The 140,089-nt window shown below is 50.8% G+C and overlaps 4 protein-coding genes across 11 annotated transcripts; 3 read left to right on the forward strand and 1 right to left on the reverse strand.

The window, feature by feature from the left end:
• Window positions 1–4,405: 4,405 nt before the first annotated feature.
• Window positions 4,406–63,794, forward strand: AFAP1L1 (actin filament associated protein 1 like 1). Of its 5 annotated transcripts, none has more exons than XM_075996203.1 (19): window positions 4,406–4,538; window positions 29,555–29,683; window positions 30,626–30,709; window positions 31,744–31,841; window positions 32,979–33,087; window positions 36,793–36,891; window positions 37,518–37,729; window positions 39,660–39,839; window positions 41,764–41,856; window positions 44,763–44,847; window positions 45,106–45,258; window positions 46,336–46,547; window positions 48,665–48,810; window positions 49,446–49,518; window positions 51,473–51,584; window positions 56,112–56,276; window positions 58,244–58,437; window positions 61,117–61,245; window positions 63,215–63,794. In XM_075996203.1, the coding sequence occupies exons 1-19, from the start codon at window positions 4,523–4,525 to the stop codon at window positions 63,236–63,238; spliced, it is 2,313 nt and encodes a 770-aa protein (XP_075852318.1). In that variant the 5' UTR covers window positions 4,406–4,522; the 3' UTR covers window positions 63,239–63,794. The 5 variants fall into 5 exon arrangements, with proteins under 5 accessions (XP_075852318.1, XP_020139239.2, XP_075852316.1 ...); XM_020283650.2 differs by having other exon boundaries at window positions 58,259–58,437; XM_075996201.1 differs by having other exon boundaries at window positions 4,416–4,538; window positions 36,772–36,891.
• A 4,157-nt stretch (window positions 63,795–67,951) lies between these two features.
• On the forward strand, window positions 67,952–74,429 carry GRPEL2 (GrpE like 2, mitochondrial). Its single transcript, XM_012741593.3, has 4 exons — window positions 67,952–68,071; window positions 70,490–70,643; window positions 72,201–72,282; window positions 73,613–74,429. Exons 1-4 carry the CDS (start codon window positions 67,995–67,997, stop codon window positions 73,975–73,977), a joined length of 678 nt encoding a protein of 225 aa, XP_012597047.1. The 5' UTR covers window positions 67,952–67,994; the 3' UTR covers window positions 73,978–74,429.
• Window positions 74,430–80,183: 5,754 nt separating this feature from the next.
• Window positions 80,184–90,612, forward strand: PCYOX1L (prenylcysteine oxidase 1 like). The gene is made up of 6 exons (XM_012741615.3): window positions 80,184–80,333; window positions 84,404–84,610; window positions 85,800–85,974; window positions 87,693–87,904; window positions 89,039–89,179; window positions 89,658–90,612. The coding sequence occupies exons 1-6, from the start codon at window positions 80,246–80,248 to the stop codon at window positions 90,317–90,319; spliced, it is 1,485 nt and encodes a 494-aa protein (XP_012597069.3). The 5' UTR covers window positions 80,184–80,245; the 3' UTR covers window positions 90,320–90,612.
• A 4,861-nt stretch (window positions 90,613–95,473) lies between these two features.
• IL17B (interleukin 17B) lies at window positions 95,474–101,509 on the reverse strand. Of its 4 annotated transcripts, none has more exons than XM_012741629.3 (4): window positions 101,396–101,509; window positions 99,996–100,136; window positions 97,429–97,718; window positions 95,474–95,804 (listed from the first exon to the last, which is right to left on the reverse strand). In XM_012741629.3, exons 2-4 carry the CDS (start codon window positions 100,014–100,016, stop codon window positions 95,573–95,575), a joined length of 543 nt encoding a protein of 180 aa, XP_012597083.1. In that variant the 5' UTR covers window positions 100,017–100,136; window positions 101,396–101,509; the 3' UTR covers window positions 95,474–95,572. The 4 variants fall into 4 exon arrangements, with proteins under 4 accessions (XP_012597083.1, XP_075852093.1, XP_020139310.1 ...); XM_075995978.1 differs by having other exon boundaries at window positions 99,996–100,139; window positions 101,396–101,506; XM_020283721.2 differs by lacking the exon at window positions 99,996–100,136 and having other exon boundaries at window positions 101,396–101,499.
• Between the last annotated feature and the right edge of the window lie 38,580 nt (window positions 101,510–140,089).

Genomic DNA, 140,089 nt, shown 5'->3' on the forward strand with positions numbered 1-140,089 from the left:
TCGCCCTTCCGGTGGGGCAACAGAGCTCTGCTTTGCCACCACTCCATGGCCCCCTTCCCTGCCTGGCCTGCAGGTGCTTCAGCATGCGAGCCTTGCCTAAGGAGCCTATGTGCTCTTTTCCTGGGGAAGGACCCAAAGGGAGGAAGCAGGCCGCATGCAACATTTAGGCATAAAAACAAAAGCTCCTTCTCCTGCAGACACAACCAGTGAGTTTGGCTCTATTGGCTGCGGAAGCTGAGCCCTGTGGCCTGGGCGCAGGTAGGAGCCCCGTGCCCTGGAGCAGAAACGTAAAGGTGGTCAGGAAGGAGGAATTTTCATCCGTCCATGAAACTCTTTCTCTTTCTGCCAGAAACTACCACTCAGATCTGTATCTGCTTTCCGGGGCCCAGGGTGGACTAGCAGGCTTGTGTCATTTCCCTGGATAGAGGCTACAATGGTGACATTGTGCTGGGTGGAACAAGAGAGGTTTTCTTCTGGCAGCCAGCTTTGGGCAGACACCCGAGCAGGGGGCTCTGGGGCTTCCCCTGCACAAAGGAGCATGGGTGAGGGGCCCCGAGCCAAGGAGAAGCTGCACATCACAGCAGCACACACGGGGCTGGGAAGCACAAAGGCATTTCTCGCAGAATGCCTTGTTGCAGTTTCCTTTCCCTCTGCAAGCAAATAAGCAAATAAAATAATCCCAGAGAACAAATGGAACCCCCAGGACACATGCATTAATAGAAGCCAATAATGGCAGGCCTTGCCGGTCCTTGAGCATTTATTCACTGACTCCACTTGCTGGGTATTGGGCACTGTGCTAGGCTCTAGGGATCTAGCAGTGAGCAAGACACAGCAGCCATCTGCACAGCATTTGCAATGGGGTGGGGGTGGGGGTGGGAGTGGCAGGGATGGGTAAGGAGAGAAGCAGACAGGAAATTATACTCTGATGACCCAGTGGCAGAACAGAGACACACACAGTGACAGATTCCATTCAAGAACCCAGACCTGAGCACCCATCTGCAGTCTCCCGAGGTCACTGCAGTCTCAGCATAGAAGGCACCCAGAACACCACAATAAGGAATTTGGACTCTCCACTGAGGGCAAAGAGAACCGTGAAATATTTTTAAGGAGGAAGTGACATGGTCTGATAGGGATCGTGGAACGGTCACAGTGGTGGCCATGGTGGAAGCAGACCCTGGAGGCAAGGTGACAGGTTAGAAGGCTGGAGTCTGTTTCTCTCCCCAGGACAAAAAGCCCTGAGCCTCCAAATTTTTCTTTCCCAGGGTTTCCCAGTTCCACCTGATAAGCTAAGAATGGGACGGGGGAGTATCATTTGTTTTCGCAAGACCAGGAGCAGAAGGGAGTTGAAAGCTTTCTTCCTGGTATTGTTCACTGGGGCCGAACTTGGTATCTTTTTGCAGAGCTGCAGATCTCCGCGTAGAATTCTTTAGAAAAGCACCGGGCAAACCTGGAAAACTTGATATTGAGCAAGAAGGAAAGAAAAGATCTGAGGCAGGTCCTAAAAATCCTTGCCAGAGAGTTGCACTCCAAAAGAATGGTAAGAAGAAAAGAAACGCAGACCTCAACAACCTGAATTCCCATCCTTGTCCCGATGCTCACCACCTGATAGCTCGCAGTCCGGCCAACACAAACTGCTTTATAGACACGTCCTGCCGTTTTCTATCTCTCTGCCCTTGCTCTCACTGTTTTCTTTGCCCATAATGTTATCTCCTCATTGCCTGTTCAAATCTTATGCAGCTTAGTTGCAAATGTCTTTTAACCAGTACTGTCTCCACGATCAGTAAGAAACTCTTGCTTCGTCTTGATGGATGCCTGGATGCCGGGAGAACTTTATTTCTCCTCCAGTACTTCTCATATAATAATTTGTGTTAAAATTATTTTGTACATATCTGTATCCTCTACTGGAGTGTAGAATCCGTGAGGATGGGAATCATTCCTATTTAGCATTTGTTCTCCCAATAGGAACTTGTGCAATGCAATTAATACTGCCTAAGTGAACTGATGGACAGTGGGGATGGCTTTTATGACGAATATAGGCCTCACTAAAAGAAAAGTACAGAAAAAATATACAGTTATCCCTTGTCCAAAACCCACAAGTAACTTTCTCATCCACCTCATTTAGTTATTCTGACAGCAACCAAGCTGTAGTCTATTTGGCCAACATTGCCACCTAGTGGACATTATGGGTAGTTATCTAAACCAGAGCTGGCATACCTTCCCTACTGACTTCTTTTTGTTAATTCTCAGAACTGTACAGGGCCAGGCACAGAGCCTCAGGCCTATATCCTAGCAGTCTCCAAGACGGAGGTGGGAGGATCACTTGAGGTCAGGAGTTCGAGACCAGCCTGAGAAAGAGCAAGACCCAATCTCTACAAAAAATAGAAAAATCAGCTAGGCGTAGTGACATGCACCTGTAATCCCAGTTACGTGAGAGACTGAGGCAGGAGGATCCCTTGAGCCCAGGAGTTTGAAGTTGCAACAAACTATGAAGGCTCCACTGCACTCTAGCCTGGGGAACAGAGTGAGACCCCATGTAAACAAAACAAAACAAAAAAACCGTACAGACTGTGTTCTCCCATTTTTATATTTTTCCCAGACCACAGTTCAGTTAATTCCACTCCATAAATTATTCCATGGGCACATATAGATTCTCCTTAGCCTTTTTGACTTATTTGTCCCAATTCTCTGAATATACTTCCAAAGTCCTTGAAAATTTCCGAAAGTTCTCTAAAAGAATTTCTACAAAATCCTCCATCTGCTTTTGCACCAATAATGTTTCATATTTTTTTTCAGTTATTTCAAAGAAAATATGATTTTAAAAGAATTGGTGAGCTAGCCTGGGAACTTAGCTACGATTTAGAGCCTTATTTCCTAGTGTTTCACAGTTCAAACAGTGAACTTTTGGGATTTAATCCACTTGTAAATCATCGGTTGGCTGCTTTAGAATTTAAACTGACCTTTTCCAATTGGAAAAGGGGGCAAGAACAAAGAAAGACTAGGAAAATAATAATGGTTCACATGTCCATAGCTATTTATCACTTATAAAGTGGGTTTGTATCCTCATTTTATTTGCCCTCCCAACAGCCCTGTGAGGTCAGTATGAGGTTTCCCACAGCACAGATGAGTAGGCAAGCTTCACAGAAAGTTACATACTTAGTAAGCAGGAGGGCAAGAGCTCATCTACAAGTTTTCAGACTCAAATCCCATGGTTTTTCACTACACCATGTTTCATCTAAGGGCTCACACACACGCACTAAACAAATTACCAATGCAATGTTTTGAAAACAGTGTTAATTTCAACTTGCCCATAAAAACAATGGAAAAAACATTCCCAGCCCAGAAAAGCACAAGATGCTTTGTCCGGGGCCCTTTCTTCTTGCACAAGGTGTTCTCCATGCCAGAATGTTCTAAGTAAAGGAGTGGCCTACTCAAAACTGAAAGCCATGGCCTCACCCATGTTGGGGAGGAAGGGTGTCTAGGAGGACGATTAAGCCTGGACTTCACAAAGGGTGTTAAATCCGCACATTTGATATTGTCTATAAATGAGTGAGACCCGTTTTCGCAGCAATACGCTAACAGAGTGAAGAAGTTGCTCTTCAAACAACTTTAAACTTAAATCCATTACCGGACCACACTGGTCAAAGCAATGTTTTCCACATCCTGTAATTACCTTGGGAAGAGCCCACTTACACTGCACTGTATTTTATGTGCTAAAAGAGTTCGTTTCCTCAATTTTTATCACTCCATTTTGGCATGTTTTCACGTTTTAACATACAGGGAACCTCAAAAGTTGGAAGTGTCCCAAGCTACTGCCCACTTTCAGCAATTCTCTCTTTCTCCTTTTCCCAGGTGGTTTTCTTTTTGAATATCTTTGTCGATTATTATTGTTTCGGTCCACTTGCCCGGCGCCGTTGGCATCGCACCCGCACTGCGCCCAGTCCGCCGTCCGGCTCTGGACGGAGCTCGGGGAAAGACCGGCGAACGGAGACGACAAACCCCAAGCCAGGAAACGGGTGGCAGCTGCAGGGGAAAGGGCTTTGATTGCTTTGGGGGAAATCCCCGGCAGCCCGAGCTGGAGTGGGCCAAGAGGTGCGACAGTGCGCCCCCGATCGCCAGCCCAGTGCGAGCAAAGCGGGACACGGCCCTGGCCCGGCGGGGTGGGCGGCGCGGGCCGGGAACGAAAGCGCGAGGGCCGGGAAGCGGGCGCTCCAGGCCCGGCGGGAGGGCCGCGAGGGCGTGCGGAGGGCAGGGCGTGGCGCGGGCGTGTGCGGGACACGGGACACCGGCCGGCGGCCCAGGGGGCGAGGCGTGCTCGGGTCTATTCCGGGCGCGGCGCGGCGCGGAGGGGCGGGCGCGGGCGCGGGCGGGCGGGGGCGCCCGGCGAGCATCCTGTCGGGGGAGGGGACGCGCCGGCGGGCGGCGCTGGCCGTGGCCGGCCTGAGAGCGCAGCGCGCCCGCCGCCGCCAGCCGCGCCGGAGCCCCGCGCCCCGCGGCCCTGCGCCCCGGGATCCGAGCCGGCGCCATGGACCGAGGCCGGGGTAAGAAGGGCCGCCGCGCCCGCACTTGCTGCTCGCGGGGCCGGGCGGGGAGACCCGGGAGATCTAAGGCCTGAGACGAGGAGGAGGAGGAGGAGGAGGCTCAGAGGTGGGCGGTGGGGAGGGGCGCCCGGTGCGAGGACTGGAAGACGCGGTGCTGTGCGCACAGGTGCCTCCTGCTCTGGCCGGGCGGGCGCGCGTCAGTCCCTCCCGTCCTGCGGCGGAGTCGCCTCCTGTGTGTGGAATTGGAGTTCTCATACACTCCGATTCGGAACTTCATAAAAGATCCCCCTCGGCATTCCGGAGGACAGCGAGCTCCTCGCGCCCCATTCCGCGCAGTAAGGGTAACATACGGTTTACGGGTTACAGTCCCCAAACATCCGGCCCGTGAAGCCCCTACTGTGCGCCTGGGAAGTGGCACCCGGAGACCCAAGTTTGCAGCTGCCTCGGGCATCGGAGGGGCGCTGTGAGCCGGCCGGCGGGAGGGGGCCGGCTCTGTTAGGGATCAGCTGTGACCTTGGCCCAGTCCCTTCTTCTCTCTGGGCTAGTGACAAAGTTGCACTAGTCACTAGACGGCCCCCCAGCCTCCTTGCTGCTCGGCTCTTTTTGAGGGATGAGTGCATTTGGTAGAAGTTTCGCAGAAGCGGAAGGGACTTACAGACACTGGGATTGACGTGAGCAGAGAGAACGGCGCTCCTAGGGGTTAGCGCGCGTCTTAAGCAAAGGTTTAGACACTGCCATGGGCGTGTGCGTGTCTGTAAAGAATTGGCATGCTCGACATGCCTGCAGTGTCAAAGGCTGAAATCGGAATGCTAGGGTCCTAATCTCCAAAGAGATCACGGGTGTGAAGGCACTTGGTAGACTGGTGAGTGCTGTGCCAACGTGAGAAGCGTTGTCCTTGTTGTTTTTGTTGTTGTTAATACTGGAAATTCCTCCCCACAATAATCTTACACCTCTTTCCCATCTGCCTATTTGCTGTGCTGCCCCCCCCCGGGGGGGGGGTGAGGGAGAAGGAGTGAGCAGGGGCATGGAACAGTTGGGAAGCAGGGGTGAGCTCAGTGAGTAGGTGGGGGTAGACCCCTCTCACTCCTGTTACAGGTAGAGCCAGGCTCCACAAGCTCACAGGGCCAGAGGGAACCCCTGCTTCCAGTTCAACCTCCCCACCTGCCCCTCCCAGCACAAAATACTGCATCCGCCTTCTTTAGGGGCCCAGGAGGGCAGGCAGGAAACGGAGGGGGCTTCTGTGTGGTTCTTTGGGAACTGACGCTGTGAGTAAAGCAGCTCTTACCTGCTAACTGACTTATGGGCAAGTGTGCAAAGAGTGTACACACCCCTCAGGGAGGAAAAGCAGAGAAAGAGAAGAGACACCTCTCATGTCCCTCAGTCCTGCTGTCCCCACCTCCCACATCACGCATCTAAAGCCAAGCGGGCCATCCCCTCGCCCCTCACCTGCTGGCCTTGTCAAATACCACCCTGTCTGGTCCCCAGTGCACAAATCCATACGTAGGCCTGTCCAGACTTGTGGGAAGTAGACTGTCTTCTTAAGACAGAGGGTGACAATAATTTACCTAAATTAAATGCTTGGTAACCACGGCCTCCACTTCTGGAGGCCACCTCCAGAGCACTCCTAGGAAGCTGGACTTCCCGGGAAATCTCTCGGGTGCTCAGAACATTCGAGGGCTCTGGCCCTTTCCCCTGCTGCATGCTTTTCTAGCTGACTTTCTCCCTTCACGGTTCTTGTCACAATTCTGGAGAGTCAGTTACCTGCCTACTTGTTTAGTGTCTGCCTCCCCTGGCCGGAAGGAAGCTTCAGGAAGGCAGGGAGTGGATCGAGGGTGGTCAGTCCACTGGCGCAGTGCCTGGGACATAGTAGGAGCCCACTCAGTGCTTTAATGAGCAATATATAACACACGTTATAGTGCACTACAAGTTGATTAATTGTACTGTTGTTTTTTTAAAAAGAGAATACTACTAGATTCTCTCATCAGAACAGTTTTGTGACTTGCAAAGTCCATCTCAAAATGCAAGTACAGTGTTCACATGGCTGAGACACATAAGACCACTTTGTCTGTCTAGATCCTCAGTTTTCTATCCTGATAAATAATTGCAAACACGCCTGTTTTATGAATTAGAATGCAAAATCTGTATGTGTGTTTAAAATAAAACATGAGCCTTCAAAAATGATTCCAGCAGACCTTTCTTGTTGTGCCCTTGTCCCCAGGTAGGTATGCATCCTCTTCTGTTGTCAGGGAAGGTTTAAGAAGCACAGGTCTCATTTCAACCTCATACCTGCCACGTGAGGGGTGGGATTGTCACGCTCAGTGGACTGGGGAGGAAACCGTACTCCAGTATTAATAATAATAATGGAAATCATCAAGTCCTTCCCATGTGCTCTCCATGCTCAGCTTCTTACATGGCTTCTCAGAACAGCCCATGAGAAGGGGGCTATGAGTTCCATCAGAGTTCTGTCATTAATGTCGCCTCACAGAAAAGCAGGCTCAGCAGGTGTACCGCGTTTCCCTGAAAATAAGACAGGGTCTTATATTTATTTTTTCTCAAGAAGACACCCTTGGGCTTATTTTCAGGGGGATGTGTTATTTTTTTTTAGGTATGGTACAACAATCTACATTTATTCAAATACAGTTAAGTCGTCTTCTTCTGGGACATCATCATAACTCTCCAAACCCCGAGTTCCATCCTGAATTTCTTGTGACTCTATTTCCTTTAGAACCATTGGCCCCCCAATCTCTCATGTTGAGCAATAGAGCTCTCATGGGGCAGATGAGAAGGGCTGCTCGTCTTCTTTACCACTCGGAGGCGACGAAATGCATGGGTTGTGCAGATGCGCTGCGTAGCCACGCCCTTCACTAGGTCTTATTTTCAGGGTAGGGCTATGTTGCGCCAATGCTTAGAAATCCTGCTAGGGCTTATTTTATGGGTAGGTCTTATTTTCGGGGAAACGTGGTATTAGTCAGCAAGGGCTGCCTTACCAGAATACCAAAGACCAGGTGGCTTACGAACAGAAAATGTGTTTTCTCACAGTTCTGGATGGCTCAAAGTCCAAGACGAAGTGCTGTCAGGGTTAGTTTCTGGTGAGGCCTCTCTTCCTGGCTTGTAAGGTCACCTTCTCACTATGTCCTCACACTGCCTCTTCTCTGTGCACACATGGAGATCTCTAGTGTCCCTTAGTCTTCTTTTAAGGACACCAGCCCTATCGGATCAGGGCCACACCCTTATGACCTCATTTAACCTTCATTACCCTCCTAAAGGCTCCATCTCCAAATACAGTCCCATGGGTCAGGGCTTCAACATATGAATTCGGCAGGGGACGCTAGTCAGTCCTTAATAGCAGGGTTAGGTCCCTGACATTAATTTACACAGTCATTCCCCATGTGAGACACAGAGGTGGGGTTTGAACCCAGTTCTGTCTACACAAAAGTCCTGATCTTAAGCTTGTTGTAGACTGCCTATGTGGTGGCAGGTGACCTGCCCAAGCCCTAGAGCAGAGCCTAGATGCCAAATCTGCCTGGCCCGGGCCCTGGGCTCCTCCTTCGCACCTCAGCCTCGCTGTTCAGGTGTCCCATAGCAATGGCAGCGTAAAAGTCCGGCATCGAAGTCAAGTGACTCGAGAATGGAAACAAACTTGGGAGGTAGGATCTCTCTTCTAACAGGATGTGCATTTTCCCATGAGGATAAAACGATCCATGTGACACAGTAACAGACACAGAGACCATTTCTATTATAATGGAATTCCTTCCAGCAGGATTTCCCAATTCACGAATATCATACGAAGACAATCAGTCTTTGGTGATGGTAACACACAGGTAAAACCCCATGACTGTAGACACTACCTTCTACAGGACAATTAACTGTCTTTCCTCAGATGAAGATAAATTGTGGATACTGATAATACCTATTTCTTGGGGTTGTTGTAAATATTAAATGCATTTTAAGTGCCTCCGATAATACCTAGCGTATGAGATCCACTCAGTAAATGCTGGATATTGTAATAATTATAACCTTTTTTTTTTATCAGACTGAACATAATAAAACTGCTTTATAGAACTTCACTTGTTCCCTCCACAAGCTGGTCCAACTCTGACGCTATCTTTTGAGTCCCTGCTCTCTGTTAAGTACTGAGTCAGACAGCTTTGCGTACCACCGAGGCAGAAAACATGTCATAATCTTGTCTGTCTCCTGGAGTGTCTTTATGGTGCTTGTCCTTGCCGACCCACCTCTGACCTTCAATAACTGGACCATTGTCCAAATGACATTTCTGAGTGACTGATAAATATACTAATACATAAGATGATGTGTCCGTTTTCTCTTATGTATTCTATCTATTCAAGCCTACTGACTGTAGTTATGTCATCACAATTTTGCTTTTGTGAACTTTCCATTCTTCTTGAACCATTTTCTGTATAATGTCTTTGGACTAAATTTTCTCTGATTTTTAAAATTTGCCTTATTTTTTTTTTATTTTAGCGTATTATGGAGGTACAAGTGTTAAGGTTACTTATATTGCCCATGCCCCACTCCCCCCTCTAGTAAGAGCTTCAAGCATGTCTATCCCCCAAATGTTGCGCATCTTACTCGTTGTGGTTGCATACACCCATCCCCTCCTCCTCCCTCTAAAATTTGCCTTCTTAATGTCCAAGATTATGTCTGATTTCCCTGGTTCGTGTGAAGTGATTGATTTCCCCAAGGTTCCTTTCCTTTCTGCTTCACAACTAGTTCTTTTCCAACTACTGCAGTTGAATCCAGCCCGAGACGGGAGTTTCTTTTGCTGCATTCCCTGTTCATGGGGTGATCATATGGTCTACTGGGCAACTCAGGAAATAATCTGATGCTCTGTTTTTCATTGATGAGATTTTTATTGCTCACAGGATGATGGAAGAGCTCATGCTGAGTGTGTGTTGCCTCCTCTGTTGGACCAGCTTTGAGATCCAGATGAGGAAGGCCACATGTTCCCCTTAGCTTCCACTGGCCAAACAAATTCCTCCCCAAGTCCCCAAGGCTGTGAGTTCTTATGCAGACATACCTCCTCCCTGACATCCAAGTGTATTCCCTACTCCTTCTGTCTGTAATGGTCTTTTGAAAAGAACACGTATCCGTATTCTAATCATCTTTTCCATGCAAACCTGTTCCAGGAGGTCATCCTTGTCAGCCTAGGGACTCAGTAGAGCAGAGTGGTTCAGCGAATGGACAGAGTTTGAGTTTTGACTGCAATTTTCTAGCTGTATGACCTTGGGCAGGTTACTTAATTTCTCTGAACTTCAATGTCTTCATTTGGAATGTCATGGGAAAAGGCAATGGATGTAGTCTAGTGTTTAGAGTTCAGCCACACTCTGCAGTGGATGTAAGCAGTCATGTGGGGCCAAAGGACCTAATGTTTCTCTGTTACCGTAGAGTCTTCTGCTGGTCGCCGGGCACTGCCTCCTTGCTGTCTGGCCTCTCCATTCTCATCAGGGCTTTGTCTGTCTCTCCCTCAAATATCAGTTTCAACCCCCCCCCTTTTCACATGGGTGAGCACCCTGCCAAGTAAGTTCCTCCCTCCCCACCCTCTGCCAAGAACCTATCATTACTCCATTCTCATCTTTGGTCCAGAAAAACAATCCTGTTTTTGGATACCATCAGCTTCTCATACCCTTCTTACTCTTCAAAAAAAAAAAAACAAAAACTTGCCACTGAACAAAAAAAGTGAACTCATCTGGGTGCCCACCCCCCAAACATTTTCCTCCTTCCTTTCCTGGCCAAACTTCTGAAACAAGTAGTGCCACTCAGCCTCCCGCTCCTTCCCACATGCTCCTTCCACCTCCTGCAGCCTCGCTTCCGATCACCCCCTCGGCTGAGAGCCCCTCTGAAGGATCACAGGTGGCTTCCCACTTCTGCTGGACCACAGTCCAGTCTTTTACCTCCTCCAAGTCCCAGCTTCTAGACATCCCTGTAGCTCTGTTGACCCCCTACTTTTTTCTAATGTAGTCTCTCCTATTTTGCACAGGTAGGAAAAGCATGGATTTTGGAGTCAAATAAAATCTAGGTTACATAACCACGCCATCCCTCCAGGAAGCCTTTTCTGCGTTCTCTCGCTCGCTCTCTCTCTCTCTCACTCTCTCTCTCTGCCTCCATCCCACTGTTATAGGTGCTTAAAGCCTCGGAGCCTCTCTTGCCCTAAGACAAGTTACCCAGCTAAGTAGTTCCCTCAGTCTGTAAAGCAGCAATAAGGACACCCAAAGTTGGAAGACTGAATTTCCAGAATCTTTGCCCATCTCCTAATGCCTGGCCCATAGCAGGTGCTTACTAATTGTTATTTCCCATCTTCTCCCACTTCCTGTATCTTCTCACTTGCTCTGTCCCTGTCTTCTTCCTCTGCCTTCTTTAATGTCTCTTGCCCCCTCATCCCTGAGCTCCCCACCACCTCAGCCCTCTGCCTACGCTCATGCCTACAGAGAGCCAAGTCCCTCTATCAGGGTGACTCTCAGATGTCCATCATCAGCTGGGCTGGGCTTCATTCCTACATTACCTCCCACCTGTAGTACATTTCCATTCAGAGGTCAACTCAAGCTGGAAGTGACCCAGTCTTGAACCCATCTTATTCACCACCAAATCAGATGGCTCTTCCTGTTTCTCTTTTTGTGCTAACAACTCAATCACGTGAGGAGTTATTGAAGGAAATGAGGTGTTTGTGAATAAGATTAACTTTGAAGCGGGGGACATGGGATCAGTTCTCAAACTAGCTGCCCTGTTTAAGAAGCAATAGGAAGTCTCTCCAGACGACTGTGCAATTGGTTAAACAGAGCCCAATTTGGGCTTGATCAAAGAGAAGCATACAAATTAAAAGAACGTTGGCCAGGTGCGGTGGCTCATGCCTCTAATCCTAGCACTCTGGGAGGCTGAAGCAGGAGGAGTCTTTGAGCTCAGAAGTTCAAGACCAGCCTGAGAAAGAGCAAGACACCATCTCTACTAAAAATAGAAAAATCAGACAGGCATCATGTCACACGCCTGTAGTCCCAGCTACTCGAGAGGCTAAGGCAAGAGGATCACTTAAGCCCAGGATTGTGAGGTTGCAGTGAGCTATGATGACACCACTGCACTCTACCCAGGGTAACAGAGCAAGACTGTGTAAGAAAGAAAGAAAGAAAGAAAGAAAGAAAGAAAGAAAGAAAGAAAGAAAGAAAGAAAGAAAGAAAGAAAGAAAGAAAGAAAGAAAGAAAGAAAGAAAGAAAGAAAGAAAGAAAGAAAGAAAGAAAGAAAGAAAGAAAGAAAGAAAGAAAGAAAGAAAGAAAGAAAGAAAGAAAGAAAGAAAGAAAGAAAGAAAGAAAGAAAGAAAGAAAGAAAGAAAGAAAGAAAGAGAAAGAAAAGAATGTTAAATGATAGAATAGGAGTTGCCCATGGACATAATGAAGCACAGAGCAAGACTGTGTAAGAAAGAAAGAAAGAAAGAAAGAAAGAAAGAAAGAAAGAAAGAAAGAAAGAAAGAAAGAAAGAAAAAGAAAGAAAAGAATGTTAAATGATAGAATAGGAGTTGCCCATGGACATAATGAAGCAGAGGTTGAGTGGCCACAGGTCAGGGAAGACACGGAATGGCTCCTATGGGGACGACATTAGTATGTAGGTTAAGGGTGATTGTCACCTAACATTCAAGAGGTTTCCACAGGCATGATGTTTCCACATACTATAGAAAACAGGACTTCTCGGAGTGTACACTTCAACCTAAAGCATCTACTTTTATTTAGCTGTACACTATGTGATGGAATGTGGGGAGGAGAGGGCCTCTGCAGTTAAGGGCCGTTATCTAAAACTATTGATCTGATCATGCTTACACCTGTCAGTGGTTTTGCATTGTTTGTAAGATATCCACTACTGTGCTTGTGGTGGCCCCAGGCCTGCCCTCTCTGCACGCTGCCCCCTTCACCGGCTCACTTTGGGCCCTGCCTACCTCTTGTCCTGGGCAATCCTCACGCTGGCCTTGCTCCTTCCAACCTCAAATACTTTGTGCCTTCACCTGGTTTACCCTTGCCAGTCCTTAGCTCTCTGTTCGAACAGCCCTTTCTCCAGACAACCCTTCCCAACCTCCGCAGCTACATTCCCCATTGTAGATGCTCAGAGCACCCAGCACCTCTCATTGGTTGCCATTTTCACGATCACAATGAGCCGTGGGGTTGAATCAGCTGTTGATCTGAGCTCCGTGAGAGCAGGCCCTTCTTTCCTCACTCACTGCACCTAGTGTGATGCTTGGCACACAGTAAGTGCTCAATAAATGTCTGTTGAGATGATGCATAAACGAAAGTGAGAGTTCACAGAATGGACATTGGATATGGCCACTTGCAGCTCCAGGATTCTCCACTTCAGTGATTCCCATTTTAGGAACAGAAACATAGTCTTCATCATTATCCGTCGTTTCTACCGCCTTCATCCTCTATGCAATCAAATCCCAAGTCCTGTTGGCCGTTATTGAGAAACGCCCCCTAGATAGCTGCTGCTTCTATATCCTGTCGCCTCTGATAGGAGCTTCCTGTTTCTACTCTTGCCTTCCCCAGCCTGCCTCGAGCACCACTCCCTGGTTGTCTAAAACTGTGGGTCTCAAATCCAGCCGGGCCCACAGTCATCCCCTGTGGAGCCTTCTGAAATTACACCCCCGAAGACCTGATCAGTGAGTCTGCAAGGAAGTTTGGAAATCTTGCACTTTTTGCAAAGCCTCTAGGTGATTCTGATGTTCTCAGGGGGGTGACAGCCACCCTTCTGACACACTGCTTTTGTCGTGACCCTTCACCCTGCTCAAGCACCTTCCAGGATTCCCTGATGCTTATTCTAGTTCTGCCTTTTCAATTAAGTGGGATTTTAGGGTCTGGGTCTATTACCCGCATTAGCTTTCTGAAAGCATGAAATGTCTCATTTCATCTTTTAAATGCCATGCAAATTTTCATTATAGTCCCTAATATGCTTAATCTCCCTACCCCCGAATATCTTTGTGAAAAGTGGGCTTCAAGAGATTTGTTATGTATGTCTCAGCCTCTCCTTCCCCACCTCTACCCTGCCATCCACCACAGACTCCCAGATCTTGTGAACTCCAACCTCCAATAAATAAATGTCCTAGCACACAGTGCCAGAGTGGAAATGTTTCCGGACAAGGAAGCAGAATTCCCACATCCTGGCCCCAGCTCAGACACTGGTTTCTGTGATGTGAGAACGTATATTTTCATAAGGTTTTTAACTTTTAGGAGCTTCTTGACGTCCACCAGTTGTATTCATTTCAGCTTAGCACCAGGGACATTGAGCGTCCACCGAGTGCTCCGTGTGGACGCTGGGCAACCTCTCTCCACGGTAACCTACACGGCCTCACTTAGCAGTCGTGCCCTGGGGGTTGCTGCGGGCACAAGGAACCTGTGTAATAGGGAAATTCATCAGACAGAGAATCGATCACTAAAGCCTTTTCTCTGGGGACCCTCCCAGCCCTGAGTTTCTCTTCTGTGGCTTCTCTTAACCCTGGTGACAGCCCTATGAAGTGGGCAGTGGAAACATTTTTCCCTATTGGGCAGATGCAAAAACCGAGGTTCCAAAAGTTGACTCTGCTATTCCCCCTTCCTGCAAGAGACCAGCTCGGCATCATGTCCCTGTGGAAACTTCCTGCCACATTCACCCTTCTCGCTCCCCTCTTTGGGTTACCACCACCCTACTCAGTCTGAGCTTTTAGAAGATTGTACTGCACTTACTGTAATGTCTCTCCTACATATCTGTGAATCCTGAGGTCTGGGACTGTCTTCTGCATGGCAGTCCCAGTGTCTAACACATAGCAAACGCTTCATAGTTATAGTCAAATGCTACTCGATACTGAGCTCTCACCAGGACTCAGCAGATACTGTCTTTATCCCCATTTTCTGGATGAAGAAACTGAGGCTTAGAAGACTATTTCTTCAACCTGACTTGCCTTCAAACCTTTACCATTGCTCTCTGCTGCTTCTCTGTGAGTGTTGGCAGGTTATCCCCGAGTTAGTTACATGAGGGGCTTACTAGGTAAAGATTTCAAGGTGGGGACAAGGAGAGTGCTGAGAGGTAGGGGGAGGAAAAGCAGATCTGAACAATTCCAGGGGGGACAGCCAGGCAGGCAATGTTTGGTTTTATTTCTTACCCTTCACACTTCCCGCTGTGGCCCTCGGAGTTCTGGCCTTTAGAATTCAAGCAGCTCTCTTCCTCCTGGAACTAACCGAGAGGCTGGCCCCAGAGGGCCCAGGCAGGGTTCATCCTCCATCTGAAATCTCATTCGGGGAATCCCGGCCACACCCCACGTGGGGGTGGAGGTGCAGAGCTGGCCTGGTGTGATTCTTCTCCCTGGCACAGCTGTCGGGCTGGAGCTGCAGCGGGGGCAGAATGTGGCACCGCATTGCAGTCATACCACGCCTGGGGAATTTACGGACAGCCCGGCTCGCAGGAGGCATGTTGGGGTCTTTTTATAGCCCTCTAAGAACCTAGAGGAAAGCTGATCTCCTGCAAGGGAGGAGTGGAGCACGTGTCCTTTCCAGGCAGCATTCCCTCAGCCGTGCAGTCCCCAAGTGCCTGCGGTTCAATTTAGGGCAAGTGTCACAGCTAAGCCAGCGGCGACACACACTCGCTATGGGGGGACAGGGATCACAGCCCAGGTCCTGGAATCCCCGCCTTGGGCTTCGGCTACTTCACCATTAAGATCGAACTATTAGGGTGCAGGGACCTCAGCCAGGGGGCCAAATCTGGCCTGCCACTGTTCTTGTAAATAAAGTTTTATTGGAACACTGCCACGCCCACCCATTCATTATGTATTGTCCATGGCCACTTTCTCACCGTAAGGGCAGGGTCAAAACAGAAGCCATATGTGCCCTGCAAAGCCTAAGATGTGAACTGTCTGTTCCCTTACCCTGGGTCATGCTGTAGGGAGACTGGGAGTGTCTGCTCGGAGCCCCGTGGTGAGAAGGATTCTGAGGGTGTGTCCAGACTGAGTGACGAAGCACTGTCTTTAAGCTGTGCAAGAGCCGTGCATTCAAGAGTAATATTCGGAGAACCCCAGAATGCCATTTGCCAGTGTTTTTCCAAATTGCTTTTGGCATCAGAAACCTTTTGCAAACAAAACCTTAAGCAACAGAGCCGCTCTGGTGAAGTAGGGATGAGGACACTGAGCCCAGTGGCCCCCTCCATCCCTCTGGCTCCCAGCGCGGCACCTGAGGAAGCTGCTCAGATCCCACAGGAATCATCAGAAGAGCTTATGCCCTTCGTTTTACAACTCGGGAAGCTGAGGCTTAGAGGCAGCATCTTGCCTAAGGTGACGTGATGGCCTCCCCTTTGGCTTTCCACGGGACCACTAATGTGATTGTGAGGTATCAGCAGAGTGCAGGCAGAGCTCTGCTGGGAAGAAAGCCTGTCCCTTGCCTTCGCGGGGCCTCAGGGCCACCACTGGTGCGTGGGCAGCTGGGGTGGCCCTGGCCAACCCTGCAGCCCACGGGGGGCAGGGCTGGGACTTGGCCAGGACGCATTGCTGACACCTGCTCATGCCTCGCCATGGCTTAGTTCCCATGTTTGGGAGCCTTTTTGTCTGCGAGCACCAGAGCCAAAAGAAGAAAACAAAAATTAAATTGGACCATATATATTTTTTTAATTTCATTGATACAAAGACACTTTTTTAAAAACTCAAGCTATATCTTACCATTGGCATATTAATTTATTCATTTCGTTCTTTTTTTTAAAAAAAAAAAAAAGGCTGTTGTTCAACAGACAAAAACATCTCCAAATCAGTGGCATCTTAGAAGAGAGAAATTATGATAATTTATACTAAAGCTTTCTTTTGAAGCCGGAATCAGATTTATTCATTTGTAGAATAAATATTTATTCTTCCTGCCCGTTCTTGTTGAAGGGTTTGCTGAAAGCAGATCCCGCTGATATGAAACCAGGGGGAATTTTTTTTTTAGCTCCACTTGAACCAAGAAGAAAACTGCTCTCCTGGGCGGGTGCCAGGAAGCCAGAGAGCCCGTTGGCTTTTCCTCGCCTGCAGCCGGCAGCCAGGTGGAGGTCCGAGAGGTGTCAGAGGGGAAGCTCAGGGTCCCTGTGCCCCGGAATCTCCTAATGTGGCAAAGACAGTGAAACTTGCCTGGGACATGAGGTCATATCTAGTCAGTGTCCATCAAAGAGAATACATAAAAACCACAGGGCTCAAGGGCCACTGCTAAGGAGCCCCGTGGGGATGGCCCTGCAGGTGGAGAAAGCGGCGGAGAGGAAAGAAGAAAGGCCCCGAAGTGTGCTCCGGAAGCAAAGCGGGGCAGTGTGGCTGGAGCCCAGAAGAGCAGGTAGAGGTTAGACGGGGCTTCAACCTTCTTCCAGAGAGCAGGGCCTTAGTCTCCAGTCCGCAGCTGGGTGTGTCCCAGCCCCTGAGAGGCTGTGTTGCGGGTAATCTGTAACTAATAATAGAGGCGGGATAGCGCAGGAGCTGAGCACTGGCTGTGGTATCAAGTTGCCCGGGTTTGAATTCTGGCTCTATTCCTTCCACTTAACCTCCTGAGTTTCAGTTTCTTAAAAAAAAAAAAAAAAAAATAGAGATAACAATCTCCTACCTACCTACTAGTGATCAGTGGTTTCAGGCAGGGAAAGCACTCAGCACATAGGAAGCATTTGATTTTTTAAAAAAGAAAGCGAATGCTTAAAACTCGGGCTTGGGAAGGATTGCCTTTCTTAATAAATTAGAGAAGAATCTAAGTCCTCTCTCCAGTGCTTTCACTCTCGCTCCTTGCCTGCCCACCCTGGGCAGGGCTGGGGTTACAGAGACATTGGGGAGAATCCGCAGGGAGTGCAGGGAGCACGGGGATCTTTCATCATCTGTGTCACAAAGGGAAACTGGTGTTGTGGGCCCCGGGGAGCTGTTGATGAGCTTAGAGCAGGAAGAGGTCGTGTGTTGCAATTTGGGGAACATATTAAAGCCAGCAGGGAGCTCACACTGGATTGCAGAGGGAGAGCTTGGAAAGAGGTGGCCAGTTAGGAGCTGCAGCAAACACCTCGGGTGAGCAGCAGTTTGTGAGATTAACTCACCTTGATGGTTAAGAGCAAACACATAGGCCGGGAGCGGTAGCTCACGCCTGTAATCCCAGCACTCTGGGAGGCCGAGGCGGGAGGATCGCTTGAGCTCAGGAGTTCAAGACCAGCCAGAGCAAGAGTGAGACCCTGTCTCAACTAAAAATAGAAAGAAATTAGCTGGACAACTAAAAATATATAGAAAAAATAAGCCGGGCATGGTGGTGCATGCCTATAGTCCCGGCTAGCTGGGAGGCTAGGGCAGGAGGATCATTAGAGCTCAGGAGTTTGAGGTTGCTGTGAGCTAGGCCGATGCCACGGCACTCTAGCCCAGGGAACAGAGCCAGACTCTGTTTCAGGAAAAAAAAAAAAAAAAAAAGAGCAGACTCATAAAACTCTCCATTCTCAAATAGGGTTAATTGTACAGCGTTGTTAGTCTAATGGGGAAGCAAAGGAGATATTTGTCTGGGGCACTTCACGACTCAAAGCATCCATTTCCACAACCTTCAATCAACATCCTCTTGGATCCCCCACCTTAACTCTGGAGGCAGGAATCACCCCAGGGGGCTCCCAGACCTGCCCAAGCACAGCCTCCCTGGGGTGGATTCCTGGCGGCCAGCCCAGAACCAAAGCCAGGGTTAGCACCGGGGGGCTTTGGCAGGTGAGGAGGAAGGAAGGGAGGGAGGGAAGACTTTCTACCTGGACAGACAGTTGGGGTGGTCATTCTGAGATCCCACCCAGAACATTTAGTCTAGGCCCTGGCCGATTCCCTGTGACCACTGACAGCAGCGACATCTGTAATAACAAACGCTTACGGCCTGATGCATGCGTGCCCGGCGCAATGCGTAGCGTTCTTCGTGTGTATCTCCCTTGCTCCTTGCCACAACTGTCTGAGGTGGGTGCTCTTATTATCTCTGTCTTACAGAAAATCCAAGGCTTGGTGAGGTGCTGTCACCTGCCTGGGGTCCCTAGATAAGGAAAGGCACACCCAGGTTTGATTCTGGGTGTTTCTCAACCCGGTTCACAGTGCCACAACTACCCGCTGTCTTGACTCATCCCCAGCCTTCCTGCCGAGAGGCTGTCCCACCTGGGCTCCATCCTTCTTGGATGGGACATCTGTCTGCCTCTCTTTGTTCAGGTTGCTGGAGAGTTCTTCTATACAGTGAACCTAATATTGTGGTCTTAGAGCTGCCACCCACTGCTCCAGGCCTGCTCCACAAACTCCCCCAGGTCCCCCGAGAGCATGTCTGCTCCGCCTGCCTCTTCCCCACCTGCCCAGGAGCCCTTCTGTTCCTGGAGACAGTTGTCGTAGGCAGGATTCACGGGGCCCCTCTAGTCTGGGTCTGTCCTGTGAATCCCAGGTTGCCAGCTAGTCCCTCCCCCGTGCACCTGCTGGGCCAAAAGCTAAGTCGGGCATCGTCGCTACCCTCACGGGCTCACAGTTTAGTGGAGAGGGACATCGATCAAGTCACCTGCTCTGCAGCATAGAACAAGATAACTTTCCCTGTCCAGCAAAGCAGGACCAACCTCCTGGAGAAAGTGGCCTCTAAACCAACTCTCAAAGGACAAGTGAGCCAGGTCTGGGGAGGGAAGAGATTTTAGATAATAATTCCAGTCAACTTGTCATGCATCAAAGACTGTTCTAAGCGCTTTATGTAATACCTCACTGGATCCTCATGACAGCCCTGTAAGGCATAGATATTATTATTATCCCAATTTTGCAGATGAGGAAACAGACACAGAGAAGGTAAGTAACTGAGGCCACATAGCTACTAGGAGGCAGGAGTTGGAGGAGAACAGGTCATGCAGAGGAAACACCATGGGCCCTGCACGCTGGCTCGCGCCTGTAATCCTAGCACTCTGGGAGGCCGAGGTGGGCGGATTGCTCAAGGTCAGGAGTTCAAAACTAGCCTGAGCAAGAGCGAGACCCCATCTCTACTATAAATAGAAAGAAACTAATTGGCCAACTAATATATATAGAAAAAATTAGCCAGGCATGGTGGCACGTGCCTGTAGTCCCAGCTTCTCAGGAGGCTGAGGCAGGAGGATTGCTTGAGCCCAGGAGTTTGAGGTTGCTGTGAGCTAGGCTGACACCACAGCACTCACTCTAGCCTGGGCAACAAAGTGAGACTCTGTCTCAAAAAAAAAAAAAAAAAAAAAAAAGAGGCAACACCATGAACAAACAGTACTGGGGTGGGGGCTCAGATATTGAAAATAGGTCAGAAACAGTAAAAAATAATTTTTAGAAAACTGATTGGGCAAAGCAAAACCAAATACACACTAGCTTCCCATTAGTATAGGCTGTGGTGTCTACTGATGATTTTCTGGTTCCTTGATCACACGGAGGTTTCTGTGAGCCAATCACCCACCTAATCCTTTGCCTTGCTGAATGAGGTGCTGTTCAATCCCATCTCCTGAATTCCGGACGAGCTCTGTTGTTTGGTTGGGGTGGCAGGTGGGAGGATAGCACATTCACTATTAATCACAATTCGCCAGTTTACAAAACTTCGGCTGAGGCCGGGCACGGCGGCTCACGCCTGTAATCCTAGCACTCTGGGAGGCCGAGGCGGGCAGATTGCTCGAGGCCAGGAGTTCAAAATCAGCCTGAGCAAGAGCGAGACCCCATCTCTACTATAAATAGAAAGAAATTAATTGGCCAACTAATATATATAGAAAAAATTAGCCGGGCATGGTGGCGCATGCCTGTAGTCCCAGCTACTCGGGAGGCTGAGGCAGGAGGATCACCTGAGCCCAGGAGTTTGAGGTTGCTGTGAGCTAGGCTGACATCACAGCACTCACTCTAGCCTGGGCAACAAAGTGAGACTCTGTCTCAAAAAAAAAAAAAAAAAAAAAAACTTCGGCTGACAGAGGCGCTGTCACTTCCCACCAGCATGGTCAGACTTGAGTCTCACAACAAGCCCGAGAGGTAGGCAGGAAAGTTATGGTCACCCCACTTTGATGTTAAGGAAACTGAGGCTCAGAGACATGCAGCGATTTGTCCAAGGCCACACAGCCAATAAGTGTGGAGCTGGGACTTGAGCCCTAGTATTCTGGCTGCAGTGCGTGTGTTGTCTCCAGTGCTCCAAAACACCATGCGCAGTGGAGGCCAGAAAGCTTCCAAGCCTGGCACTTGTGGCCTCTGGCAAGTTTTTCCTCCCTAGGCCTCTGTTTTCTGTCAATAAAACTGGGATTAGCGGAGCTCCTGCCAGCTAGAGTTGCTGCACAGATTAAAGGAGATAACAGGCACAAAGTATACAGAGCATACTCCCACAGTGGAATAGCACATCACAGTCAAAATGAATGGACCTGGTGACAGGCAGCAATGTGGATAGACCTTAGCAGCATAATATTAAAGACAAAGTCACAAAAGGTTGCTTGCAGCATCATACTCTTTTAATAAACTTTAAAACAACCAACAGTTTAAAATACGTGTTTTCAGAAGTACATCTAGTCACAATAAAACTACATACTGGGGAAAAGCAAAGGCATGATGAACACGGTATTTAGGATGACAGTTAGCTTGGGCAGGTTAGGCAGGAGGGTGGATCATATAGTTAGATGTAAGATGTCGTCAAGATCCTTTTGCTTAGAATGGTAGGTTTGTGGGTGCTTACTACATTATCAAAAATAACCGATTACGTAAATAAATAAGAAAAAGTAGGACATGCATGCGCCAATTGATGGGGGTATCTCATGAAGCAAGGATTAGGATTAATCCAATCTTTGTCCACCTGTTCTTCAAAACAGAAATAAAAGTGTTAGGCACAGTACGCAGCATATAGGAAATGTTCAGTGAATGGTGGCCGTCATTCTTGGATATCTTTATTATCTATTCCATATAATCCAGATACTCCCTAGTCAAGGGCTTTGATGTCTCCCAAAGGAGGGTGGTGCGATGGGTCTTCAGACTCAGACTTCCCAGAAGCAGAAAGCCCGGCCCTGTGGAGGTGAATGAACACTGCCCGGGTGAACGAACCCCAGTGGAGGATGGTCGTGAGGCGCTCACTGCTGGGTGCAGCGAGCTTCGGGGTATGGGGCCGCCGCGCAAAGGAGAAGGCCAAAGGTATTACAGTGCAGCAATTGAAAGCTCGGGCTCTGGAGCCAGGCCCCGGTTTGAATCCTAGCCTGCTAGCTGTGGACCCTTAGACAAATGGCGGCTGTGCCTCTCTGCGCCCAGTGGTGGGTAAAACAGAACCTACCCCGCAGGGCCATTAGGATTGAACATGACTTAAGAGCTGGAATATCCCACCTGCTTTTACCATCGCGCACTCCAGACCACTCCCTGATCCTCCTCCCGCGAGCCTTGGTGAAGGAGATGGTGCAGGCCGCCGAACGTGGAAACAGCTGCCATCTTGGGAGCCGGAAGTGGGGGGGGGTTAGCATGTGTGTCACAGTTTTCCACTTCCTCCTGGAACCGTTTCCTTTGTGAGCTAAACAGGGAGGAATCCGCAGACAAAGGAACAATTCTGGGAGAGCCCAGTCCCTCAGCCCAAGGTAATTGGCTCGCCCCCACCCCTCCCGTGTGGTCTGGAAATGGCTGGATGAGAGGAAGCCGCAGCTTCCCTTGAGGCCCGGAGCTGAGAAACAAGGCGCCCAGAGCGAGGGCCCTCCTGGTGGAGCACAGGGGCAGGAACCTGGGCAGAGCCGCTGCAACGACGGTCATTGAAGGTTCGGGGCTTCCCTGAGCCTGTCGCCCTGGCCTGACTCCCGGGAAGAGTGTCACCCAGAACTCCCCCATGACCTGCTTTCCTGTGGCCTACAACCTCCCTGACCTCTTGCCTCCCTGTAAGAGCAGGTCAGAGAATTGTGCTAGGCTACCATCTCTAGCCATAATCCCACGGCTCACAACCCTCTCCCAGCCATCACCCGTTTCCCCCTCTCGCAAACCCGTGGGTAGGTTTCCAAACCGCTTCGTACAGAAAAGGAACATGATGCTCAGAGGGGTTAAACAGCTCACCCTAAACTACACACCAGCAAGTGGGAGGAGTTAGAACCCCAACCAAGTCCTCTGAGGCCAAGTCCCAATTCTTCCCGCCATCCTCGCCACCTCCCTTCTCCATGAATGTCTCTGTGTTCCTAGCCCGTGGGGCCCAACTTGTGCTATTCTCTCCAGCATAAAAGGATATTCAGTTTCCTGCAACTGCTGTAATTAACACACACAAAAGTCTTCCAAGGTGACCTCACTGCCCCTTGCCCTCCCTCACACGAGGGCTATATTTAGCTCCTGGAAAGCTCGAAGACTGAGGCATTGGCCTTGCAGCTGGGTTTTCTTTTCTGCTCCTTTGTCATTCTTTTCCAGCCCGCCTGCTCCGCGGGCTTCCCTACACACGCTGGGACAACAGGAAGTGTTTGTTTTAGTAATAAACAATGCGAGTCCAACCAGCGCTGTCCGCTCCGACGTTCTGCCCACTGTTTGGCCTTCGCTTGGACTCGGAGAGAAGCGCTTGTAAATTCAAAGGAAGGAAGGGAGACGTCCCGGTGGCCCCAGCTGGGGAGAGTTGCAGCAACTCGGAAGAGACCGTGGGCGGGAGGAGGAGGATTTCTGAACCCATGAGGGGAAGGGGCAGTTCTGCCAGCCTCACCTGTGGAGCTGGTGGCCTCTCTGCAGAGTTAACCCCGAGCTGGACCCAGACAGATGCAGCATCCCCAAGGAAAACTGGGGGAGGCATAACAACGAGCTCCTCCAGGATTCTCACCATCCTGCAATCCTCAGTTTCCACACCTGTAAAATGGGGCTTACCCACCTATTGCAAGAATTAATTTATGCAAATCTCTCAAAGCAGGGTGTGCCTTTTAGCAGTAATGGGAGAATAATGTAGGTGGCTGACATTTGCCAAGTGCTTGCTGTGTGCCACTGTGCCAGGCGCATTTGCATGTACCAGGTCCCATTCCCACTGATGAGGTAGATATGCTCACATGTCACCCATGATGCACATGAGGCACAGGGCAGTCCTGCTGGTGTCCCAGTGGTGCATAGCTGGGAAATGGGAGAACAGGACTTAAAACTCAGGTAGTTTAGGTTGCTCAGAATCTGTTAGTTATCATTGTTTCCCAATTTATACTTTAGGATTAAAATCCACCAACTGAGCCGGGAAGGGTGGCTCACACCTGTAATCCAAGCATGCTGGAAGGCCCAGGTGGGAGGATTGAAGTCAGGAGTTCAAGACCAGCCTGAGTGGGACCCTATCTCTACTAAAAATAGAAAGAAAAAAAAAATAGCCAGGTAACTAAACATAGAAACAAACAAACAAAAAATTAGCCAGGTGTGGTGGCATATGCCTGTAGTCCCAGCTGCTCGGGAGGCTGAAGCAGTGGGATTGCTTGAGCCCAGGAGTTTGAGGTTGCTGTGAGCTAGGCTGATGCCACGGCACTCTAGCTTGGGCAACAGTGAAACTCAGTCTCCAAAAAACAAAAATCCACCAACTGCAAAATGTACATCACTAAGTCAATGGGCAGCTGTATCCATATGAGGGATACAAGTTCAACAAAATAGAGTATTTGGGAGCTTAGCCAAGTGAGAAATCAGGCTTCTGCTTCCTTTTGTAGTCAGGACTTTTTGTGGCCTGTTTTTTGGGGTTTTTTTTAAACATCACTTTACTATGTTGAGCCACTATAAGGACAGACCTGGGGTTTTTGGGGGTGTTTTTTGTTTTTTGTGGGTTTTTTTGAGACAGAGTCTCACTGTGTTGCTCAGGCTGGAGTGCCATGGCGTCAGCCTAGCTCACAGCAACCTCAAACTCCTGGGCTCAAGCAATCCTCCTGCCTCAGCCTCCTGAGTAGCTGGTACTACAGGCATGCACCACCATACTCAGCTAATTTTATATATATATATTTTTATTTTTTTTATTTTTTTTTTTTTTAGTTAGCCAATTAATTTCTTTCTATTTTTAGTAGAGATGGGATCTCGCTGTTGCTCAGGCTGGTTTCGAACTCCTGACTTTGAACGATCCTCCAGCGTCGGCCTCCCAGAGTGCTAGGATTACAGATGTGAGCCACCGCACCGGGCCCAGACCTGGTTTTAAAATCACCTTGATTAGCTGTTAGACTTTATCAGCTCTTAAGAAAAAAAAAAAAAAATTGCTCCAAGAATTTATTTTTTCCACAAATATTTATGCACTTAGTCTGTGTCAGGCTCTAGCAAAAGCTGGCACTGTGCCTGCCCTCAAGGAGCACAGGCTCAAGTCAGGGAAACTGACATTAGCCAAACAATATACGTGTAAATATAAAACCTTATTATGCGAGGTGCCACAGGGAGACGTATGTGGTGCTACGATAGCATAAATTAGGGGGAGTGAGTGTGGCCGAGAGGACAAGGAAGGTATCCTTGAGGAAGTCATGATTGAGTTGAGAGCTGGCGAAGGCATGACTGCTTGGCCCGGGAAAGGAGTTTGGAGAGGCAGAGGGAACAGCCTATGCAAAAATCCCTGGATTAAGAGGCTGAGAAACAGAGCGGGGAAGGCAGCCTGGAGGGAGGTCCCTCTGGAAAAGGCCTGCAGGGTTTGAAGATCACAGGAAAGGCTCTTCCTCCTTTCCTTCCCCCCACCCAAACATTGAGCTCACATCCAATAAGCATACTGTTTCCCTTTGCAAGATGACTTGCCTCCCCTCCATTCTAATGGGTCGTAGTCTATTCATATGCTAGCTTGTTAAAATGTAGCATGGAAAGTCATCTCTAAAATCATGACCAAAAAATTTTTAAGCAATGCACTGGCTCTTTTTCCAGAACAGACGCCTTTATGAGATAGAAATTGGGTCATTTTATTGTTTGGAAATAAGAAAGGAAATTTGAGTAAACCAAAAGAAAAATTGTAGGCCCTCATAAAGCCACATTCTGAGAATTCTTATTTCCCATTTTTAAATGGTGCCAGTTGCATTTTCTCTGACTTGGAAAATGAAGAAGGATGAGTTATCTCTGTGATCTCCGCAAAGAGGCTTGTCAAACCGTGAGGTGGGGAAAAGAGAAACTGCATTTCTTCTTACTGATTTGCATGTAATGAAATTGTAACTTGCAAGCTGTTTCCAAGCATTTTGGTAAATTCCAGAATCTGAAAGGTGCACAGGAATGAGATCATGCGTCAAAATGCCCAGCACCAGACCCAGCCTGGTAGGAGCCAATGTAGCATTTATTATCCCTGCAGGTTTGCTGAAATTTAATTATTCACTTTTCTTTTGTCATGGAAATTAGACTCATTACTTTGAGGTCTCTAAATAAATCTGCCCTCCTGTGAGCTCCCATCCTTACTGGCTGTGATAAATACCTTTGCCTTGAAGATTTCACTCAGCCTGCATCAGGGATGTAAACCAGGGCTAACATCCTGGGAGCAAGTGACAGTGCCTTTTGCTGACAGCTTAATTTCTGCCATATAACATCTTATTTTGATTTAGGTTAGGTGAGGAGGGTGGAGGAGCAGAGAGAAAATTGATCTTAGTCTTAGTTGGGCACTCAACCAGGAACAATAAGCACTTTGTGGTCTAATCTTAGATAAATTTTTAAATAAGTTTCCAAATTTATTTGAAAAACTTCTTTTGCAACCCAGAGAATAAATATCCCCCATCTTGGGTTTCTGTGCCTGTCAGTCCTATTTAAAAGATTGTAGACTTATAAACAATGGTTAGTCCATTTCTTCCTGTTGTTCTTTTTTTTTTTTTTCCGTCATTTGAATTCACCATACCTCCCTAAGACTCAACTAAACCAAACAAGATCTATGAAATTTATTCGTGGTTCTAAATAAACTTTGGACATAAATACAGCCCTGTCCTGATGCCCTCATGTGCCCTCAGAAAGCACAGATGCCCTGGACCAGGAACAAAGACAAGAGGAAGGCCGGCTAGGAATTGGGGAATGACATCTTTCCTAACTGGGAATGACAGGGACAGGATTCCTGCATTACCGCCCCTCCATCTACAAGATGTTTTCTCCTCACCTGGCGTGGAGGGGTCCTTGGGATGTGAACATTCCAAGGGAAGGGGCTCTACCAGCTCCTTCTGCCACAGCCATCCCAAGTTCAGTGTCAGGGCCAGAGCCATGGATAGTCCACATGGTGAGGCTTGCAGAGTTCCATGACGTCCCCTTGTCTCCATGGCCCCCTCCCTTGTGCCTGCGCTGCTGCTGGAACTCAGAAGGGCAGTCACACATGCATGAAGGGAGCAGACACCTGGTGCCCAAGCGCCATGCACATCAGTTCATTTCGTTTTCATCCTCCATGACCTTGTGAAGCCACTACTCTCATCACCCCCTCTGTTTGCGGATGAAGAATTGGAAGCTTAGGAAACTTAAGAAATTTCTCCAGGGGCCCATAGCTGCAAAATGACAGAGCTGGAAGGGGAGCCCCGATTGTCCACAGCCTGTGCTCTTAGCCACTCTTCCATAACTCATCTTAAGGATCAAGCTTTGTGTAGATTTTGTGTGAATTTAACACTAGATACTTTTTCTCCCCAACTGATTGTGTGACCACATCTCTTTGACCCTCACTTTCCAAACCTTTAATATGAGAAAATTAGGCTAGATCATCTAAGTATTGTATTCATTGAATAAGTGTTCGGTGGGTATCTACTATGTACTGAGACATAGCTCTCGTCCTCATGGAAACTGCTACAATGACTATAGCAAACCTGTCCCTAATGCTATCTGAGCAATACTCTGAAGGCTGCATCATTCTGGGGAGTATGAGGAAACAGCAACATTGGCAGGAGCAATATGCGCTATGGTTATCATTCAGTGGGTGCTGTTCCAGGCACAGTGCCATGCCAAGTGCCTCAGAAGCATGACCACACCTGGTCCTCCTGGCCTACGGGGTTGGGATCCTATTATTCTCATTTTACATATGACAAACCCAGGGCTCAACGTCTTCTAACGTGCCCATCATTGCACAGCTCAGAAGTGGTAGCACAACAATCCCAACATGCATGGGTCTCACCCCAAAACCCTAACCACTGTGTGTGCTATTCTAAGCAAGACGCCTGGCTCTAGCTATTTATCATATAATCTTCCGTAGTGGCTCGTATTCCCACCTTGACTCTCAGTTATTTCAGATGTTGATTGATAATTTTTTAATGAATATGAGAGGTTTTCCCACATTCCTTTTGTTCATAGATGTCCCATGTAGTATGTTTTCTCCAGTGCAGTTTTTTGCAAAAGTTGAAACTTGGACTGCTTGTGTCAGAATCACCTCATTAAAATGCAGATTCGTGGACTCAAGCTCAGACCTACCTACTGAATGAGACCCTCTAGAAAGGAGGTCCAGCAGTGGGTATCTCCAACAAACCCACTGGGAGAGTCTTTTCTTGCTAAAGTTTGAGGCTGCTGTCCTGGCGTTATGTGGGAGCCTTGGCAGAATCATTTGTCACATGCGTTATACCCACACGACTTCTCCCCAGTTTAAATTCCCTGATGTTCTAAATGCCTGTGGTTTGAATTCTCTAGCATTAAAGACGAAACTGTCATGGAAGGCACTTCTGTATTCACTGTGATTGAAAGCCAGCTTCTCGGGGTGAGCTCTGTATTGTTCCGGAAGAGCCGAACACTGGCAGGAAGGTTTCCTGTACCCATGACGTATATCAGGTTCTCTCTGGGATGAGGTCCCTGCTGTTAAGTCAGGTATTTGCCAGGAGTGGCTTGGTTTTCCTCTCTGAGATCTTCACAGTTAGGTCTCTGAAGTTCAAATGGGCCCAGTGGGGAGAGGGCCATGGAGCAGGAACTTCAGCCCCACAGTCAGGGCCTCCCACCCACGGGGGAAGGGATTCCCAGTGAAGTCCTCGCCCGGAGCCCTCGGGGGGAGGGCTTTGAGAGGAAGCCCGGCATCCACGCCTGCCCACCTTCTCCCAGCCGCAGCCCGGCCTCCTGGCCTGTGCTGCGCAGAGCAGAGCTGCAGTAACCTGATGGCAGGTGCAGCTGCGGGGTCCCACAGCCCTAGGTTCCAGGCCTGACTCAAAACTCATTGGTAGGATCAAGTAAAACGCCTCGAGACAGCATAACTCTGTGCTGAATAGAGTGAAGGAAGCAGATTCGGGCCAGGCTCTGCTAGCCCTGCCACCCTGGAGAAGTTATTTAACCTCTCTGAGCCTTACTTTCATCCTCCATATAATGGAGATCATAAAATGCTTGATGTGAGATTTAAATGAGACGATAAACTGTGAAAGGGCTTAGCACAGCTGATGGTAATGGTTCCACGCAGGTTCGCTTTTACTATTGTGCGCACGTGCTTGGTGGGAGCAGGACAGTGCTACTACGTGGTAAAGCCGGTCTTCCATTCTAGGCAGACTGAGTCCCCAGTTACTTTGCAGGGCAGGGAGACATCGATGACATCATGGTCTTGGCATGCTCTTGTCTTTGAAGGACTCTGTGCTCTAGAATCCTGCAACTCAGTGTGGTCCCAGACCAGCGGCTGGGCACTTGTCAGAAACGCAGACTCTCGGGTCCCATCCCCGCACCCCCTAAATCAGAATTTGCATTTTGACAGGACCCCCAGGTTATTCCTCTATACGCTCATGTTTGAGAAGCGCCGGTATAACATGGAGAGAGAGAAGGGCAGTGGCAGCTTTAGGCATGGGGTGGAAAGGGTTAATGCTTAGTTTGGCTCTGGCCAAGGCACCGGAAACAGAAGGTTCCAGAGATTGAAGCTCATGAACTGAGGGGACAGGAAGGCTCCCTTTCCTGCCTGTGTCCTGGTGGCCGGGGGCTCTGGCCTGAGACCGCGCCGAGCCTCGAGCCGCAGCGAGGGAGGACCCCGAAGCAGAGGGCAGCCTGGGACAAAGGGAGGCCTAACAACCCCGCTCGGGGCTGCCTGGGCTCAGAGCTGCCTGCGTGAGCCCAGCGAGGTCCAGACCTCAGGCAGAGGCCACCTGGGTCTGAGGAAGCGTGGGGAGACCCAGAAGAGCCCCACCGAGTGCACTGAGCGGGGCCAGCTGAGAGTGGCCCCTGCTGCCCTCCCCTGGGGTGGGGGAGGCTCCTGGCCGCAGGGCTGTGACTGTGCTCCGTCCTCCTCCCTCCCCAGTGCTGGAGCAGCTGCTCCCGGAGCTCACCGGGCTGCTCAGCCTTCTGGACCACGAGTACCTCAGTGACACCACCCTGGAGAAGAAGATGGCCGTGGCCTCCATCCTGCAGGGCCTGCAGCCCCTCCCAGGTCAGCCGCCTGCAGCCGCCTGGAGCAGCGCCGCTCACGCGGGACAGCAAAGCCTCCCTTCCCCCTCCCGGGGAACATCCAGGAATCCGGAGTCCACTGGGGCCCTACTTCTCTGCCACGGCCCTGGCTGTGCTCTTCGTGCCCCTCCGTCCCCAGCCCGCCACACTCACACACACAGTCCGCTCACACAACGCGCCCCCACACACCCACCGAGCCTGGCGCGTGACGCACAGCACAGGACACGCACTGACATGTGCCTCACACACACACAGCACACGGCACACATGACAAACACTCGCATGCACCCCGACATACGCCGGGAAGACATGCGTGGCACACGCCGCCTCTGGTGCCCACTCACACTCACACACACACGCACACACAAGCACACTTGTCCTTGTGCCTTGCCTCCCCGGCACATCCCCTTCAGGCCCCTCTCCCAGCCCCCACCCCGCGTCACTGTGTGCGGGGCAGCAAGCCTCCTCCCCCCACCCGTGCGCAGCCCGGGGTCTGCAGCCCGAGGCCGCGGGCGGGATGGTGAGAGCTGGGGGAGCTGTAAGGAGCTGTGCCCTCGCCCCGCAGCGCCAGGGAAGTCACCGCAGGGTAACCCTCTGAGCCTCACTTCCCAGGGACAGAGCAGAGCTGCTGTCACCTGCTGCCCTCACAGGGGACAGCGGTGTTCCCGCTGTGCTCGCTGGAGGCCCTGTAATCTGTTTTCTATGCTGGGCTTCTGGGCACCCTTTAACTTGCAGAAAGACATCCTGGGCAGCATTGTAGAAACGAAAACAAAGTTTGACAACCCGTGAAATAATTTAGGACGCGCATATGCTGCTCGGACCATGCACCGTGCGCCGTGTCCTGTGTGGGCTGAAGTCCGAGTGGGGTGGGGAGAGACCTGGTCCCCTCCCCCCTCACTGCTGGCCTGGCCTCCTCCCCCCACAGCAAAGGAGGTCTCCTACCTGTATGTGAACACGGCGGACCTCCACTCCGGGCCCAGCTTCGTGGAGTCCCTCTTTGAAGAATTTGGTAAGCGACCCTCTCCCGACCTCGCCTACAGAGCCATCCTCTCCGTCTGTGTTTGTGGACGTGTCCCCGGCCTGGGCTAGGCCTGGCTCTAACATCACATCACTGAGTCACACTGGGCATGTCCTTGGGCCTCTGTGGCCCTGCCAGCTCGGAAATGCTAATCAAAAACTGCATAGTTAGGTGGATCGCTCAAGGTCAGGAGTTCGAAACCAGCCTGAGCAAGAGTGAGACCCCATCTCTACTAAAAAAAAAAATAGAAAGAAATTAATTGGCCAACTAAAAATACATAGAAAAAATTAGCTGGGCATGGTGGCACATGCCTGTAGTCCCAGCTACTCGGGAGGCTGAGGCAGAAGGATTGCTTAAGCCCAGGAGTTTGAGGTTGCTGTGAGCTAGGCTGACACCATGGCACTCTAGCTGGGGCAACAGAGGGAAACTCTGCCTAAAAAAAAAACCCTGCATAGTCATAGGAAATTATCCCGGAGAGCTGGGGGATGGCAGGGTTGAACGTGCAGGCCAAAGGAGACAAGGCACATAGGGTGTTGTCTCACCTGCCGTGCCCAGGTGAGTGGCCACCTGGGACACTGGGCTGAGCAGTGCAGCGGCTCAGCAGAAATGAGAGCTGCGTTGAGCACCAGGGGCCGCCATGGGCACGGGAGCAGCTGAGCAGATGCACGCAGGGTGGCTGCCATCCTCGTCCTGCCCTGAGGACAGCCCTGTTCAACTCAGGGCAAAAGCTGGGGGCCTAGGGGAGGGAGTTTTGGAGACTGATAGACACAGGGAACACTGTGCCTTTACTGCCTAGCTCTCAAAGATTTCCAAAGCACTGTAACAAACATATCTTATTTGATCCTCTCAGTAACCCTGCAAGACAGAGTCCGCAGGGATGACCGTGGTCTGTTTGCAGATGAGAGGTTCCGGGGTGATAAGTTCCCTAACGGGGCAGGGGGTAGAGCCTGGCTTCCTATGCAGCCATCTGCCCCCTGCTATGCTCATGCCTGGCTTTCTCTGCCCCATGGTCTGACTCTCCGCAGACTGTGACCTAAGTGACCTTCGGGACATGCCGGAGGACGATGGGGAGCCCAGCAAAGGAGCCAGCCCTGAGCCAGTCAAGAGCCCATCTCCGAGAAACGTGAGTCGTGGCCTGGGTTCTCCCACCCTCAGGCCCTCTGTTCCCCCAGGGGGCGAGGGAAGCTCTCCCCTTGACACAGAGGCTCCTCCCGGCTGTGCAGGACCCTGTTTTCTCTTGGGTGGTGGTTAAGGGCAGAAGCAGCACCCTGTGGACATTTCGATGGCCTAAGCGTGCTCCCTGTGTTTGTGCTGAGCAGCGAGAATGTGGGGACCCGACCTGTCCCCCCAGGTCTAAAGGACGTCACCACCCCAACCTCTGATTGATTGCAGAATACAGGCCAGGTGATAGGAAAAGCTCTGGACCTAGAACCAGGTGGCCTCTGCCCCCCCTACAACTCTGCTGTGTGACCTTGGGCAAATCACTTCCCTTCTCTGAGCCTGAGTTTCTCACCTACAAAATGAAAGATCGGACCAGATCTAGGGTGCTCGATATGAGGGCCATGGGTTTAGAGAAAGGGACATATAATCACAAGAAGCTTTGTCTGTCATCTGCATAATTCATTATCATCATTGTCGTCAACATGCTATGTCCTTTACAGCTATGTCCTTTACATGCTGATAGCATGAAATGAGGTTGGCACGATTATTGTCCCCATTTTACAGATAAGGAAGCTGAGGGTTAGAGAGAGTAAGTGATATGCCCGATGTCCTACAACTAGTAAGCGACAGAATTTAGCTGTAAAGCCGGGGTTCCCCTGGCCCAGCGCTTAAGCTCTTAGCTTTGGGCCATACTGTTTCGCTGTATAATCAGTCTTAGGCTTAACTTGTCGCACCGCGCCTTGTGTGTATGTAGCGTGGTTGCAGAGTATTGCAGAACTCGCTGTAGTTTTTGATCACTCTGCACGTGTTCAATCGAAGTATTGAACTGTTTGGCCATCCACAGAGCTCTTAGACATTACAGAGGATCCCTGATGCTTGCAAAATTGGGAACGAAGCACAGAACAAATAAACATGCTCTCAAGTTCTGCCAGTTTTGTGACTGTTAAACGTTACAGCTTCACGTTCAGACTGCCTTGGCCTTCTGGGAGCTCTTGCCTCCCTCTCCCCCAGCCTCCTCCCTCCCGCTCACGGCTCAGGGCTCCCCTCTGTGTGCTTCCGAGCCTTTCTGGGCTCCCATGCCTCCTTTGTGCCCTCACAGGCAGCCGACCTGCCTCCGCCACTCCCCAACAAGCCTCCGCCAGAGGACTACTATGAGGAGGCCCTTCCTCTGGGGCCAGGCAAGTCCCCTGAGTACATCAGTTCCCACAGTAAGTTCTGGTCCCCTTGGAGGGTGGGGGCTTCTTCTCCCTGAGTAGCCAATGCTAAGCTCCTCTGTGTCCTGGGAGAGCTGGAGCTCCAAGCAGGGCAACCCCAGCCATGCCACCCCTTGCTAAGGAGGAGCTGCCCTGGGCACCTGGCCTCTTCGGTGGCAGTCTGGGTGGACCAACAGGTGTGGCCGTTATTGTCCCAGTTCTTTGTAGCCTTGAATAACCCCCTTCCCCTCTCTGGATCCATTTAAGGGTCCATTTCTGCACCCTTAAGACAAGAAAGAGAAGCTAGGAACACGCGCATAGATGTGCTAAGATGCAGGTGCACAGGCGACCGGCGCTGCACCGCTCCTAGCTTTCAGCTGCTCCTAAGCCCAGTCTCCTCCCTAGTGGGCGGTGAGACAGTGTGTTTGCCCAGAATCGCATCTGCCAGGTGGATTAGGTTAACCAGTCAACACATAAGATTAAAAAGCACATGGTCTAAGCCAGAGGCCTTCAGAGTAGAGTGTGGGCACCCCAGGGGTTCAAAGGATGTAGGCAGAAATATTAGAAGCTTTCTTTATACTTAGTTCAACACATCTTTTTAAAATTTCCATGTGACTACTTTGTAGCATTTATAATCTGATAATAGCATTTTACAAATCGTTTTTATACATATAATTTATACACAAATAAATATATATATATTTTACTAACAGGTGAGCATAATAAAATAATTTATTGGGCACTGGTACAAATTGCCATTGAAAATCTCTTAAATAGGCCATAAAGGGGAGTCCTTCATCTTTTAATCAGTCTCCTCTAGGGTTGCAAAGCATGGATGTTCCTTTGATGATTAGATGAAGTCACTTGCTTGGATATAGGGACTTAACATTACATACAAGAAACAATATTATAGTTTTTGGATGATCCAACATGACTAGTTGAATTTGTATAAGATAATGCTTGTTTGATGCTACCCTGTCGTTCAGTACACAGTGGAATATTCTCCAACCAGCAAAAAATTTAAAAAATAGGGGGCAGGGGAAAGAAAATAAATAAATAAGTAAAATAAAAAAATAGATCTGTCAGTGCTGATCAGAAATGAATCCAAGGTACAGTCCTTTTTGAAAATGAAACACAGAATACTATATATAACATGATTCCATTTTGTTTTTTTATAAATAAGGGAAACATACACACACTCGCATATGTATGTATTCGTTTTGATAATTTTTCTAGGATATGCAAGAAACTATTAACAGGATTTTCCTGTGGGAAATGAGTAGAAATATGGGTGAGGGAGACATATTTTTTCCTTTATACTCTTTTGTACTACCACTGCTTGTGCTTTTTACTGTGGGTGAATATATTTTTTTATTGTGGCAAAATACACATAAGATTGACCATTTCAAAGTGTCCAACCAGTGGCATTTAGTACATTCACAGTGCCCAACTACTATCGTCACTACTACCTAGTTCCTGCATGTTTTCATCACCCAGACAGGAAATCCCGTACCTACTAAGTAGTCACTCCCTGTTTCTCACCACCCCTGCACCCCTGGCCCCTGCCTGCCACCGATCTGCTTTGTCTCGACGTGGATTTGCCAATTCTGGATATTTCATATAAATGGAATCATTCAATCTGTGGCCTTTTGCGACTGGCTTCTTTCACTTAGCATTATGTTTTTAAGCTTTATCCGTGTTATACAGAGCATGTATCAGAACTTCTTTCCTTTTTATGGCTGAGTAATATTCCATCGTTTGGACATACTGCATCGTGTCTATGCATTCACCAGCTGATGGACACTGGCTGAGGCGGGGCGGGACCAGGTCGTGAGCAGCCTCTTCAGCATTCACAGCCTTGGGTCGGGTCCTGTGTCGCTGCAAGCAGCTGTTTGGGTGTGGAGCGGGCAGCTTTATTTTATCCATCCAAGTGCTGCAGGGCATCAAATCGCAGCTCGAGCCTGCTGGCTGGATGCGGCGGCTCTTCCACCTCCCAGAGAGCTCACTCCGCTCTCGGACAGGGCAGAGAAGCCAGCTCCCAGAAGCAGCCGGAGTCCTGGGGCAGGAGGGAAGGGAGGGTCTCAGGAAGGGCCGTGGCCCGTATCCAGGGAGAGCGCCAAGTCCAACAGGGAGTATCCTTCCTCTTGCACACGGCGTCTAGCCCTGCCAGGTGTCTGATGCTTTGCCCCTGTGTCCCCCGCCCCTCACCCCCACACCTCTGGCCCTGACACCCCCGGGCCACCTTACAGGGGATGCCCGCATCTGAGGCGTCAGGGCGCTTTCCGGAAAGGAGGGCTCTGAGCCTCACTGGGAGAGAGAACGGGGTGTCCCAGTCACCAGGAATTTCGGTGCTGCCGTCCTCAGGAAACAGATGGGCAGGAGGGCCTGGCAGCCCAGCGCAGCAGTCTGAAGAGCAGTGCAGTGCGAGAGCGAGCTGGGCTGGGGGAAGGAAGGCTTCCTGGAGGAGGGGATGTGCACCGTGCCCTGGGCTGGAGCCCTCCGTTCTGATCCAGGCCCTGTCTCCAGCGCACCATGCTTGTTTCCCCGCCTGTAGAAGAATAGGGCTGACACCCACCTCCCTGCCTCGTGGGAATCAAAGGAGACAGTCATAATAAGAACTGGCATTTGTCTAGCACGTTGTGTGTGCCAGGCACTGAGCTGAGAGTTGATGTGCATTGCGTCACTTAGCCAAGGTGGGAATTGTCCCTGTCACTTCACAGGCCCGAATCTGAAGTGCAGAGACTCATTTCTTAACAAGGTCACTCAGTCAATAGCAAAGATAGGACTTGAACTCAACTCTGACCCCAAAGCACACGCCCTTAACCAGCCAAACTTCAAAGCGTGCTCCAGGGACTGTCTGCATCAAAATAACCTTCTTTATTTTTAAAAATAAATTTGTTGACTAAATGTGTTCCAATTCATTGGAGTTCACTGTGTTTTCTATTTTTATGCCTGTTTAGAATTTTCCTATTAAGTAGCTGTGGTTTTCTTAATGCAGACTCCTCACCCCAGCCCACTCCAGTGAATCAGAATCTCTGGGGTACAACCCAGGGGTCTGCAACGTGAAACAACTGTGGGTGGCGCTGATGCAGGGTACAGTTTGAGATGCCTCCTCGCCGCTGGCCTATGCTTTCCTGCCCCAGCCCCAAGCGGGAATGCGCTGGGAGAACTCGCATGGGTGGCTGCCGTCGTCACTGTTTTGTGCACTGTCACTGTCTCCTCCCGTCCAGCTCTTCCTTTGCAGTCCCAGAGGTTTAGAAGGAGAGTCGCTCGGAGGAGACGAGGGAGCGGGCGCATTAGGAAGTAAGCAGAAGGGCTGGGGTGGAAGGAGACGAGGCGAAGGCAGGGAGGTCTGAGCCCAGGCAGCTGCTGCCTACAGGAATCAGCTGTGACCTACACACACACACACACACACACAAACACACACACACACAAACTTTGGGCCGACCACTCGCCACCTGAGAAAGTCAAAGGGCAGATCTTTGAGCTGGGTGTTGATGGATGAGTAGGAGTTCTCTGGTAGAAGATAAGAGGGCAGAAGGAATAGCATGAACGCAAGCCTGGAGGTGGAGCAGATGAGATGCAGTGAGGAGGCCCACGCCCTGGCCAGGGGCTGCCTGGAGCCCCCTCTCTCTTCCCTGAGGAGGGGCATCTCCAGCCCTGGCTGCTGCAGTCTGCCCGCCTTTCTCCAAAGTGCAGCTCTATCCGACAACCCCACAGATGGCTGCAGCCCAGCGCACTCGATTGTGGATGGCTACTATGAGGACGCGGACAGCAGCTACCCTGCGACCAGGATGAACGGCGAGCTGAAGAGCTCCTGTAAGTACCAGGCAGGCATCGGACGAGGTCTGTCCCCACGAAGCACAGGCCTGGCCCTCGGCAGGCACGTGCCCACCAGCCCCTCACCCAGGCCATGGTCCCCACAGAGGCCCCAAAGCCCTAGTTCGGGGTGACCCCAGCCTTCAGTGGGAGCCCCAGATCGAGCCCTTGCCCTGACTCTTGGTAACTGACCTTAGGCAGGTCACTTCTCTTTGAGCCTCAGGTTTCCTTATGTATAAAATAGGGACCTGCTGGGTTGCTGTGAGGATCACCTGAGCCTACAGGAGTGAAGACGACAGTGTGATGACAATAATGGGAGTCTATTGAGCATGATTGGGTGCTAGACACTTGGCTGAACACTCAGTGCATTGGCCTTCAAATAGGCAGATGAAGCAGGTGCTGTTATTTATTCCGACCACTTTACTGATGAGGACACTGAAGCGCCAAGCAGTGAGATAACCAAGATGGCAGGAGAAGTGGCGCGTGTGTAAAACACGGTGCAAACGTGGGGCTTCAGTCGTCACCAGTGTCATCCCGGTCCCGGGCCCCAGAGCAGGAATGCCTGCAGAGGGGTGAGAGGGTGCTTTCCTGGGGATGGCACGGTGACGGGCCCTTTCCCGTGGCAGACAATGACTCTGACGCCATGAGCAGCTCCTACGAGTCCTACGATGAGGAGGAGGAGGAAGGGAAGAGCCCTCGGCCCCGGCACCAGTGGCCCTCGGAGGAGGCCTCCATGCACCTGGTGAGGGAGTGCAGGATATGCGCCTTCCTGCTGCGGAAAAAGCGCTTCGGGCAGTGGGCCAAGCAGCTGACCGTCATCAGGGAGGACCAGCTCCTGGTGAGTGGCGGGCGGCCAGGCCTCTCGGCCTCACACGGACTTGCACGCGGTGTGTCTGTGTGTGCTGCGGACGTGTCTGCCTCAGGCGCACCCAGCCTGGGCTAGGCTTCGTGCGCAGCTCAAAGCACAGTGCTCCCCAGAGCAGGGCTCTGCCGACTTAAGAATTTAAACACTCTCGTGCACACACACACACACACACACACACACACACACACACACACACACACACAGTTTATTGAGCACGTGTTGGGTGCCAGACACATGGCTAAACACCAAGGGGTAACCACTGCTACATTTCAGTGAACATATTTTCACCCTCATTTCCATGCATCTTTTTTATAAAACTGATCCCCTATGGCACTTGTTATTATATAACTTGCTTTTTTGAAGAAGTTCTTTTTAATTCACCATGTCTCATCACCATTATTTCATAAAAGAAAATGCATCTTTAACTCCAAATTAGGAGGATGACCATAATTGCAAAAATATAATAACTCTTGGCTGGGCGAGGTGGCTCACGCCTGTAATTCTAGCACTCTGGGAGGCCGAGGCGGGCGGATTGCTCGAGGTCAGGAGTTCAAAACCTGCCTGAGCAAGAGGGAGACCCCGTCTCTACTATTAATAGAAAGAAATTAATTGGCCAACTAATATATAGAGAAAAAAAATTAGCCAGGCATGGTGGTGCACGCCTGTAGTCCCAGCTACTCGGGAGGTTGAGGCAGCAGGATTGCTTGAGCCCAGGAGGTTGAGGTTGCTGTGAGCTAGGCTGATGCCATAGCACTCACTCTAGCCTGGGCAACAAAGCGAGACTCTGTCTCAAAAAAATATATATATATATGTAATAGCTCTTCTACCCCCAAAAACTCTGTTGGCAAGCCTTCCCCAACACAGATGCTTTTGGAACATGACCTTTTCTCACCCTGGGGCAGTGAAAAGCCTATCCCAGGCAGCACCAGTCCAGGAGGACCTCGTTCCACTCCTTATGCCTTCTGTATTTTTCTTGACGTATTGCAGTGGCTAGCACCTCCACCACAACATAAACGGAAGTGGTGAGAGCACGCAGCCTTGTCCCAGTCCAGATCTCAAAGGGAAAGTTTTTAAAATTCACCATTAAGGCTGGTGTTTCCTGTGGGTTGTTTGTAGCCATTCCTTATTGTCACTCTAAGGAGGTCCCCTCTATTCTTGGTTTACTAAGAGTTTATATCACAAGTGGGTGTCAAACGTTATCAAATACTTTTTCTGCCTCTATTGAGATATGTGATTTTTCTCCTTTTTTCTGCTACTATGATGAATTATATGGTTGATTTTTGAATATTAAACTACCCTTGTGTTCCCAGAATAAACCTCACTTGGTCTGGATGTGGTTTGCCTTCTACATGTGTCTGGATTCCATCTGCTAGTACTTTAAGATTTTTGCAAATATATTATGAGAGGAATTAGCCTATAATTTTCCTTTTTTGCAATGTCATTTGCCAGGTTCTGGTATCAAGGTAATGCGGGCCTCATAATAAGAACGAGAGTGAGAATCATTATTGATAAACTATTGACTTCCCAAGGCCAACCCTCCAACTCTGCTAGAAGTCTCTCTCCCACATTCCTGCCAGGTAGCCTTTTAACTGGCTTCCTCCCAGGCCAGCCCATTCCGTCTCTGGTTTTCTAGGCTAGAAGGGTCATCCTAACATTGTAGTACAGTCTGCCTCTTCCCAAACAGGTAGCCGTGCCTGTAGATTGCCCAAAGATGTCCCCTCTCAGGCTTCTCTTCCAGGGTGAAGCCCCCAGGCCCTTCAGCTGTCCTCGCCCAGTGCCAGGGCTGGGCTGGGTCGGGGAGGCCTGCACGGGGCGGTCATGCTGCCCCTGAGCCCTTGTGCGAGGGTGTCTCCCTCCTCTACCCGCCACTCCAGAAACCCTGACCTCGTCTCTCCCTGTCCAGTGTTACAAAAGCTCCAAAGACCGGCAGCCACATCTGAGGCTGGCGCTGGACAGCTGCAGCGTCATCTACGTGCCCAAGGACGGCCGCCACAAGAGGCATGAGCTGCGCTTCGCCCAGGGGGCTACCGAGGTCTTGGTGCTGGCGCTGCAGAGCCGGGAGCAGGCCGAGGAGTGGCTGAAGGTGCGTGGGCCTCCCCTTCCCGCCTCCCCTCCCTGCCTTCCCTCTGCTCTTCCTCAGTGGGGCTGGCTCCTGTCCCTGGAAGAACCAGACCTTGCTCAGTGCCTGAGCCCAAGTGCCCTACACAGGGCTGCGGCTTGCGTGTGAAAATGGGCTCAGACATCTCCAAGAGACAGGCCCCGTGCTCGGGGCCTCTGTTCCTCCCAGCTGTCGGAAGCCCCTTTCTAACATCCCTACCGTGGCCTTGCTCAGCCTGCACTTGTCTACCTCCTGGCATGGGGAGCTTAATGCCTACAAAGGAAGCTGATTTTATCATTACACAAGCTAATTCTTCCAAAAAAAGAAGAAGAAAAAGAAAGGAAAAAACCCTTCCTTGCGTGGAAACGTATATCCTTGTAACCACCACCTGTGGCCCAGATTCTGCCCCTATGGGGCTACACAGCCTAATGACAGTTCCCGTGTATTGAACACTTGCTTTGTGTCGCACAGTGTGCTAAGAGCTTTACATATGTGACCTTATTTATTCTTCAAAATGGGACTATCATTCCCATTTTACAGATGAGGAAACTGAGGCACGGTTTTGAGAACTTATGTAACTTGCACACAGCCAAGTGGTTGGGGCTAAGATTTGAAGCTAAGAAGTAAATCAAAGGCTGTATGCAGGGTGGCACAGTCATGACGAGGGAGGACTTTGTGGCCCCCAGATTTAGGTGCAAGTCCCAGGCCTAAGCAGCACTTACTGGCTGTGTGATCTTCTGCAAATGACTCTGCCTGCCTTGCCTCGGTTGTCTCCCCTGTAACATGGCCCTTGTAAGGACTGTCGAGAGCACTGGCATAGAGCCCGCCAGGCATAGGTGTTTAGTAAGTGTCAGTGACTCCCTTGGTGATAACAGTGATTGCAGCCCCCAGTCCCCCGGGGCACACCCTCCATCCCTGCAGCCACCTCTGCTTCCGTCACTCTCCTCCTCCCGCTTCCTGCTGGGACAATGAAACAAACACCTCCCTCCCCCCTTCCTTCCCCTGATAACCAGCTGTCCCACTGGAACAGTTGGTGCTTCTCATTACCCCTTTGTCTCCGGGGGAAGGAGAGAACCCGGCCTGCCGCCTGCCTGGGGGAGCCTCTGCCCTCCAGGGCCAGTGGGTCAGAAGAAGGAGTTGGGAGTTAAGAGACTTGCTTTGACACTTGATCCTTGGGGGGCTATTGGCCCAGAGGTAGAGAGCTGGCAGCCACACTGCTGGCATTTGGGTTCTGGCTCTGCTGCCACCTAACAGGTGGCTGCCCCTCTCTGAGCCTCATCATCCTAATCTGTAACTTGGGGATCACAAGGCTGCCGTGGAGACAAAATGGGATAATCCTCATAAAGCCTCCTGATAGGTGAGCGACAAACAGTAGCTGCTATGATTTCATGACCTGCATGCTTCCTGCCCTGCAGCCTTGGGTGAGCGGGTGCACGCCTGTGAGTCTCAGCTTCCACGCGCTGTTGTGGAGCTGCTAACCCCAGCTGCCCTGCAGCCTGATGTGAGGGGCCTCACCAGGCCCCTCCCCCTTGTGAGGGTTTATGGTTCACACCACCCAAGGAGGTAAGCAGAGGACCCATATTAGTCCTATGTTGCAGATGTGGAAACTGAGGCTCGGAGCACAGAAGTGGCCTTCCAAAGACCACACAACTGATTAGCAAAGGATCCAGCTCTAGAAGCTAAGCCTCTTGGTTCCCAGCCCTGTACGTTTGCAGTCCAAGGGGCAGATGCAGGAGAAAGTTTTTCCAGCCCTGACGTGCCCCACACATGCGCAGGTGGCTAGGTCAGCCCCTCCCTTCCCCCCAGTGGCCCCGACCCCTGGTTCAGTGGCCTGGCCATACAGACCCCACTCTTCCTCTGCCTCCACAGCCCCCGCCCACCCGCTCACAGCCCTGCGTCCTCTCCACAGGCCATCCGAGAGGTGAGCAAGCCAGTTGGGGGAGCCGAGGGGGTGGAGGCCCCCAGATCCCCAATCTTCCTGTGCAAGCTGGACCTGGACAAGGTACGTCTCTTTCCACTAGGTCTCCTGTGGGTCAGGCAGTGGGCGCTTGACACAAGCTCGACCCCAGGGGCATTCCCAGACTGGGATGAAGCCAGGCACCCACCAAGAGTGTCGTGCAAACTGTGGGTGCCCAGCACAGAGCTGGCACAGCAGCAGGCGCTCCACAAATGTCTCCTGAATCATGAGTACATGGATAAGTGAGTGCCCGTGTCCAGGGTGCAGTACAAGCCAGAGAAGGAAGTCGCTCACCCTGCCAGGACAGGAGGAGGTCACACTTGAACTGTGCCATGAAACGTAGGTTGAAATGTGTCCATTGGAAAAGGAGCGAGACAGTCATTAGTCAGTTGGTCGGGCCATGGGCAGACAGGTACTAGTGATTACACTTCGCCAGGTGCTGTGGGTAACAAAGAGCCTCAGAGCAAATCGTCCCCTTAGGGACACTTGAGTCTGGGGGGACGTTCATGACGCACTTACATGGGTCTTGCGTGATACCACAGAGGCAGCATTTATGGGCTGTGACTGTGTGCCCGGCTTTGTTCTAAATGCTTTACCTCGATTAACTGAGGTCATTTCTTTAGCAACCCTTTGAGTAGGCACGTTTTCAGAGGAGAAAGCTGAGCACAGACAGACTGACCCAAAGTCGCATAGCAGATAAGAAACACGGGCAGGGCGTGCAGAGCATCCCGAGCGCCTGTTCCACGAGCCACTGGTGGCGTCTGCTGCACGCCAGACACATGCCAAACACATGCCAGGCACATGCCAGGCACATGCCAGGCACCGAGTGCAGCCCAGACAGAAACAGCCGCAGCCCCTGCCCGCACAGCACCTCCGGCCCGGTGGGGAAGCGGACAGGAGTCAAGTAGTCGCCCGACCTATAAATGCCGAGCGGCGTTGAGTGCACGGAGGGAAAAGTACCAGGTGGCCTGGGAGCATGTGTCAGCGGCCTGCTCCTGTCTCAGAGTCCGGCAAGACTTCCCTGAGGAAGTGACATTTCGGATGAGGACAAAAACATTAGCAAGGAAGTGGGGGGCAAAGGCATTCCAAGCAGGAGGACGGGCACCGGAGCAGGGGGGAGCCTGGAGTTGACAGCAGCCAGCGTGGCTAGGCTCAGAGAGAAGAGGGAGCATAGCAGCCCTGTTAGGTCCTGGAGCACTAGCGAGGGGGACAGGGACTCACGCTGGCTGGAGGGGCCAGACTTAGGGGGCTTAGGGAAGACTGGCGCCCGTGTTGAGCCTTAAAGCATGGGCACAATTTCACTGGGGCAGAAGTGGCCTGAGGGAGGGGGACGCAGAAGCAAAGGGACCAGGCAGAGTCACTAGGAGTGGAAGGGGGTACTCTCGCGCCAGGTGGGTGCTGGAGCGGTTCAACCCTGTCACCGAGCCCTTGCCGTGAGTGGGACCAGAGGAAAGCAACGCTGACGGTGCCGGGGTGTGTGTGTGTGAGAGTGTGTGTGCGCACACAGTTGTAGCTGAATGCCGTGGTGCAGTTTGAAGGACGTGGCAAGGTTGTAGGCTTGAGCTTTCCTGTGGCTGAGTGGCCGGGGGAAGGGCAACTAAAATACCCAGGGTGTTCTTTCTGGTGCGGAGTGGGGGTGGGGCTGTTTCTCCGTGGGATCATGTGACTGCAGTGTTGACACCGTGGTTGAGTTTATTCCAAAGTGCCCACAGTATTTCCTTGTATTTGCTGTCTATCTTGATGAAAAACTTGTCACCTGCACACCGTTGCAGAACAAATAGAACCATAACTTCTATTTCACAATTTACAGGAGTGACTATTTATACTTTTGACAGTTCTAGCCAATTTCTGACAGGTGCCATTTTTGCAGCCCTTTGGAAGTTGAGGGGAGCACCCGGCCTCTCCTGTTCTCCCCGTCGCTGGCGCTGTGCTCATGGAGAAGCGTCCCTGAGCCCGGTTGGGGGGCCTTGGCAGGAAGGGTTTAGGGGCCTCAGAGCTCTGTAATTTCTCCTTTTTAAGTGGGTGGGTGCCACTTTAATCCTGTCCCAAGTCTGACTGGCACACTTGGCTTCCTGAAGCAAGGTGGCAGCACATCATCACACAGGTGTCAGAAATGACCCAGTCCCTTGGCCTCATTATTCCTCCTGGGCTGGCTGCCTGGCGCCTCACAGGCGCCCCCTGGAGTGGGCGGCATTCAGGTGAGAAAACCAAGCTTTGGGAAGACGCAGGACTTTCCCGCATTGCCGCAGCTGGTAATTGGTACGAGAGTCATAATTTCTTCCAGGGTCGGTCTCACTACTCCGCTCCACCTCCTGTGGTGCCAGTAGGCACTTACTTGGCCTTGTAGGAATGAATGTTCCAGAGTTGGTCTAATGAGTAAGACTAACTTGGGCCGGCAGTGCCGCTGTGAACACGGCGTGTGCGCCTTTGTGTGTGTGCAGCTCACGCGTGCGTCCTGACCGCTCGTCACCTCCGAGCTAGGATCATAGTGGACTCCTAGTGGCCACCAGCTCCTGTTGGGAACTGCTTTGGAAATGTCTGCCAGCGCACCTCTTTTTTCTCCGTCCTCACCGTCATCTTGGTTCATGCCCTTACTGAGTCTCATTGTGACCAGGATGACCCTCTCTTAGTGGCTCTTTTGCTTCCAGTTTTGTCCATGACCACTATGCCACTGGAAGGAACTTCCTGCACAAGGCTAGATTAGGTGATACCAGTGTCGCACTTAAACACCTTCCCAGCTCCCGGTCACCTGCCAGATACAGTCCAAACTCCTGAGACATTTCTCTCAATGTGTTACCATACCTGACATAGTATCGTGCACACAATAGTTGCTGACAAATACTCGTCAGCTAATTATCACGCACATGGGGAGTAGGGAAGGGGGACTAAACCAATAAAGGGGTCCTTCTGAGCGCGTCCTCTGATGTGGGGCTGTCTGTGTCCCTCCCCAGAGGCTGTCCCAAGAGAAGCAGACCTCAGATTCCGACAGCCTGGGCATGGGCGACAACTGTTCTACCCTTGGCCGCCGGGAGGATGGTAGGAGCCTCGGTGGGGGAGTGGGGGGCAGGCTCAGGCTAGAGAACGCCGGAGCTGGGAGGGCCCTGCCCACAGGCACATGGTGGCAGAGCAGGTCCCCACTACTCTGGAGACCTGGCTAAGGCGTCCCAGCCTGCCATACCTGGAGCTGCAGGCCAGTCCCCGTGTGCAGGCCGAAAGGGCCACCAAGAAGGCCTGGGGATGGTGGGGCCGGGGCCAGGAGCACCTCCCGCCCCTGACTCATCTGTCCGGCCACAGGCAAGGGGAAGAAGAGCAGCCTGGCCGAGCTGAAGGGCTCCATGAGCAGGGCTGCGGGCCGCAAGATCACCCGCATCATCAGCTTCTCCAAGAAGAAGCCGCTGGCCGATGACCTGCAGACGTCCTCCACCGAGGAGGAGGTCCCGTGCTGTGGTGGGTACGGGGCGTGGGAGGAGGGCAGTCCAGGTCCTGTGGAGGGACGCAGGCTGCGGGGCTGAAGCCGGGAGAACATCCATCCTCATCCACCTGGTCCCCATGGCAGGGAAGAGAATGCAGCCTACCGGGTGGCTAAACCTCACCTGCCAACAATCCAACAATCCCTGCCTTCCCATCTCTTCCCTCCCCTGACGCCCTGACGCCCTGACGCCCAGCAAAAGGAAAAGCCAACTGGCCCCCATATGTCTGTGCTCCCTGTGACCTTAGCCCAAGGGCCTCAGTTTCTCAGTTTCCTCCTCCATAATGACAGGAGAGTATCTTATTTCCCAGCATAAAACATGCCAATTGTGAAATTTCCAGTCTTACAAGGAAATTTCTTAAATAAAAATATTTAAGTACTTTTTATTATAAATGCATTCAATGTGAGGTTGAAGGAGGAAACATTGTTTTGCTCATGTAAAACATACACTGGAATCCGATAGGAAGTCGCGTATAATACTTTGGATGTGCAGTAATATTCTACTAACCCTGAAAAACTATTGTAAAAAGAACATGGCTATAAAGAAGTATTTTGTAATCAGTGAATCAGAGCATATTATGCTAAAAAAAAACAACAATAATAAATTTAAGTCTCAAATGTTTAGAGGGAATTCTAAACCTGTCCGTCATCAGCCACACAGCGGAGCCTTGCTCAATTTCAGAATTCTTTGTCCTGGCAAGACGTTGTCGTCCCCACACGCTGCCACCAGGTGTCAGCACCATCCATTATTTCAGTAACAGTTTTGATTTTGAGGGAGAAAAGACAAGAGAGAGAATTATGTCATATATAGTCCTGGCCTCCTCATCAAACGTGGTGTGGTCCGAAGGCCGCCTGGCGATGTACGAATGTCCCCTTATCCGTCCCCGTTCTGGGAAACTGACACTCAGAGAGAAGAGCATGCCCGAGGTCATGCAAAGGTTGTCCAGGCACCCTGTCCCCGGGGTGGAGATTCCCGCGCCCCGCTTTGCGCCCCCCCCCACGTGGGTGTCCCAGGTGGGCTGTGGGGAGGTCACGCGGCTGGTGTCCCCTCCCAGGCTACCTGAACGTGCTGGTGAACCAGGGCTGGAAGGAACGCTGGTGCCGCCTGAAGTGCAACACTCTGTATTTCCACAAGGACCGCTCGGACCTGCGGACCCACGTGAACGCAGTCGCCCTCCGAGGCTGTGAGGTGGCCCCCGGCTTCGGGCCGCGACACCCGTTTGCCTTCAGGATCCTGCGCAACCGGCAGGAGGTGGCCATCCTGGAGGTGAGAGGAGGGAATCCCGGCAGGGCAGGCCTCCGTGCGGGGACTCTGGCCCGCGTCTTGTTTGTGCTTGGGGCTTGCTGCCCGCACGCCGGGGCTGACCCAGAAGCAGCGCGAGCCCAGCTGCCGTCAAGGGGACCCAAGGAGGCTTCCCAGACGACATACGGGGCACCCACTCAAATTTGAATTTCAGGTAAACAATGAATAATGGGGGTTTTGTTGTTGTTGAGACAGAGTCTCGCTTTGTTGTCCAGGCTAGAGTGAGTGCCGTGGCGTCAGCCTCGCTCACAGCAACCTCAAACTCTTGGGCTCAAGCAATCCTCCTGCCTCAGCCTCCCCAGTAGCTGGGGCTACAGGCATGCGCCACCATGCCCGGCTAATTTTTTCTGTATATATTAGTTGGCCAATTAATTTCTTTCTATTTATGGTAGAGACGGGGGTCTCACTCTTGCTCAGGCTGGTTTCGAACTCCTGACCTTGAGCGATCCACCCGCCTCGGCCTTCCCGGAGTCATAGGATTACAGGCGTGAGCTACTGTGCCAGCTGAATAATGTTTTTAATGTTTTTAATACAAGTATATCCCATGCGACATTGGGGACATACCTATACTTAAAAAATTATTCGTTGTTTACCTGAAATTCAAATTTAGCAGAGTACTCTGTATTTTTATTTACTAAGTCGCCAGCCCCAGCACCTAGATTTGTATATTCTCCCTGACCTTAAAATCCCAAGCCTGAAAGGAACCTGGTCTGGTCCAATCCGATCTGATTGTGGAATCCCCTCTAAACCCTTCTCACCGGATAGCCTCCTCTGATAAACCACCACCCCTCCCAGCAAGCAACTCAAACTTTTAGAAAGATTTACCCCATATAAAGTTAAAATCATTAAGCTGTATAAAGGCAGTAACCATGCCTGTTCTGCATACTTTTGATTTTCCAGAACTTTGCTCTACGTCCAACAGATACTGTGTGCTCAAGGAATATTCGTGGAACAAATGGGTGAATGGAATGTGATTTCATTTCACTCGTTCATTGTCCTTCTTATGCATTGGCACCTGCCCTCCTCTCTGAGGTCATGCAGAATACATGGGCTCTGTCTCCCACATGGCAGCCCTTTAGCAATTTAGAATTTAAGATGTTAACACTGGAGGAAAACTTAGGAAACTTAAAACACTACCTTCCCCCATTACAGATAAGGAAACTGAGGCCAGGGCAGCCAACTGCTTTGTCCAGGGCTCCAGGAAGGGTTCGTGGTCTCTTGACCTTGTCCTAGAAGTAAGACCCAGCCTCTTGGTCTTCTTCTCTGCCCAGTACCCACTGCCTCTCTCAGTTCTTAAATTTCAAGAAATATTGCCTCTGTAACTTACTGGGGTTTTTTTTTTTTGTTTTTTTTTTGAGAGACAGGGTCTCACTCTGTCACCCTGGCTAGAGTGCAGTGGTACGATCACGGCTCACTGCAGCCTCAAACTCCTGGGCTCAAGGGAGCCTCCTGCCTCAGTCTCCCACTCACTTTTGTTTTCCACAGTGTCAGATAGGTCCCTGACTTCCTTTAACTTAAACACAGAGCTTTCAGGCAAAAAGTGTGCTTCCTTTATTCACATTTAGCATTTGTGTGCTAATTTGATTTTATAATAATGCTCTTTAAATGAGAAGTAACATAAGAATGTGTTTAGTTGACCTGAAACTTTTTGGAGATTTTCCTATATACAGTACTATAATTATTTGAGAATTATAACAAAAGAAAAAATTTGATTATGTGAGAAATAGCCTCCTCTGATAAAAAGTAAATATTTTTTTAAATTTCAGAAAACAGCCAAATGTTGGTTTTACATCCAGGCGGTCGGGAAGGCTCAGGGTAGCTGGTGAGGGTCTGCTACCTCAGAGAGGTGGTCAGGGAGGGCCTCCCTGGGGAGGAGGTGTTTGAACAGAAACCTCAATAGAAGGAGGGAGGGGCCCCTTGGATTTCTCAATGTGTGTTCTAGTCTCACTCCTCTTTGATCCCTAAGTACCGGGAACATGATGGGTATTTACACATATTTCTGGGTTTGGCTGAAGCGAGCAGGTAGCCGGAAGCCCTGGCAGTACCAAAGTGAACTCTACCTTTGCCCCTCTCCCCCCCAGGCAAGCTGTTCAGAAGACATGGGCCGCTGGCTTGGGCTGCTGCTGGTGGAGATGGGCTCCAAAGTCACTCCTGAGGCTCTGCACTATGACTACGTGGACGTGGAGACCCTAACCAGCATCGTCAGTGCGGGGCGGAACTCCTTCCTGTGAGGGTTGCTGCCTGCCGGCCACACCCGCCCGGGGCCTTCCCTGTCTCAGCTCGCTCTCAGAGGCTGGGAGGAAAGGGAGGAGGAGCTGAGGCAGACTCTGCTTCCCTGGGAAGCCAGAACGGGTGCCCCCTCCTCCAGCAAGGACCAGGGAGCTGGCTGCAGCCCAGGGTCGGGGCAAGCTGTGGATGGGATGAGCAAAAGTGCAGAAGCCCTGGAGTAGTGGCCTGGCCTCTGCCCTCATGCCATGGGACCTCAGGCTCCCACGCCCTTGAGCATGGGACTGTGGTTAGTGCTTGAAGTTCAGCATTAGAAGAGCCAGTTTTCAGTCCCAGCTGTGTCACCACCACCTGTGGGAGCTAGTGCTGGTTGCTTGCCATCTTGGATCGTCTGTTTACTGACCCATAGGGTAGTGGTGATGAATTAACCTGCCTTCCGGTCATTGTGAGAACCACACTGGTTCCGCCTGTGAAGCCCTAACACAGCACATGGCACGTTGCCTGCCACGTTGCTATTACTAATCTTCTGGCCTGCATCAACAGCTGTTGCCACAATCAAATGAGAGTGTAGACAGGGAGGCACTGTAAGCTGCAAAGTGTCACCATCATCATCATTATTGTACTTTTATTTTCTAGATATGCAAGATCCTGCCAGGATCAGTGGCCTGAGCCCCGAGTCTACGATGATGTTCCTTATGAAAAGATGCAGGTATGGTCCATCGGGGCTGCCCAGGACTGTGGCAGTGGCCACTTACTTAGCTCTTCCTCACTGCTCCTTTTATCTTCTGCCTCAAAGAGATCATGTTCATTTAACTAGCAGCAGCTAGAAGGAGAGCCCCTTCTTATCACAGATGGTGGCTCAGGACAAGAAGTCCCTGGCGAAGGAGGCTGGGTGGTGCAGTGCGGAGAGCCCCAGACCAGGAGGAAGGAAGGGCTCTGTAGACTGCCAAGCACGGCAGACATGTGAGGCATCGTCTCCAGTTTGAGCAAGGCGCTTGGGCTCTCCTCTGTTGGTTGCTCTGGGAACTGATGCTGCTCATTCCGCGGGGTCCAGGGCAGAAGCTGACTATGGGCTGCCCCAAAGACCTTCCGCTGGTGGCACTTGCAGTCTGGGCTTTAGCTCCCGGGAGACTGACGGAGATAACAGCTTACTCATTTACCGTGAGGCTTCTGTAGCCACATGACCTGGAATGCTCACGGCAGCATGCCCTGCGCCGTCCCCTCCCTCAGGAAGCCACACGCTGATCAGATGCTGGCAGGTGGGTCAGGCCTCACAGCTGGGGGGCAGAGATGGAAGCAAGTCTGTCGGCCAGGACCCCTGCCTCGGATGGTGCCGGATGACACTCGGAGCTCTCACTGCTAGGGCTCCCTTTTCCAGCCATCCTTCTTCTGTTCAGATGGTCTTTCTTCAAACTCAGATGAACCAGTGGATGCAGCTTGAAGTTTTTCTTAGTTGCAGAGTTTAGTAGCAAGCCCTCTTAGCACTTAAGGACATGAGCGTTGGAGTCAGACTCAGGGCTGAGGCTGAGTTACCTGGGGCTTCGCTTCTCTGGTCCTCATTTCCTGGCTCCAAATGGATATGATAAAACCTACTTTCTAGAACTATTGCAAGAATTAAGTGAAATATTTTATGTAAAAAATAATTTAACACGGTGTCAGCACATTAGAAGGTCTAAGAGTAAATAGTACTGTTGTAAACAACATTATTATTATTTTACAGTACTATCACATTCCACCCATGTTTCCTGAGCTCTGACTGGATTTTGAGTGTTCCTAATATACTCTCCGTGCATCAATCTATTAAGTTATATCACTTCTATCATTGATCTCATCCATGGCATTTGTGTGTGTGTGTGTGTGTGTGTGTGTGTGTAGAAAGACTATATTAGCAATTCAGAAAATTATAAGGGTACTTCCAAATGATGTGGAGGACTAAAATATCTATGACAAATCAAACCTGGTCTTTTGACATTATAATTTTCGTCTCTTAGCAGGTACTCCAGTTTAGGGCTGCCTTCTGCTTCTCCCCCACCCCTCCACCCCCAACCAGGAAAGTGCCTGGTTCGAGTGATACATTGCTAGTGAAAGTGCTTTATAAACTGTTGAGTGCTACACAACAGTTGTAAAGGCCAAGATCTCAGAGCAAAGAGTGCTCACACCAAGCAGGACCACAGCACTCCCCTGCAGTACCCCTACGTCACCCCTGCAGACCCCCCTACGTCACCCCTGCAGTACCCCCTACGTTACCCCTGCAGAACCCCTACATTACCCCTGCAGAACCCTCTACGTTACCCCTGAAGTACCCCCTACGTTACTCCTGCAGAACCCCCTACGTTACCCCTGCAGAACCCCCTACATTACCCCTGCAGAACCCCCTACGTCACCCCTGCAGAACCCCCTACGTTACCCCTGCAGAACCCCCTACGTCACCCCTGCAGAACCCCCTACGTCACCCCTGCAGAACCCCCTACGTCACCCCTGCAGAACCCCCTACGTCACCCCTGCAGAACCCCCTACATTACCCCTGCAGAACCCCCTACGTCACCCCTGCAGAACCCCCTACGTTACCCCTGCAGTACCCCCTACGTTACCCCTGCAGTACCGCCGCACTGATGAGTCTGAGCCTGCCTGCACTTAACCTTCTTCCTCCATCTCCTGCACAGGACGAGGAGCCCGAACGCCCCGCCGGGGCCCAGGTGAAGCGCCACGCCTCCTCCTGCAGTGAGAAGTCCCACCGCGTGGACCCGCAGGTCAAGGTCAAGCGCCATGCCTCCAGTGAGTTCTGTGTGGGCCTGCCCCACTGAGCAGGGGGGAAGAGAGGGAAGCCGTCTATTGGAGGGGGGTCTCCAGGGGTCAGGTGGGTAAATAAATGACTGAAGTGAGATGCAAAATATACCCTTAGAAAAATAACAGCACAAGCACAGCGATAAAGGGCAGCTAGCATGTGGCCTTAGAGGGAATATGGGGGGACCGTAGGAAATTGGAGCACTCAGGTCCCAACTGCAGGGGTTGCTTCTGCTCAGCTCCAGCCGATGGTCCCCACACAGCAGTGTCAGTCCCCCAATGACAGATTTGCCAATTATTCAAAAGAGGCCAGAAATCTAAACGTTTTGTGAAACCTTATTTTTTAATGTCAACCACTACTTTAAAAAAAAAAAAAAAATTAACACCAAATGAGGCCAAAGAGAAAGAGAAATTGTCTACCAGCTGTATCAGTTTCAGAGCTAACAATTTGTGATTTCTGCTTTGGGGTAATAAGTGGAGAACTGAACCCCTCCAAACACCCTGGACCTGGCTCCCCTCTGTCCCAGCCCTAGCTCTGCCTAGCACCCGCAGGGGCTCTGGGAATTGCCCGATTGCCACGGGGCACGGTGATGGCTAAGGTGCCAGACAGCTCTGTTGTGAGCTCTGTTTGATTTCCAACACTCACCTCTGCTCCTGTGTGATTTATCTCTACCAGCAAGCCAGCTTCCTGTGGGACGGCGTGTTCCAAGAGTTCTTCCTCTGTTGCTTTACATTTCCAATCCCCAGCATCTGAACAATGTCAAGTTCTGTCTGAAGATTTATTTTTTAAAATACTTTTTCATAGGATAGCTTCATTTCACTAGTATAGATAGTCCCTTTCTAGGGGTCAGGAAATCTGTATTCCATCCTCCCTTGACCACTAAATTACTGTATAACTTTGGAAATAGTCCTTTCTCCTCTCTGGGTCTGAGTTTCCTCTCTAAACAATTAGAGGGTTGCTGTGGAACCGTCTTTATTTTCTAGTCTCATAGGCACTGGAAATAAAGGGCATGTAAGATTAAAGAAATCACAAATTATAAAAAATGAAAACGTCAACATCAAAGACAAAAAAAGTAGATACTTCCTTCAAATTAAATCTTATATGAAAGTCCAGTTTATAAAAGAAGTATAAAAGTAGAGCTACTGCCGGGTATGGTGGCTCATGCCTTTTTTTTTTTTTTTTTTTTTTTTGAGACAGAGTCTCGCTTTGTTGTCCAGGCTAGAGTGAGTGCCGTGGCGTCAGCCTAGCTCACAGCAACCTCAAACTCCTGGGCTCAAGCGATCCTTCTGCCTCAGCCTCCCAAGTAGCTGGGACTACAGGCATGTGCCACCATGCCCGGCTAATTTTATATATATATATCAGTTGGCCAATTAATTTCTTTCTATTTATAGTAGAGACGGGGTCTCGCTCTTGCTCAGGCTGGTTTTGAACTCCTGACCTTGAGCAATCCGCCCGCCTCGGCCTCCCAAGAGCTAGGATTACAGGCGTGAGCCACAGCGCCCGGCCGCTCATGCCTTTTAATACCAGCTGCTCAGGAGGCTGAGGCAGGAGGATTGCTTGAGGCCAGGAGTTTGAGACCAGCCTGGGCAACATAGACCCTATCACTAAAAAAAAATTTTTTTTCATTAGCCGGGCATGGTGGCACATGCCTGTAGTCCCAGCTACTTGGGGGTGGGGTGGGGGATTGGGTTGTGGTAAAAAGTAGAGATACTCTGGTTGAGGCCCACGTGGCCTCCCCTTGCCCATACAGTGGCCTGTTAGCCATCACTGTGAAGCCATAGGGTTCCTTGAAGGGCAGTTGGAAAACACAGTGGAACATCACCGATGCAGTCCAACAACATTGTTTTTCAGATGAAGAAACTGAAGAATACAAAAAGTTCATTTGGGCTGCTATAACAAAATGCCATAGTGACTTATACACAATAGAAACTTATTTCTTAGTTATAGAGCCTGGGAAGTCCAAGATCAAGGTGCCAGCAGATTTAGTGACTAGCAAGGACCCATTTCCTGGTTCACAGATGTCGATCCTTTGCTCTCTCGGGTATCTCCTGTAAGGGCACTAATGCCATTCACAAGGGCTCTACCCTCATGACCTTATCACCTACTACAGGCCTCACCTCCAAATAACATCACATTGGGAGCTAGGTTTCAACATGTGAATTTGGGAGGGATATAAACATTCAGTCTTTAGCAAAAAGGTCTTGCCCAAGATCATGTATTAATTACTTATTGCTACATAAGAAATTACCCAAAATTTAGCAGCTCAAAACAACGCTCATGTGTTATGTCACACAGTTTCTGTGGGTCAGGAACCCTGAGCAGCTTAGTTAGGCAGTATTGGCTTGGGGTATCTCGTGAAGTGCAGTCAAGATGTCAGTTTGTCATTCGGAAGTCACCTAAACGCTTGACAGACTGGAGGATCCACTTCTAAGATGGCTCACTCGCATGCCTGGCAAGTTTGTGCTGGTGTTTGGGAGGAGGGACCATGAGGACCTCTCCAAAGGGCTGCCTGTCTTCATGGTGTAACAGCTGGCTTCCCCCAGACAAGTGACCCAAGAGGGAGCAGCAAGGGAGACACTGCACGATATTTTATGAGCTAGCTTTAGAAGTCACACTCTGTCATTTCTGCAATATCCTGATGGTTACACAGGTCAACACTATCTATTGTGGGAAGGGACTACAAGAGGGCATGAATATCGAGACACAAGAATCATGGAGGCCAAGAAGACTGCTGAGAAAACTGGTGGTCTGAGAGGCTCCATGGACCCACTCCCTAGCAAAAGAACCATAACTGGTGAAAATTATTAAAACAAACATTTAAAGTCTCTGAAAATTGTCCTAAGGACATATAGCAAATGAAGAAACATTTTTTCTAGAAAACTTACTAAATCTCAATAAGAACAGTAGAAGTTTACCCCCTAACCCCAATTTAGTGTGAAAGAATCTCCACTCCAGGCAGTTGTAGACAAAAAAACAGTGCTCCCCCTTCCCTCAGCTCCCAGTCAAGGGCTATGGTATCTCCTCAGGAAGGGTGAGCCACCAGCACTTTTCATCATGTCTAGCTCCATGTTGCAGAGGCTAAATTCCAGATGAGTGCAGCCAAGAGGTAGGGAGCTCTTGTCCTCTCCCCAGTTCATAGGGAATAGGCTTGGCCTCAGGTGGGGCAGGCCAAAAATACCAGAGCCCTGATTGCCCTCACCCCAGCTCACTTAAGCCCAGGCATTGGAAGGTGCAGTGAACTATGATGACATCTCTGCACTCTAGCCTAGGCAACAGAGTGAGACCCTGTTTCAAAACAGAGAGAGATTCTGCAGCAGTATGTTCTTTAAACAAGAAAAAAAAAAAAAAAAACAGAGAGAGAGAAATTATAAAAATAAGAACCAAATGGGAATCATGGAACTGAAAAGTACATGAAAAGTACAATAACTGAAATGAAAATACAATAACTGAAAAGTATAATAACTGAAATGAAAAACTTACTAGATGGGCTCAACAGCAAAGATGAACTGGTAGAAGAAAGAATCAGTGAACTTGAAGCTCAATCAATAGAGATTATGCAAAAAATATAGAGATTATGCAAGCCAAAGAACAGAAAGAAAATTTATGAATAAAAATGAACAGAGCCTCAGAGAAATGTGGGACACCATTAAGTGTACTAACATGTGTAAAGGGAGTACCAGAAGGAGAGAAGAGAGAGAAATGAGCATTAAAAATATTTGAATAAATAATGGCTGAAAACTTGCCAAATTTATTGAGAAACTTTAATTTATACATCCACAAAGCTCAGTGAAGTCCAAGTAAGATACAGATAAAAGACACATCATGGTAAAAATGCTGACACCATCAAAGACTAAGAGAAAATTGAAGGCAGAAGAGAAAATCAACCCATCACTTACAAGAGAACCCCAATAAGATAAACAGCTGACTTCTTCTCTGTAACAATGGAGGCCAGAAGGCAGTGGGATAACATATTCAAAACACTGAAAGAAAATAACTGTGACAACCAAGATCCTACATCCAGCAAAAGTATCTTTCAAAAAATTAAGGTAAAATTAGGACATTCCCAGATAAACAAAAACTGAGAAAGTGTGTTGCTAGCAGATCCAACTTACAAAAAATGCAAAAGGAAGCTCTTTAGGCTGAAAGCAAGTGTGACCTCAGTGATTTGAATTCACACAAAAAAACCAAACAATACTGGTAAAGGTAGTTAAGTAATTATTTTTTAAAATGCATATCTTGTCTCCTTTATTTTCTTACTGAGTTGAAAAAGTATTGATAATTATATAAAGCTATTTATTTGCATTTTGTTGGGCCTATAGTATATAGAAAGGCAAAAATTTGACAAGAATAGCACAAAGAAAGTGGGTAGGAGTAAGAAAATGATACCCAGATGGTAAATTAAAAGGTTAATATAAGTATATAGTTACTCTCCTTTCTTCTCTCAGATTCTTTAATAAACATAAAATTATATAAAATAATTTCCTTTTCCTTCCTTTTCCTTCCCCACATCTCTGCAGGTGCCAATCAATACAAGTACGGCAAGAATCGGGCTGAGGAGGATGCCCGGAGGTACCTGGTAGAAAAAGAGAAGCTGGAGAAAGAGAAAGAGACAATTCGGACAGAGCTGATGGCACTGCGGCAGGAGAAGAGGGAGCTGAAGGAAGCCATTCGGAGCAGCCCAGGTACCTATGTGGGTGTGGGCTTGAGCACCCATGGGCGTCTCAGCCTTGGGCATGGTAAGAGGAGCTCGTTTGCACAGGTCACCTGGTTTCCCACCCAGGAGAGGTGGGCTTCTTCTCCTCCCCTTCCTCCTCCTCTTTCTCCTTCTCTTCATCAGTATCATAATTCCTCCTAATTAAAGGAAGTGCCATCAATTGAATAACTGTTTTGGGGTAAGGGGATGAAAAAGCATCACAACAATGTGTACACTTAATGTGGTAACATGCATTCTGACTTAAGAAATGTGCAAGACAGCCGTGCGCCTTCGAATCAAGGAAATAAGAAAGATCGTTTTGAACCCCACCTTCATTCATTCACAGATATGTGTGAGACATTGGTTCAGGTGCTGGGAGTGATGCACAGTGACGCTTTCCCAGAATCCTCTTCTGAATCCAGGCACCTCGGCAGGCCCTGCCTGCTCTGGGCTCCTGCACACCCCATTTTCTTCTGTGTTTCCTTCGAATTCTCTAACTGCAGTTTGCCACCCTTTTAGGTTTCTCCACATGCTGGAGGGAACAAAAGTCCTGTCCTTATAGAATATGTCCAAGCTCACGTAGCCCTATAAGAATCTGATGGAACTACGGACACTTTCCTAAAAAGAAACACCACAGTTCACAATGTTGCAACAATTTCAGGAGCTCACGTTCCTGCCCGTTCAGCCCATCCATAGATTGCCTAAGACTCCAGGAGCCTGGAATTGAGAACTTCTAATTTAAAACTAAGACCTGTTCTGTGTGGCCAAGAACCAGAATCAAGCAGAGGAAGGCAGTTTGGTTTCACTATAAAGAATTTTCTAAAGGTCAAAACCAGGAATTTGAGCAGACTGACTATCCTCCTTGTCCTGCTCAACTTTTTTTTCTATAGCACTATCACCTTGTAACATACCAGATTATTATATTTATTTTTTATTTATTATCACATACACACATGAATATAAGCTCCATAAGGGTAAGGATCTTTGCCTGTTTTGTTCACTGAAATATCTCATGGGCCTAGGACAGTGCCTGATTCACAGCATAGTTAGCACTCAATACATACATACTGAACAAACGAATCTGAAGAATTCATTTGTTCATTCATTACTGGAAAACCCTCCAATGTGGTCTCCCTTGGGGCAAATAATGGAACTAATTTTTAAGCCTGGTAAGACCCAACACTTAGAACTAAAAAGATACTAATATAGGTTTGTTGGATTAAACTGAATAAGCAGTAAAATCTTTCTAGAAACTCTGGTCTATGTAAAGCCCTGGGTTACGAGTAGCGCAAAGAAAAGCCCTTGTTTACAAGTAACAGAAACCCAAGGCAAACTGGCATAGAAATGAAAAGAAGAAAAATTTCATTGGAAAATTGAAAGATCAGGTATAGTGAGGTCCAGGGACTTAAAGATGTCCCCAGGAGCTAAGCTTGTTTCTCTCGCTCCTGCTTCTGCCCCCTTACTTTGGTTTCATTCTCCCCCTTGTGATGGCATGGTAGCCATGCAGCTCTCGCCCTCACCAATCCTCTCAGCCACCCCAGGGGAGAGCTTCTCTTCCCTAGGATGGTCACAGAAGTCTCAGGATTCACTCTGATTGTCCAGCCTTGACCCCTAATACAATCACTGTGACCAGCAGGTGAGTTGTGATTACAGGCCGGGCCTAAGTTATGTGCCAGGCCCTTGAACTAGGAGTGAGGTCAGCCTCACCCAAACTATATGGAATGAGAGGGCAAAGCTGGTGTCCCAGTGAGAAATCAGGGTGCTGTTTGCAGAAGATGGGGAAATGGGGACCAGGCAGGTAAAGAGCACATCACCCCGCATGGAGCCAGAACCCCAGGCCCAAAGTCATTCTCCTGACCAGGACTGAGGAGCTGGAACAGCCTCTGTAAGAGGCAAAAACAAAGGCCTAAGCAGACTCCCCGATGCTTCAGGTCAGGTTCAACTGTTTCTCATCAGTGTCTCTGGACTCAGGAGCAAAGTTAAAGGCTCTGGAGGAAGCTGTGGCCACCCTGGAAGCCCAATGTCGGGTGAAGGAGGAGCAACGGATCGACCTGGAGCTGAGGCTGGTGGCTGTGAAGGAGCGATTGCAGCAGTCCCTGGCAGGGGGCCCGGCCCTGGGGCTGTCCATGAGCTGCAAGAACAAGAGTGGGGTGAGTCCACTACCTTCCACGCCAGGGGCAGCTGCTCCCCAATCCCTTCACGCACTACAGATCTCTCCATCCTGACCATTCTTTGGGGCTAGGGGTCATGCTCACTTGCAGATGAGAAAACTGAGGTCCAAAGATGTGGGGGGACATGCCAATGGTGGCACAGCTAGGAGAGGACTCTTGAAGCAACTTGTCTTGGTTCTCTGGCCTGTTGTCCTCTCCATAGCAGCACAGTTGAACTTTTTATCCTGAAGGTGATCTTAGAAATGGCCTTGGGGTTACTGATGATAATAGCTACCATATGCTGAATAACAAACATGTGTTGATCGATTACCATAAGCCAGTACAGCATCTTAACCTCACACAATCTTCGTGGCAGTCCTGTGAGGTGGTATTACATGTATTATTGAGAGACAAGGAAACTGAGGTTCACCAACCCTGCAAGGAAGGTACTCTCACCTCTAGTGGGACTTTCTTGGAGGAAACTTCCCTAACCTCATCTATATCAGGGTTTCTCAACCTCAGCACTACTTTGATGTGGGGCCAATAATTCTTTTTTTTTTTTTTTTATTTGGACCAATCTGTACTATAAAATGAATGTTCATGATGAATATCCTGGGGCAGTCTGAGATGCCAAGTATATCATTATTAAGACTAGAATTAGGCCGGGGCGTGGTGGCTAATGCCTGTAATCCTAGCACTCTGGGAGGCCAAGGTGGGCAGATTGCTCAAGGTCAGGAGTTCGAAACTAGCCTGAGCAAGAGCAAGACCCCGTCTCTACTATAAATAGAAAGAAATTAATTGGCCAACTAAAAATATATATACAAAAAATTAGCCGGGCATGGTGGCACATGCCTGTAGTCCCAGCTACATGGGAGGCTGGGGCAGCAGGATTGCTTGAGCCCAGGAGTTTGAGGTTGCTGTGAGCGAGGCTGACGCCAGGGCACTCACTGTAGCCTGGGCAACAAAGCGATACTCTGTCTCAAAAAAAAAAAATTCAAACTTCTTAAACAGGGGAAAAAAAAAAAAAAGACTAGAATTATACTTAATATAGCTTTGGTGTAAAGGGTACTTGTATGCCAATGAGAATGTTCAGTTAGTGAATGACTTTTGCCCCAATTCTACAACTTTGGAGTAGCAAGAGTTGGAAGAAGAGAAGAATCTGGGAGCAATCAGCAATCTTTTTGACAATACAAAACTAACGATACATGAAAGTTAAAATGAAGGAGACATTGGTCCACTGGCAGTTACATGAGTCTAAATGAAACAGAGCATCCTGGTTTTACATTATCATTTTCTTTTGTTTCTTCATGGGAGTTTATGATTTGTGGGGAAGCCCTAAGTATGTGTTGTAGGCAGTTCTGGGAAGGGTCTTGTAAGTCAATAATTCTTTTTTAGAGGGGACTGTTGCCGGAAGCACCCCACCCCCAGCTATGACAATCAAAAATGTCTCCAGAAATTGCCAGAAATGTCCCCTAGGAAAGCAAAATTGGCCCTAGTTGGAAACCACTGGTCCAGATTACCAACAATTCCCTGTTATTCTTCCTCATAGCACTTAACCACAATTTGCGTGTGTATGTTGTGTGTGTGTGTGCATATGTGTCCTTACCCGTCCAATTTCTATCTCCTCCTCCAGATTGTATTGTTATTAGGAATTGGACTGTATCTGTTTTGTTTATTACTAAATCCCTAACCCTTTACAGAGTCTGAAAAATAGTAGGAGTGCAATAAATGTTTGTTGAATGAATAAATGTTATGCCTGCTTTCAGGCAAGGAAGTTGAAACTCAAAGGGATGAAATAACTTGTCTAACCAGTATGACTTGTCAGTGGGAGATGAATCATTACTGTTGTCCCAGGTTGCACTGCCTGCCTCTCCATGGGACTTTCCTAGCCTCATTTTACAGATGAAGAACAGGAGGGCCAGGACAAAACAACCTCCCAGAGTGACAGAGGGCTGGTGGATGAGCTAGAACTTATTTATTCATCCCAGCTGCTTCCTCACACCAGTGTGCCCTGATGTTCCCATTCCAGAGCAGTTTCCCCTCCATTTTTTATGTTTTTGACACCCTTTGGAGATAAAGAGAAGACTTCTCTAAATTCCTTGCAGGATTAGCTTTTAAGATGTCACACTTAAGAAACACATCCATTCTCAACATGGACGAAGCAGAGCAAAACAACAACAACAACAACAAAAAACTAACTACATCCTACATCCAGTTAGGTACCAAGCAATTATCTGGAAAATATAAGGAATGAGGGAGTACAGAAAATAAGAAGGAATATAGGAGAGAAGCTGAGTAGGGCTATGGGGCTAGAATACTGGCTCTCCCACTTGTCAGCCATGTGACCTTGCATAGCATTGACCTTCCCCATTTCTTCACCTGTAAAATGGGATGGCTAATAATGGTACCTACTTCATGGGCTTGTTGAAAAGCTAAATGAGCTAATCCACGCAATGCCTGGTACATAGTGAGGGTTCAGTAATTAGTAATTCAGTAATAGATATCATTATCTTTATCCCAAGGCCCTCAAGCATCTTCTTCTTCTTACTTTGTTCAATGATGTCATGTTTGCCTAATACCTTCTATTTTAAAGTGTCCTTGTTCTTTTGAGGACAGGATGCTGGGTGCAGGTAGCCCGTGCCAGAGCTCACGTATATAACTCTTTCTTGCCATCAACAGGATACTGCAAATAAACCCCAGAACAATGTTCCAGAGCAAGCTCTCCCTGTTAACTGTGTTTCTGAGCTGAGGAAGAGGAGCCCATCCATTGTAGCCACCAACCAAGGACGGGTGCTGCAAAAAGCCAAGGTACGGCAATAGCTCAATAGCCCCCCTTTATATGGAACCTCACTCCAAACCAAAAAAATTAGCTAGTGAGAAAGGCAGAGAATTGCCAATACACTTCTACGATAAAACTCATAAACTTTCCTCAGAGGGGACAATCCTCATATCTCATTCAGAGTCTATTCACTGTTACCACATATTTCTAACAAGCTCAAGCATCTGGTTTCTGAGCCTACAGTGTGTTCTGAGACAGGAAAGGTTCCGTCGCACAGGTGAGGAAACTGAAGAGCGAGGCGATGGGACATGCCCAGGGTTATGCAAGGCATCGCTGCAAGGGCAGGATGCAAACCTGCCTGGTCCAATTCTAAGTCCAGGGCTCACTACAGGATGCTGGCCCACAGTCCCTTCTGTGTGACTCTTGGGGTCAGCTGTGTTTCAGAACTTTTTGGATTTTATAAAAGGTAATGTGGTACATATGTATGATGAAAAACCCCAAGCTCTCCGGTGGCACCCTGTAAGCAAACATGTTAATTCTACAGCCAGACTTGTGAATATTCACACCACATGAAATAAATGAATATTACAAACAGGCTGACATCAGTTCAGGCCAGGTTTTGCCACCAGATGAGCTTGTACAAAACACTTGAGAAATATTTTGGTTTCAGACCTTTCTGGATTTCAGAATTGCAGATAAGAAAGTTTGGACCCGTCTTAGTCTATTATCTGTGGCTTATAACAGAATAGGTGAAACTGGGTAATTTATAAAGAGAAAGAATTTACTTCTTAGAGTTATGGAGGCTGAAAAGTCTAAGGTTGAGGGCTGCATCTGGTGAGACCCTTTGTGCTGGTGGAGACTCTGCAGAGTCTGGAGGTGGCCCAGGGCATCACATGGCAAGAGAACTGAGCATGCCAGCTCAGGTCTCTTTTCCTCTTCTCAGAAAGCCATCAGTCCCACTCCCATGATAACTCACTAATCCATTAACCCATTAATCCAAGAATGGATTAAACCATTCATGAGGGAGCTGAGGCATAAGCAGAGACCTGAATGGAGCTTGAGGGAGTGACCCATGTTGGGGCATGAGGGAAGGATGATGCAGGCAGAGAGAAAAGCAAGTGCCAGGTCCCTGAAGTAGGAAAAAGCTTGGCATGTTTAAAGAACATCAAGAAGATCCACATGATTCCAGTGAAGGGAACAAAGGGTAAGCATTAGGAGAGAAAATCAGACAAGTAACCAGCTAGGGGCCACATCATCTGTACCAACAGTCAGCAACTTTTTCTATAAAGGCCAGATTCTAATTATTTTAGGCTTTGTAGACCATGTGGTCTGTTCCACAACCACTCAACTCTGCCATTGTAACACAAAGGAAGCCATACACAATATGTGAACAAATGAGGAATAAGCCTATGTCCCAATAAAACTTTGTTTATGGGTACTGAAATTTGATTATGATATAATTGTAACATGTCATGAAATATTTTTCTTCTTTTGACTTCTTTTCAAACATCTGAATATATGAAAATCATTCTTAGCTGATGGGCTATACAAAACAGGCAACAGGCCAGATTTAGCCCACGGGCTATAGTTTGCCAGTCCTTTATTTATTTATTTATTTTTTTTTTTTTTTTTCATATAGACCTTGGAGAATGATAGTCCTTTATTTAAAGCCTTGCAGGCCACTGAAGGAAATATGGATTTTGTTCTAACATAATGGAAAGTCACTGGAAAGTTTTGAGCAAAGAGTCTTTGAATAGGAATTACAGTTTTAAAAGACCATTCTGGCTACTGTTTTGAGAATGGATGAGGGAACAAGAGAGACTGGCATGGAAAAGTGACTTACTCAGGGCCACAGAAAGAAAGAGGGGACAAGGATTGAAGGGTCTCCAACCTGCCCAGTGGAGATCGTCATATAACTAGGTACAGTGAAACATGTTCATCCAAGTCACACCAGAACAAATTCAACAAACTGATTTGTTTTGTCTTTCTGTACTTTAGGAATGGGAAATGAAGAAGACCTAGAAATAGGATGAGGACTTCATTCCAAAGGAAATATCAGCTTGTCCACCTCAGGCATAAATGCTTTTATCACAAGGAGATGCCAAGAGAAGACTGGAAGTGGCCCCCACTCTCTGGAGCACCCAAAAGACCAGCCTTTACTGTCTGCATGATTTTAGGGGATATGGGGAGGGAAGAAGTAGAAGGGAATAGGGAAACAGAGGGCATCCTTATGACTTCACAAAGGGTAGAAATGTGGGTGGAGGGAGATAGAAGTCTGCACAGTTGTAAAGGTTTTGTTAGATGTCTTAGCCTTCCCTTCTGAAGAAATGAAAGCACATGTGAATAAGCCATTCCATCCCATTCTCAGCATCCCATTCCCAATCCTTAGATCAAAGGAAGGCAGTGTTGAAGCACCAGGTGGAGTAGTGTAAAGACACAAGACTTGATCATCTGATCACTTCGTGCCAACTGGATTCATGCTGGGCATTACTGACAACCTCTGGGCAAAGCTAATGGGCTGAACAATCAATAACATTATCCCTGCCTGCATAAATGTGAACAAAAGCTATAGAGAACATGTGAATTGTACAATCATTCCTCACTTGCTTTAGAGCTAGACAGAGTGCAGCTACTAGAATTTTCTAGATTTGAATGTTTTAAAATCAGATCTGAGTATACAGAAGCCAGGAGAAGTTCAGTAGCTGACATATTTTAAGCTCACAGTTATACTCAATAATAGGAGCGTGGAGTTCAAATGTCCACAGGATGTTGCAGGCATCGTAGGGTGGGGTCATTTCTGATAATCAAGTCCTTTACCTATTTCATATGACACTGAGGTAAACAGGAGACACTATGTCTTTATCCTAATGAAGTCATCATCTCGCAATCAGAAGCCCACTGGTCTGCTCTTCCATATCTGGTATAAAGTAAAACTATCAGGGAAAACCAAGAGGATGGTGACTTATCCGCCACATGGGTGCTAAGCCTTTTACAAACACTTGATACTTTTATAGAGCAAGGACCTCAAGTCCCCGGGCAGTACTGTGCCACTCAGTATTGTCTCAACACTGTAGGCACTTTATGGGGCTGTCTTCAACACATTTCCCTCCAATAAAGATAAAAACTATTTAACTCTGAAGAGCTCAAAGCTTAGCTCAGGTGAGGAGAGAAGGGAAATCCCACAATTATCTTTGGCCACTTTGCTACAGGCTTTACATATTTTACCCCACCTAAGACTTTACATACTTTAGCCTCACTCAAATCTTACCACCCCCTGAGGTAGCTGGAGACCTGACAAGTGGGGACCCAGCTAATGAGTGGCAAAACGTAGGACTTAGGGATTCTGAGCCTAGATCCAGATAAGGCTGAGTGTGAGCCCTGCCTCTGGTGCTGACCAGCTGGGTGACTTTGGGAGTCACTAGACCTCTTTCTGACTCTGGGCTTTCCTTATCTGTGAAAACAGGGTTAACAATTGTTACTTTCCTCCCAACATGGCTGGGAGGATTTAATGAGATAATACATAAGAAGCATCTTGCATAGTGTCCAAGAAATAGGAAATGCTTAGTCAATAGTGGCTGTTATTATTAGATAAGAAATATCTGACTCAAAACCTTGTGTTCTTTCCACCAAGGAAGAAATGACTTTTACATGGTAATTATAGCCACCAAAAGCAAAAAGGCAACCAATCCATAACTGATAGTTTTCATCTAAATTCCACTTCAGTGTCTTCAGAGACAAAGGAGTTCACATACTCTGCATTGTCAATGTTCTTTTTTAAAATGTGGATTCTGGAATGGCCCCCAACACTCGAACTATACCCTCAGTGTCTGTCATACTCATTCTTATGCTGTTATTTTGGGGTTAAGTGTCCTTTTCCACCAAAAGATCTTGGACTTTTGAAAGGAGGGAGCCTAAGTAACTAATAATTAATATTTATCAAACACTTATCATCTGTCAAGCACTGTATTTCCCAGGGCCAGCTTCATAGGCATGCAACCTGTGCAGTCATGCAGGGCCCTGATGCTTAGAAGGAATGTGCATTTGGTTTAATGCTCTACTCTTGCCTTCTTAATAATTTTTGAAGAAGGGGTTCTGCATTATCCTTTTGCTCTTTAAATTATGTAGCCAGTCCTAGTGCTAACTAATCACTTTTCTGGGTGATTTAGTCTTTACTAAAACCCTGTGAGAGAGGTTATATTATCCCAGTTTTCGCAGTTCCAGAAATGGAAGCCCAGCGAGGTCAGGTAACCTGCCCAAGCTCACATAGTTAGGAAGTGGTGCAGCCAGCACTTGAATACAAGTCTGGCCCTAGAACTCTTACTCTTAATTCCAAAGCTCTATTTCATCTATGTATCCCCCTCCCCTTGCACTATAGCATTCAGAAGCACATTAGCACTTAATAAACAGATGAATGGATGGACGTATGCATGTAGAACACTTGGTGTAGGTTGGGCAGCTAGGAGAAATGTAAGCAAAATAGCTAAGGCATGGATACCAGTTCTTGTCCTTGCTTAAGATGCCTTGTTTGGTTGTATTCTTTCAAAGTACAGGTCACAGGTCCAAGGTGGACCTGAAGCTCCATCCTTCCCAACACTACCAAATGTTTGGTCTGTCTGAATTCTAGTGTCACTGGATCCTCAGTGCAGGACCTTGCATAGATTCACCAACCTCTCTGAGCCTCAATTTTCCCATATGTAAAAGGGGATCATAATACCTGCCTAAACCATGTCACCCTTCTCATAAGGCCAAAAGAAAATATAAGGTGTTGCTTGCAACACATTTGAGCTGTGCCTCCGATGCAAATATTCCTGCTCTGTCCTCATGGAACTCACAGACAAGCAGAAAAGAAAAATCTCACATAAATGCCTACAATACAAGCCAGTCACATCATGGTGAGATCGAGTACTCAAGAACACTTCTTGTTACTTAAAAGAAAAAGTGTTTTTGTTTTGTTTTTTCCTGAGGGTCTATCCAGTAACTAAGCTGGCAACTCCAAGTGCCCTGGACCACAATCACCAGTCCATCTTCACATCCTGTCAGCTTTCCATCCTAAATCTCTAAAATTCATCCACATCTTCCTGTCTTCACTGACACCATCCAACTTCATTCATTCAACAAATACTTGAGCACCTATTATACTAGATGTCCAAAGTCAGCTGTAAACAAGTCAGACATCTCATGAAGCTCACATTCTAGTTTGGGAAACAAAAAGAAAGCAAAACAAAAACTAAGACAGAAACAAAAAGGGTGCTGGACATGGCTACTTTGGATAGGGTGGTTATGAAGGTCTCTCTATTGAGGTGATCCCAGGACAGAGCACCACCCTCACTTGCCTGGGCTATTACAACGTATTGTCTTCCCTACCTCTTAACACCTTGTGATCTCCTCCATACAGCAAAGTGACTCTTCAAACATGTAAAGACTAGTTGGCAAAATGGTGAGCCCCTGTAGTCCCAGCTACTTGGGAGGCTGAGGCAGGCAGACCACTTGAGCCCAGGAGTTTGAGGTCGCAGTGAGCTATAATGATGCCACTACACTCTAGGGAACAGAGCAAGAACCTGTCCCCAAAAAATAAAATATAAACACGTAAGAACTGTCATATGAGGCCGGGCGCGGTGGCTCACGCCTGTAATCCTAGCACTCTGGGAGGCCGAGGCGGGCGGATTGCTCAAGGTCAGGAGTTCAAAACCAGCCTGAGCGAGACCCCGTCTCTACCATAAAAATAGAAAGAAATTAATTGGCCAACTAACATATATATATAAAAATCAGCCGGGCATGGTGGCTTGTGCCTGTAGTCCCAGCTACTCGGGAGGCTGAGGCAGGAGGATCGCTTGAGCCCAGGAGTTTGAGGTTGCTGTGAGCTAGGCTGACGCCACGGCACTCACTCTAGCCTAGGCAAGAAAGCGAGACTCTGTCTCAAAAAAAAAAAAAAAGAACTGTCATATGTTCCCAATGCCGTCAGAATAAAACTAAATTTCACTCAGCAAAAAATTTTGAACATCTACATTAAGGCACTGCTCACTTAATGAGGATTACATTTTAGTGAGAGGAAACGAGACAATACACACCATTAAAAAAGTTAAGTCAGAAAAAAAGGGCATTGGAGTAAAAAGCAGGACAGAGAGATGGGTAAGGGTTCAGGCAGCAATGTCTTAAAATTGCTCACGTGCTCTGTCCTCACCTAACTACAAGTCCTATGTTACCTCCCCTCTTCCACGAATTTCAGTCCCTTACACGCAATACGCTTTCCTCCTCTCTGGGCCTTTGCAGGTGACGTTTTCCTCTGCCTGAGTCCTTTCTTCCACTTTTCATCTACTCTTCAGCTCTCAGCTCAAAAATTCCTTCCTTTGGGGAAACATCCCACATTCGGCCATATTTGTATTCTAGGCTCCCGCAGCACCACGCTTCTCGCCTTTAAACACCACTCATATTTTGACTTTAGATCGCCCTTGTATTTATTGCTTACAACGTCAAGTAAATTCCATAAGTGCACACGCGGGACCTGCTTTGTCCGCCGCGAAACCCCGCGCCTACTTAAGACAGGGCCGGGTCCTACCCGCCCAGCACGCCGAGAACCGGAAGTGTTGCGTTCGAGCCGGAGGACCGGATAGGGGAACAGCGCGGCACACAGGAAAACCGGAAATAAAGCGTTCTGGTCCGGAAGCCCTGAGAGGGAAACGCCTGCAAAGGCCGCCGGGAAGCGTGGTTTCTAAGTGGGCGTGTCTCTTCACTTGGCGCAATTGCGCGTGCGCTGCTTCCGTCAGCCTTAGTCGGGAACATGGCCGTGCGGTCGCTGTGGGCGGTCCGGCGGCGAGGGCAGCGCCTTCTGGCCTTGAGTACAGCGCGGGAGAGCAGGTAAGCGTTGCAGGCGGGGGGTTGGGGACGCGAGGACTATGAGGGACGACCCAGCTGGCGGGGGTGGTTGTGGGCTGGAAGGTGAAAGTTGGGCAGGCGAGAGGACGCACCAAGCCTCTCGGCCTCTGCGACCGGGCGCGCTCACGGCTCCATTTTACAGATGGGGAAACTGAGGCCACAGTCCCGCCTTTTTCCCAGACCGAGAAAGGTGGGAAGATCCGAGGTCATGTCCCGGGAGGTGGCAAGTCTCTTTAGCCCCAAGCATCGATTGAATTGGGGATGTATCTATTTCCCCGCCTTTTCTCCCCTTTGGTGTCCGCGGTTAAAGTTGGGTTCCTTCCCCCGACTCCGTGTGACCCTACGCCTGGCCCATCTCCTTTATCTGGGCATTATTTTACCTGTCGGTAAGAAGAGGGCGTTGGACTTGATTTCTCCCTACGGCCCTCCCACGTGCCTTAGGGACACTGAAGTTCCAGTTGCTGCTTTGATCCATCGGCAGCTTTTATTGGTCACTTACCATGCCGACTGCAAAACTGTGGGTAGTTCTTTTTATTATTCCGTGTTTACTAATTCAGGAGACTGATGTTTAGAAAAGTCAGGTAACTTTTCCAAACTTACAAATACTTGGGAAGTGGTAGAACCAGGCAGAGCTCTAGAATCGGCGCTTTTATTTAATGGGAGATGTTGATTATTTCCTGTAGACTATTTCTTACTAGGAAAAGAGAATAAAAACATCACTGAGTTGGACCTTCAAATTGTAAATTAAGCTGCAGGAGAGGGTGGAAAAGAGTTGGTAAATTTGTATAAGTATTTGTCACTGTTTTTATCCTAACACACCAGACCCCAACACTCCTGCCGTAACACCTGGGTGAGGAGCTGAATTCAGACGTCGGTGTTTGGTTTGGTTGGCTTTTTTCAGAATCTTTTGGGCAGTTTGTTGGTGATGTAGGGAAATGACCAGAAGAAAAATGGTTCGTTCTGATAGATTTCCCCCCCACTCCAGTTCTAAAGCAGTAAGAATATGGGATTGGCTGTAACTCCCATCTTTTTCTCCATCTGAGTTCTGAATATTTTCTCTTTTAACTGGCCCTGAGGATTTTTTTTTTAATTTTTGTAGAGAGAGGATCTTGCTGTGGTGCTCAGGCTGGTCTCAAACTCCTGGCATCAAGCAATCCTCCCACCTTAGCCTCCCAAGGAGGCCCTAAAGATACATTGACCTGCTTTCAGTTGAGTGAATGATTTTTTAGGAGGAAGGCGGTATTTCAACCTGTGTAATTTGTCAAGATCTGAGGTGATTGTATTTTCTGAACCAAGAATTTGGAACCTTGTATAATCAGATACTAGATCATAATAATTAAATTCAAGGCCAGCCCAGAAAGTGTGGAAGATAAAAGTCCTCTTGCCCACATCTTTAAACTAGCTGTTTGCTATGCCCAGAATGCTCTTCTTTCTTAAAGAAACCTACTTTACCCTCTTTAAATCTTTACTCAGCTGTCACTTCAATGACCACTCTCCAATATATGGCAGTTTGTATAAATAAGCTAGCTATTTGTTTTAATAAGCTCCCATACTCACTGATTGATTTTCCTGATAATTTTACTTGAAATCAAATTGTGAGAACCCAAGATGTGTATTGGAGACTTCCTTGAACTAGGGGTCAGAACTGCCACAGTTCAAGATCTATAAAGTAGTCTGTAGTCTAAATTTCTTCCTGTGTAAACTGAACTAAATATCAAATATTTCAGCTGTACAAAATTTTAGATTACATAACTAGTGAATATAATATCTATAAGTATTTTATTGACTTGGTTTTACATTTAGGTGAGTTCCCAACTCAGAATTTCTCTTTCTCAGCATAGATTCTCTTACCTAAAAGCCATATACCTTGTGGTCAAGAACGCTTAAAATTCTAAGCTTAAGTCCAGTTTGATAAGGACTTAATTTTTCCCATCTGTAAAATGAAGGATTGCACCAAAACTGTAAGACTTTGTGATTTTTAATTCCTGCTTCTGATATTGCCCCTCTGGTTCTGGTATTAACACTTGGTTTCCTCTTTGCTGTCTTTGGTGTATGTACTTGTGGCTGTTTCTACTGCTTGATGCTCAGTATCCTGAGTCAGCAGAATGCTAGCTGTGTGATCTTGAGAAAGCCATTAAGTCTTAAGCCTCTCAGTGTCAGTTTTCTCTTCTGTAAAATAGGGATGATACTAGTACTTGTTTCACATGTTGTTAGGTGAAGAGATGATTCAGGTAAAACTGATACATAGTAAGGGCTTCATAAGTGTTCATTAGTTACTGTAACTGAAAACACTTTCTCTAGAGAGTCAGTCTGGGGACCTTATCGTCTCTAAATTTTGTTATAATTTTGGGTTTTTATGATACCATTTCTTCATTATGTGCCACCTCACTCCCACTTTAGGGGCTGGCTGCTTCCATTCAGCACTGCCACCCAGAGAACTGCTGGTGAGGACTGCAGTTCCGAGGACCCTCCTGATGAGCTTGGGCCCTCTCTTGCTGAACGAGCCTTAAGGATAAAAGCTGTTAAACTGGAGAAGGAAGTCCAAGATTTAACAGTGAGTAAATTTTATATTATCTGTGTTACACATCCTCTCTCTAGTTTAAATATCCAAGTAAAGTTTTTTGTGTCCATTTTTAAATGAAGTTTCCTCTAACTGGCACTTTATAAAACCCCACCCCTACCCCTCTTCTACTTTCTTGCGCAGTATACTAGGCAGAAAAATCTGTAGTAGTTCAAAAATGCCCCTGGCTAAGGAGAATCATCTCTTTCCAGTTCTCTGTGGTGCCACAACACTTGGATATCTGATATTTTGTCAGTTTAAAGGAGGTATAGTACCTGGCATGGAGTAGACAACAAATGTTGAACGTGTGAGATCACTGACCCTTATTCTATACTGATCCGACTACATCTGGCATACTGGACTCAGTCCTGGGTTGACAGACACACTTGGGGGGGATAGATAAACCAGAGTAATTCCAAGGCAAGCCCATCCAGAATGGTGAGGAGGCTGGAAAGCATGTCTTGGAGAGCAACTGAAACAACCAGGAATTATAAGAATGAGAGGCCGGGCGCTGTGGCTCACGCCTGTAATCCTAGCTCTTGGGAGGCCGAGGCGGGCGGATTGCTCAAGGTCAGGAGTTCAAAACCAGCCTGAGCAAGAGCGAGACCCCGTCTCTACTATAAATAGAAAGAAATTAATTGGCCAACTGATATATATATAAAAAAAAAAATTAGCCGGGCATGGTGGCGCATGCCTGTAGTCCCAGCTACTCGGGAGGCTGAGGCAGAAGGATCACTCGAGCCCAGGAGTTTGAGGTTGCTGTGAGCTAGGCTGACGCCACGGCACTCACTCTAGCCTGTGCAACAAAGCGAGACTCTGTCTCAAAAAAAAAAAAAAAAAAAGAATGAGAGAGAAAGGGACTAAAGGGGCCAAAAAATAACTGCCTTCAAATAGATGGCATACTTTTAAAACTTATTCTCAGTTGTCCTAGAGTTCAATGCAATGAAAGAAAGGGTAGAGGTTGGCAGTGTTAGCTGAAAGTGGGAAGAAACAAGCTTTTTCCTGAAAATATAATGAGCTTGAAAATTGTTTTGTTCAAACTGGCAGGCTAAATGACTAACTTATCAGGACAGCTAAAGAGTAGGTTTCTGCTTTGGCTGAGGGTTTGGAGTGGCCAATCTAAGATTTCTACAACTCCTAGTTTGTTCTATAAAAACCTACCACAGCTGGGCAGAGTGGCTCACGCCTGTAATCTTAGCACTCTGGGAGGCCAGGGTGGGAGGAGCGCTTGAGCTCAGGAGTTCGAGACTCAGCCTGAGCAAGAGAGAGACCCCATCTCTACTAAAAATAGAAAAATTAACTGGGCATTGTGGCACACACCTATAGTCCCTACTATTCCAGAGACTAAGGCAAGAGGATCACTTGAGCCCAGGAGTTTGAGGTTGCAGTGAGCTATGATGACACCACTGCACTCTGCCCAGAGCAACAGAGCAAGACTGTCTCAAAAAAAAAACTATCACAAGGATGAAATTTGTAAAGTAAGCAAAAACAGTCTTTTTCACCAATAAGCATTTCTTATTTCATTCTTTTGACTTTGCTTTTGATGTTCAGGTGAGATACCAGAGAGCTGTAGCTGACTGTGAAAACATAAAGAGGCGAACCCAGAGATGCGTGGAAGACGCCAAGATATTTGGTGAGAGATTTACTGACAATAAAAATGTCTTCTTACCTTGGCAATATACAATTCAGCTAAGAGCCATTAATGTATTTTATGGCTGCCATCCCTAATGGGGGTGGTGAGAGGAGGTATCTTGTGAAAATTTGATAACACAAAGCCTGGTTCCCTGGAAATATCTCCTGGCTACGCTCTTTTCCTCTCTGTTGCCTCCTCTCCTATACCAGACCCACCCATATCGTACCTAAATCACTTCAGTTGGCTCTCTTAGTTCTTTCTTTCCCCCTCATTCATCATGCCCCCCAGTACTCCAAATTCATTATATATGCTGCCTAACTAGTTTGAATTACATTTCTACTTGTTTTCCTCAAGAAGCTGTAATGGATCTCTCTAACTCCCAAACTGAAAATAGAAATCATACCTCTATTAGTCTTTCCCTCCCATCCAGGCAGTAAGTCTGGGAAATCTCTTCTCAGTCATCTCCTTTATTGCTTGCCTATGGCTGATCTTCCTTTTAACTTTGAGTACAGTTGAGGTGGCTACCTGTTTTGGCACAAGGTCTTAAAAACCTGTCTCTAGATTAAAGTCAGAGCAGTAAAGTCCTTGCCTCTCGCCAGCCCCCGGAGCTTTGGTATTATGTCATAGACATCTCTGAAGATAATCTTCCTTATCTTCATTTCTGTAAGAAAAATCCAATTCTAGAATTGGGAGTAATGATATTTCTCAACAAATGAGTTTACATTTGTCTTCTAACAGTTCATGGGACTCACAGAAGATCAGACACGTTTTGTGGCCCATCTCCAGCAACTTCATAGTAGACTTGCCTCATCCGTGGATGTTTCTTATATTCCTGTCCTGTTAAGCCAGTCCTCAAGAATAAACCAGTCTTGACACCCCTTAGCATAATGTGGTCAACTCTTTATTGTTGCAAAGTCTCTCCTCATGTGTCTGTTGAGGATGTATGACTTAGCCCAGCTGAGATAGGCAGGAATTTTCAAAATGTTCATAAATCAATACTAAATGTGACTAGCAATAAAAATTCAAGATGCATAAAAATAATTGTTTTAAAAAGACAGATATTTGAGCCTATTATGTATAGTCTTAACCTAGTTCTTGGGCTCTAACCATCTTTTCTATTTCTTAGTAGGATACCTGGTCATATTTGCCTTCCGAGAGAGACACTGACTTGTCAGTTGGGTTGGGGTGGTAATCAGTGATGATATCTGAGTCCTGTGTGGCAACCTGTCCACTTTCTGGGCTATCCAGTATACCAGTCACCTAACTAGGCCTTCCCCCAAGGGAAGAGTGATTTCCTCACAAACAATAAAAATATCTGGTTTCTCTGCAGGAATCCAGAGTTTCTGTAAGGACTTGGTGGAGGTGGCAGACATCTTGGAGAAGACTACAGAGTGCATTTCTGAAGAATCAGAGCTCGGGGACCAGAAGCTGTCTTTGGAGAAGGTCTTCCGAGGGTTGTCACTTTTAGAAGCAAAGCTGAAAAGTGTGTTTGCCAAGCATGGCCTGGAGAAGCTAACACCTATTGGTGACAAATATGACCCTCATCAACATGAACTCATCTGTCATGTGCCAGCTGGTGTTGGGGTGCAGCCTGGCACCGTGGCCTTAGTAAGGCAAGACGGCTATAAGCTTCATGGCCGTACCATTAGACTTGCCCGGGTAGAAGTGGCAGTGGAGTCTCAGAGAAGACTTTGAACAGGCCATCCATCATCGGGAACTGAATGTTCTCCCAGAGTGCAGTCACCTGTGTTTCTTTTATTTATTAAACTAGGTTTGTATTGTACATGAAGTACTTCATGTGATATGCTTTGAATTTAGTCATATTGGCTTTATTTATAAGATATTCTATTGATTTCATGTGACCTGTTTGGTCTCATCAGAAGTCTTGCCATTGGGCATTTGAACAGTGTGACAAGTGTTCCTGTGGCCTTTGTCAAAATATGTTTAGGAAAATTATTTTTAGATTGGTACTCTGATGACTTTGAATCCAAATTCCTTTTTAACTATGTATTTTCAACTAAATATTCCTTTCCAGTGGTCCCTATAACAGGAATTGTATAACATCTTATATTTTGTGGAAAAAGGAGACAGTAGGGATTGGTTCATCATTTGGGTACTTAGATGATAAAGCTTTATGGTTGTAAAAATCATTTGAGTTGAGTATTAGACACATAGATTTTCAAGACTTCTCGTTTTTGTTTTATTATTTTTCTTTTAGCCATCTTTTGTTCCTTGTAGACCTTACTAGGTAGGCTTCATGCTCACATCATTGTCCTGTACTCAGCCCTTTCAGATTCCCATTGGCAGGGGCTAAAGGCCCAGGCAAGACTTGGAAGACAGGGAGTGTCAAGAAATTCAAGATACCCAGATCCCTTTCAAGCAAGGATGGCCAAGAAACCTTGTGCTTTCTTTGCTCTGAGTTATCTTTAAATTATTTTCAGCCTCCCTAGGTATATGATCATTTCAGGCAAACTGAGGCAGCAGTGACCCAAGTGGGTCTATTACATTTACCCACAACATCTCATTCCTCCAGCCTGCCCTTCTCTGCCCCTTTGTCTCATTTGCCTTATGATCCTTTACTCAATTATAAGGGAGTGTTAGCAGGACAAAACTGTTAGATTCCCACAATTTCTCATTTTGTGTAGTTATGCGGAAAGGTTTTTTTTGAAAGTTTACTCTTCCTCTTTATTATTGTTTGTAATATAAGTATTCTCCATTCTTAGCAAATTCCCCCCACCACTGGTTTTTTTTTTAATTCCACAGATATGTGGTCTTGCTATGTTGCCCAGGCTGGCCTTGAATTCCTGGGTTCGAGTGGTCCTTCCACCTCAGCCCTGCTAGTAGCTGGGACTACAGGCACGTGCCACCATAGCCCATGAAAAAATTTTGTTTTTTTAATTGGTACTCACAAATTACTACCTCTCTTACATTGAGAAGCTTTATTTCATAGTTTTCATATCTGTCTTAGGTCACATTTATATAAACATTTAGCTCTCCTTTTATGTATTAATCTTATGCAGTTAATGGACCTATATGTTTATTTTTTCCAGTCTTGCTTATAGCTGATGTTCTGTAAAAGATTTGTCTAATAAATGACTTAATGAATGAATGATACATCAGTCAGACTTTAGAAAGGAGGTCAATTATGGATAGTTTAATGTTGGAGGAAACTTTAATGATCTAAACATACCCTTTCTGCTTCTGAAGTATGAAAATCTAGTTTTTTAAGGACTGGACCCAAAGGGGAAAAAAACTCTCACATTTCAGTGAGAACTTGAATGAGAAACAACTAGATATTAACTTCACTCAAATATTTAAGTCCCCAGCAGACAATGAGATGTTGTTAAATATCCAGATTGCATAGGTTTAGGTTTTAGTTAGTTACACGTAAAATAAATCCACTCTCACTGGAACTCATCTCATTCAGTGGTGTGGTAAAAGTTACCCTCTTAGACATGGATAATTCTAAGACACTAAATAGACTGTCAATAAAGCCATCCCCCTGTGAGCCCTACCATCTCATCAGATTTAGACACTTAAAAACAACTAAATGTGCACTTTTAAAATGCAATCAAAAGGCTGGTGGTAAGATTTTAAAACCAGAGCCTCTTTTGGCATCCCACTAAGTGCATACTATAAATTTAATGAGCAAATTTCACAATAAGAAATTGTCCTTTTTTGCCTTCATTTCTGAGATTGACAGATGACAAGAAGAAAATGAGCCAATTATAATTACTTGTGTGTTTTTGATCGCTAGCAATCATTACCAATGAATTAGAGTTAGCCATAATTTTATGTATGGAATGTTATGATTACCTGAAGAGTTTTCTAATACTCTGTTGCACTTCCTGTTTTTGCAGGTAGATTGAGAATAATTTTAGGTTCTTTTATTATTCAGTAGTTTTGCAGACTTAAAAGTATAAATTTAGAATTAGAAGATTAAGCTAAAATAGTAAGAATCTCAAGTTGAAGGGCTTAAGGAAGCCAGAGCAGCATAATAAAGCATAGGCTTGGTTAGCATTGACTTGAACATAAATCCCAGTTCAGTCACCTGTGTGACTTTGGGCACCTGTCGTTTCACCCCCTGAGCCTGTTTCCTTATTTGTAAAATGGTTATAATACTCACATGATATTGTGGATATTGAATGAAATGTGTTCATTGCCTACTACAGTAGGCCCTCAGATATTTATTTTATTATGCATATTATTTTTCCTACATTTTTATAGCTGTTTAAAGTCTAGGTAAAGGGAAAAACTGGTTAAGTAATGATTACAAAAAACCTTGTAAGCTAATCATTCACAGTGACTTATTTTCCTTCCAGTTTCTGGGGTTTTTTATTAACCACACCACAAGAAAAACCACATTTTCAGGCTGAACGAGCAAGAAAATTGTGTCAGTGTTCTTAATTATTTCTGTGTTAATGGTAAAGTGAAAAACATTGGTTACGGACGATCTGTAAGGAAGCTTTGGCTCACTTGAAGGGAGATCTTGGTGTTTTAGTACTTGGATTCTATAAATCTTTTACTGACTTTTCTTACTACTGTAAAAGAATCAGTCGATTTAATATTAATGTAAGTTATTTGGTGCTCTCATTCATGGCAAAGGATTTGATACATGAAAATTTCTGCAAACACTAAAGCAAAATCAAATAGGAAAAACTAAGGATGAAAGGTAATATTCAGAAACAACTTTAATAAAATCCAAATTGCAATAACTGCAGTTCAGGTGTGTGGAGTCTTTGCCTAACTCATATTGCATATGGTGTGTTATAAGGTCACTTCATTGACTGCCTACCTACCTTGCTGATGCTCAGGAGAGGTGCCCTGAGATCTCACAGCAGCACAGCCTAGCGTATGCAGCATAGGCTTTCCACACACTGCCTCAGTGTTGAAGTCTTGTCTGTTTTTCTATCTCCTTGACTTGCCTCTATCTAATTCCTGTTTCTTAGATCTGGACTACAATTTCTGGCTTCCTTTCTGGCATTGCCTTGTTTTCTTGGGTTTCCTTTTTAAAGACAGTGTCTCACTGTGTTGCCCAGGCTGGTCTCAAACTCCTTGGTTCAATCCATCCTCTTGCCTCAGCCTCCTGAGTAGCTGGGATTACTGGCACCAGCCACCATGCCAACCTCTTTCCCAACTTCTGCCTGCATGGCCTTTTTCTTGACCCCTGCTTCTCAGCTGGCCTCCATATACCCAGCCTCCTGGCTGAATGGCCGTCTGAAGCCTGCCTTTCCTAGGATTTGACCTTGCATTTTCCTCAATCTCCAATCTTGTTTGTACACCCTGGCTCCATAAATTATTGTTTCCCCTATTCCCAGTGCTAGTCAATAAATATACTTATTCCTACCCATTCAAACTTTTGTCCACGCTCTTAAGTTCACTGTGGTGGTTTTAAAACATGGCTTCAGAATTCCTTGACACCTATATTGAGGGGTCGGGCCTATGTCCATTCTCCTTGAATCTTGGAGCGTTATGATTGCTTGACCAGTAGAATACAGTGGAAATGGCACTGTCAATTTCTAGACCCAAACCTTTTAAAACTGGCAGCCCCATTTCCTGTCTTGGGATGCTCACCGTTGGAACCTAACCATCATGCTACCTGCAAGCTGAAGTCACCTTGGAGTGGAACTGAGGGCCCTGGCTGAGCTTTTAGCTGAGCCAGCACCTTCTTGCCAGCCAGTGAGCCATCTTGAAAGTGGATCCTCCCACCCCCAGTGGAGCAGCCCCAAATAACACCACATGGAATAGATGAGCTGATCTTACCAGAGCCCTCCCCAAGTGCAGATCTGTGGGCAAACTGGACTATTGCTACTTCAAGCCACTAACTTGGAGTGGTTTGTTACACAGCAGCAGATAACTGATTCAGTCACCCCACCTCATTCCCAGTCTCTGGTGTCACCTCTGTACCACCAGATTTGTGCCTTCCTGCTTTTCCTCTTACCAGCTCTTTAGAACTTGTCTTATAATTTTGATGAGCTCACACATTGTCAATGGGATGCTAGAAGAAAACAACAGCTCTAGATTCAAGAATTACAAAGGACCCTAAAATTACAAAAGTACACCGGGCAGATCGCTCAAGGTCAGGAGTTCGAAACCAACCTGAGCAAGAGCGAGCCCCCATCTCTAATAAAAATAGAAAGAAATTAATTGGCCAACTAAAAATATATAGAAAATATTAGCCGGGCATGGTGGTGCAGCTGCTGTAGTCCCAGCTGCTCTGGAGGCTGAAGCAGAAGGATCACTTGAGCTCAGGAGTTTGACGTTGCTGTGAGCTAGGCTGACGCCACAGCACTCTAGCCATGGCAACAGAGTGAGACTCTGTCTCCAAAAAATAAACAAAGAAGAAAGAAAAGTAGAGTCAAGAAGATGAATTTCTGGCACTAGCATGCTCAGCCCCCGTGCCATGTGATAACCCTGTGCCTCCTCAGGACTCTTGAGAGCCTCCACCAGCAAGAAGGCTTTCACCAGATGCAGCCCCCATTCTTTTTCTTCATAAATTATTTTTTCTTTTTTCTATTCCCAGCTCTGAGACTGGCAGAGAATCTTCATAAATTAAAAGGTGAAAAAAAATTTTTTAGGCAAGCATAAAAATGAGATATATGGAGGAGAGAAAGATAGGATTATATGGCAAGAGCAAGATATAGGTTTACAGAATATGGTACATGCGCCACAGACTGATGACCAGACCCACTGTTGCAGCAAAGGGAGAGCAAAATAAAGGGTGCAAAAGGCAAAAAACAAAACAAAAAAAAAGATGAATTTTGATGTTAATATAATTTACCCTACAACAAACTACAAGAATCAGAATAAGTCAGTACATAAGAGCACTTGGCACAAAGTGATCAATGAATGCTTGTTTTAAAAACTTTTTCAGGGAATATCTTAAATCTCTGGAAATGAACTTAAAAGGTGTTGCATTCTGACACAAAAATTGCCAAAAAAAAATTTTTAAAGATTATAAGAAATCCATGTTTATTCATCTACCACTTTACTAGTAGTAATGCAGTTTTGGCCCTATTAAATTAAGGCTCAAAGCTGACTTAGAACCCCAGCCGTAAACTCTTTTACCTTTCTCTGAATCCCTTCAGTTTCTTCCCTTAGCCATAATCTGACTGAATAAATATGGATTTTCTTTATTCTGAAACTCATTCCCCTAAATTTATCTTCTGCCAGAGGAAATCTGTTTTTCACAGCGTGGTAAACCACACTGAGCTTCTCTTATTTTCTTAGAGGATGTAAATGGGAGGTTATCCCTTCCTTCTTACCTTTTTTCCTTTCTGAAAAAAAGACTGGATGAAACCCTTTCCTTTTTTAGGAAGTAGAAGGCAGATATTAAAGACATAAAAACTGCACACGAAAACAGCAGTATCAAAGCATACGAATTTGTTTCAGCATGTGCATAAGGTAGCGTCTAGCCACCCTGGCTGCATGCTTGGTCAGCAGCACCTGCAGACACTGCCAAACATTTCACATCCCTTGTCTCTCATGACCGTCAAAACCATCTAGAAAGGTAGAGCAGGACTGTTAGGTCCGTTTTATAAAAGAGAAAGCAGTAAGGCACAGAGAAGGCACACTGCAGAGCTAATAAGTCAGAGGTTGGGCATAAACCGAGTCTTCAAGACTTCAGTCCTGTCTCCCACCCATCTCCCTGCAGCTGGGCCCTGGTCCTGATGCTGAGAACTCGCGGCGCGCACACCTGCGCCGGAGCGAGGACGAGCCAGCCAATGAGGAACCCGCATCCAGGAGGCGGGACGGGGAGGCTGCCAATGAGAGAGCGTGCCCCGAGAGAACTGTAGCTAATGAGGGCCTCGCACTGGAGAGGGACGGCTGCTCGGCCAATGAGAGGCCGGAACCTGCGAGGCTGGAAGGCGGGACGGCCAGTGGGGCGCCGAGCGGGGCGGGGCGCCGAGCGCCAACCCGCGAGCGCCCGATCCCCGGCGTGCTTCCCCGCTCGCCGCCCGCCATGGCCCGCGCCGCCGCGCTCCTCGCCGTGCTGGCCGCGCTCCTCGCCGCCGCCGCTGCAGGCGGAGACGCCCCGCCCGGCAAAATCGGTGCGGGAAGGACGCGGGGCGGGGGGCGGGGGGTAGCTGAGCTGGGGAGGGCTGGGCGGGAAAAGGGTTGTTAGCCGGCGGCAGCTGGGTGGGGGCAGGGAGGGTCCTCGGGAGAGGGGCTGGGTAGGTAAGAGGCGGGGGCAGGGACTGGGCGAGGAAGGGGACCGCAGCAGGGCCGGTGCTGCTGGGGAAGGTGGCTTGGGCTTGGGAAGAGGGCCACCTGCAACGGAAAAGAGGCCTGAGCAGGACTGGCCGCTGATCTCACCGGAAGGTCCGGGGTCACTGAGCATCTGCCCTGGACCCGGCTCTTTGCAAGGCGCCTGGGTGACATAGGACAGGGTCTGGACGATGGCATTCACAAAGGGTTATTGAGGGCTGTCTGTGTGGCAGGGTGCTTTAGTTCCTGCTTGGAGGAGAGACCTCAGTACAGGGAAGTCCGTGCTAAGCTGAGAAAATACCGTGTGTACAGAGGAAGGGCCCTTCACTCCAGCCTTGGTGGCCCAGGGAGGGCTTCCTGGAAGTAACATCTAAGCCCAAACCTTGGGCACATAGGAGACAGTGTTTGTAGAGACAGAACAGTAGATCTGCTGGAGATTTGCTGACTGAGTGGGGAACTTTTAATAGCAGTCATTTTATTTTTTATTTGTGCGGTTCTCCCAATACTTTATTTTGAAAATTTTCAAATGTGCAGCAAAGTTGAAAAAATTTTATAGTGATCATCTGTATACCCACCACCTACCTTCTGCCATTAACTGCTAGCATACTTGCTTTATCACATACCTAACACACACCCTCTATCCATCCATGAATCCATCCTACATTTTGATGTATTTCAAAATAAACTGCAAACATTAGGACACTTTGCTAAATACTTCATTGTGCATGTCATTGACTAGAGTTCCATATATGTTTATAGTTGCTCCCCCCCCCCCTTAACAATTGTTGTTTTAACTCTACATGACTTGTAAAGATTTTCAAGTCCCTCACACATAAAATTCCCACAGGCAGAGATGCTAGGTTTCTGGGGTGGGAGGTCCCTACTCTACTAGGCTAACCTCCAAGCACCTGTTGGCAAGAATGCCTTGGGACATCTCATGGGAGCTCACAGACTTACAGGGGCCGGTGCAGTGCTAAAGCTTTGTATGTTACAAAACCGCAGCTCAGGCCACAAAGGGTTAAGGCAGACCCAAAGCATGCCAGAAATCAGTGTGGGGCTGGAGTGTGGAGTTTTCTGAGGAAAGAATCCTGAGGGCTAGAGTGGCCAGAGAAGACCTCATGGAGAAAGTGGATTTTGAGCCAGGCTTTGGAAGGTAAGAAAGAGTTAGGCAGGCAGTATCCAGGGGTGCGGGGCACTCCCCTTTTTCTTGGAAACAGGCAGAAGGACAGGACATTGCCCACTGACCATTGGAGAAGGATCAGGACCTCCTCCCAGCAGAACAGCTGCATTGTGGCAACATACAGCTTTCTGCCTGGCCCTTTCCAACTGTCCCTGCCCACCTCACCCAAGAGTCATCCAGAGCATGACACTTGGCAACACCAAGCTGCCCTTTAGCTTTCCTGATTTTCCTCAGTCCTCTGACAGGAGTCTCTGTCTGTCCGCCCTTGGTGGTTTGGACTCTGCCCAACAAGATTGAGAAGCTTCCTGTTACGGTGTCCTAATCCTTGGGCTCCTGCAGGATGAACTCTGAATGCTTCAGTGTGGCATCAGTACTCTTTAAACCCACACATATAGTTCCACAAGCTGCCCTGCTCCTGCTGTTCTCTGCAGAGCATGCATTTCTGCTCACTAGCAAAGCCAATTGTCCTCAGCCCGGATCAAATGTTATTCCCCCTGTGAAGCCTGTGTCCCCACACCCTCTGGCGCAGAATTCATTGCCTCCTCCCCAGGACTCCCTGGAACCCCATAGTTGCACTTTGTCACGAGTTGTCCTAGCTAATCGTGCATCAGTCTATGCCCACTCCATGCTGGGCTCCTGGGGGACAGAAGCCCTGTTTGATTCATCTTTGTGCCCCAGCACATCTTACCATAGACCAGAGAGGAGGTGTCAGTTGTGTGGGTTGAATAAGCTGATTCACAATGAGGTGATGTCTTCTGCTTCCTGATAGCTCTTGGGCAGCTTCTGGGCTTTGTAATATCGGTTTCTCTACAAAAATGGGTAATTTGGGACTCTTTTCAAAAGGAGGGAAGGCAAGCACAGTGTCTAAAAAAAAGGTTAAGGGCATTCTTGAAAGTGGCTTGTAAATACTGAGAAAGAGGAAGTGGTTTATTCTTTCAACATGCAACAAATACTTCATGAACTCTAGTGCCTGCCAGTATCTGGGAACATAGTGTCTGAGGTGACTGTGCTCTCTCTCTGTCCTTAAACAGAACAAAACATTAAAATGTGGTGGCCCATGGCTGACCTGTCATCCTAGCACTCTGGGAGGCCGAGGAGGGAGGATTGCTTGAGCTCAGGAGTTGGAGACCAGCCCGAGCAAGAGTGAGACCCTGTCTCTACTAAAAATAGAAAATTCAGCTAAGTGTGGTACATGCCTATAGTCCCAGCTACTCAGGAGGCTGAGGCAGGAGGATCGCTTAAGCCCAGGAGTTTGAGGTTGCTGTGAGCTATGATGGTGCCACTGCACTCTACTGGGGCAACAGAGCAAGACTCCATCTATAAATTAATTAACTAATTAATTAATAAGGCTTGGGGTAAGCACAGTGTGCTGAGGGAATATGCAGTAGGGACACCTGACTCATCTGAGGTGGGTCAGGCAAGCCAAACTACAGGTGAGGCACAAGGTGGTGACACTCCTGACAAAGGGGACAGCTCAGGCAGAGGCATGTGCCCGAAATAAAGGAAGTCTAGATGCACAAAAAGGTGCAGTACTGCAAGGGTAGAGTAGGGAGTGGAGTAAGTAAAAGGAGGCCAGATCTTAAAGAATCTGGTATTGTCTAAGGATTGCCTGTCACTTCTTGACAGGAGCTCATGGTCCTAGGGTCCAACATGGGTCCAGTAAGGACACGTTACACCAGATTTATCTCACTTTCTTTTTGGATAGGGTTACTGGACTGTCAGATGAGAGGAAAGCAATGTTTCAGAGACATTGTGGGTAAGGTAGTAGTCCAGTTCAGTAGTTTCATGGCTGGCTTACTGTTCTTCACAGGGCTATTTAATGATTAATATCTGTCTAAGCCCCGAGCCTTGTCCCATGAAATGTTTTTATCAGTGATTTGGATGAGAGTACTGATGCCGTGCAAACCTAATTTGCAAATAACAAGAAGGCGGGAGTGTAGTAAAGAGGTGGATGATAAGACCCAAAAAAAGACCTCAACAAGCTGAAACTTTGTAACAAGAGTCCATACTGGAAGAGTGCCCTATAAGGTAATGAGCAACCCATCTCAGGGAACATTCCGGCCATGGTAAACACAGGCATAGAAATGATTTAAATGTCAGGTGGTAGGATGGTTTAGACCAAGAGTTGGCAAGCTTTTTGTAAAGGGCCAAAGAATAAATATTTTAGGTTTTGCAGGCCATACAACACAGCTGCAACTACTGACTCTGCCTAGCATGAAAGCAGCCATAGACAATAAGTAAAAGAAAGGACATGGCTGAGTTCCAATAAGACTTTTGTTTGCAAAAACAGGCATCTGCCTGGATTTGGCCTGCAGGCTGTAGTGTGCCAACCCCTGGATTGAAGAGTGGTTTCCAAACACCGATCCACCAAACAGAGCTGCTCAGGATCAATTTGTAGTGAAATAAGAAAATTTGGGGCAATGTAGTGAGTTTTGTATGAAACTAAATCTATTTAAATAGGCATCCTGGATTTTGAAATTATTTTTGCTGCCATAATATCTTTTTCTTTATAAAATGAAAGTTTTAGTAGGTGGCAGTTTTCAGGTTTGCCCTTGCTTATTATTAATAACTCTACTCACAACTCAGTCTACAGATTTCCATTTTGAAATGTTACAAGCCTGTGAAATGCAAGCGCCTGGGAACCACCAGGGCAGGAGGATGCAAAGGTGTGGCGTGCAGCCTCTCACTCCCATACTCTGTTTCTCTCCATCCCTGCCTTGTGGGTGCTGACAGCGGTGGTCGGGGCTGGAATCGGGGGCTCTGCTGTGGCCCATTTCCTCCAGCAGCACTTTGGCCCCCGGGTGCAGATCGACGTGTATGAGAAGGGGACTGTCGGCGGCCGCCTGGCCACCATCTCCGTCAACAAGCAGCACTACGAGAGCGGAGCCGCCTCCTTCCACTCCCTGAGCCTGCACATGCAGGACTTCGTCAAGCTCCTGGGTGAGTGTGCAGTCCGGGGGCTCCAGCGCCCCGCGGCTGGCAGCAGCATCTGCCTAGACCATCAAGTCCAGAAGGTCATGTAGCCCCATCTCCTCATTTTACAGATGGAGCAGCTGAGACCAGAGAGGGGAAGGAACTTGCCTGAGGTTACACAGTGAGTTAGTTGCAGAGCCGGGATTAGAACTCAGGTTTGACTCCCAGGCCAGTTTCTTTCCCTTTCAATTTGCTGCCTCTTAATGATCATGATCATATCAGCTCCCATAGGCTGGTGCCGGATACCTGGCACCCTTCTAGGTGGTATGTAGGCATTACTTCCAGTCTTCCCTACCAGCCTGCACGGTGAATGTTAGGTGTCCTCCTGGGGAAACTGAGGCTCAGAAAATGTGTACACCTCAGCTAAAGCCATGCAGCTAATAAGCAAGAGAGCTGGGATTCAAATCGGGCAGCATTTTTCAGAACCACAAATACACATACTGTTTGACACAGGAGTTGCACTTCTCAGAAATGATCCTACAGGTGGTCTTGCAGATATACAAAGTGGCCCACATACAACGTCACAGCATTGTTCGTAATAGCAAAAGGTTGAAAATACCCTATCTGCCCACCCACTGGGAACTGGGGTTTAATAAATTATTGCAAATATGCACAGTATTTATTCAGCAGCCAGAATGGGGAAGTCCTTTATGCTCAGCTATAGTATACTCCAAGATGCAGTGTGTTGCTACGGTGCAGAACAGTATATAGTAGTGGGAGTGGGGGAAAGAATAAATCACAGCAGCTGTAACCGTATTTAGGAGTCCATCACTCTGCAAGGTGTGGGGCACAGGAGGGCTGTAAGGTGCTGTGATGATTTCTGCGTGATCCTGGCACCTAGGGCCGCCATCTCAGAGCAAGGCCTGTGGCTGTCAGCCCCTAGACATTCTGGGATGACATCTGTATTTCCCTCACTTGTAGCTGAGTGGATCCCTGTTGAAAAAAAACGTGAAATGGCACATTATTTTCGCTTTCATTTTTTCATTGATCAGGAAGGCTAAACGTTTTCCCAGTGCATCTGTTTACTGTTCGTAAACAAGCAACACAAATGAGCAAACCGTAGTGTCTGTATTTCCTTGAACGGAGCCAGACCATCGGCGTGGGAAGGCCCCGAGTCTTTGAAGGGGACCCGAGGGCCGCCTCCTCATCTCTGCAGGGCTGAGGCAGCGGCGCGAGGTGGTGGGCAGGAGCGCCGTCTTCGGCGGGGAGCACTTCGTGCTGGAGGAGACTGACTGGTACCTGCTGAACCTGTTCCGCCTCTGGTGGCACTACGGCATCAGCTTCCTGAGGCTGCAGATGTGGGTGGAGGAGGTCATGGAGAAGTTCATGAGGTAGGGCTGGCAGAGGACCGTGGGGCGGGGCGGGCGTTACAGAGCGGGAGAGGAGAAGGCGGGGAAGGAAGCAGCTTGCGGTGCACTGTGCAAGAGGAAAAGGTCCCTGCTGGCTGTGAGAGCCCAGCACAGTTCGGCGCAGGCCGAGAGCAAGCTTCTAGCGTGAGGAGTGGCCTTACTGGGTGCAAGGACGGTCTCCCTTGTGTGGTCACACCGGCATTCATTCTTTTTCCGTCTGCTACACTGACAAAAGCGTGGGTTTCAAACACAGTCACCTGCAAGGCCGAACCAGGGTGTGAATCAGAGAAACAGCAGGTGGAAGAGGACAGGGGGCAGTGGGGAGTGGGTGACCAGCAGAACAAGGAGGAGGAGGCAGCCAGCATTCCCCCGCAGTCAGCTGCGGCCAGCCGTGTGCAGTGCCCGCCCCACGTGGACACATCTTCCGGTTCTGCAGAAGCTGGAAATCCAGGGCGATATGTGAAATCTCCCAGCTTTTCAGCATTTGTAACCAATACATCTTGAAACCAAGTTAAACATGCCTGTGGGCCCCATGCAGTGAGGCCTGGGGGCCACCGTTTACAAACTTTGCTGTCCCCCAGCTTTTCCATCGAGAACCAGTGGGTCCCAGCCCCTCCCCATCACCTTGAGTCTCAGGTGTGGAGGACACGTGATCTAGTCTCACTCTGTCACTCGCTCACCAAGCTGTCGCCTGCCTTTCCTGCGGAGTCCCTTCCAAAGGTGCTCGCTGCTTCTGAGGCTGCTCCTCAGGCCCCTGTGTCATCTGCGTCCCTTAAGTGTCAAACGCGCAGCGTGGGCTGTGCCCTCCCTCCCTGGTTCCTGGGACTTCACTCCCCTTCCACTTCTACAGCTCTGCTGGTGAGGGCATGTCTTACATTCTCCAGATGTCCCCCACAGCTCATGTCCTTACCCCCTTTCTTCTTTCTGATACTTTCTCCTTCGCCAGTTTTTTCCAGACCTGTAATGTTGACTTCTCACTTTTGTGGGAGATAACTTCTCCTTGTCAACTCTGGTGTCCCCTTCAGTTGAGACCCACATTTCTGTCTGCTTTCTGGACACCTCCCTCTGGTGCCCCATTGATAACAAAACTCCAGATGTTTACACAGCAGCCCCAGAATAGACAGCATTTCAAAGGCCAGCCAGCCCAGTAATCTAAAGAGGCAAGCAGGAGAGGGACAAGACGTGAGCTTGAGGGTGAGCGGGAGCCCTGTCAGATCAAGCCAGAGGCGAGGACAGGCTGGGCTAGCAGAGAGGTGACAGCATTGGCATGAGGCTGGCTGCCGCCATCAGGGCCAACGTGGTCCTAGAAGCCAGGGCAGAGCCAACGCCATTGGAGAGGGGGCTGTGCCAGCAGGGTTGGGCCGTGGCCCACTGCTGCCTGGCAGGCCCAGCTGGCTGAAGAAAGGGCTGTGGACTATGACCTCAGGCAGGCAGTGGCTCAGAGAGGTGACACAGTTGTCATTCTCCAGCCATGATGTAAACCAGGTCTAGTGGGATTCCTTACCTCTACACTGTGCCGTTAGGTGGGACAGGCCCACCCCAGCCAGAGAGCAGGCCACATAACCGGCCTTCTCTCCCACCCTGCCATGTGTAGAGGAGGTGACGGGTTCCTGGCGGGCCACCCAGGCACAGGTCCCCAGTGGCAGGTGGTCAGCCGAAAGCCTCTCTGCACCAGGACTGCAGCCCTGTGTGTCTCCTAGGATCTATAAGTACCAGGCCCACGGTTTTGCTTTCTCGGGCGTGGAGGAGCTGCTCTACTCACTGGGGGAATCTGCCTTTGTCAACATGACCCAGCGCTCTGTGACCGAGTCCCTGCTCCAGGTGGGCGTCACACAGCGATTTATCGACGATGTCGTCTCTGCCGTCCTGCGGGCCAGCTATGGCCAGTCAGCAGCAATGCCTGCCTTTGCCGGTGAGCGTCCCGCCCTCAACCTGCCCACCTGCCCTTCCTCTGCCCACGGTGCCCAGAATGGGCTGGGGGCCCTGTGACAACCTCACCTTCGTCCAGCTCATTGCAGTTGCCGAGGCGCTTTGCTGCCCCATTCCCACTTGATTCTGGCATTGGTCCTCCGAGCTAGCCGAGATGGTGCTCACTCGCCTTCACAGACAGTGAAAGCAAGGCTTGGATCAGAGGGGTAGGGTGTTTCTGCCACTCCTGATTGCCTCGTAATCCCTTTCATGTGCGTAAACGTTGGAGTTGAGGTGGCGCTTTGCTGTCCACACTTTGGTTTCAAGAACTGCCCCACTATGCCTCTGAGCCCCTGGGTGTTCATCCGCTGGAGCACCTAATCTCCCCAGCTCATTACTGGGGCAGGCGGGCCCGTGTACAGCCCTCCAGCCTCCGGCACAGGCCATAGCAGCAGAGACCGCAGCCTTCACGAGCGCAGGAGTCTGTCTGGTATTCACTGATGTATCCCAGACACTGAGAACGGTGCCTGCATGGTTCCAGCCACTGCGCACATTCCTGTTAGATAGCTGCATGGAAAGGCGCCTCCCTGTGCCCAGGATACTATCCGGCCCCTGACACGCTGGCTTCTTCCCAGCCTTTGGGTCCCGCTCACTGTCCCCTCAGTGTGGCTTCCCTGCTCACTCTTCCATTGTCTTTGTGTGTGTCTCCTTCATAGCACACCACACAATTACCCCTTCAAAGGGTATAATACAGTGGTTTTTAGTATATCCACAGAGTTGTGCAGCCATCACCACGATCAACTTTGAGACATTTTCATCACCAGAAAGAAACCCCCTACCCTCTATCCATCGCCCCTGAGTCTTCCAGCCCCAGACAGCCACAGATCTACTTTCTGTTTCTATGGATTGCCCGTTCTGGGCATTCCGTATCAAGCAGAACCATACAATACTTGGTCTTTTGGAGCTGACTCTTGCTGAGCACTGTGTTTTCACCGCACAGCTTGGTGAGCTTTGTTGTATTTATATGTTTGCTGTCTGTCTGTGCCCATGCTCAGAGCCCAGTAGAATAGTGCCTGACCCCCCAGCCCACTGCCTGGTGGTTCTGAGAACCCACCGGCCCCCTTCCCGCTTTGCCCAGGAGCCATGTCACTCGCCGGGGCCCAAGGCAGCCTGTGGTCTGTGGAGGGAGGCAACAAGCTGGTTTGTTCCGGTTTGCTGAAGCTCACCAAGGCCAATGTGATCCACGCCACCGTGACCTCCGTGACCCTGCACAGCACAGGTGAGTGGACAGACCTGGAGGCGTGGCCACGCACGCTATTGCCAACCAGCCCACACTTCTACCTCTATACCTCTACCCTGGTCTGTGTCCTGCTGCAGAGCATTAACAGAAAAGCCATGGGAGGAAGCCCCAGCCCTGCCAAGGGCCACTAGGGGGTGCTGTTGTCTCAATTCAAATGTCAGAGCCAGCAAACTGAGCCACCCACCAATCTGGCCTTTTTCCAGCAGCCTTGCTCAGGCTCCCCTGGCCAGTCAGTGGCAGAACCAGTGAAGAATTTGGGTTTCCTTGCTCCCAGTCCAGTGCTCGCCCTGCGACTGCACCAGCATAGAAAGACTGGGCCCCACCAGCTAGACAGCCCAGCTGTACCCTTGGTGGCAGGGACCCCTTGTACCGTCAATGCTGGGCACCAGGTGGGAGCTCGGTGGGTAGCATCCAAGGAGTATGTTGACTTTTTTGCTCCCTTTTTTTCTCCTTCCAGAAGGGAAAGCCCTGTACCAGGTGGGGTATGAGAATGAGGTGGGCAATAGCTCAGACTTGTATGACATCGTGGTCATCGCATCCCCTCTGCACCTGGACAACAGCAGCAGCAACTTCACCTTTGAAGGATTCAACCCACCCATTGAAGACATCCAGGGCTCGTTCCAGCCCAGCGTGGTCTCCTTGGTCCATGGCTACCTCAACTCTTCCTACTTTGGTTTCCCAGACCCTAAGCTTTTCCCCTTTGCCAGCATCCTCACCACAGACTTCCCCAGCTTCTTCTCCACTCTGGACAACATCTGTCCCGTCAACATCTCGGCCAACTTCCGGCGGAAGCAGCCCCAAGAGGCAGCTGTTTGGCGAGTGCAGTCCCCCCAGCCCCTCTTCCGGACCCAGCTGAAGACCCTCTTCCGTTCCTATTACTCAGTGCAGACGGCTGAGTGGCAGGCCCATCCCCTGTACGGCTCCCGCCTGACTCTCCCAAGGTTTGCGCTCCACGACCAGCTCTTCTACCTCAACGCTCTGGAGTGGGCAGCCAGCTCTGTGGAGGTGATGGCCGTAGCTGCCAAGAATGTGGCCTTGCTGGCTTATAACCGCTGGTACCAGGACCTAGACAAGATCGACCAAAAGGATTTGATGCACAAGGTCAAGACTGAACTGTGAGGGCTCTGGGGAGAGCCCAGGAACTCCAGCCCCCCACTGAAGATGGCTCACACCCCGCAGCCCAGGATTGAATGAGCCAAGCTTGCCCACCAAGCCTGTCTCTGACCCTCGGTACCGAGCGTCTTCTCCCTCCAGGGTGGGTCCAGGTGGCCGCTGTCTGCCTATCTTGAGGATCCTTATGGTGGTTGCTTCTTTTTTTTTTAAGGGGACAATAAGAAAAGGGAAGGAAATTCAAGCCAGTATATTTGTTTTATTTATTTTTCTTAAGAAGAAATAAAAGTCCATCTTCTCCAGATGCTTCTGACTTGATTTTCTAACTAGGAACTAGGACAGCTGAGGGATTATAAGGCAGAGGACTTTGAGTCTAATTTTTTTTACTGTATTTCACCACCTACTCCTAAAATGGACAACCAATGGAGGCAGGCTACAAGAAAATATTTACAACCAGATGGTTTTCAATAAAGTAAAAGGGAAGATCAGAAAACCTAAGAATGATTATAGCTCCTGTTTGCTGTGGTCTTGCTAGATGTGAGGCAGCTAGTTCAAAACTTACTAGACACCATCTCCAAGCCTCTCAACAACCCAAGCCTCTGCATATTGGAGGAGGTGACTGTGGTCACCCAAGGACCCAAGGAAGAGATGTGTGCCTCAACAGAGCCATCAGTATAGCTTTGAGCTTCCTGGCAACCAGAGGGAGAAGAAATATCAGGCTATAGGAGGCGGGAACTTCTTGGCACCTGGAGGGATTGACCATTCTCTTAATTATGCAGGGTAGAGGAGTAATACAATGGATTTGTCTTGCAAAAAAGGCAAGTCCACAGGCATAGAGGGCAGTCCTATCTCACCCCCAAACATTCATCCCAGCAGAAGGAAAGGAAAGAAGGCATTGGGATGGAGTTCTCCAAAGATTAACCTGGTGCTTTCTCCTGTGACACTAGCTTGAAAGGAGAGGAAGATTATGCTTTGCTTTGCTTTTTCTACGAACCTTTAAAGGTCAGTAGTTTTAGAAAAGAAAGTAAAAGTCCTTTTCATTCCTTTGGACCCATTCCTTTCTGCAACAGAGGAGAACAGAGGGACTAAGCCTAGGGCATCCAGCGTGTGTGATGCATGGACCAACTACCACATTTGGATCTGGGGAAGGGAAGGGGGCTTGAGAAAGATGCAGATGTCCAAGTCCCACCCAGACCTGCTAAACAGTCGTTAGAGGAAGGTCGCAGATACTGGGAGGAAACAACACTGCCGATTGATGCTAATACTATAGCCTTCCTAACAGGAAGCCAGAGATCATCCAGCTAACTTCCCTGTCTCTGTAGAGAGGGCGACAAAAGCCCAAAGTGAGGAAAGAGCTTGTTTAAGGTCTCCTAGTGAGCTCATAGAACAGCTCAAATCTGGAGCTTCTTAAAATTCAGTTCAGCATGGGCAAAATACCCTTCCAGTTGGTGGAGGCCCAAACTGGCTCTGAGGTTGTTTTCACTATACCAGAGTGATAGTGATGGCAGTGAAAGAGAGAGAGTCTTGATGGTTAGTATAGAAATTATGAAACTGACACATCAGTAAGAAGGCCTTTGGTTCAAGTAAAAAACCAAACTCACATGGACATAAGCAATAAAAGGTTTTTGTTGTTTATTATAACTTAAAAGTCTAGGTGTAGAGCACCTTGCAATCTACAGTTCCATTACTTCTCTCATGGTCAAAGATGGCTGCCAACAGCTCCCAGGGTAAGAAGGTCTTCTCCCATAACCACTGAACCAAATTCTGGGCGCTGGGCCCATTGGACCACCCATGAACCAATTCTCGTGGCCAGGGGAATGCTCCATGCTGATTGGCTTGGGACTCAGATACCAGACCAATAAGCATGCCACAGGGGATGTGGCTTAGAACAGTGACTGGGTCCTGTCCCTGGAGCAGAGATGGTCTCATCCAAACTTCAAGGTCAGAGAAGGGAAAGGGTGTTGGAAAGAGAACCACAATGTCAGCCCCATGCAGATGGGGCTCTCATGTCCTATAAAATCAAAGTGTGTCATGGCATCTTTGGGTGGTCTGTGTTTGAAATGAAAATGGCAATGGGCTATCATGCTGTAATTGATAGTTGGTATTGGACCAGAGGACCAGGGACAATACAAAACTTAACCCTGGTAACCACCCTAAGGAGGATCTATGCACAGAAGATGCAAACCAGGGCAGTTACACTTGGTCCTCGGTCCTCGACTGGGGCTTGGCCTCCATGTCCAAGCATGACTGCAGCAGAGCTGGCCACATCCTTCAAAAACGTCCTTTACCTGGGCAGGCAGGCCCAAACAGCTCAGAACCAAAGCCAGCCAAAATGCCCACGCCGCCTGCTTCCCCAAGCCCGAACCTGAGAGTTGGATCTCACTATCTCCCTTCCTTGCAGGCAGGGAGGAAAGGACAGAGATTCCAGAGAGGAGTGTGAGAACCAGCGGAAGCCTTTGCCCCAGGGCCCACCCAGCCTTCTCAGGCTTGGGGAGCACCCAAGTGGCCACAGCTCCCTGGGAGAAGAGGGAGCATTTGCAAAGACAGAGGGAGCCATATACTCTGCTAAATAAAACAGGAAAGGGCTACACTTGTCCTCAGTTGTCCTGGGTGCAGTAGAGTGGATGTTAACACCCTCTTCACAGGAACTCCACCTCCTATAGCAGGTGACCCAGGCAAAATTTCACCACTGGGTGGGGAGTGGGGGGTAGTGGGAAGGCAGCTGTGGAGGGTAGAATGGGGGCAGGGGTGTAAGGAATGCCTTGCTCCCACCCACCTATGAAGGAGCCAGGGGACAGATCTTGGGCTCCCAACCCCCCACCCCATCCACTCTCCCCCCACCACCACCCCCTGAGCTCCTTGCTGCTGCCTCCAAACCAGGCGCCTGGGAGGGGCCAGCCCAGGCTCAGGAGGCCCAGCTTCTAAGTTGCAGAGTGGTTAAACTGAGCAAGATCCTGGAGACCCCTAAATCCTATCTGCTCATCTCACAGACGAGGGGCGTGAAGCCCAGAAAGAGGAAAAGGCAACATCCTTATAAAACTAAGTGGCCTTTGCTAGGTGTCTCTTGTGTCTCTGACGCCTCGACAGAAGCAGGACAGCCCCTTGTCACCACGGTGAGGGAACCCCCCACCCGACCCTTATGCCCCAGGGCACCTGAGGTCTCCTGAGACCAGGAGCAACCTTCCTGCAGCTCGATTCTCCCCACACCCTCACCCTCACCCCACCAAAAATCCTTGGGGGCCGTGGGCCTTCCCTGTGGGGCTGAAGCCTTGCGACCCGGAGAGCAGGCTGCGGGGGCCTCAGAGAGGAGCCACCGAGGATGGAGAAGCGGCTGCTGCCGGGACCTGCTCGGGCTGGCACAGGAAGTCTATTTTCCATTTGTCTGGAACCAGGCCGAAGCTTCCTGGGGTAATTTTAACCAGTATCCATTCTAGAATGATACCAAAAAAGGTAAGTAACTTAGCATCCCAGACAGACACATACCTAACCATTGGCCTTTCATGAATTAGACCCTTAAAACATCCAGAGCTAAAGCTGCTTTAAGCACTAAAGTCAGAGCAGCCAGTAAAGGATTCCTACGCTGGGCCGTTGGCCCTTTTATTGAAATTGACTCTAAAGTGCCAGCTATTCTTACCCTCAGAAAACAGCCTGAGCCCCTCAGCTGTCTTAGCGGAGGGAAGGTATTTTTAGACCCTAGAACAGCTGATTTGGGATTTGGTGCAGGGGTTAGAGGGCCCAGGGAGGGTGGATTGAATTGCTAGGGGTTCACGGGGGACGTTGGGAGTTAGTATTTAGGGGCCAAGAGTCAGCGTGGGCCTTAGAACAAGCTAGTCCACACTGCCATTTTTTTGTTGTTTGGTTGGGTTTGTTTTGTTTTGTTTGAGACAGAGTCTCACTCTGTTGCTTGGGCTAGAGTGCCATGGTTTCAACCACGGCTCACAGCAACCTCAAACTCCTGGGCTCAAGCGATCCTTCTGCCTCAGCCTCCTGCGTAGCTGAGACTACAGGCATGTGCCACCATGCCCAGCTAATTTTTTCTATACATTTTTAATTGGCCAATTAATTTCTTTCTATTTTTAGTAGAGACAGGGTCTCGCTCTTGCTCTTGCTCAGGCTGGTTTCGAACTCCTGACCTTGAGCAATCCTCCCGCCTGGGCCTCCCAGAGTGCTAGGATTACAGGCGTGAGCCACCGCACCTGGCCTAACACTGCCGTTTTTGATCACCACAGCATCTAGATACAAGCCAGTGGTTCTCAAAGTGTGGTCGCCAGGCCAGCAACATCAGCACCACCTGGGAACCACTGTATCAGAAGTGCAAAGAAACCATTGCGTAAAAATGCAAAGTATCAGCCCCTGCCTAAATCAGAACCCCTAGGTGTGGGGCCAGCAGTCTGTGTTTTAACAAACCTGCGTGATCCTTATGCTCCCTGAAGTTCAGGGATCACTGATATCAACAAACTGCCTAACCAGATCCCCTTGTGGGCAGGGCTAGATGAAAGAATGTTAGACATGAGGGTCTTGTGTAAAAAAAAAATAAAAATAAAAAAAAAAAAGAATGGTCTACACTGATCCTTCCCAATTATTGAGTGTTCAAACCCAGCAATCCCCAGCCCAGAAAAAGTACATATTCACATAAAAAATTAAGGGTTCGCTGGTCTAGGTTAAAAATTCCTGCTCTTTGGCAACCTGAAGGACCTTTTTTGGGTCTAAGTCTGATCTGCAGAGGATGTCAGAACTGAAAGAGACCTTACAGATCGTCGGCTCCAACCAGAGCAGACTCCACAATATCCGCAAGAGGCTCAGCTTCAGCCCGGCACTTGCAGAAGCGAAGCGCTCCCCACCTCAGAAGACCTTGTTTCCAAAGACCTTTGACTTAATTGAGTAGAGTTAGCTCTTGTCAACTCCTATGTTGGTTGATAACAACCAAGCTACAATAACATGGCTCAAATATACACTGATAAGCCCCAAATTCAAGGAAGAATGTGACTGTCCTAAATGGTAGAAATGCATGCAGTATGTTTTTAATAGCCTGTCTCAGTGTTGGAGAACTGTGAGTGATGGAAAATTCCCCTTTATATTGACCTGAAATCTACCCCGCAGGGACCTGCTACTGAACCCCACCCTGCTTTTGGCTTTGGAGCCACAAGGAGCAAACCCAAAGTCTTGCTTTCAAAAGACCGTTTACTTTTCACAGGCCTTGCTGGGCACGGGGGTGCAGGGAGGGTGGTCTCCAGCCACCGGCCGGCTTTCCGGCCGGGCCGTTCAGAAGATGCAGGTGCAGCCCACGGCGAGGGTCTCCATGACTGCTCGCTGGCGGCAGGGCCCCAGGCGCGGCGGCGGCGGGCACAGGCGGCGGCGCACGGGCACCTGGCTGAACACCGGCACGCTCACCATGCTGCGGTCCTCCTGCATGGTGAAGGGGTTCACGCAGCCCAGACACAGGCACCGCGCCTCCGGCAGGTCTGCGGGGATGCGGCTGGGGTCGTGGTTGATGCTGCGGAGAGCAGGAGAGAGCGCAGGGCGGAAGCTGGTCGGGAAGGAGCCAATGGGCAGCCCGCCCCCCCACGCCCCTGCCTTTCCTAACCCCGGGTTTTGACGCCCCAGCGAGGCTGTGCGGTGCTGGAGGAAGGACAGCAACCAGCTGCGTGTGCCAGGTCAGGAAACCAGGTCAGGAAACCGAAGGGCCCAGCAGGCAAGCCACGTGCCCGGAGGTTATCCGGGTTCAAGGTCACCGGCCAGTCACCCTGTGTCCTGCTCTCATACAGCAGGTGCCCACCCCAGCAGTCCTAGGTTGTGCTGTGGGGATCCCAGAGAAGCTCAAGGCCCCCTCCACATCCACCCCGCACTTATTTGCATTTTTGGTACACTTAACCCATGGAAATGAAATGTGCGCACACTACACTGATGCCTGATTTCCACTCGAAGAGTCAGGAGGCCTGGGCTCTATTCCGGCCTCATCTCCACTCATGCGGGCAGGTTTCCCAGGCCCGCCGCGTGAACGGTCTGTCCTAGACTGTAGGCGGTCGCTGACGCACCAAGCGGTCGGTCCCGCCCGGTGCTCTCAGGGAGCCGAGCACACGGGACCGGGACTCGCTTCCCACCTTTCGCTCTCTGTCCCTCAGTGCCCTCCTCTGCCGAACGTGGGGGGGGCGGAGCGGGAGGCCCGGACCTGCGGACAGGCGGGGCCGCATCACCTCGTTACACCTGGGAGCCTGTTAGAAGCGCGGAACGCTCGCAGCCAGAGCCTGCGTTTCCACAGGGTCCCGCGGGCGGTAAGGCGGGCGCGCAAAGCCCGGAGACTCTGCCGCTGGCCACGCGTGTCGGCTTAAATTTAATCAAAATCAGTTCCTCAGTCACACTAAGCCGCATTTCGAGTGCTCAGTAGCCACGTGAGGCTAGGGGCTGTTAGATTAGACTTCACATCGTCACAGAAAGTTCCAGTCAACAGTGCCGTTCCAGAGTCTGAGTGTTGTCGTGGGGCTGAAAACTCTTCAGCCTGGGTTTGTGGGTGAAGCCCTAGGGGCCAGCCGTTTTTTCACTGTTCGTTCAACATATATACATATGTAGGGACAGTGCTGCCGCCGTCCAGGGGCAGCAGGTCTGGGTTCCCAAGTCAGAAACGGCAGTGCCAGCCCGTCATGTGCAGATACATGAAATGCCACTGTCGGGGCCTCTGGAGATTTCAGCAGGGTGCGGCGTGGGAACCCTTAGGTGGCCCTGACGCAGGCACTGGGAAGGTCCCGGTCTAGCTCGGGAGACACACGTGAGCACGGCCAGGGACATGCCACAACTGAGGAGAGTGTGTGAGCCACCATGGAGCTGGAGGAAGTGACATCTGGGGAAGGGCTTGAAGAGCGGTCAGGGCAGTGCTCTGCGTGGATATCTATCTCATCTAACAGCAGCCTGTGCAGTAGGTGCTGTGCCACCTCTGCTGACGATGGGCGAACAGAGCCCCGGGAAGGCGGACCCGCTTGCCGAAGGCCACACAGCTTGGAAGAGGCAGAGCCCGGATTCAAACCCAGGCACCCAGACCTCTGGATCCAAGGACCCAATGACTGGGATGTGGGAAAGGCCCCAGCCCCCAAAGACAGCTGGCCACTGCTGCCGGCCCAGCCTACCTGTAGCCCCAGGGGGACAGGCTCCTCTTGTTGGACAGCCACAGCTGCAGGTTGACCTCGCACTTCCTCTTGGCCAGCTCAGAGCTGTTTCTCAGCTGGGCCACCATCTCCTCGAGGTTCCTCTCGTACTCCTCCATGCGGGCATAGGGCTTCATCCTCGACACCAGGTCCAGCGGCACCTGGGGAGGCCCAGGGGCCAGGGGCCCAGCCCGTCCTTGCCCCTTCCTCTTGCCTTTGGGGCTCCTGGGCTGGCCCAGCCCCAGGAAGATGGAGATGGTAAGAAGGAGCAGCTGGGGAGGAAGGCCACACAGGTCACGGGTGGGAGCGCCGAGCCTCGGAATCCAGGGTCCTTTCCCATTGCCCTTAGGGGTCTCCTAGGCTCAGGTCTGACCCCTCTCTCCCTGCCCAACTGAGCTCTGCAAATCAAATCACTCCCTGCCTCCTCTCTCACCTGTGCCCCAGTCTCTGGCCTTCTCTCTCTCTCTTACTCTCACTGTGCTCCTTCCTGCCACAGGGACTTTGCACAGGCCGCTTCCTGCAGGCTGTGGCTCTTCTCTTCCCCTCCTAAACACCTTCCCGCCCCTTGTGTTGGCTCTAGTGTCACTTCCTTAGGGATACCTCTGGGCTCTCTTGGGCTCTCAGAACCCACACGCCTCTGGCATGACAGCGATCTGACAGGTTGTAGGTGTGATTCTTTTATATGTCTGTCCCCGACTCAGCACAGACTCCATGAAGACACGTGTCAGTTTCCCCACGCTATCTTTTTTTTTTTTTTTTTTTTTTTTTTTTTGAGGCAGAGTCTCACTCTATTGCCCGGGCTAGAGGGCCATGGCGTCAGACTCGCTCACAGCAACCTCAAACTCCTGGGTTCAAGTGATCTTCCTGCCTCAGCCTCCCCAGTAGCTGGGACTACAGGCATGTGCCACCATGCCCGGCTAATTATATATAATATATATATTATATATATAATATCTAATAATTATATATAACATATAATAATACATAATATATAATAATATATATGTATTTTTTTTAGTTGGCCAATTAATTTCTTTGTATTTTTAGTAGAGATGGGGTCTAGCTCTTGCTCAGGCTAGTTTTGAACTCCTGACCTTGAGCGATCTGCCCGCCTTGGCCTCCCAGAGTGCTAGGATTACAGGTGTGAGCCACTACACCCAGGCCCACATGCTGTCTCATCCCCGTGTCTGGGGCGCCAGGCACTGAGGCATTCAGTGAACACTTGCTGGGTGAATGGATGACTGTCCCCATCCCTGCCCTTCTGTAGCTTACAGTCTGGGAAGGAAAACACTCAGTGAACAAGAAAACAAACACCGACGTCTCGCTAGTGACGCATGCAACGGTGGCCCCGTGCAGGGTATAGAAGAGAAGAGTAGGGCCTCCTGCTTAGCCTGTGCCAGGGCAGTGGCCCCGGAAGCTTCTCTGAGGAGGGGACATGTCAGGTGAGGGTTGAAGGACAAGAGGGTGGCAGACATGGGCATAGGGTGTGTAAAAGTCTTATAGGTGGGGGAAACAGTTGAGAGAGGAGGTTTGAGTTGGTTTAGAGTGGGGGAGAGGGTATGAAATGAAGTTGGGGAGTTGGGACAGTCATGGGCTGAGGACACCCTGCCCGTGACACCCACACCGCCTTCCTCCCCTGAGCCTTCCCTCCTCCAGCCCCGAGCCCCTGCCTGCCCCTCCACCCAATATTGTCCATTCTGCCCATATCTCCCCCCCCCAGAAGCAGAGTATCAGGAGAGCCTCGGGCTCGCACAGAAGAGGACTCGGCCCTGCAGAACCCAGACTTCTCAGGAAGCCAGGGAGAGGAGGCCCAGGGCCTGCAGGGGGACAGAGCTAGACAGATGGAGGAACCTCTAAGGCTCTGTGCCTGCCCCAGACCTGCCCCACAGGCCTCCCCCGCGGCCCCATGGCCTGTGCCTGCTTTACCCAGGCTTTACCTCCAAGTCTGACCCTGGGAAACAAGTTTCGGCATAGCCCCTCCTGGCAGAGCCATTTCTTGGCGCAAAATCCACAACAGAGATTCAAGTCGCTAAATTCTTCCTTATTGGTCCTAGACTCCGGGGCAGAAAAATGTCTTCTCCCTTACAATAGGCTCTCTCATCTGAACGTCTCACGCAGCATTGTTAAACCCTGGCTCTCCACTGGGAGCAACCCAGAACGGAGTCAAAGTCCCCCTCCCTTGCTTTCCAGATGGGAAACGGAGAAACAGAGGGACTTGCCCAAGGTCACACAGCCCAGATCTCAGGAGCCAGGTCTCGTTGGAGAAACCCGTGCCGAGGAGTTTGCCAGCATCTCCCCAGATGCCTCTGGCCTGAAAGGGCTTCAGTGTGGCCGGCCTGAGCCCGGGGCAAGAGCTGAGCCACCAGGCATGGCTGCAGGCTCTGAGACCAGTCTCTGTTTCTTTCTAGCCCTGGGGGAGAGGGCAGAGGGAGCACTCGCCTCCGCAGATTCCAAGCCAAACAGAGGCAGCCATTAATCAATAGGAAAGAAATACTGAAATACTCAGGCTGCAAAAGGGGGTGGGGGCGGGCCGGGGAAGCGCCACGTACCAGGTTGTGCGGCCAGTCCATCCCGCTCCGCGTCGAGGTCAGCCTGCAGCTGCCGCCCGCCTGGAGCCCCAGAGGCCACCGCCGCCGCCGAGAGAATGGCAGCAACAGGACGGAGCGAAGCAATTATAGCTCGCCTGGGGGCTGCTGGGGGAGTGGGTGGGTGGGCTCGTCATCAGCTGGGAGCCTTGGGCCCCCAGCTGGCCGGGCCCAGCGCGGTGGCCGGCGGTGAGGGACGTGGGGGCAGGCCAGGAGCCGGGCTGAGGTGCCCAGGGGCTGTTGACCGAGGGACAATGACCTGTGTGTCTGGCGGGGCTCTGGGCCGGTGGCACCTCCGCCTGTGGCCTGCGGCCGGCCGCCGGGCCAGCACCCACAGGGCCAGTGAGACAATCAGCTTCGTTCGCTTTGGGGATGGCAAGGGGGCGAGGGTGGAGGAGGGATGGGCCGTCGGCTGGTCAGGAGAGCAAATGTTCTGGGAGCCTGCTGGCCAGCCCAGGGCACAGGCCTGTCTCCCAGGGACACAGCCCCAGGCGCTCCAGCCTCTGCCAGCCTCAGGTGAGCGCCATGGCCCGAGGAGACCACAGTCCCGCCCTCTAGTTCACAGGCCGGGAAACTGAGGCCCGAGTGAGGAAGGGACTCGTCCCGTATTATGCAGTGATTTCGAGGTGACAGAGCTGAGAGGCTCATGCCGGTCTCCGTCCATGGCTCTATCCGGCCCCCGCAGGCTGTTTTTCTTGGGCTGCTTTCGGTGCCATTCCAGCCTGCTGTGAGCATGTTTCTGAATCTGCGTGCCCTCGCTCGGAGACGTGCGGAGCCGTGAGGACCTCACGGCCGACTGCTCTGGCCTTTGTCCCAGGGAGGTCTCCCCGCCCGGGGCCTGCCCGTGTGTGGCAGCTTGTGACCGTCCTTCTCTCTCGGCCTCAGTCCCTTCTCTGTAAAATGGGAGTTGTGTCCTGGAATAGACGGTGGCCTGGCCCATGCCTCCCTGAAATCCCTCTGAGCCTCAGTTCCCACATCTCTAGATTGGGAATAATCGTAGCATCCACCTCTTGAGGCCACTATCAGGAATAAAGGAAATAACCCATGTCAGATAGCCAGCACAGTGCCTGGCCCATAGTAAGTGCTCAATAAACACTTAGCTGTTTATTACAGAACTCATTATAAAATAATTTTATCATTATTGCTATAAACATTAGCAGTTCTAATTAGCATTAGAGCTAGCAGGGTTCTCAATACTCAACCGACTCTCCTTTCTACCCTCTGGGGGCCCCTCCTGGCTGCTAAGAGAGCTCTAGGCTTCTAAGACTCAGGCCACGGCCTCATGAGGTCAGGTCACCGCCAGGGGCCACAGGTCCTGGAATCCCATGCTAACCTGGCCGGCTCCTCTGGCCAACGTCTCTCACCTGGAGTGAACAGCCCGGCCGGATGGCAGCGAATCCACGCAGGGAGGCAGGTGTGGGGGGAGGGGCGTGGGGACAGAGGAGGTCACTGGGGGCAGACGTCCAGGACTGCCCTGTCTTACTGAGGGCCGGTCCTGGCCATTTACAGGAATCGGCCCAGCGGAAGAACGCAGGGCGAGAGGCGCTCCCGAATGTCACAAGATTAATCTGTCCAGGGCAGGTTTCCACAGCATAACTGGGACGCTGGCTAGGGCTCCAGCGCCTCGAGAGATACCACCATATTTGGTCAAATGCTAGACAGGGCTCTATTCTATCGCTGGAAACTCCAGAGGGAGGGGGACTCTGAAAATACCTCCTCAGGCAACACGGGCCCCCGCCGCACCCCCCAGGCTGTCCCAGCCCCTCTGCCAGGCGTGGGGGCAGCCTGGGTGTGCGCCGAGCTGGCTCTCTGCTACCCCTCTGCTGCTGCTCGCAGTGGGGTGCGACAGACCTGCAGCGGGGCTGACCCCTCCCACAGCCATGGCAACTGGGGGACTCGATGGATGGGGACTGGGGGGTGAGGGATTCCTCTGCCTCTCAGGACCCCTGAAACCACCACGCTTTCTTACCTGCCGGCAATACGCACCCCTCGCCTCTGCCTCCCAACGCTGGGACTGATCAGCCTCGCTACATCCTAGCCCAGTGCTCTTAATCTACGTGCCAGCATCCCAGCCCAGGGACTCCGAAGTAGCAGGCCCGGGAATCTGCATCTGGAGAGCACAGTCTGGAAGCTACCAGGGCCCTCACCTATCACCTGGTCCCCTCCGCCCACCCATTTGACTACGGGGAGACTAAGGCCCCGGGGGGTGGGGCCTTCCCCACCTCACACGGCATGTTTGCGCCAGAGCCAGGAGCAGGACTCCATCTCCTAATTCTTATTCATTGCTCTTCCCCCAGACTGTACAAGCAGCTCTCGACAAGGCTGATTGCAGGTTTGGCGGGGGCCAAGGAGCCAGGCCAGTCCTTGTGGGGGTCCCAGGTCCCTCACGACAGGGAGGGGAGCTGTGGGGTTCCCAGGCAAATACTGTAGGGAATCAGGCATGGACCAAGTGACTGGCATTGGGTTTCCCATCCCTGGGCCATCCCAGGCCAGGAAGGAGGCCCCTTCCTCCGGCCTCGGCTTCTAGAAACCCCTGGAAGGTCATCTGCCCTTAGGGATGTCCTGACTGTGAACCCGGGCAGGCTGTGGGACCCAGCCCCAGGGGACAGTGCCAGGCCAGAGAGGAAGGTGCAGGAACTCGGGCTTCAGGGGCTCCCGCCCGACAAGCGAGGCTGGGGTCCCTTATGCGTGAGGCTGGGCGGTGGTGGGTGGCTAGAGGGCAAGGGGGCAGTGTGCGGTCTTGGTCGACTCAGAGCCCCCAGCTGCAGGAGACGGGAGACGTGCTGCACTCGCCACCAGGTGGCGCCACCAGAAAGCCAGACAGCCCGCAAGAGCTCACAAAACCTGAAGGAACTTCCCTGCCAGCCACCCCTTGTCTCTGGAGTGGGCCCTGGGCTGGGAATGAGGGGTCGGGCCAGGGGGTAGGGGCCCTGCACCTGCTTTCCCAAGCCACCCTGTTGTTGATGAGGACCAGCGCCCAGGACTCCTTCCACGCCAGAGAGGAAAGGCACAGCAGGTCGGGGGTGGCTGGGTGATTCCCTTCGCTTTGAGCACCTACTGTGTGCTAGGCCCTAGGCATTCGGCCCCCGGACACTGTAATTCTCAGAAAATAACAATTAGTGACCATCACAGATACCGCTTAACAGCCTTCTACTGACTACCTGGGTTGTGCTAGATCAAGTGCCCTGTGCCGTTAAACCCTCCCGACAACCCTGTGGTGAGGTCCTAGTTTTATCCTGAATTTACAGATGAGGAAACTGAGGCTGGGAGCACTCAGTCACTTGCCCAAAGTCACAAAGGACTTAAAGCGGGTTCGTCTGACTCCTGCACACGCTGCTCCCTGTGTGGGGTGAGGAGGGGCAGCTCAGCCGGGAGAGGAAGGGGAGGTCCAGCTGGTCAGCTGGCCATCAAGGAGGGTCAGGGATGGCCTCAGCATCACCCTGCTGTCCCCAACCTGGACCCTGAAGCTCACTAAGCCCAAGCCCATGCTAGAGTCCTCGGGGGGGGGGTTATCTGAGAGCGCCCAGGCCGTGGGTATGGCACCCGGCAGCTTTCCTGGCACGTGGTTGACCTTCACCAAATATCTGATACATTGAGTGGCACCAGCTGGAACACAGGGTGGTGATGCTGGGATGGAGAGTGGGAGGCCGGAGCAGTGGGCACCCGGGGGGGCAGGTGCAGTCCAGGGGGTAAGAGGTCAGGCTCCACAGGCTGGCAGACCTGAGTTTCGGTCCTGCCCCTGCCCCTGCACAGCTGTGTGACCTTGGGAAAGTTACTTGACTTCTCTGAGGCTTCGTTTCTTCTGCACAGTGAGGATTATAATAACCTGGCTGTCAGCGGATAGTGGCGAGGATCAAATGAGATAATGCGCGTCGGCAACAGTAAGTGCTCAATGAGTGGTAGCTGCAGTTGTCATTCCTATTGTTAAAACAAGTTTTGAGATAGGCCTTCAAGGATGCTTCCTCCTAGGTAAGAAGGGTGGGAGGTGGGAACAAGGCTAGAACAGCAGAGGAAGGCAGATGTCCCTATTTCCAGTGGGCCCACCCTAGAGCCTCACCGAGGCCAGGAGGACCTGAGAGACTTGGTGTAAAACCTTGTCCAAGTGGGCCCTGTAATGTCAGAGAAGCAGGAGGAGGCTAGCGGGCACCTTCGCTGGCTGTGGCCAGAAGGGTGCAGCCCCCACACAGGAGGTCCTGGCTCCCCTGCTGTGTGGCCCTCCCCTCCCTCCCCTCCCTCCCGGGTAGGCGTCCTTCTCCCAGGCCCATATTTGCACAAATGCCTGCCTCACTGCTCACTCCAGAGCCCCAGCCAAGAGGGGCTATTTTAAGCTCCCTGGATGGGAACATTGTTGGTGGAAGCAGCCCCAGCCAGCAAGCTCCCAGTTCTCAAAAAAGGGAAAGGCCTGGATAAATGGGCGGCCCCTGGGACCTGCAGAGGGGACGCCCCGTCAGCATGACCCTCTGCCCAGGCACCGGAGCCTCCTCCCCACAGGGGCAAGTAGAGGAAAGTCGAGCTGGGGTAGGGCTTGAAGAGGTGGTCTTGTTCGCTGGCGACTAGGTGGCCTCGGCATTCCGCCCAGCATCCAGCCTCGAAAACACCACGTTTGTGTTTCTGGGTCACAGATGGACTCCACGCTGCACCTAGTCTCTCCTTGGCACTCACCACCCATGTGCCATCAGAGGGGGGGATATCTCACCCAGCCCCGACTAGTGTGGGAAACTTTCTGAAGTGTCTTTGCTGGATACTTCCAGTCAAGGGATACCGTTTCTCTCTGAGGATGCGCATTCCACTTTTTTTTAAGCTCTAGTTGTTGAAAATAATGATTATGATTGCGAAAGTTTTTGTGTGTTATGCAGAAGTCCCACTCCTGTGGGGAAGAGACTGCAGACTTCAGGCACTGTGCTTGGACACTTGTTCCTCCCTTTATTAGTTGGCCACGTCTACCTTCCCCATCTTTATTGGGCCTCAAGATTCCTCAAAGGGTAATTAAAATGGATTAATCAGAAAAATCATCGTTTGCCTGGCACATAATGGAACTTGATATTTGGCAAGTTTGGGCTGGGTTTTTCGTTTTTGTTTCTGTGATTTTGGAATTTGGTTTGGTCTTGTGTGTACCTGTGTTGATGGCACAGTGTTTCCCTTGGGGAAGGTGCTATTTTTGTATTTTGATTAGGAACAACCAGTCCAGGCTAATATTTAAAGCACAGAATTTGAACCAGAGTGACCTGAACCCCAGCCCTGAGAGGCAGCAGCTGGGTCACCGTGGGCAAGTGACCTAACCCCCCTGAGCCTACATCCCTGAGAGGGAGGTGGGGGGATTAGCAAGATAATGAGTGAAAGTGCCTGGCACACGCCAGGTGCTCAAAGAATGGCCCTGCTGTTATCATATGCATTGTTCTTAGCTCTGCCCAATCAGATGATGCAGAACAATTCTAGTCAGCTCAGTTCCAGCACTTTCTAACTGCCAGAGAGTCCCAGGAACAGAATGGACTGCCCGGAAGGCAGGGAGCTCTCCGTGTCCCCCGAGGTGTTTCCACGGAGGCCAGAGGACTAGCCGGGAGATTCCAGAAGAGGAAGGGGCTGGACTTCTTGAGATTTCAAAGTTCTCTTCTAGACTTGAGACATCAGAATCTGACGTCCAGGGCCTCAGGCCCCCTTGTGGGGCTGCCCTGCCTGGCTTGGCCACCCCAGACCTGGGGCAGGAAGGAGCCCCAGGGCGCCTGCAGGGACGTGGAGTAAACAGCGGTCCCTGCAGCAGATGGAGGCGCCGGGCCCTGTCCCCAGGAGCACCCTCCCCTCGGTCCCCGGGGATGTTTACATTCTGGTCAGAGTTTACAGGACGTCTGGATTTACAAGATCCAGAATTCTGACTTTCCCCCCTAAAGCCGTCAGCCCCTCCCCGTGCGGGGTGGCTCTGTGTCTACTCTGGGTGGGAGGCCCCACCTGCAGCAGAAGCAGGAAAAGGGCATAGCGTGAGAACAGTTTCTGCAGACCCCAGGGCCTGGGCTCCGGTGGGGAAGCAGCCTTGCGGAGGGTGGAGACGTGAGGAGGAGAGGGTGGGCGTCCCCCTGCCGTGGGTGCGGAGGAGTCCTGGGAGCCGGCTGGCCGAGGGCCGAGGGCCGTCCTTTGCAGTCTGGGTTCAAAGGCCTGCTCCCCGGAGCATTCAGCTAAAAACTGACAGTCCCTAGCCAACCGGCCTTGCACAGTGGCTTCTGTCACTGGCCCAGAGAGAGCTTTTTTTCACTGTGGTTGTTCTGGTGTGTATGTGTACGGCTGTGAATGTGTGGATCGCATCTTATGCGTGCGTATTCTGTTGTGTAATTGTTTTAAAGAGCCATCAGGTGAGAGCTCTCACAGCCAGGGACATGCCTCACTCACAGATGTGCCTCTCAGCACCTGGCTCAGGGAACCAGGGGCCAGCTGTGAGCAGGGCAGGACTTGCTGAGGGCTCGCCCGAGACCTACCAACAAGCCACCCCTGGGGGGACAGGCAGCAACTCTGAGACACGTCACATCACCCTTCGGCAAGGAGCCTTGATGGCCGTAGCCAAGGACTCTGTCCTTTGTCCTCCTGAAGCCCAGAAAACTCACAGGCTCTTAGGGCTTCGGTGACTCTCAAGCCTGGCCCCCCCGCAGAAGGCTGAGTGTGTGGCCTGGCCCTGCGGGGAGACAAGGAGGGGACGCTTCCCCGGCTGGTAGCTAAACGTCCCGCCCGGCTTGCTCTGTGAGTTTCTGTGAGCTGCGACCTTAGTGTGTTAGCTATGGGCAAGGTAGAGCCTTGAGAGTTCTTGATGAGTGTTCATTCATTTCAATTAACAAACATACATTGAGCACCTACTGTGTACCAGACACTGTTCCAGGCACCGAGGACATAGCAGTAACAACGAAAACAGCTCCTGAGGTTCTGATGGAGGGCAGTGGTTATGACAATAGTGATACTTTAGGACCAGCCTGCAGCTCAGGGACTCTGGCCGGGCCTGTCTCCTCTCAGTCCTGTCACCTCCTGTGGCCATGGGAACAGCTGGATCTTCTGGGAAGTCCCTGACCTCCGCCTCACAGGGCATGTGGAGGAAGGTACGATGTGTCCAGAATGTGAAATCTTGCCAAATTTCCATTGGAAGGTCAGTTCTCATAAATACTGCAGGAACAAGGAAGAAACGGCTGGTGTGGAATCTGGCCGTCTCCAGAGCCCAGTTCCCAGGAAAGATGCCTCGATCAGGGCTCTGACGTTGGAAGGCAGCCTCCAGGTTTCTGACTCTGGGAGACGGAAGTGGTCCAGCCCGGGGACCCAGGCAGATGCTGATGACAATCGTCTGGCGGTAAAATTGACATCCCATGCCTGTGTGGAGCACTCTACAGTTTGAAAGACACTTTTGCATCTATAACCCTATTCACTCCTTGTATCAACCCATATGAATATAAAAATTTTGCAGAAGAGGAAATTGAGGGAAGGGAAATAGCCTGCCTGTGGCCATACAGTGAGGAGCAAAGGGACAGAACATGGGATGGAAGGTTGAGTCCCTGAGGTCACTTTTAACCACCAGCTACCCTTCCCTTGGCCCCAGCTTAGGGAAAGCTAAGGAGCGTGGGGACAGCAGAGGGTAGAGGAGGGCCTCTCGGCATTGCGGACACGGCACTGAAGGCCTCCAAACTACTTCTGCCTGGTCGGCTGTGCTCTGTGGACAAATCTACACTGGAGGACAATGTGTCTGGTGAGAGGGCTCCGTGCCAGAGGGACAAGCTTTCTGAGTCAGCTCTGGAGAGAACTCAGGGGTCAGGCTGACCCTGATCCCTCTGCCCCCAGCAGTGTGCTCTTTGGACAAGCTAGGATTCTTTGGCCCTTCCACCTGGCCGTCACGTAGCTGTGTTCATGAATTCTTGTCTTCCGTACTGGGATTCCCTAGTATCCTCTCCCACTATCTCAACCACACAGCCAGACCTGACCCTGGCATTCCAGAACCACTTACTAATCCTCCCAGTTTTTCAACCATTTCTTCCACTCTCAAGCTCAACGGGGCCATTTTGCTGGCTTCTCAGTGATACTCTTGTTAAATGCTTCTTGGTCTCTCATTGGTTGTTTTATTTTTTTTTTATTATTATTATTTTTTAAGACAGAGTCTCACTCTGTTGTCCAGGCTAGAGTGAGTGCCGTGGCGTCAGCCTAGCTCACAGCAACCTCAAACTCCTGGGCTCAGGCGATCCTCCTGCCTCAGCCTCCCAAGTAGCTGGGACTACAGGCATATGCCACCATGCCCGGCTAATTTTTTCTATATATATTAGTTGGCCAATTGATTTCTTTCTATTGATAGTAGAGATGGGGTCTTGCTCTTGCTCAGGCTGGTTTCGAACTCCTGACCTCGAGCAATCCGCCCACCTCGGCCTCCCAGAGTGCTAGGATTACAGGCGTGGGCCACTGCGCCCGGCCTCATTGGTTGTTTTAAATGTCTACCTTCCTGCTCCTGTCCTCTGTTGGCTGCAGATTGCCTCTTTGAGACTATGCAGAGCAAAGCTGCTCCCTCTGCCACAAGTAAGCAGTATCGGTCAGGGGAGGCCAAGGCGTGCCGCAGTAACAAGCAGCCCCCAGATCTAGGAAGCCAAGCTCAGTGCTGGTGTCCTTATCAGCTACGCTACATGTCCTGTGCAGGCAGGCAGGGCATGGCATGCTCTGCTCCTCACAGTCACTGAGGGACGCAGTGAAGGGAGCCACATCGCGGCTCCTGCCTCCTCAAGCAGCACGACAGGGTCAGAGGTCTGTAGACAGGAGGTCTGCGGAGGTCAAAAATGGGTTCTGGCCGGGCGCGGTGGCTCAAGCCTGTAATCCTAGCACTCTGGGAGGCCGAGGCGGGCGGATTGCTCGAGGTCAGGAGTTCGAAACCAGCCTGAGCAAGAGCAAGACCCCGTCTCTACTATAAATAGAAAGAAATTAATTGGCCAACTAACATACATATATATAAAATTAGCCGGGCATGGTGGCGCATGCCTGTAGTCCCAGCTACTCGGGAGGCTGAGGCAGAAGGATTGCTTGAGCCCAGGAGTTTGAGGTTGCTGTGAGCTAGGCTGACGCCACGGCACTCACTCTAGCCTGTGCAACAAAGTGAGACTCTGTCTCAAAAAAAAAAAAAAAAAAAATGGGTTCTGGAGTGTCAACTCCAACCACGGGGTCCCTTTGGGCAAATTCTTTCATCTCTTTATTTGTCAATTTCTCATCTGCAAAATGGTGATAATGAGAAAGAATCTACCTCACAGATTTACTGCAAGGTTAACCGCAAAGGCGAATGTGAGCCCTGAACACAGTCTGACTCATAAAACGGACTCAATAAATGCCAGCGACCATGATGCCAGCATAGCGTTACGTTGACTTGACAGTGGCTGCCACCTCCAGCAGGGCAACCCTGCTGCTGCCCACCGCCGCTCACGCTAGCCAGTCGCACTGTCTTCAAAGAGTTAAAGAGTCGTCTCTTCTTTTTTCACTAGTCATTTTTAGATTTGCTTTCTGTGCATTTTATCTCATGGGCAAGGCCCTTAGGGGCTCAAACCTGAGGCAGAAGAAGGTTTATCTATGTGTCTTGCCAACCCTTAACACTAGATTTATCCAGTTCAGCTTTCATTACCACGCCCTTCTGAGGGGCCCAAGGAGGAAGATGGAATTTGGAAAAGAGTCCTCGCTCGGGATAAAACTCAGCGGTAGAGAGACACAGACATGGAACTGTAAAGTGTCAGAATTGAAGGGACCTTTAGGACAAGACCCATTATCTCCTCTCTTTTACAGATGGACAAACAGAAGTCCAGAGAGGGAAAGAGACAGATACAAGGTCACACAGCAATGGAGTGTCAGGGTTGCACAGAACCCACTGTCCTTTAATCCCAGTCTTGGGGCTTTCCGTGCACCACGTTCGGGGACCACACTCTTCACCGTCGGGACAGGAGAGGAGGGATTGCCTTGGATTTATGGTTTGTCCTTATTTCGCAGAGTTGCTCTCCAGCGGAATTGTAAAGTTAAGAGCCTTATAAACATTACCTTATTAAGGCTTCTTGGAAACCCAAGGTCATAGCTCCTCTGGGTCATGGGACATGAGTCGAACATCCAGTGAACAAACACAGGGTAATGTTACATTTTTCACTTCGTTTAATGAAACCTGGCTTCTAATTATAGGATTTGTTTAACAGTTTGCAAAGGCCTGGAGTCAGCCTGCAGTCCTGAGGGCTGGCAGAGCCACACCCGACAGGGACACGTGGCAGGGCGGGGCTCCCCCACCAAACAGAAGACGGACAAGCAGAGTCAGCCTAAGCCCAGGCCCAGAGGGGGACATTAAAGTAATTTTCCCTAATCCCACTGAGCTGCTCCCAGTTGGAAATCATCTCTAATAACTTCCCTCCGTTGCCATAACCCTTTCGTGCGATAAATGTGAACTCGTTCCATGGCGAGCAGGTGAAATAATCATCCTATGACTCCTGCTGTCCATTGCAGATTGAATCCCCCTGCAAAAACAGTCATTATTAGCGACCTCCGCTCCCTAGCCCTGGGGGAAAGTGGGCCAGGGGCCTGGCTCCCTCTCCTGTCCCTCACGAGAGCTGAGCTCAGCATCTAAGGAGGCAAGAGGAAGGGGCTGGGGGGGGAGGGGAATGGAGAAGGGGGTCATTGTGAAGAAGAAAGGCCACCCACCCTCTTGCAGCCAAGCTGGGCAAGCTTCTGCCACAGCACGATGTTTGAGATCCAGCCCATGTCCCGTATGGTCACATCCCCCTCTTGCTTTGAGGCTCCACTGTAAGCTCAGCCCGGTTTCCTTTTGTTTTGTTTTGTTTTGTTTGTTTGTTTTGTTTTTTGAGACAGAGTCTCGCTTTATTGCCCAGGCTAGAGTGAGTGCTGTGGCGTCAGCCTAGCTCACAGCAACCTCAAACTCCTGGGCTCAAGCGATCCTCCGGCCTCAGCCTCCCGACTACAGGCATGCGCCACCATGCTCGGCTAATTTTTTCTATATATATTAGTTGGCCAATTAATTTCTTTCTATTTAGAGTAGAGACGGGGTCTCGCTCTTGCTCAGGCTGGTTTTGAACTCCTGACCTCGAGCAATCCGCCTGCCTCGGCCTCCCAGAGTGCTAGGATTACAGGCATGAGCCACCGCGCCCGGCCTCAGCCCGGTTTCCCTTAGTGGCTGCGTCCCAAGTCTCCCAGATCTCACGGCACCTCCATTCCTGAGTTGGCACAGGCACCGGCACGCACGCAGACACTCGGCGTGCACGCAGCCCTGCAAGTCCTTGGGCAACCCGGCTCTCTACGTCCCTAAAGCTAGCTCAGTGGTTTCCAAAGCAGGGTGTCCTTTGAGGCTGAGGGGGAATATTAGGGACTTCTGTTTCTGCTTCTATCTTTTCTAATTTCTATTTTTCACTTGTGTTAAAGGAATGGATTAGGATAATAGCACTTTATAGAATTGACAAATAAAGATTGATTTTTTAAAAATAACTTAAAATATAAAAAATTATTTAAATAAATTGTTGTTTAGTGTTAGGGGTTTATGATCAAAAAGGCATGGGACCCCCCCCCCACTGGGGCCAGGATTCTGACCTCAAAGCCCCTTAACTGTGGGTGGCACAGTCCTGGCCTGCCAGCCCCGGGAAGAGCAGGGAGAGAGCCGCTCAGTCTTGGAGGCGCTGAGAACGTCAGCCATGGGGCGTCACCAAGTGACCGCCTGCTCCATGTCCGAAGTCTCTTTCCTTTTATAACCAGATAAAATGGCTTCAGCTCCCAAGCCACACTTTCAGAGGAGACAGGGAATTCTTGGTGATTTCTTGAGTTTTAGGGTATTAAGTTTCTCCTGAATTAGTCCTCAGCACGGTTGCTTGTCCATAGTGCTGGCTCCGACTGAGGCTCCTGAGCTGCCACTCGCTCACGCACCTCCTCCCCACCCTCCCCACCCCCCACACCCACCCCCACCCCCCGGGCACCTCTCCCTCCTCTCCCAAGTGCCACTCCCGGGAGTGCAAGGCTGGGGCCTCGGGGTAGTTCTGTGAGCTGACTTCTGTGACCCTGGCTCCCTTCTCTCCTCTGCAGAGTGGAGCAGATAACAACACCTGCCGCCCACACCTGCTGGAAGGTGAAAAAAGTCGATGCCCGCACATGCGGAGGGTTTTTAGCCCAGCGCCTGCTTCCCAGTGAGCGCCCGTTCAGCGTTAGATGTCGTTCCGTGTTATGACGAAAGAGCCTGACACAGGCAGACTCGCGTTCACATCATCCCCTTGTCCCCTGAGCCAGGAAGGTGGATTCCATTCACAGGCACAGCCCTGGGTGCAGGTACCAGAGGGTCGGGGGCAGGGAAGGCTTGTCGCCTCGATTCCCCGCGCCTGCACGCCGGCCCAGTTTAACAGATCCCAAAGTAAAGAGAAAGCCCAACAGAACCATCGAATTTATGTAAAGTCCACTCCGGAGACCGTGCAGCTTCAGTTCTGCTTCTGTCAGTTCTGCTACTGTATGACCACCAGAGAGCCCTTCGTCTCGACTGGAAAGAAAAGCACAAGAGACGGCAGTGGCGGGACGCAGCATTCCAAGAGCGCTGGAGGACTCCGCACCCGGCTACGGCCAGAGTGGGCTACAGCTGGGCGTCAGCAGGCCGGGGCCGCAGAAAGGCCATTGCGAGAGGTCAAGGCAAGGAATGGAAGAGACCTGGAGACAGGTCCTCGGACGTCAGAAGAGAGGTGTTCTGGCCCCAAAATAATCCTAAAACCCTAACTGGCAGCCATCACGACGCCGTCCCCATCAATCTGTCTCAAGCACTTCGGAAGCTGTTTCTATCTCCTGCCCGTACCATCTCTCGGAAGTTGCGAGCACTTCACATTTATGAGCCACTGTGTGAAGAGGAAGAGGCTTTTCTTTGCAGACTCTGGAGGAGCTGCCTTGAAACCCCTCCATTCCCAGAGGAATCAGGTCAATAGACGCAGCTCAGCAGTGTGAGCGAGGCTTCCTGGGAGGGGCGGGAGGCCGGAGCTTCCTGTAGGCGCTGGGTGAGAGAGTGTTTGAGCTGGAGATTCTGTGTCTTCACAGGGTGTGTTCAGGAGGGGGAGGGGACCTGGAGACAGAGGACTCATGGCCCTGGGACATCTGTCTCTGCTCCTCTACAGGGTGACCAAGGAAGAGCTTGAATGGCTACGATTGCTTCAGGAAGACGGAGTCTAGATCCATGTAGGAAAGGGTGTTTAGGTCAGTGGAGCTACCCCAGGATGAAGTTGGCTAAAGGGCTGTCTTGGTAAAGCAGTGAGTTTCCTGTCGCTACAGGAACCCAAGTAGAGGCTGGATGACAGCTTGGCAAGTCTCGTCTAGCCCCAAGAGCCTATGCACTTACCTCACTCTTCCTGTTCTCACTCCCAACCTGTCCCTAACCTCTAGGCCCGACTTCTTAACCAACTCTACTCCGAAGGCACAGCTCAGGGGTGGCCAGCTGGGAAATAACTGTGTATGGAAAAGGGCTATAAGACCCGAGTTAAAAATCAAGCTCCATATATTCTCTTTGCCGAACATAAAACATTTGTTTAGTTGATGGAGTTTGAATCTGGGAGGTGAGTACATAGACAATTAGTGATGAAATGCTTATAATTACTTGCCTCGTAACCAAACCAATTTCTCAAAAACATCATGCCATAGAAAGCTGTCCATGACTTACTATTGAGGTTTAAAATAAAGCATGGTATAGAAGATATGTGGTATATGCCATTTAAGTAAAATGGTGTGTGTGTGTGTGTGTGTGTGTGTGTGTGTGTGTGTGTTGGGGGAGGGGGTGAGTGTGTGAGTAGCAAGAACTGGGCCACAATAATTGCACCCTGAACCGTGAAGGGGAACACCCCAGTAACACATGTGAGTGTGCATGTGATTACACGTGTGCCAAAATGCACTCTTGATGTACGAAAGGGTGCTCAACAAAATAAGAACAGAGGTTATCTCTGGGCGGTGGGAATTAGGGTGATTTGGGCTTCATTATTATTTTCTGTATTTTTTTTATTTCTGTTGGGCATTATAGTTTTTCACTATCAGAAGAAAAGGCAGTTATCACTTTTTAAAAAGCTATATAGCAAGACCTTGACACTTACCTTGTGTTACATACGCCAAGTGTGCAGAATTGAAAATTTAATGCAGCAATCAATGTCTAATACAGACTTAGTTCACTGGGCTTTGGATCATAATCCTGAAAGACACAATCCTGAGTGCTGTAATCCCTGAATGTTGAAATCCTGAAAGATCAAAATGCTTGAAGTCTAAATCCCTAAAGTCTAAAATCCCTAACATCTAAAATCCTGAAAATCACAATCACAGGACAGTTGCATTGTATTGGGTGGAATTGTTACCCTGCTATTGTCTTTATTTGGAAATTAAGTCTGGTTTAAGGAGATGGGTATGGGTGCCAAGCTCGAGAGGGGGCGATTTTGGGACTTAATTTTAGGTGTCAACTTGACTGGATTAAGAATCCCGGTTCGGTTTTATTCTGGGTGTGTCTGTGAGGGCGTTTCCAGAGGAGATGAGGGTGTGAGTCTGAGTGATTAGGTGGGGAAGATCCGCCCGCCCTCCATGTTGGCGACACCACCCGGTCGGCTGGGGGCCTGGAAAGAACACATGCAGAAGGTGAATCTGATCTGCCTGAGATCTGGGGCGGACTTTTCTTCTGCGGCTTGGCCATCAGTCAGAACTCCAGGCTCATTGGCCTTTGGACTCAGGAACTTACATGAGGGCCCTGAGGTGTTTGGCCTGGGCATCCCAGGGTCTTGAACTTGCAAATGGCCTGGGACTTCTCAGCCACCGTGATTGTGTGAGTCCCACACAACTGAGTTCCCCCAACAAATCCCCTCTCGTATGTCTGTGTGCATGTCTCATTGGTTCTGGCTCTCTGGAGAACCCTGACTCGTACGGGTTTGCTGTTGGGGAAATTGAATATCATTCCTCCTTACTGTATTCCTTACAACATAGTAGAAGAGATCTGTGAGATTGTTTCTTCACAGAAAGGCTGTGATAAGTGTACAAGGCTATAAATGGTGAAAGATAAAAGTTTAAAATCTAATATTTATTGGTGCTGCAAAAGCAAAAAAAAAATCACTCAATTATGATGGCTGAGCAATAATTAGACTTTGAAATGGACAGCGTATACTCACGGAATTTGTAGACCACTCTGTGAGTACAAGTGCAACCAGTGTTTTAAAGATCATAGAAGTGAAAACACAGATGAAAAATGCAAGAAATCTCTCCTGCCAAATTATTCTTCAATTGTGCACGACCTCTGCCCCTTCACACAGCGCCTTGCTTGCCTTCAAAAAAATGCCTTTCGTCAGAGAATAAAAAGAACTTGACAAGCTCAGAGACCTTCTAAACCAAAGACACTTGCTGATACTGCGGTTCCTGCAGTGTCACAGAACACATTACACGGTGAACTATTCTTGATTAGAGATTCGACAGTCAAAGAAGATAGATTTCTTCTATTTACCACTAAATCTAACAGAGAAACTAGCACATACTTCACTTTGGCTGATGGATGGCCCTTTCAAACTGTCCCCAGTGTTTCATATCTACTATATACAATCCCTGTTGGATGCTAAGAGTCTAGAACTTATCCCGTCTTTTATGTATTAATTAATTAATGACTGGAAAAAGTGAAGGACTTTATAAACGCTTATTTGAAGATTTGGTGAACTTTTTTTATTTATTTATTTATTTTTTGAGACAGAGTCTTGCTCTGTTTCCCCAGGTAGAGTGCAATGGCATCATCATAGCTCACAGCAACCTCAAACTCCAGGGCTCGAGCAATCCTCCCGCCTCAGCCTCACGAGTAGCTGGGACTACAGGCATATGCCACGATGCCCAGCTATATTCTCTATTTCTACTAGAGATGGAGTCTTGCTCTTGCTTGGGCTGGTCTTGAACTCCTGAGCTCAAGCAATCTCCCTCCTCGGCCTCCCAGAGTGCTAGGTTTACAGGCGTGAGCCACCACACCTGGCCTGAAGATTTGGTGAACTTCACAGGACAAAATGGATTTCAACTGAATCCCAAAACCACAATGACAGATTTGGAATTAGGTGTGATTGAGGCTTCTAAAAGTGAATTTCAAGGTGTTATCAATAAAGTTTGTTTTTTTCCATATAGCCCAATAATACATTTGGCAGCAAATTCAGATGAGTGGATTGGCCATGTGACATGGCAATGACAAAAACTTCAGTTTAAAAATGCATCATTTGCCTGTGTCGGCTCTCCTTTCAGCTGATGACATTTCAGGAGCTTTCAATGGATGAAAGCCACATCTGCCTGAAGAAGCCAGTGAATAACCGACTGGTTCAAAAATAATTATGTGCATGGTAGGAGAAAACACTTACACAATGGTGTTGCCATTCGATAACCAGTACTGTTTCTGCCAAATTTGTGTTCTGTATATGAGTGCATGTGAAATGAATTTCCAAGTGCCCAAAACAACGTAGAAGTGTGGCACAGAAGATGGGAAAATTTATCAGGAAATGCTCCTGTTGGTGAATACCAAATCACAGAACTTCAGAAAGAGCAGAGCCACATAGAAAAGGAACGTATCATTGGGGATAGGGCAGCTGGGGATGAGGGGATGGGTAAGTTCACACCTAATGGGTGTGGTGCACGTGGTCTGGGGCACGCTTGTAGCTCTGACTTGGGCAGTGCAAATGCAATAGATGTAACCCAACCGTGTGTACCCCCATAAAAATTTTGAAACAAAAAAAATGGTCCGAGGAGAGCCATGCCCTAAAATCTATTCATTGTGATGCAAAACTTCAAAATATACTTAACGATTGAGAAAGTTGGCCTGCTCTTACAGCCCACCTCTGTGCAAGTGCCCAGAATTAATCTATCCCTGTAATAGACTTTTTCATATGTCTAATTTTCTTTTCAGTTTTTTGATGTTTTTCTTTTTTCCTCACTATGATAAACTGTCAGCATTGTTTTTTTTACCATTCATTATGCTGTGTATTTCATATCTGAATCATTTTCAATATTGGAAGTAGCAGTTGTCTGAAGACTTTTAGAGTTCTAATTTGTTCTATGCATTTTTTTTGCAAATTTGGCTCCACAAAAGTGCACCATCACAACGCTAATTTGTGTGTAAGCCTTTTGTGTGTACATAAAAACATGGAAACTGCCTCAATAAATAAAGAGATGTCCTTTTTGCCACATCCGCATTTGTGAAAGATACAATTTCTTTAGATCTCCACTCTTTGGGTGATTGCACACGTAGTGGTGACCCACTGTAGTTTTTGGTCGATCCTGTCCAAGGACTTGGGTTGTTCATCATGGTATCTCAGATGACCATGGTTATACAGCTGGGTACACAGAAATAACAACCATAGTGATATGCATTTATACATTTCCCTTTTTGACCTGTTTCTTTATAAATACGGTTTACCTGCTCGTATGACTGTGGTTAGTATACCTGAATATTTAGGCTTGCAAAAATATATATGTTATTATTGCCTATTTTATTGCACAAAGTCGCTTTTGAAGTGTTCTGTCATGTTTTTATGATTCTCAAATAAATTCTCTTTTAAAAATGTAAATAGGCCAGGTGTGGTGCCTCACGCCTGTAATTGTAGCACTCTGGGAGGCTGAGGTAGGCGGATCGCTCAAGGTCAGGAGTTCAAAACCAGCCTGAGCAAGAACGAGACCTTATCTCTACTATAAATAGAAAGAAATTAATTGGACAACTAAAAATATACATATAGAAAAAATTAGCCGGGCATGGTGGTGCATGCCTGTAGTCCCAGCTACCCCAGAGGCTGAGGCAGGAGGATCGCTTGAGCCCAAGAGATTGAGGTTGCTGTGAGCTAGGCTGATGCCACTCTTGCTGGGGCAACAGAGTGAGACTCTGTCTCAAAAAAAAGAAAAAAATGTAAATAAATCTCTCTTAAAGTATTTCTAAAATTATTTATTCCAGAATTATATTTTCAGGGATTGTGTCTTTTGGGATTATGATCAGCTTCCAATTCACTGTATTTACCAACAACACTATTGTTTTGGAGAGGAACGGAAACTCAATTCTTAGTGGCTTCACAACAAAAGGGAATTCATTGGCTCATGTGACCGAAAAGCCCATGGGTAGATTCAGCTTTAGGCATGGCTGGATCCAGGGACCAAACAGTGTTCTTGGAATCTGTCTCTCTCAGAATGTATTCTGGGGAAAGGAGGGAAGGAAGGAAAGGAGGGAGGGAGGGCAGGAAGGAGGAAGGGAGGCAAATGTCCACGCAGATCTGCCCAACAATAATTATACTATTAAGTTATTAAGCATGAAATGTCCAATTTCCTTAAGTACTGTTAGACAGTTGATATCTCTCACATTTCACTTTGACACTTCCTGTTTTACTTTTAGTGTGAAGGAACATCCTCATTCTTCCACACACACAGTTTCAGGCTGGCCTATTCTCCCCGTTTTACAGAGGAGGAACGTGGGGCTCAAAGTGGGAGTTAAATAACCTGCCCAGACCTCGAGGCCAGGAGGCGGCAAAGGCGGGACAAGCCCACAGGCCTCCCAACACAGAGAATTCTGTCTGGGAAGGAATGAGGGGGGTGAGGGAGGTGGAACAAGGAATTTTTTATCCTCCTATTGGACCGGGAGCCTCGTAAGGTCAGGGACCGAGTCTGATTCAGCACCTCCTCCCCTGGGACCCCCAACTGGCCCCACATGGGGTGTCACGAAGCCCTGTGTGCTGGGAGGATCCCGGTGCCAGCAGCAGGAGACCACAGAATCCCGCCCAAGGAGGAGAGGCGGGGAGCAGTCCCGTGTCCCGTCCGGGCTGGGGGTCTGGGACACTGAGCGAGACCACAGACACAGACCGGGGCTCCAGCCCGCCTGGCTGCAGGAGGGAAGCTCCGAGGGAAGGAGGGCAGGGCCGGGGCGGCAGGGCACGACTGGCCGTTGGGAGGAGCCGTCCTCAGGCTTGCTGCCCCGTTCACACGGCCCCTCCGCATGTCCTTTCTGGCCCCCTTCGCAGGCACTATAGGCAGCCTGGGGACACAGACCCGCTGGGGGCGTCTGGCTCTCATGGAAGAGCTAGCCAGCAAGAAAGCAGACCGGCAAACAGCGTGACAGCTAAGCAAGCTTGTGCCGTCCTGAGGGGGACACCAGCAGGGGTGTGGCTGAGGACAGAGGATGACCAGGGGAAGGCTCTCCCGACCGAGCAGGGGAGAAGGGAGCAGGGGCAGGGGAAGGGGCTCGAGAGAAGCTCTGGGCAGAGGCCACTCGGGCAGTGAGAACTGCACGTGCAAAGGCCCCGAGGTGTGAGAAACAGCAAGGAATCTATAGGAGGCCAGGGCGGCCAAAGCACACAGAGAAAGAGGGACCGTGGCAAGAATGGGCATTTCTCAGGACTATGACGGAGGGGAAGAGAGCCCCTGGGTGTCCTAGATTCCAGCCTCTGGCCCGTGGCAGCATCGCAGTGGGACTGGGCCGGGCCTTCCCTGCCGGCCTGGGCCTCCTTCCCACAATGATAGGGGTGGCTTCCCCAGGTCCCCACTTTCCTTCCCTCTGGACTCCTATCCCCCACCATTCCCATCTCCCCCTGGATTCCAGGAGCCGCCAGTGGTGTCTTGCCCGTCGGGGGTTCCCAGAAAGTCTCAGGACTCCCGCTGCAGTCCCGGGACGCAGGGGCCGGGGTAGGGGGAGGAAATTCTCACACAGCTCTCTCCCAGGAGCTTGCTCCTGTTCCCAGGCCGACAACTGGCAACCCTCAGGACTCTCTGTCCCCCTCCCTCCTCCTCGTCCTCTTCCTCCTCCTCCTCCCTGCCTGGCCTCCCTCTCTCCCCTGCCCCCCTTCTCGGGCTTAATGACTTCCACATGGGCCTCTGGCGGCTGGAGCCAAGCCTCCCAGCATTGTCTGAAATCTCCAAATTTAGAAGAAATATGAAAATTGTCAACCACTCCTTCCTTAGGGGGTAAAAGCAACATTCGGCACGAGGGCAGGTCAAGGCGCGGCCGTCACGTGGTGGGCGCCCCGGCCAATGGGGGCCCTGGGAGGACGGGGCTCCCGCCTCACCCCGCACCGGGCTGGCCCTTCAGCTCATATAAGGTAAAAGGCAGAGCGGCCTCTGTAGTCGGGGCGCCCCGGGCGAGGGGCCGAGGGGAGGGGGGCCCAGTGCCAGCCACTTAAAAATGCCCCTGTGGCGCTGAGGGGCACCAGAGGCCGGGTCAAGTTAGTTGAGAAGCAGGGACACCCCCAACCACTCCCCAGACATGCCGGCCCCCATCTCCAGGCCCCAAGGAGCCACACCTGGACCCGGCCCCGGGAAAGGTAAGCGCCAGCTGCAGACCCGTGCATGGGGGCCTCTGTGGCCCCTCCCGGGGGGTGCTGCATCCGGAGGTCTTGTCCTTGCTCTCTTCCTAACTGGCTCTGTGCCCTTCGCCTCTCTGGGTCTCAGTTTCCCCATCTGTACAAAGGCTGGACGTGATGATCTCTAAGCGTCCACCCAGCCCTGACCCCCGTGGGCTTATGGCACTCCTTGCTGCTGGGGTGACATGGGGGGCGCAGGGGCAGAGGGAGTGGACAGACTTCATGTCCTGCCGGGCCAAGCTTCTGCACCATGCCCGAATGCCGGAGTCAGGGCCAGAATACCTGGCTCCCAAGCAGACAGGGCTTCTTGTTGTCTGAGGCTTTGATTTCGCAGCTCCAAGAGCCTGGGGCTCCTGGCAAGGAAAACTGTTTTCAAATAATAGTTTCAAGAAACAAAGCTGGGGAGAGGCAATGCGAGCTCAGGCTCTGGCAGGCGGGAGAGAGCTGGGAAGGCCAGGTGCTGGCTGTGCAGGGAGCAGAGGGAAGCGGTGCTGGCTGGGGGAGTCGGGGGACCTGGGTTCTAGTCCCAGCTCTGCTCTCCATGCCTGGCTGTGTGGCCTTGGGCAGGCACCTGCCCCTCTCTGGGCCACAGTTTCCCCATCTGTATAAAAAGGCCCTGGACAAAACAGTCTGTGCAGGATGTGGCTACTGAGTTGTTTGCATGTAAGGGGCAGCCAGGGTTAAGAAGTTTCCCCAGGCGGGCCGGAACCAAGTCTGCCCTTTGACCCCGGGCTCTAAAGCCCAACAGATGAAGCCCATGGGAGATTTTGGAGGGAGAGCCTGAAGCGACGGGGAGCAGCTGAGGGTCTGTGACTGCAAGTTGGCCAGGTGTGCCCTGAGGCCTCGGATGAGCTTGGCCCTGGCAACCCAGCCGCTGCTGAAAAGGGGGCTGATCTCTGGACTCAGTGACACAGGAGTACAGGACATTGGGGCGGGACGGGGACAGGAAAGATGGCAGAGGGCTTCGGGAACGTGAAGTGGTGGGACCAGAGAACCCAGAGGAAGGCAGGAGACTCCGATGGGCACTGCAGGAGGCAGGGCTGGGTAGGGGCAGGGGCCTAGGATTGGAACTCGAGGACATACAGGCAGCGTCCAGTCAGGCCCCCCTGAACACACTCTGGCCACATCCAGGGCCCAGAATGGAACACAGTCCTCCAGCGCCAGCCTGCCCAGCACCCTGACCTTCCCGCTTCTGGTCACACAAGGCCCAAGGCCATAGTGGTCCGGAACCGGGTGCGGAATCCGACTGCCTGGGTCCAATTCTGGCTTGTTTACTTGCTGTACGAGTGACTCTGGGAAAGTCACCTGCCGTCTTTGAGCCTCGGCTTCCTCCTCTGTAAAATGGGTACGGTTCTGACCTCACACGGTTGTCATAAGAGTGAGGGGCTGGCCGGGCGCTGTGGCTCACGCCTGTAATCCTAGCTCTTGGGAGGCCGAGGCGGGCGGATTGCTCAAGGTCAGGAGTTCAAAACCAGCCTGAGCAAGAGCGAGACCCCGTCTCTACTATAAATAGAAAGAAATTAATTGGCCAACTGATATATATATATAAAAAAAATTAGCCGGGCATGGTGGCGCATGCCTGTAGTCCCAGCTACCCGGGAGGCTGAGGCAGAAGGATCACTGGAGCCCAGGAGTTTGAGGTTGCTGTGAGCTAGGCTGACGCCACGGCACTCACTCTAGCCTGGGCAACAAAGCGAGACTCTGTCTCAAAAAAAAAAAAAAAAAAAAAAAAGAGTGAGGGGCAGAGGCACAGAAGAGCAGGAGAAAGGGGGCTGGTGTCGCGTTGCAGCTGGACCCCGCAGCCCCTGTAGGGCAAGACGACCTCGGGGAGAAGTGGGACCAAGCCCCAGCCAGGGAACACCCAGAGTTGCTGGAGAGACAACAGGCTCTGGGAGGAGGCAGGAAGAATCCAGAAGTCAGAGGTTAAGGGCTACAGAAGAGAGATCGGCTGGAGATGCCTGAAGGACTAGGCGAGGTCTCCTTTCCTGCCTTTCTGGGACCCCGTGTGGGCAGCGCGTCTCCGCGGTATGGCGTCTGCACGCTCATCTGCGCAGGGAGCCTGCCCAGGGCCTGGGAGTCTGCGTGGCGAGCCACCCAGGGAGTCTCACGCACACGCACCTTAGGGGGATGCTGGGCTGTGGAGCAGTTGGGGACCCTCACAAACAGCCCCGGCAACCAAAGCCACAGAAGGAAAACACTGCTCTGGGTCACTCAGCGAGCTACCAGCAGAGCCGGAACAGAACCAGCCTCTGCCCAGCCAGGGGCTCACCTGGTGGTGCAAACAAGGAGAATTAGTCTGCTCTCATGTGTGGAGTGCTTATAAGGTCTGGGCTCTTCCTAAGGTCTTTACATGAATTAATTCATTTAATCCTTACAGCGAGGAAGGTGCCATTGTTATCCCCATTGCGCAGATGAGGTAGCAGGCCCAGAGAGGTTAAGTGGCTTGCCTAAGGCCACACAGCTCATGAATTGTTAAGCCTGAACACTGCATGCGTGCCAACTGCCCCAGGCTGCTGTCTCCCCTAGAAGTCCCCCACCCCCTGCCCTGCCCCTCGGCCACCCTGGAACCCTCTGGAGAGCCTCCAGTGTACCTCATGCAAGGGGGCCGAGTGCGAATAGAGGAATTCCCAGGAGTCAGACAGTCACTGGCCTCACCCCTTAATCCTCCCAGGATTTCTGTGAGGCGGGAATCGGCACCATTCCACCACCTCGATTGGTAGAGAAGGAGGCCACCGCAGCTTACCCAAGGTCACGAAACCAGAAGCTGGCAAAGGGGGTTGGAAGGCGGGGATGGGGACGACCCCTGCAGAGGAGACTGAGGCAGAGAGGGAGGCCGTGGCCAAGCCTAAGCACAAGTCTTCTACTATCGCTGGCCCAGAGCAGGCAGGAGTCTGTTTGTCACTGGTCCCTTGGAGCCACACTGCAGCTCTTGAGCAAAACCAGCCCCTTCCCTGCCCGGCAAGTTCTGGGGAAGAGCTGACACATACAGCCCTGAGGAGTAGAAAGTTCCCACCCCTGTGCCACCACTGTCTGAGCCCGAGGGGCGCAGGGAGATGACCCCTAGGCATAAACCTAGAGGGGGGGGTCGCTGGGGCCTGGGCGCAGACCTGTCAACTGTACGGGACAGCCCACATCATTTGCCCAAGCGGCTGAACCAAGTTACGCTCCCACCAGCCGTGTACAAGCGTTCCCCGCTCCTTGACCATACTTGAAACGGTCAGATTTCTTGAAGCATATATATGTGTTACACCGTTGTTGTTGTTGTTTTTTTAATATCAAATTTGTATAACCAAAAACATAAGGAAGCAATGGAAATAAAAATGCATGTAAGTGTGTCTGCAGGATACTACATTCCTGTCCACGTGGGTATCTAGAAACTTGCCCGACATGGGCCAAGTTGCAGGTACCCTAAATCACAGACACGGAAGGCCTTGGGTGGGAAGGGGCACTGCTCACGCAGCCCTCCCCGGGCCCACAGTCTGCAGTGGCTGTGGTCCAGTGGGAGGTCACCCGGGGGATGAGCTGCAGGAATTTGGGGGAAAGAGCCCACGGTGGCTGCCGCCTGCTAAGGGCTTGTCTAGACAGGCCCCACAGGGCTTCGCCACACATTGCGAGAGCTGTGCCCAGCCCCCTCCCCGCTTGCAAAAGAGGCTGTTGGCAGCCCTGCCTCACCACCAGAAACCTTTTCTCCAGTTCAAAACACGCCTTAATGCACAGCACGAACTACTCGCTCTCGTGGCCCACAGAGGCTGGCTTGTTCGGGGCCCTCTTCCTTTGGATGGGGAAACTGAGGCTGACTCCGAAGCCAGGGGGCTTTCAGATGTGGAGGGGATCCCTGTGCCCAGGTGAAGAGGGGACCAGGCGGCTCAGAGGCAGTAGGCTGGCAGCTCAAGGTGCCAGATGGGAGCCAGGCTGCCTGGGTTCGAATCCTGGGTCTGCCTTGTAGCAACAGCGGGACCATAGGCAACCAACTTAGGCACTCTGGAGTGCAGTGGCCTCATCTGTAAAACGGGCATGATAAGAGTGCCGTCTCATTAGGTTACTGAGTTGTCTAGATTAACTCATTAAAGTGGGTTAAAACTCATGAAGCCCTTAACACAGTGACTGATACATAGTAAGTACTCAATAAGAAATAACTGCTACGATATGTTTAAGAAAGGCCACTTCTCGGGGCGGGGCGGGGGTGAGGAGATGCTCGACTGGGCTCCAACTTTTCTTTGGACCTTGGGGGATAAACTGCATTGTTCCTTCAGAGACAACACTTGCCCCTGGGTGTGGCCATGTGCACCTGTAGTCCCAGCTACTCGGGAGGCTTGGGAGGATTGCTTCAGTCCAGGAGGAGGCTGGCATGGAGCTAGTATCGCTCCAGGCCAGGTAACAGAGACCCCATCTCAAAATAAATAAAAAAATACGTACCATTTGCCATATATCAAGTCCTCCAAAGCGCTCGGAGGTACCACCTCTGGGCACTAGAGAGGCTCAGAGAAGCTTAGTCATTTGCCCAAAGTCACACAGCTTGTAAGCAGCCACACTGGGACTCAAACCCAGGTATGGCTGACTCTAGAATCATATGCTTGACTGCCATATTCTAAAAGCACTCCCATAGGCCTGTGAACCAAAACTAGCTCTGATTCTGACTTACCTAGTAGGACCCTTGGTATCTGGGGATGAAGGGCCGTTGGAAATCTGAAGCCCCCTTTTAGATTAGGAGTTATTATAATAAGGGAAGAAACAGACTCCTTACTCCCTACTCCCTCCCTCCCTACCCCTTCTCAGGGGCAAAAATGCAGACCCCGGCAAAATAATCCTTCTCGCCAATGGGCACCCCATAGGGTGGCTGAGCGCCTTGGGGACCTCGTCAGTGTTGGGCCGCCCCTTACCCTGCACAGCCCACCTGAGACTTGAGGAAGGGGCGGTCAGATAGGCCCTGGGGAAGGCAACTCCACCTCGCTCCTCCCCGAGAGCCCCTCCTTAAAGACCCCTCCTCCAACCCAAGCTGTGCTTTGGGGGAGACAGGAAAGCTCCAAACTGCTGATCTGCTCCTACCTTCTGCCCCACTCTCTCCTCCTCTTCTTCCTCCTCCAGGGGAACGGGGGCAGGTGAAGCGTCCAGAGGGAGGCTGCCTGCTGGCCAGGGGACGGCATCCACAGGGCCCTGACACCTCCCCTGGCTGAGCTGTGGTGCTCGGGGCCCGGGTCAGCCTGCCAGCCCTCGGCATGTGACCCAACAACCCTGTCAGGGAATCGGTGGGATGAGTGGAAGGAGGCAGGGAGAGAGAGAGAGAGACAGGCCAGCACACTCGGGTAAGTGCCCCTGCTCCTCTGGGCCCTTCAAGCCGTGGTGATGCTCCACGGTTTGGGATGAAAGGTGGGGACAGTTCATCCCACGTGTGACAGTGGACACCCAGACTCTCAGGGAAGCCCTGTGGAGCAGGGGCGCACTCTGGGGAGCCAGGGCAGCAGCAGGTGTTGCAGGCGGAGAGCTCTGTGTGGCAGGGCGCGAGCAGGCAGGACTGCAAAGCCACGGTCGGAGCAGCAGAGGAGCCTCGGCGGCTGCAACCGGGAGCTGGTCCACACGCTCAGTGAGATTGGAGGCTGCCACTGCTGGGAAGGCCTGGATTGGGGAAGCGGCTTTGGCAACCAGAAACCAAAGCCTCAGAAGCTGGAGAAAGTCCTCCTTGGCCTCTGTCTGTCCCTAAGAGGGAGTCCCTTTCTTTAGCCTGTTTGTCCCCTTCCTCAAAAGATCATCAGGCCAAGAGACCCTTTGCAGGGCAGAGAACTGGGAGTTTGGACATTAGGCAAGTCTCAGGTGTCAGGCGTAGGGAAGGAGACCTCGTGTGGCACCAGGAGGGGTAGGGAGGCCGAGGGATGCAGCCACATCTTCACTCAAGAGTTTTCTGGGGACCGTGGACTTGTTCTGTGCAGCTCCAGGGGACAGGCATGAAGCCCCAGAGAGGCAGGTGGCAGCGGGATATTAGGAAGGAGTCTCCAATAATCTCTCCAAAGAGGGATGAGGTGATTGGGAAGTACAGATGGTCCTGGGCTTAGGATTTTCGACTTTACGAAGGTACAAAAGCTATATGCATTGAGTACATGCCTCAGTTTATGGTGGGCCACAATGGGGTTATGATGCGGTACGGGGTTATATCCGGACAAACCCATCATATAGTGAATGGTATTTTCAACTTATGATGGGTTTATCTGGAAGTAGATGTTTTCAACTTAATGATGCATTTACCCAGAAGTAACCCCATCATACGTCAAGGAATATCTGTAGTGAGCTCCTCGTCACCAGAGGTAGGCAGGCTCAACAGGGACACCAAAAGGAGGGGTCAAATATCAGAGGAGGTTGGGCATCCTGGCCTTTCCCACCACCAGCCTGGGACCCCACGTGCCAGTCTGGCTGCCTTGGGACAAGCATGGACTGAGTCCCCTGCTGCCTGCATGTCACATTCCCAGCCAGGCAAGACATCAGCTCGCCCTGACTTTGCTCCGGGGGCCTCTTGGGACCCCCCCCCACCTCCCACTTCCTTCCACCCCACTGCTGCCTTCGGCCTTCCCAGGGGATGCCAGGCCTGACCAGAGAGACTCGGAGCCTGGTCCTTCCCCAGAGAGCATTCGGCCTGTGGCCTTCCGCCCGGCAGGAAGGAGACAAAGGGGGCCAGGGTCCCAGGGAGCCCTGTTCACACGCTCCAGAGAGCCTGCGTGGAAATTCCAGGAGGGTCACAGGGAAGCTTCTAATTTAGGACCATGACGCTTTATTTTTTTCCTTTTTTTCTTCTGTTCCATCCTTTCTCCCAGCAGTGGGCAGGGGTGTCACAGGAGGCTGGAAAAGGAAAGTGAGCCTCCTCTTGGGCTGAGTCACAGAAAGACAGAGTGCGGGGAAACTGCGGGTGCAGGGCAGATCGGGAGGGGGCACCAGACAGGGCCGGGAGGCAGGGAGACAGCCACGTGGGAAAGGATGGAGATGAGGGAGAGGCCACAGAAACAGCCAGGCCCCGGAGGGTCCTGCGGCAGTGGCCGTGAACACTGACCGGGCCAACAGGCCCACCTGGGCGCTGGAGACCGGAGCCGCCTGAGCTCAAGCTGGAGTCAGAGAGTCAGCCCGAGCTTCCCTAGATAGAGACAGAAAGGGCTCAGGATGGGGCTTCCGGGACCTTGGGCAATGGGTGCCTGCCTCACTCTGACTGCAGACCTGCCCGATACTACTGTATCTGTCTCATTCGCCCTGGTGACCTGGGTAGGTAAACTCCTACACTCGAAGCACCATCGTCCTTTTAGAGCTGAAAGGACCTTAAAGAACATGAAGGCCTATCTCCTCAAGTTACAGATGCAGAAATAGAGGCCCAGTGACAGGGAGACATGTGCCCAAGGTCACACTGGCAGAGTGCCTACATCCTTTGCCTCTTCCCTGCCTCCTAGCCAAAGATGGAGACTACAGCATGCCCCTCTCAGCCAAGGGCAGGGGACAGAGGAGAGGCAAATGTCCAGCCAGGACATAACTGTCTCCAAGAGGCAGTTAGAAGATGACAGCACATCTTGAGTTCTGGCTGCTGTGCACAGGAAGTCCCTTTACAGGGCCACAGATGGTCCCCAAAGCTGTCAGCAGCTGCAGCTGGAGGGCCTCCTGCAAAAGAAAAAGCCCAAGGCTGGGAAGGGAAGCCCTTGGTTCTGTGCCTGGCTCTGCCCCAGCTCTTCATATGACCTTGAGCATGACCTTCAGCGTGAAGCCCCCCCGGGCCTCAGCGTGTCCAGTGAGGGGCTGGACCCAACCGGCTGGACAGCAGGGCGTTCCGTGCATCATCTGCCACCAGTCTCGTGCAGGGCCTCCCCCCATCGGTCTTGGTCCGTCTCACATTTTCCCCACGCAGCTCCGCGCAGAAAGCGAGCCAGGCACGGGAGGAAAGCAGCCGCCCCCGGGTCCCTCCACCCGGCAGTAGCATCTTCCGTGCCCACGCTTCGCTTTCTAGCTTTGAGATTCCCAGAGAGACAAGAAGCTGGGAAGTCCCTTAAGATCCCTCCAGTGAGGGAGGCTGAGACCAGAGAGGGCCAGCTGATTGTTCCAGGTCTCACACCAAACCAGGGGTGGGCCGAGGGCCTCCTGCCTCCCAGGCCAGTGCTCTTCCCGCTGACCACGCTGCCCCCCAGAACAACGGGCACCTGGGCATCCTTGTGTGGCCCTGGGCATCTGTTTAGCTCGATCGCTTAAACCCCCACAGGGGAGCCTACAGTCTCTGCCCCTATCCGGGACTCAGTTTCTTCTATAAAACAGAGAGATGGGTAGATGGGTCAGAGCCCTTCCACCCTAACACCAGGGACCCACCAAGACCCCGGGGCTTTCCTGTGTGGCCCCCACAGACACCCCCCTCAGCCGTTTCTTCCCAGAGGGTGGGGCTGCCCGGGCCAGGATATCCCAGCAAGTCCCCCACCCCCTGCCTTGGGCACTATTCCACCCCAGACCCCACGCTGGGCTTCATCCAGAATGACAGGCTCCAACCCAGCTCCCCATCTGAGGATCTGGATTTTTTCTTACCATAAAAGGGCAAGCGTGCCTCTCTGGGTCCCTGCTGCCAGCCCTGCTGGGGGAAAGGCTGAGCTATTTTTAGAAAACTCAAGGGTTTGCTCGTGAACTCAAGATGGAGCTTCTCTGAGCCCACCCGCACCCTGGAAGCCCCCTCCCCATCCTCCTTCCCCCTCCTTTCCCACAGCCCTCCCCCCTTCTGCCCTGTCCTTCCTCTCCCGCTGCTCCTACCCTCCCTCCATCCCTCTTGCCCGTTTCTCTCACTCTCCTCCCACCGCACATCTCTTGCCTATTCCTTCCCCCTCACTTCTCAGCTTCTCCCAGAATCTTTTCATAGTCCGCTTCCCTCCCCCACTTCCCTCCCTCGGATCTCGGATCTCTTTCTGGTGGTTGGAGAAAGTAACACATCTGCGCCCCCACCCCTTCTTAAACTATTTACAACATAAAATCCAAACATCCGCCATCTGGTTCTAGGAAGGGCCAAAAGATATTTGGAGAAGGAAGTCATGGTTATTCCATCTTCAAAGCCAAAGGAACTTAAAGGTTCTCTTCATTCCCACCTTCCTCCGGGGCCCCTTGTGTTGCTCTCCGGCCGACTATGATCCCCGAGTGAGCAGAAGAGGTCGGGGCGTCTGCTGGGACCCCAGCTGGGCCTCTGACTGGGTGCATCACTTTGAGTTTATTGCTTCTCCTCTCCACGTCTCAGTTTCCCCATCTGAACAATGGGCGCAAGGCTAGGTGCTTCCAGCACCGATGTTCCAAGACTTCAAGTCCTGGCGCAGAAAATCCCCCCAGGTCCAGTCCCTGGGGCCCGCTCTGGGCTGAGCAATGAGGACTGGGGAGGGGCAGGGCAGTGGAGGCCATGGGGGAGCTCCGTCCTCACCCCTTGATGCACCAATTCCCCTCTCGCCCCACCGAGATCCGTGCAGGCCTTTCCCCTTCCTTCACACTCACACTCCCACCTGGGGGACGGGGTGGGGTCAGACATAGGAGCACCCCAGACACCATGCAGGCCAGGCCAGTCCATTCCCCACCGCACCATGCAAATATGGGCCCTTGAGGCCCAGAGAGGGCAAGACCCTTGTCCACAGTCACACAGCGTATGTGCGGGAGACCTAGTGCCCAGCCTGCTGCTCTTCCCATCCAACACAGTCCAACAGAAACCAACATTGACATTACCCAGCAAAGCCCCTGGAACCCTGGAGGCCCCGTTCTTTGCAAAGCAGACGGGACAGAAGGGAGAACAGACTCCACGTGGCGTGTGTGGCTTTTTAACAATGACAGCACAAAAGGGAGAAATGCCGCGGGAAAGAGGCAGAACAACCAAAATGAGGAGCCCCCTTGCTTCTGGCGACACGGGGCCCTTGCCAGGACCCAGGGTCTCCGCTTTCACTGAGAACGCTCCCTCTGTTCGCGAGCCCGCTCCACGAGGACGAACCACACCTGGAAGATGCCCCGAGACACCGAGTCTGGTTGTCACTGCGTAAGAATGGTGCCTGGATGAACAGACCGGTCTCGCAGGGGAGCTGGGAAAGCGCACGTCAGGCTGCCTGGGGCCAATCCTGATCCCGAGGCTTGCTAGCTGTGTGACCTTGCGCGGGGGCTGTGACCCCTGGGGCCACAGAGGGGATAAGAAGGGCACCTAACGTGTAAGTGACTGGGGGTCAGATGAGAAAGCCGGTGTCACCCGAGGATACGTTGACTACTGATAGGATGGTGGCACGTCCCAGCCGGCCTGGTACGCAGTCAGCCAGATAGTGACAGCTCTTTCCACCGTCCCTCTCCCCCGGTTCCTGCTCTCCCTGGAAGGCCAGGTGATGGGGAGTCCTGGGACCCTGGTCTGCCCCCTGCCCTCCGGGGTACAAGGCTTCGGATTCTAGGCCAGGCAGGTCTGGGCCCCTTTTCCTTCCCTCTCTTCCCTTTTCCCTGCATTGCTCTTGTTTCAGCCTCAGACTGCGTTCCCAGGGCTTGCTCGGAAGTCCCAGGAGGGACCTTCCCTGGGGAGGAAGTGGGGAGCGTGTGAGGCTGGTGAACTCGGCGGGGTGCCGCGGGGGCGGGAGGGCACTCTGGGAACGGAGGCCCAGGCAGCCTGCAACAGAGGGGACGTGGAAAGGGCCCGCACGGTGGCCCCCACAGCCCCCACGTCTTCTCTGGATGGCCTTTGCCCTCCTCCTGCTTGCCTCTGCTCTGCCTGCCATGGCTAATAATGGAATTTGCAGCCATCTATTATGAGCTTACTGTGCACCTGGACTTGTGCTTGCCCTAGACATCTACCTCATTTGACCCACAAACAAGCCTGTGAGGTCAGAAACAGGCTCAGAGAGGTGAAGATGCTGGGTGTAGATCACACAGCTAGTGAGTGCTAGAGGCAGAATTCAAAGGCAGGTCTGCAGCACTCCAGGACCTGCGTCTTCTCTTCTTTCCAAGCACATGGCAGGAACCCCAGGGCCCTGGGACCCAAGGAGGGCAGAGGCTGTAATAAGTGCACATGTGTAAGTGAGCTAAGGAAGGGGGTGGGGGCTGTAGGAAAAGGAGTCCTTCTGGAAAGAGCCGGGCGTGAGCATGGGTTTGTGACTTGCTTGGAGCTCTGGCCGCAGCTCTCTGGCTCACAGATGTGGCCCATTCCCAGCCCCTGTTTCCTGGAAATGAGCCAGGCCAGAGAGGGCACAGGGGCTTTTGCAATAACCGTGGTGATGTGAGCTTTGTCTCAGTATTATCCAGCCTCCCCGGCCCAGGCTCGGGGGACAGCCAGGCTGAGCGTGAACAGCCTGGGTTCAAGTCTGCCCCTGACACCGGCCAGCAAATGCCCTGGGGCAAATTGCACATCCTCCTTGAATCTCAGCAAGGGGGAGAATTATTCCTACCTCTGGCATGTCTGTGAGTGTCCCTGGAGTCATGGGAGGGAGCATTTTGCAGGCTGAAGGCCTTGTGCAGCTGGAAGAGGTCATAGGCGTGCACTGGCTATCCCTTTGGGCTTGGTCACCATGTTAGCCCAGATTTCAATCTAACCCTAAATGGCTCCTGTCTTGTGAGGCTGGAGGCTGGGGCCATTGGTCAGAGGTGCCTCTGGAAAATTCCTTCCAGACCAGTTCTGCCAATGGGGCCTGGACATGCAGGGACGGGAAGGTGCCTTCCTCCTTGGTGCTTCTCAGGAGGTCCCCTTTGGAAGCTGGGCAGGCAAAGCAGGGTTAATGGTGGCCTAGGGTCCAATGGGAAGGCCCTTTGGGGCCTGGATGCTCTCAGTAGGTTCAGTCTGAGGTTTATGAGTACTCAGCAGTGGCCCAGGCCCATCTTCAGTCCCCAGCAGCCGGGCGAGAACCCCTCAAAGGCCAGGGCTGTGGCCGTAGGGCACCCCAGCACCCTCCTGACAGGTGGACCTTTGTTCCTTTCAGGCCGGGCGCTGGCTGGCAGGAGCCTTCCGTACCGTCCTGATGGCAGAGAAGCAAGAAGCCCAGTGAGGGAGCCTCCGGGGGACACAGGACAGCAAGCAGCAGCCCTGGAAGCAGAACTGTGAGCACCCACCCCCCATCCCCTGCACCCACACCGCTGCCCACCCCACCTGCAGGCAGCTCCCAGGGTAACCTGGGTCCCTCGGCTTAAACTCCCCACCCCAACCCGCAGAAGGACCAAGAAGCCAGGCGCTGGTCAAAGGAAGGCCCCGCTGACTGGCGGGAGTGCAGGCACTCCCAGGCTCTGGGGTCCGGGCCACAGGTGACAAGCAGTGAAACCAAAGAAGGGAAAACCCACCAGCAGCCAAGAGTGCAGCCCGCCCATCCCCCCTGCACACAGCAGAGGACGCATGTGATCTGGTGAACAGGGAACCTGGGGACAGTGTGGGGAATGTAACCTTCCCTGGGAAGGAGTAAGTAGGGCCAGGCTCTAGAAGCAGGAAGACCTGGGCTGTGTGACCTCAGACAAGTCACTCAGCCTCTCTGAGCCTGGTGGTCGTAAGGCCCTGGGGGGCTTGGCGACATGGGGCCTGTGTCCTGGTGCACAGCACGTGGCACACAGCGAAGCTCAAGACAACAGGAGCAGTTAGTACCGTTCATCATGTTCTCCCCACACTTGCCCACTGTTAAAGACACGTGCACGCTCACGGTGCTGCAGGCAGGGCGGAGTAGAGAAACTGAGGCCAGGGAGGTGAAGGAGCTCCCTTGCAGTCGCACAGTCAGGGGCAAAGGGGAATCTGGCACAGGTCTCACGTGGATGGAAAGAGCGGAGGACGGTCTGGAGGTGAGCGGAGGGACGGGGAAGGAGGCAGGGCTCCAGGAAGGAGCTGACACGCAGGGGCGTGGAGCAAGGCCCAGGCCTGTCTTACATAACGAGGCCCACCTGTCCGCCCCGCACGCCCCACACATGTGTGCAAACGTGCACCTCGGCACAGCACCCAGCCAGTCCCCGCTCTCCAGCACATGAGCCACGGAGACCGGGTCCAAACAAATTGGATTAGCAGGGCTGCAGGCACCTCCTCCCCCCGGCTGTCCGGCTCCGACACTAAGCAGGCCTGCAGAGCCGCCAGCTGCGGTCTCTCGGCCATGCTGACAGTCCGTCCTCGGCCCCCTCACCCCGCCCGCGGCTCCAGGAAGGGGGCTGGGGTCTGAGAGGATGCCACGATGATGGATGGGGTGAGGGAGGTTCGGGGCTCGCTCAAGAGCGCACAGGATGTTAGTGCTTGTGTGAGGCACATTTCTGAGCCGTTCCCAGCAACCCCCGCCTCCCCCGGCGCCCTCCCCTCCCACAGTCTCTCCATGGCCACTGCTGCCGGGCTGGGACTTGGGCCCAGCCTAAGGCTCCGGCCAGAGCCCAGCCCCCACCCTTCATCGCTCAGTCCCGCAGCTGGGCCGAGCAGGGAGCGCTCAGCTCAGGAGACATCGGCCCGGGGATGAGACACAGGTGGGCACGTTAGAGAGGAAAAGGAACTTGTGAACAGAAAGACGATGCCATCTTAAAGGTGACGTCTCAGTGCTTCCCCATCCATCGTTTTGTGTCATCCTCAGAATGTGCCTGGGAGTTAGGGGGTCGCGCCCAGGAGACAGATGTGACTACTGAGGCTTAGTCATTCGGTGATGTCACAACACCACTTCCTGAGCCCCGAGTCTGTGCCAGGCCCTCTGTGACGTGCTGGGGACCCCAAGGTGAATGACTTAGAGCCCCTACTCCTTCGGGCTGGGTCACTGGATACTGGGGCGCCTTGGTCTTCCAGGGCAGCAGCTCCGGCTGGATCCCCTCCCAGAAAAGGCACATGGAACTGATTGAAAGTTACCACCGCGAGGAGCGTTAGCGACCTGCCCACCCAGAACCCAGGCCCCGGCGTCAGACAGCCCGAGTGCACACCCTGCCTCGTTCCCTTTCACGAGACAGCTGTGGTCAAATTGCATGGCATCCCCAAGCCTGTTTGCCCTTCTGCAAAATGGCGACACAAAAGTGCCCACCTCGTAGGGCCGACTGTGAGAATGAACTATTATTTTCCACACCCTCGTTTGACAGCAGGAGGAACAGAGACCCAAAGAGGGAAAGGCTTGGCCAGGGTCACACGGCGTACTTGGTGGGCCCTCCTCTCTGGGTGCGCCTCTTCCCTCCCCGTCCCTCATCCCAGCACAGATCGCAGATCGTCCCCCTGCAGCCCAGGGGCCAGGACAGGAGACCTTCTGCCCGGCCCTGGTCTCTGCAGCAGCGGGGTCCTGGCGACAGGGCGGCCCCAGCGCTGTGAGTGAGGTGGAGGGTGGGGGAGCGCGGGCTCCCAGCCCAGGGCGGCCAGGCCATATAAGGAAGGAGCCCAGGGAGGCCTCCTGGCTCAGGCCTGGCGAGAAAACCCAGACAGCCACTGTTTATTTTCTCCTCCCCGGCCGCCCCAGAGCTTCCCGACAGAAGACAGAGGTTCCCCGCAGGCCGATGACATTTCCTGAAGACACAGGGAGCCCAGAGGCAGAAACAGTCTGTCTGCCGGGGAGCAGTCCCCAAGCTGCCCGCAGCCAGCACTGGGCCGCCAGGTAAGATTCGGAGGCCACCTGGGCCAACTGTCTCCTCTTGCAGAAGAGGACACAGTTGCAGGGAGGAGAAAGCCCGGTGAGAAGTAGAGCCCAAGACTCCAGGGCGGCCTCCTTCGTCTCCTGACCAGAGAGCCCGAGCGTGAAGGAGGCTTTCTCGAGGTGAGTGGAATACGAGCACCATAGACCTCTGTCCTCTGGCAGGCCCTCCTGCGAAGGGGACAGGGGTTGGGACGAGCATGTCTGTGTGCCCTGCAAATGCACCACTGAGAGGCAGAGTTCCTGGGCCTGGAATCCCAGGAGAAGCGCCAGCCCCCTCCCAGCCCGGCACACTACCCCCTCCTCCAGGCAGCCTTCTCAGCTGCCCCCAAGGGTGGGAACCTCCTTGTCCTCTAGCGCTAGGCTGTCCTTTCTCGGGCTGTCTCTAATCCCACTTGGGTCCACCCTCTGTCTACCCCGCCAGGGGCATTTTCCTTCTGCCTCGGCCTGCTGTGCTCCTCTAGGGCAAGGACCCCGTCAGGTCCAGTCCCATCTCCCCTCAGCACATGCGAGGGGCACTCGGCTTGGTGAATGAGCAGGTGAAATGATTAGGCCTTGTCCCCAAACCAGAGGACCGGTAAAGTGATCGGGGGACGAGACACAGAGGTTAAAATGAGGGTCCTGGGCTGGCTGTTCTGAGTTAGGAACCCCAGCTTGGTTCCTAGCTCTGTGTGCTGGGAAAACTCCCTTCCCGTGGATCTTTGTGGACACACAAGGACCGGCACAATTAAAACGTAGCATAAGTCGCCATTCTCATTGCAGTCATCACCATTATGATTATTCTAGACACACAAGGAAAAGAACAAGGCAGCCTATAGCTAGTCCTGGGCCAGACTCGAGGGCCACAGAGGAGAAGGAGGCATATACATTACCCGGTCAAAGGCTGCATCTCAACTGTATCTCTGCCTCAGTTTCTCCTGGAGAAGCATGCCTCCCATCTAGTTCCTGCCTCTAAAGCCAGGAGAGATGCTACCTTTGCTGCAGTATTCTTAACCCATGGCACGTGGTGGAGATGGCCCTCCCTGGTTCCTGTTCTGTGACCCTGGAACAATCCCCTCCCCTTCCTGATCCTCCACGTAGGAGCCATGACATTCCCGCCTCCCTCGCTGTCCTCAAGATTAATTCGAGCGGACACTGTTTCCCAAGCTCAGTCATTCAGATGCCCTCTTTTTTATTTTTGCCTTATCTGCATATGATCACAATATTTTTAAATGTAAGGTGAGTCCTTTTTAATACTTAAATAGAAAAGGCTACTGTAAATGGGAAACTATAACATTGTTCATACTTAGGAGATAAAGGTAACAGTAAATACACTAAAAATGAAACAGCATAGTCACACTTTAACCTGATGCTGTGGCTTGCAAGGCCCCAGCCGGGTGATAAGCAGGAGCTAGAAAGTGTCAGAGACAGAATGGCACCAACCGGAGGCTTTCTTCCCCTGGTGAGGGGAAAGACTGACAGCAACTGACAGACAACGACCTGACACACACTGTTCCCAGGTGTGTCAGGGCCGAGGCCGCGAGCCCGTAAAATACACGCACCCCACCTGCAGCGCTCGGGAAGCCAAAGGCAGTTTCGGTGAAAGGGCTTAGCAACCGGGTTTCAGGATAAGCCTCCCTGGCTTCTTACCGAAGCCGCGTGTGGGTCGGGCTGAGAACTCTCTTTCCCAGGGCCCAGTGGAGAGCGGAGCGGGCAGGCTCGCTGTGACCCCACCCCACCTCCCCGTGAGTCCCAATGTCGGAATCACTCCCTAGCCAAACGCAGATTGAAAAGAGTCCCTGCGAGAGAATTCCAAGTAAGAGGGAGGCAGCTCTTTGGCTAAGGATGCCTCCTCAGGAAGGGACTGTCCCCTTCGGCTGTCAGAACTGACCTCCCATAAGTGACAGAGCAGAGGGAAACACTCTTCCCACTCTTCCAGGATTGGAGCGTGATTTCAGATTCCTGCCAGCTTTGAAGAAAGGCTGCCTGCCCGCTTCAGATGCCCCTGAAAATACATGTCATGCGGCATCAAGGCCACCGCAGTGACCACTAAGCAAAGTGGGAAGGTCCTCTGAGGTTCCCTGAGATCTTGGAGGGGACAGGAGGAGCTTCCAGGTGCCTGCTCACCTGGAAGCTCCCACCCAATCAAGCCAAGAGAAGAAAGTGAATTACCTACAAGATCATTCAGTCAGCTACCAAATGGCATTCCCTAGGGTCCATCATCATATACAAAGCCATCAGCAAGACCCAGCATCCCCCAAATTAACAGGACGAGGGCACTGCCCTCAGGGACCCAGAGATTTAGCCAGGTCAGACCCACGCACAAATAGTTCTCGTGCTAGAGATAATGGGACCAGGGAAGTATGATTCCACCATGTGACCAATGCTTATTTGTCATCTACACCAGCTGGCCCTGACTTCAGTGGTGAGTATGGTTGACAGGTCCCTTTCCTCATGGCTGGGCCATATAGTCCACATGTGGAGGTGTCATCAGTGACAATGCTGTCGCCAGTGTGGTAAAGGGTCAGAAAGAGGGCACAGGATGAGTGAGAACGCGGAGCAGGGTGCCCCGCTGTCTGCGGAAGTCAGAGACGGCCTCCCAGCCCGGTCACTTGAGCAGAGATGTAGAGGAGACTAAGCACTCCAAGAGGAGAGAGGCAGGGTGGCAGGGGAGTGGCATAGCTCCTCTGGAGCCTGGGGTGGGGGGCGTGGGGCTCCCTGGAGGGCCAGGACCCACAAGGAAGAGGCCCTGGGTGGAGGGGGGCAGGCCCTGCAGGCCTCAGGCTTCTGAAAGGGCTTCAGAATCTAGCCCGAGGTCAGCGGGCAGCCCTTTCAGGATTTTACACTGGGAAAAGATATGATCATATTTACATTTTAAAAAATCACTCTGTGAAAATAAAAAACAAACAAAAATCCATAGGCAGGGCTGATAGTGAAAATAAAAATAAAAAATCACTCTGGGAGAATAGGTGGGAAGAGGGGAGGCGTGGAAGAAGGGAGACGTGGACAGTTGTTTGAGGATCTAAAATATCAAGGAGCACGCGTGGTGCTGTTCGGCTGGGCTGCACCAGGCGTAAAGGCGGGGCAGAGGTCAGCGAGGCAGGTCAACACACTGGCTGATTCCGTTTATTGAAACGTCCAGAACAGGCAGCTCTGTAGAGACAGGAGGCAATCTGCCCAGAGCTGGGGTTTGGCTAAGGATAAGGGGCTTCTTTTGGGGGGTGGCGAAATACTCTAAAGTTAATTGTGGCAACGCTTGCACAACTTTGCGAATGTATTAAAAACCATTTGCGTGTTCGTGTTAGATGGGTGGATTCTATCTAAATCAAGCTGTTGAAAAGAAAACAATAAAGGTCAAGGTTTGGTCCCAGAGGGCTTGAGTGGCGGGCCACAGACAGGAGACGCAGCTGGGGGCAGTCACCACAGTCTGGGGAGGAGCTGGAGGGGCAGGGCCAGGTCCCCTGTAACGCCCTGTCCCGCCACGGCCGCCAGAGCGGAGAGCGCAGCGCCCTGTCTCCCAGCCTGAGGTGCAGTGCTGCATCTCTGGTCAGTTGGGAGTCTGAGATGAAGCACTGTAGCTCGGGAAGGGAGAAGTTGTTCTGCAGCCACCAGCCTGGAAGCGGTAAGTCGAGGGTGGGCGGGGGTACCAGGAAACCGGAGGAGTGTTTCCAGAATCCACACTGGCAGCCACTCGTGGTGCTGGGGAAATTGCTAGAGTCCAGTCCTAGCCATGCCGTGACCTGCTTCAAGGTTCTGGGCATGTCCTGGCTCTGATGTGCAGCCCGGCGTGCCCAGCCCATCCTTAATGGGAGGTGCTGGACCACTGCCCAACACCCTGCCTCACTTTCCCTTTCTGAGCACCAGGCAGACACTGCCAATCCATCCAGATGTTCATTCCTGAAGTGTTCGGATGCAGCTTCAGATCCTTCTCCACAACAAGCCCTGGGCAGCCACCGTTAATGATTCAGAGCTGAGACTCATGCAGCATCTGTGGTTCAGACAATTCCTAAAAACACCCTTTCCGCCCTAAAGACAAAAGTCCTAGACTTTGAGTCAAGGTCTTCACTCTCTGTGCTCTTGGCCTTGGCTCTGGGCTACTGCCAAAACCAGTACCAGCATCTCACAAGTGTCTGATGGAGGCTTCAGACAAGCGATGAACAGCAGAGGAGAGCCACTGGGATAAGCACAATTTTATTTAACCTCTCTACAAGCTTGGGAGGTGGGCAGTGTTCCAGGCCCATTTTACAGATGAGAAAAACAGAGGCTCAGTTAAGCAGATTGCCCAAGGTCACACATTATTATGCTGAGCTGGGCTTGTGCCCTAATCTACCTGCCTCTAGATGCCCGAGTTCTTACCCATTGCCTGGGATTATGGACCCAGCTCTAATCTTATCTTTTCATCTCAGGGCACTTTTAGTGAAGACAGACCCAAACACTTGCCATTAATCCTATGGGCTCCCTTCCTCCTACGCTCCTCCCCAAAATCTCCTTTCTCTCACCTCTCCTACTGTTCCATTTTGCAGTTAAGGAAAGCAAAGGCTCAGAGGTTAAGTGACTTGCTAGAGGCGGTCGGTGAGGAAGTTGCCAAGCGGAGACCGGGAAATGGACAGTTGGTTTAAATTCACCCTCCCGCTGGAGACTCGGGAACACACGCGACCCCCCAGCAGCCGACCGGCCCCCGGGGCCCGGGGCACCACATGGTTTCTGGCGGACAGTGTCATCAAAGTCCGGCCTTTGACTACAGAGAAGGGACTTCCCGGGGCACTTGAAGCTCCAGTCACTGCTCACATCCTGCGATCCCGGGCGCCCCGCGCTTGGGGGCCGCAGACGGGGCCGGACGCAGAAGAAAACTCCAGCTGGTCCTTGGGGACGTGGCAGGCCTTGCTGCTGAAGGCCACTCTCTCCCACCTTGTCCTCACGGTCCAGTTTTCCCAGGAATCCCTTAGATGCTAAGATGGGGATTCCTGGAAATACTGTTCTTGAGGTCATGGTTTAACAGCCGGATTCACCTCCTTCCCACCGGAGTCGCGGCCGCAGCGCGCGCGGCGCGGAGAAGGCCGCGCCCTGGAGGTAAGAGGGCTTGGGGGACACGCTTGCGACCTTGACGTTGCTTTTCTTCCCATTGCGTCCATTTCGTAACGCCCCTGTGAGGCTGGATGCGGGCACTTCTCTGCCGCGCTCTCGGGAGACGTCCCCAGAGCCGCTCGGCGGAGCGGGGCGAACC

This window comes from Microcebus murinus, chromosome 21, assembly GCF_040939455.1.
Source record: "Microcebus murinus isolate Inina chromosome 21, M.murinus_Inina_mat1.0, whole genome shotgun sequence".
NCBI lineage: Eukaryota > Metazoa > Chordata > Mammalia > Primates > Cheirogaleidae > Microcebus > Microcebus murinus.

What these genes read in the sequence shown, in the direction of transcription:
- AFAP1L1 (XM_075996201.1), top strand. An exon ending in CGGCGAGCTGAAGAGCTCCT is followed by an intron (nt 36,892 to 37,517) that starts GTAAGTACCAGG and finishes TTCCCGTGGCAG; the next exon opens with ACAATGACTCTGACGCCATG. An exon ending in AGGAGGTGGCCATCCTGGAG is followed by an intron (nt 46,548 to 48,664) that starts GTGAGAGGAGGG and finishes TCTCCCCCCCAG; the next exon opens with GCAAGCTGTTCAGAAGACAT.
- GRPEL2 (XM_012741593.3), top strand. Translation starts at nt 67,995, where the DNA reads ATGGCCGTGCGGTCGCTGTGGGCGGTCCGGCGGCGAGGGCAGCGCCTT. An exon ending in AGTACAGCGCGGGAGAGCAG is followed by an intron (nt 68,072 to 70,489) that starts GTAAGCGTTGCA and finishes CTCCCACTTTAG; the next exon opens with GGGCTGGCTGCTTCCATTCA. An exon ending in AGGAAGTCCAAGATTTAACA is followed by an intron (nt 70,644 to 72,200) that starts GTGAGTAAATTT and finishes TTTGATGTTCAG; the next exon opens with GTGAGATACCAGAGAGCTGT.
- IL17B (XM_012741629.3), bottom strand. Translation starts at nt 100,016, where the DNA reads ATGGACTGGCCGCACAACCTG. An exon ending in TGGACTGGCCGCACAACCTG is followed by an intron (nt 97,719 to 99,995) that starts GTACGTGGCGCT and finishes CTTCCTCCCCAG; the next exon opens with CTGCTCCTTCTTACCATCTC. An exon ending in CTGTCCCCCTGGGGCTACAG is followed by an intron (nt 95,805 to 97,428) that starts GTAGGCTGGGCC and finishes TGCTCTCCGCAG; the next exon opens with CATCAACCACGACCCCAGCC.
- PCYOX1L (XM_012741615.3), top strand. Translation starts at nt 80,246, where the DNA reads ATGGCCCGCGCCGCCGCGCTCCTCGCCGTGCTGGCCGCGCTCCTCGCC. An exon ending in CGCCCCGCCCGGCAAAATCG is followed by an intron (nt 80,334 to 84,403) that starts GTGCGGGAAGGA and finishes GGGTGCTGACAG; the next exon opens with CGGTGGTCGGGGCTGGAATC. An exon ending in GGACTTCGTCAAGCTCCTGG is followed by an intron (nt 84,611 to 85,799) that starts GTGAGTGTGCAG and finishes TCATCTCTGCAG; the next exon opens with GGCTGAGGCAGCGGCGCGAG.